At 45.8% G+C, this 144,179-nt stretch overlaps 6 protein-coding genes and 1 long non-coding RNA gene across 12 annotated transcripts in view; 4 read left to right on the plus strand and 3 right to left on the minus strand.

The window, feature by feature from the left end:
- Positions 1-5,705, minus strand: part of BUD31 (BUD31 spliceosome associated protein) — a 9,377-nt gene extending 3,672 nt beyond the window's left edge. The window contains exons 1-2 of the mRNA XM_085861103.1: positions 5,480-5,705; positions 122-244 (exon numbers count right to left, since the gene is read on the minus strand). Of these exons, the coding sequence (XP_085717229.1) occupies positions 122-244; positions 5,480-5,573 (217 nt within the window). The 5' untranslated portion in view covers positions 5,574-5,705. The remainder of the gene's footprint in view (positions 1-121; positions 245-5,479) is intronic.
- Positions 5,706-5,842: 137 nt separating this feature from the next.
- Positions 5,843-17,189, plus strand: PDAP1 (PDGFA associated protein 1). Its single transcript, XM_085861101.1, has 6 exons — positions 5,843-6,125; positions 9,702-9,790; positions 10,650-10,730; positions 11,187-11,308; positions 11,529-11,680; positions 16,240-17,189. Exons 1-6 carry the CDS (start codon positions 6,113-6,115, stop codon positions 16,269-16,271), a joined length of 489 nt encoding a protein of 162 aa, XP_085717227.1. The 5' UTR covers positions 5,843-6,112; the 3' UTR covers positions 16,272-17,189.
- A 7,792-nt stretch (positions 17,190-24,981) lies between these two features.
- METTL26 (methyltransferase like 26) lies at positions 24,982-45,169 on the plus strand. Of its 2 annotated transcripts, XM_085861099.1 has the most exons (7): positions 24,982-25,340; positions 27,024-27,189; positions 27,336-27,395; positions 28,006-28,073; positions 28,218-28,296; positions 28,438-28,532; positions 44,709-45,169. In XM_085861099.1, the coding sequence occupies exons 1-6, from the start codon at positions 25,060-25,062 to the stop codon at positions 28,483-28,485; spliced, it is 702 nt and encodes a 233-aa protein (XP_085717225.1). In that variant the 5' UTR covers positions 24,982-25,059; the 3' UTR covers positions 28,486-28,532; positions 44,709-45,169. The 2 variants fall into 2 exon arrangements, with proteins under 2 accessions (XP_085717225.1, XP_085717224.1); XM_085861098.1 differs by lacking the exon at positions 44,709-45,169 and having other exon boundaries at positions 24,983-25,340; positions 28,438-28,822.
- On the minus strand, positions 30,085-79,885 carry HGS (hepatocyte growth factor-regulated tyrosine kinase substrate). 4 transcript variants are annotated; one of them, XM_085861027.1, is made up of 21 exons: positions 63,799-64,065; positions 58,281-58,365; positions 55,603-55,678; positions 51,381-51,473; positions 50,925-51,045; positions 49,686-49,738; positions 49,390-49,458; positions 48,822-48,946; positions 48,567-48,669; positions 46,565-46,663; positions 46,058-46,144; positions 43,942-43,980; positions 42,270-42,407; positions 41,951-42,161; positions 41,597-41,769; positions 41,369-41,509; positions 40,755-41,004; positions 32,504-32,604; positions 32,305-32,403; positions 31,434-31,556; positions 30,085-31,022 (listed from the first exon to the last, which is right to left on the minus strand). In XM_085861027.1, exons 1-21 carry the CDS (start codon positions 63,833-63,835, stop codon positions 30,966-30,968), a joined length of 2,280 nt encoding a protein of 759 aa, XP_085717153.1. In that variant the 5' UTR covers positions 63,836-64,065; the 3' UTR covers positions 30,085-30,965. The 4 variants fall into 4 exon arrangements, with proteins under 4 accessions (XP_085717153.1, XP_085717151.1, XP_085717152.1 ...); XM_085861025.1 differs by lacking the exon at positions 63,799-64,065 and adding an exon at positions 79,837-79,885 and having other exon boundaries at positions 41,951-42,407; XM_085861026.1 differs by having other exon boundaries at positions 32,305-32,367; positions 41,951-42,407.
- On the plus strand, positions 73,546-76,492 carry LOC147009992 (neuropeptide B-like). Its single transcript, XM_085862966.1, has 2 exons — positions 73,546-73,961; positions 76,081-76,492. The coding sequence occupies exons 1-2, from the start codon at positions 73,686-73,688 to the stop codon at positions 76,210-76,212; spliced, it is 408 nt and encodes a 135-aa protein (XP_085719092.1). The 5' UTR covers positions 73,546-73,685; the 3' UTR covers positions 76,213-76,492.
- On the minus strand, positions 79,871-114,364 carry LOC147009993 (uncharacterized). Its single transcript, XR_015052682.1, has 4 exons — positions 113,730-114,364; positions 113,543-113,618; positions 103,186-103,258; positions 79,871-79,895 (listed from the first exon to the last, which is right to left on the minus strand). It is a non-coding gene; the product is annotated as an uncharacterized LOC147009993 (long non-coding RNA).
- A 10,882-nt stretch (positions 114,365-125,246) lies between these two features.
- Positions 125,247-144,179, plus strand: part of ZNF598 (zinc finger protein 598, E3 ubiquitin ligase) — a 23,520-nt gene continuing 4,587 nt past the window's right edge. Inside the window, exons 1-9 of one of the 2 annotated variants that reach the window (XM_085861008.1) lie at positions 125,247-125,790; positions 127,980-128,092; positions 129,017-129,146; positions 130,152-130,363; positions 130,611-130,828; positions 137,106-137,193; positions 137,393-137,526; positions 140,998-141,148; positions 141,630-142,906. In XM_085861008.1, the coding sequence (XP_085717134.1) occupies positions 125,476-125,790; positions 127,980-128,092; positions 129,017-129,146; positions 130,152-130,363; positions 130,611-130,828; positions 137,106-137,193; positions 137,393-137,526; positions 140,998-141,148; positions 141,630-142,906 (2,638 nt within the window). In that variant the 5' untranslated portion in view covers positions 125,247-125,475. The remainder of the gene's footprint in view (positions 125,791-127,979; positions 128,093-129,016; positions 129,147-130,151; positions 130,364-130,610; positions 130,829-137,105; positions 137,194-137,392; positions 137,527-140,997; positions 141,149-141,629; positions 142,907-144,179) is intronic. The other variant, XM_085861009.1, reaches the window with a different exon arrangement.

Here is a 144,179-nt window from a genome sequence, read left to right on the forward strand (position 1 = left end):
CCTTTCAAGCGTACATGGTGAATAAGGCTGTTTAACATAAATAAATAAATAAATAAATAAATAAATAAAATGGAGCCAATTATACCCGAAGGGAGAGTGTGAAAATCAACTCAGAAGTCACCTCGACTGATTGCATGTCGTTTGTAGAACAAGTCAAAGATGTAACGTGAACGTTGGTGGTGCAACCTGAAAATCGGCCACAGCGATTCCACCCGACGCTTCCCCTCATGCGGTTCGGCTTCAGCTACGAGAAAACACACACAGTTTGCGTATCCACTCGTACAAGTTACACCAAATTCACACCACCGGAAACTGGGACCCGCCGGGGTTGTGGCGAGTACGGGAGTACCCGTTTGCAGGAGGTAATCCGATGCAACATCACTGGCAACTGAAAGGAACATTTTGTTAGCTCCACCACCGAAGGTCGAAGGAGGTTACATTTTCACCCCTTTCTGTTTGTCTGTTTTTGTTTGTTACTTACAAAATCGATGATTTTTCAAGTATATTGGTCAGTCGATTTTGTTATTCTATCTGTCTGATTGTCTGTCTGTCGCCTACAGGTCACAATTCAAAACCGATTGTCATGAAACCACCAAGTTGTAGAGGTCGTCTCAAATGAGAAGCCTATTGATTGAGGTCAAAGGTCATCTTGAGGTCAAATTTTTTTCACTCGTCATTTTTCAACCGATTGACTTGAAATTTGAACAAGATTTGCATATTGTGTCACCGAATTGGGAAATCCAACTATTTTTGAGATCAAACGGTCAAAAGGTCAAACTTCTAAAATCGCCAAATTTCATCTGAAAAAAAAAAAAAAAATCATCAATTTTCATCCGATTGACCTCGGCTTTGATTAAGATTGCCAATTTTTATCTTAATGTAATGGACAATTTGATGTATCCATGGTAACCTTGTAATGTCCATCTTTTAACACCCCATGTTCCCCATCCCATCCCTCTCCCTTCCACAGATCTAATGTCTCTGTTCCCCACTGTTTTGTCCCTCCCACTCCTGCCCCTCTTGTTTCATGCCCCCCTTGCTGTGCGTTGTGGGTTAGCTCTCATATGAGCCTCGACAAGGTATACAAAAAATAACAAAAATTTTAAAAACCTTTGTAGAGGGGACGTGGATTTTGCAAATATTGTGCTCTACACAACATCTTTTTCTTGTTTGTTTGTCGGTTTGTGAGCAGGATATCTCAAAAAGTTGTGCATTGATTCGGATGAAATTTGGTGGGCAGGTTGTGTGTGTGTGTGTGTGTGTGTGTGTGTGTGTGTGTGTGTGTGTGTGTGTGTGTGTGTGTGTGTGTGTGTGTGTGTGTGTGTGTGTGTGTGTGTGTGTGTGTGTGTGACAAGGACAAACTGATTAGAGTTTAGTGAAGATCCAAATGAGGATCTGGATACGAGAATTATTTAATTTTTGAGTTGATTCTTCACCATTGAGAGATCGGGCCAAAAACGATATCTAGCATGATATCTCAAAAATGTATTGGGCCCGATATGTTCTCATGGATCAGGCGTTGCGTGGCGAAGGTGTGCGTTCTACCGAGTGCCCTTCGACTTTTATTCAACACTCTTTCCAAAAAAAAACACGCACGCACACACAGTTGCCCATTGCTGAGAGGCAAGCATGCAGGCCGCATTGTAGTATTGCATCCCGGGTTGTCCGGATGGGACTGTCGACCAAAAGTGCACAACATCCAGATCACTCTCAAGGTGATTAATGAGCCATCTGGGTTTTTAATCAGTGGAATTGCTCATTCAAAGACCTGGTCAACAACAACAACAACAACAACAACAACAACAAAAAAAAAAAAAAAAAAAAAAAACTTGGTTGCACCCCAGTTGACCTTAGCAGACAATGGGTTATCAATGTTCATAAGGTATCGAAAGAGTAAAGTCCCTACAATCATGGCAAAGACCCAGGGTCGTGTTTTCTTGGTCTCTCTCTCCTTCGAGAGAAGTGTAACCAGCTCCCAGACAGGAATTAACTTGGTGTTACACTTACCATATTTGGTGGCACACTATTACTAAAAACCCCTTAATGGCCCAAATCATTATTTTGGACACAGCCTGTGGCTGCTGGTTGCATCATCGCTGGGAGCGTGGCTGTGCCACTGATGCAGTGCCCCGTTTCCAGTAAGCTGGTACTCGTTTTGCAGACCTTGGAAGGATAACAGGTTCTGAAGTTTGTAACTCGAGTTTGGATGCAGCGCAAGCAGCAGAGATCTTCATAACCCTGCTTCTTCCACTTGGCGACGACGTTAGGATCCGACATCCACCTGGTGATATTTAAGAGTCAACCCACCTGGTGTTATTGAACGGCGAGACAGGGGCTCAAACTCAACACTCTAAGATATCAAGGCAGCGACCTTAACAATAAAGTAAACACCATGCCAAGCGGTCCAATTGTTCTCACTCTATTGTGGCGTTGGCCAAGAAAAGTTCTTGTTCCACAGCACAATATAACCACACTTGGTGACATAATGGTTGGAGTGTCTGCTCAGAGTCTGGGAGGTCGGCAGTTCAAACCCCGTCCGAGTCACACCGAAGACTCGAACAACGGTTTGTGCTGCTCACTTGCTTGATGTTCAACATTTTAAAAGGATAGAGCACGGACAAACGGCCATAGGTTGGCAATCATTGCACGGGCATAATAGGCCTAATGGCCTCTGGCTGCGTGAAAGTTCCTCGAAAAAGTCCTTCATGAGATAACTGGCCAGGCCTGACATTGAACTGGAGACAATTTGGGGAGGAATATGTCATTTGTTCAGGATGCCGACCGGTGATAACTCTCCTCCTCTTCGTGAAAGATGGCACGGGATCCTCATTCCCATTGAAGGACCACTGCTGAACGTCAAACCTTGAGGTGCGTCGCCCTGCCTGACAAACATCGACCCCACGGCTTTGTATTCGGGTTGGGAATCGAACCCAGACGAAACAGCTCAGAAGCATACGTACGACGCTGCCGCACCACCGTACCGCACCTCCGTACCGCTGGTACCTTGCTGGCAATGCAAGGAACCACTGGGGCATCTGCTGGACAATTCTTATTATTCCGTTGGATCGTTTGTGGAGATGGATCAGTAATCTCGTACGAGGACACGTCGAGATGTTTTCCCTTTTCATGAAGCATCACAAAAGAAACAATACATGGAATTTTTTTAAAAAACAACACTTCGATCTCAATGGCGTCAGGAAACTCTCCCAGGGCCAAGAAGAAAGAGTCCCACTGCCTGGAAACTACGATACGTCGGAAAGGACAATCCTTCATGGTGGCTCGTACGGGGTTGTGGGGGGGGTGGGTGGGGACACCACAAAATCCTTCGTATAAACAGCAATTTAAGGTAAATTTTCATGAAAATGTAAATTGACCACAGGTATCAAACTCCAGGTATGCAAAAGGCTGCTTTTGGAGTCACAAAAACAAGACTTCCTGCTACGTGGTTCTTGACATCATCAAATGAAATCGTGGATGGACAGTAAGCTTGCGTCACCGGAGGGTTTTAAAAATGGTTGAAGAGAGAGACTTGTGAACCAATCCTTGAAAAGTCCAACAAGTTCTTCGTGATGACATTAATCTCATTTTGGGCTGGCAAGATAGCGTACAGGTGTAGACGCTCACCTGTGAGCCGTTTAGTCTGGGTTTGGATCTCAATCCGGCTACAAACTGCAATCCCAGGGCTTCACAGGAAGGACGAGGCATCGGTGGGTGTCCAGTCTGCCAGCATTACCTGATGGACATTGGATCCCACGGTGTATTTCACAATGAGTTGGCGAGATATTACCGGCACTCTGAACAAATTCCAAATGGAGGGGTGGATGGGTGGAGGGGTGGATGGGTGGATGGGTGGATGGGTGGATGGGTGGATGGGTGGATGGGTGGATGGGTGGATGGGTGGAGGGATGGAAGAGTGGATGGGTGGAGGAGTGTATGGGTGAAAGGGTGGATGGGTGGAGGGTGGAGGGTGGAGGGGTGGAGGGGTGGAGGGGTGGAGGGGTGGAGGGGTGGAGGGGTGGATGGGTGGATGGGTGGATGGGTGGATGGGTGGATGGGTGGATGGGTGGATGGGTGGATGGGTGGATGGGTGGAGAGGTGGATGGGTGGAGAGGTGGATGGGTGGAGAGGTGGATGGGTGGAGAGGTGGATGGGTGGAGAGGTGGATGGGTGGAGAGGTGGATGGGTGGAGAGGTGGATGGGTGGAGAGGTGGATGGGTGGAGGGGTGGATGGGTGGATGGGTGGAGGGGTGGAGGGGTGGAGGGGTGGAGGGGTGGATCGGGGAGAGGTGGATGGGTGGAGAGGTGGATGGGTGGAGAGGTGGATGGGTGGAGAGGTGGATGGGTGGAGGGGTGGATGGGTGGAGGGGTGGATGGGTGGATGGGTGGAGGGGTGGATGGGTGGAGGGGTGGAGGGGTGGATGGGTGGAGGGGTGGATGGGTGGATGGGTGGATGGGTGGATGGGTGGATGGGTGGATGGGTGGAGAGGTGGATGGGTGGAGAGGTGGATGGGTGGAGAGGTGGATGGGTGGAGAGGTGGATGGGTGGAGAGGTGGATGGGTGGAGAGGTGGATGGGTGGAGAGGTGGATGGGTGGAGAGGTGGAGAGGTGGATGGGTGGAGAGGTGGATCGGTGGAGAGGTGGATGGGTGGAGGGGTGGATGGGTGGAGGGGTGGATGGGTGGAGGGGTGGATGGGTGGAGGGGTGGATGGGTGGAGGGGTGGATGGGTGGAGGGGTGGATGGGTGGAGGGGTGGATGGGTGGAGGGGTGGATGGGTGGAGGGGTGGATGGGTGGAGGGGTGGATGGGTGGAGGGGTGGATGGGTGGATGGGTGGAGGGGTGGATGGGTGGAGGGGTGGATGGGTGGAGGGGTGGATGGGTGGAGGGGTGGATGGGTGGAGGGGTGGAGGGGTGGAGGGGTGGATGGGTGGATGGGTGGATGGGTGGATGGGTGGAGGGGTGGAGGGGTGGATGGGTGGAGGGGTGGAGGGGTGGAGGGGTGGAGGGGTGGAGGGGTGGATGGGTGGAGGGGTGGAGGGGTGGAGGGGTGGAGGGGTGGATGGGTGGATGGGTGGAGAGGTGGAGAGGTGGAGAGGTGGATGGGTGGAGAGGTGGATGGGTGGAGAGGTGGATGGGTGGAGCTGAATGGATGGACAGGTGTCCCCCGTTTGCGTCACGTGTAGATAATTCCTAAATAATGGATACAAGACAATTTTATTACTTGTGGAGGAAAAACCGAGTCAGGAAATCTTTTTGTTTGTTTTTTTTAATTCATAAACGACAAATCTGTGACGAACAGAAGAACAAGACTTGGATTCCTCAACTAAATCCCAAACCGTGGAACACGACCTCCTCGCACGTAACAACGAGTATCAAATTGTAATTGTACCAGAACATGTGATCAAAATAGGTAATTAATTTAAATGTTTGTATAATTATCATTGTGAAACATTCACGATGAACGAGCCGAGCGGACTCACCCTCCCGCATTTTCTGTTCCAGTTCGTCCAATGTCGGCTCGATCAGCTCCCAACCATCGGGCGGAGGTCTCTTACTCCGTTTCACCTTTGGCATCGCAACAACGATCAATGACCACCACCACCACCACCACTACCACCACCACTACGGTACGTTGACTCGCGCACAATACACCTCCCGGTTACCACGGAGCGCTCGCTTCCCGTCGACCCTTCACCTCAGGCCCCTGACGCGTTTAAAATAAATAAATAAAACTTCCAGAAAACCCAACAACCAACGATATATTAATTGTTTCCCTGCGACAATTATCATAAATATAAATACAGTTTACGAGTTAATTAATTAGTTTTAAAAAACCGTTTATTTTTGTGGGAGCGCGCGCTGTGGTAAAACAACAACGTTCACTAGAAATACTCAACACTCTGAACTAACACTTCGAGTGGGGAACCTGATTAAATTTAATGTGCGGATTAGAATTATTATTATTATTATTATTATTTTTTTAATCCTTCATTCACCTCTTCCTCCTCGACCTCTGACCTGCCTTTCTCCGCTGCTGCGTCGTCAGCGTGGCCTGTGCCGAGTGGCGGAAATCGATCTCGTATTCGTTGAACAAGCCGCGTCCCTGCGGGAGGATGCCTCGTGGAAGTAGGTTTCCTTTCCCTGGTTTCACCGGGATTTGGTGGTTTGGTTAAAATGCTTTTCCTAATTAAGCTGTGAGACCGTCATGCGCTAGGCCGCGAGGCGAGGCTAAGCTAGGTTCGAATATGCTCAAGGCTCGGATGGGAACAAGGCTCGTGACGAGGAGAGTCTCGGGGCTAGGCCGGGCAGGAGACGAGACGAGACTAGTCTCGGGGCTAGGCCGGGCAGGAGACGTGACTAGTCTCGGGGCTAGGCCGGGCAGGAGACGTGACTAGTCTCGGGGCTAGGCCGGGCAGGAGACGAGACTAGTCTCGGGGCTAGGCCGGGCAGGAGACGTGACTAGTCTCGGGGCTAGGCCGGGCAGGAGACGTGACTAGTCTCGGGGCTGGCCCAGGCAGGAGACGTGACGAGACTAGTCTCGGGGCTAGGCCGGGCAGGAGACGTGACGAGGAGAGTCTCGGGGCTAGGCCGGGCAGGAGACGAGACTAGTCTCGGGGCTAGGCCGGGCAGGAGACGTGACTAGTCTCGGGGCTAGGCCAGGCAGGAGACGTGACGAGACTAGTCTCGGGGCTAGGCCGGGCAGGAGACGTGACGAGACTAGTCTCGGGGCTAGGCCGGGCAGGAGACGTGACTAGTCTCGGGGCTAGGCCGGGCAGGAGACGTGACTAGTCTCGGGGCTAGGCCGGGCAGGAGACGAGACTAGTCTCGGGGCTAGGCCGGGCAGGAGACGTGACTAGACGAGTCTCGGGGCTGGCCCAGGCAGGAGACGTGACGAGACGAGTCTCGGGGCTAGGCCGGGCAGGAGACGAGACTAGTCTCGGGGCTAGGCCGGGCAGGAGACGAGACTAGTCTCGGGGCTGGCCCGGGCAGGAGACGAGACGAGGCTTGGCTTTAGGCGAGGCTCGGGGCTAGGCCGGGGGCGAGCTCAGAACTAGGCCTGGCTCACGACCAGGGAGGAGGAGAGGCTAGTGTCTGGGCCAGGAGAGAGAGGAGAGGAGACGAGCCTAGTCGAGGCTCGGGCACAGGACAGAGAGTAGGCGAGGCTAGGTTTGGGGCAGGACAGAGGGGAGAGGAGACGAGCCTAGTCGAGGCTCAGGGTCAGGACAGAGAGGAGGCTCGGGGCCAGGATGGAGAGGAGGCTGGGCCAGGTTCGGTTCGATTGAGATATTGTGCGTCCCCATTACCCGCTGAGAGTTATTGTGCTGGGTGCATCATAAGTCTTGTGACCCCCGAGTGGTATTGGATGCATGTATTTTCCCTCCTTTGGAATAAACTCCCTCACTCGATTCAATCCCATTCTTCCCTCCAGGTCTTCAAAGCAGCTTTTTCACCACCACCTCTTATCATCCCCCATCCAAATCCTCGATCTTTTCTACCCCCGTTAATCCACCCAAGCCCACCTCCTTCAAATTCCCTGCATTCCCTCCTGAAAGTCCTTGTAATGTCCATCCTGTATTCCCCATGTTCCCCGTCCCATCCCTCTCCCTTCCACAGATCCCCTAATGTCTCTATTCCCCACTGTTTTGTCCTTCCCACTCCCGCCCCTCTTGTCTCACGCCCCCCTTGATGTGCGACGTGTGTTAACTCTCACACGAGCCTCGACAAGGTATACAAAAAAAATGTTTACTGCTTGTATGTATGGAATGTATGTGGACACCTATATCGCTGTATTTCGTGTCCATCACGTTTGTAAACACATCATGGTATTTTAAGTTTGTACACTCATTTTCACAGCAAAATTTAATACGTCTCCATGTTCTGTTTGATATTGAACGAAACATATTTTTTGTTTTGGGAGATGGTTGAAAACGCATTTCGTACACTCTGTTTCAGGTTCATGTGTTGTGTGATCGCTGGTCTGTGGGACGTTTACATACATAATACATGCAGCGAGTCATGTGACTTGTGACATTCCCTGTCCAGTTAGATTTGTTCATTAACCTTGGGATGATGGAAATATGATTCGATAGACTTTTTGTTGTCAATGGGGGGCATTTGTGACCCCATGTTATGAAGTACATGATTGATGTGTGTACGGAGTGTGATGCATGTTTCTCTCACCTGTACTCACAAATGTCGAGTGTTCAATCTTAGAAACTGCAACAATGGGGAGATGTATCAATTACATGATCAAATGTGAGAACAAGTGCAAGAAGAAATGGATGTTGAGGTGATTATGGACAAGGATCTTCAAACGAGGCCGACAGAACCTTGGGAATGATGAAACAAACTTTCAGCCACCTTGGTGTGGATACATTTCCCTGGTTATTCAAGTCATTCAAGTTATTCAAGAGACCTGTGCTTCAATATGGTTATCTGGCATGGGGTCCAAGCCTGGTGTTTGCTTAATATATTGGAGTCCTGAGTTCGAGTCCCTGCAATGCCGTTAACGCAACACACGAAGTAGGTTGACTCGGCCTGTCCTTCATCAGAGGTCCACAAAATGAGTACCATCTTCCGGGGAAGAATGATCCATCCGGATGTCCTGCATCGGAGTGCCGACCCGTCCGGGTTTGTGATCACCTTGCATCGGCAGCCCGAAGCGTCTGAAGAGTCAAAAGTTATACTTCTCCTCCTCCTTCATGGGGTCCTACTCTCCAACATGCCGTATCAATTTCGCAAAGAAGAGTAGACGACTTCATAACCACCAAAAAACACCCCCTGAGTAGCCTGTGAGGACATTTCCTGTTGCCATCGAGGTCGAGAAGTTTACTCGATCCCTGGGGCAGGGGCTGGGGGGCTAGGTTGGGTGAAAACTTGAATAGCAGAGTAGGTGAAGTATGGAAGCTTCCTCTGGTGAAGCCTCTTGGGATGTTTACATTATTTCTGAGCAAGGTGACAGAGCGTCCAAACTGACAGTGAGACAACACTGCTCTAAGCTAGGGAATGAATAAACAGGAAAACGGGAAGGATATGCAATGGGGTTGGGCTGGGTTGGGATTGGAAGGGTTAATGGGGGTAATAAAGATTGTGGGTGAGGATGGGAGATGACGTGAAATTGCGGCGAACCACCTGTTTGGATCCCCGGAGGGACGTGTTGGTCGACACAGCCTCTAGAAGCTGGTTCCATGTGTCAACCCAAATCGCTGCCCCACTGTCGTACAACCTGACTCGTACGGACGGGCCTTCAAGTATCACAGTGAGTGCGAGTCTTAGATGATGTAAGAAAGGGCAAGCAAGCAATCATTTGCTCAGAGCACGAAATAAAATAAATAAATTAAAAAAAAACATGGCTTGGGTTGTCACTTTATTATTATTTTTCACAACAACAACAACAAAAAGATTACTCGTTGAAGAGGAGGTGGTTGTTACACCGACAGTTATTACATGGGGTGAGTTTGGGATGGGGATGGGTGGAGGCTGGCTGGCTTTATTTGGTATTTCAGAATTGGTTCCCGTCTTTGTTTTAACAACACTGTTGCCTTTTGTCCGTTAGTTATTTCATTTTGATGGAGGAGAGTGTGGAAGCTATCAAGGTGTCCTTTTTTTGTTGTTTGGTTTTTTTTTTAATGTCGCTATGAATGTTACTATGAGAGAACTCGGTACTCAACGTGTGCGGTGTGTTTCTTGTTCATTTGCCAGCTGGCAAGAAGGGAAGTCACAAGGGTCGTGCGAAGCAGTTCACCGACCCAGAAGAACTGAAAGCACAGATGGCAGCAGATAAAGCCAAGGTGATCTGGTCTTCCTCCCTTAAAATTTTGTGGATGTTGTTGTTTTTTTGAAGTGCGTTTTGTTTTATTTTATTTTTTTCCTTCCCTACCCCTCCCCTCCCCCCACAATCCATATTCCCTGTGCTTTGGAAATCGAGGTCATCCATTTGTTGCTTTAAAATCGGTTGTATCTTTATCCATCACCGAAGTTTCGTTCGCCATTTACCCACATTTTAAAATTATTGGTGTAGGTGAGCGGGAGAGCCTTGTGGTAGACACACGCCTCTGAGTAGTCGAGCCTGGGTTCTCATCCCATCCCAGCGTTATAAACTGTCATCCTGGTGTTTCCCAGGCAGAGTGAGACATCAGTGTGTGCCGTCCGTACGTCGGATGGATGTTAAACCGGGTGTCCCGTCTGCTGGAATTATTTGGCGGACGTTGAAGATCCAACGGTGTTTTTCGCAAAGAGTAGACGAGCTACCGCTGGCACCCTCAAATTACAAATACCTACCCCGACTACCAGTGGAAAGGCTACGGCAAACCGACCAGAACCGTCCAGCGTGACCAAACCACCCAACATAAACAAACCACGCAACCTAACCCTCATCTGGGAACTGCTTCCGCAGCACCGACGCTCTTGTCGAGTATGGTACATTTGATTGAATGTACAAGTGGTGTACGCAACTTATCCATTTTCTGAAACATATGATGGAAGTTATTTTTCAGATGTTCTGTTTTTGTTTTTGTATTTTTTAAATCCTTTTTCATTAAAAAAAAATCTCATGATTTGGGGAGTGAACTTAAAGTAGTGCATTCAGATTTAGTCGTCGTATGTTAGAATTGCATGGCTGATTATCGCACTGGTGCGGCCGATTCGCAGAACTCGGATGAGGAAGCTGGCGGCGGTGCGAACCAGCAGGACTCCCACTCCGACTCGGAGGGAAGTGGCGATGAGGTCGAGGTAAGGCTGCTTGCACTCCTTTCTCGCTCGCCAAGAAAACTTCACAAATCCTCCCCTCGGTTTGTTTGGGCCACCCTCTACTCTTAAGGTTGCTCCTCTTGGAGACTCCATCATGGAGTCTAGCTATACACTGAGGGCAGGTGCTCCAGCTGTGTGCCTTTCTCTTTTGGACGCTATCGAACGCCAAGCTTGGATCGTCCTTGGAGCCTCTTGCAATGCCGGTCTCTTTGCCAATCCTCAATTCATTTCTAACATTCCAATGTTGTTCTGCCTGCACAATGACCTAACCTCTTCTTTAGCTTATGTCCTCCTGGACTTGGTCTCATTCCGTTGCATTTGATCATCGTCCAATTTCTCATCTGTTCCATTACCTTGTAAAGCTGCTTTGTTTGACATCTTTATTTGTTTTCTTTTTCTTGTTGCAGTTAAAGATGATACTTGTGTGTGTTCGTTTAGCCAAAGCATAAAGGCGTAGAGGGCCTGATAGACATCGAGAACCCAAACCGCCTCGGTCAGCGGAGCAAGAAGGTCACGGACCTAGACGTGGATCAGCCTCGGGAACTCTCTCGCAGGGAGAGGTGAGGCTGGCTGTCTGTATGTGTAATGTCTGTCGTGCAATGGGAATTGCAACCGAAATGTCTGCGCTTGACTGGTTGTTTATTCCAGATTTTGTTACCGCATTTGCCTCATTTTTATTTTGTGAAGTCAGACCAAATGTTGTGGCCTCGAAAGGTATCCCTGCCATGTTCTACTCTGCCTCGCTTACCCGTTCCTTTGATTTATTTTTCGTTCATGCAGGGAAGAGCTGGAAAAGCAACAAGCAAAAGAACGCTACAGAAAGCTACACATTGCGGGCAAGACGGAGCAGGCACGCGCAGACCTCGCCCGTCTCGCCATTATCCGCAAGCAGCGCGAGGAGGCCGCAAAGAAACGCGAGGATCAGCAGAAAGGCAAATTATTTTTGATCGTCTTTCTTCTTCGAGGATGTTTAACATTGTGGTCGTAACTTGACCCTTATTTTATATTTTTATTCCATCGGCCTATTTTATCACGGTCATTGATGTTGATGGTACAAAGGTGGTGTGCTTTCCTCCTAGCCTTCCCGACACAGCTATAGGTCATCTGATCGTAGTTGTGCAGGCAGGGCGTAGCATCATGGAGTGTGCCTTCCCTCGGGTGGAGGTTAAGCTGCATGTCTCAACTCGTAGCATTAGTTGGTGGATGTTAAACATCCCACAGTGTCTCACCAAGAGTAGGTGGGTTGTCACCGGCACCCTGAACAAATTCAAATTCCTGTCCGAACCGGCCGGGAAGGCTGTGTAAGGGCAAACCCCACCCAGTGTCGTTCTTGTATCGTCAGACGACTTTGGTATTACCGAACCTTCCCTCAAAGATATTATATGGAAGATGAAGGAATGACAAAATTAACATCCGGTATGTAATATGAACCTTTGTTTGCAGTTGTACAAGTCAATCGCTGCCCAGCATGGCCCCAATGTTGACGATGCCATAGTTGCCACCCTTCAGGAATAGGTTCAAATTGAGGTTTTTGAGATCTTTCTTAAAACAAGGACAAATGTGTCCAAGAGCAGCGTCCCAAAGGTTTTGTCGGCTAAAAAAAAACAAAAAACAACAACTTCCGATATTTCGTCACGTGCCTTGATTAAGCCAATCGCGAGACCTGTCATAATGGTATTTACGAAATAAATAATGTATTTACAAAATTACAATACGAGAAATGGAATAATCTTTAAATAGTAACGTGAACTTTTCTAAACTTTTAAGCAAATGTCCGAATATATTTAAAAGTTCATGATAGACGCTCTCAAAAGGCACCGTCAATGCGAGAATGTGTGCATGTGCTTAGTATTTAAGGAGATCCGGATTTTGCATATACAAGAGCCGAGTCCTAGAGGTTAAGGTTTTGTCTTCACAAGAAGAAGAAGGAGAACAAGAACAACGCCGAGCTCTCTGAGCAGCGTTCGCTACGTGAGACGCTGCTAAAAAATAAGGACAAATGTGTCCAAGAGCAGCGTCCTGAAGGTTTGTCGGCTAAAAAAATTAATTAATTAATTAAAAAAACAACAACTTACGATATTTCGTCACGTGCCTTGATTAAGCCAATAGCGAAACGCATCATAATGTCTTTACGTATTTACGATATATCGTGTATTTACAAAATTACAATACGATAAATGGAATAATCTTTAAATAGTAACGTAAACTTTTCAAAACTTTAAAGCAAATGTCGGAATATATTTAAAAGTTCATGATAGACGCTCTCAAAAGGCACCGTCAATGTGAGGATGTGTACATGTGCTCGGTATTTAAGGAGATCCGGATCTTGTATATACAAGAGCCGAGTTCTTGAGATTAAGGTTTTGTCTTCACAAGAAGAAGAACAACGCCGAGCTCTCTGAGCAGCGTTCGCAACGTGAGACGCTGCTAAAAAAAACAAGGACAAATGTGTCCAAGAGCAGCGTCCTTAAGGTTTTGTCGGCTAAAAAAAAAAAATAATAAATAAATAAATAAAACAACTTGCGATATTTCATCACGTGCCTTGATTAAGTCAATAGCGAGACCCGTCATAATGTATTTACGATATATCGTGTATTTACGAAATTACAATACGATAAATGGAAAAAATCTTTAAATAGTAACGTGAACTTTTCAAAACATTAAAGCAAATGTCCGAATATATTTAAAAGTTCATGATAGACTCTCTCAAAAGGCACCGTCAATGCGAGGATGTGTACATGAGCTTTGTATTTAAGGAGATCCAGATCTTGTATCCAAAAGAGCTGAGTCCGAGAGGTTAAGGTTTTGTCTTCACAACAAGAAGAAGAAAAACACCGAGCTCTCTATGAGCAGCGTTTGCTATGCGACACGCTGCTAAAAAATACAACTCGTCTGACTTTTTTTTTTCGTATGCAGCACAAGGCTGTGTGGTAGCATCATTATTTGAGGTGTCACCATGCCACTGATCCAGTGCCCTTTGGGTTAGAGCAGGAATTTGGAATTTGTTCAGGGTGCCGGCGATAGCTCACTTGCTGTCTGTGAAGGACACCATGAGGACCTTTTAACATCCACCAATGAATGCTAGCAGACAGGACACTCAGTTTAACGTCCATCCAAGGGAATGGCACACACCGATGACTCACCCTGTGTGTGAAACATCGGGCTGACAGTTTACAGCTGGGTCGGGATTGGAACTCAGGCTAGACAGCTTGGAGGCGAGTGTATACCTCTTGGATCTAGGCCATTCTGTCAGTCTGTAACCTGATGCTGTGGCTCCACAAGGGTTCCGTTTTTCACAGACTGAAACCGAGGAACATGATTGGCCATTTATTGTTAACTCCACTGAAAAAGGACAAATCTTGGTCTCATAGAATTAGTGCTTCAAAGTTTACACCCTCTTTCAAAATTTTCATCTTTTGTTGTCTTAAAGCCTGGAATTAAATTGCATTAAATCAGACTATTTCCACATATCGTAACCCACAACTTCCAAGTGAAAAACAAATTTTAGAAAATTTAATAAAAATCCAAAACGAGAATATCTTGGTTGGATAAGTGTCCACCCTCCTTATACTATCAATTGTAAATTAGCTTAGGTGTAACCAATCACCTTCAAAATCACAAACCAATTTAATTGGCCACCACCTGTGTTAAATTGTTGTGATTCTAATTATTTCAGAATAAAATCAGCTGTTCCTGTAAGTTTCCTCTGCTCGGTAGTGCATTTCACAGCAAAGACTCAACCATGAGAACCAAGGAGCTTTCAAAAGAACTCTAGGATAAAGTTATGGAAAGGCACAGATCAGGGAATGGGTATAAAAACATTTCAAAGGCCTTGAATATCCATTGGAGGACAGTCAAAGACACTTATTAAGAAGTATAAGACGTATGGTACCACCAAGATCCTGACGAGATCAGGCTGTGCTTCCAAACTGGATGACCAAGCAAGGAGGACACTGATCAGAGAGGCCACCAAGAGACCAATGGCAACTTTGAAAGAGCTACATGCCTTTATGGCAAAGACTAGTCACTGTGTGCATTTGACAACAATATCCCAAGTACTCCACAAGACTGGCCTGCACAGTAGGGTGGTAAGGTAGCCATTACTCAAAAAAGCACACCTTGAGCCATTTGAGTTATGGAAAAACTACTGAAATTCTGAAGTCATGTGGCAAAAAGTTTTGTGGTTTGACGAAACCAGATGTAACTTTTTTTGGCCAAAATGCAAAACGTTATGTTTAGTGCAAACCCAACACAGCACACCACCCAAAGAACACCATCCCCACTGTGAAACATGGTGGTGGCAGCATGATCATGTTATGGGGATGTTTCTCATCAGCAAGTACTGGGGCACTTGTCAGGATAGAAGTGAAAATGAATGGAGGAAAATCCTCGAGGAGAACCTGTTGCCCTCTGCAAGAAAGCTGAAATTGGGACAAAAGTTCACCTTTCAGCATGACAACAACCTGAAGCACACAGCCAAAGCTACACTGGAGTGGTTCAGGAACAAAAAGATAAATGTTCTTGAGTGGCCCATAGTGGGGCAACTTAGCATAACAATTGTGCATTTTGTGAGGAAAGCACCAAATTTGGCACACTAGTAGCCTATCATATTATGAACAGATTTGGATATTGGGCCATCTCAAATTCAGCCGCTGATGGCTGTGGCAGCCATTTTCCACTGCCATCAAAAATTTGAGATGGTCCAATATCCAAATCTGTTCATAATATGATAGGCTACAAGTGTGCCAAATTTGGTGCTTTCCTCACAAAATGCACAATTGTTGTGCTATATTTAGCTAAGTTGCCCCACTACCAATCAAAAAATCTGTGGCATGACTTGAAGATTGTTCTCCATCAATGCTCCCCACACAACTTTGAGCATGAGCAGTTTTGTACAGAATAATGGGCAAATATTGCCCAATCAAGGTGTGCAAAGTTTGTACACACCTATCCCAACAGACTAACAGCTCTGTAATTGCTGTCGAAGGTTCTTTCATCAAGTATTAATTCGGGGGGTGGACACTTATCCAAACAATATATTCCAGTTTTGTATTTTTAATGAATTTTCTGAAATTTGTTTTTCACTTGGAAGTTGTGGGTTTTAATGTGTAAATAAAGGTGGTTAGAGTATGATTTAATGAAATTTAATTCCAGGCTATGAGGCATCGAAAGGTGAACATTTTGAAAGAGAGTGTAAACTTTCTATATGCACTGTATCTAAATGGCTGAATAATAATTTCTCAGAAAACACTTGGAATACGTTTTAAACACAGAAGTACGTTCATCGTGTACTTTTCGTGATCATGGCTCTGGTATTTCAAATGTCATTTTAAATACACAATTTTGAAAAGCTAATGCCGTGAGTTTGTTTTAAACCTTGAATCGCCGTTCGTGTCTTGTTTTACTGACTGGTTAATGAACTCCTCGAATCACCCCACCCCCCCTCCCTATTTGTACATGCCCCCACCAAACCCTCCTTCCATGCTTACAGAAAAGGAAAGCATTAAAAACAAGCAGACCTAACGGTAGGACAAGGCAGCTCTCGGACGGCCTTGCACCCATTTGTTAGTGATGAAACCTCGGCCATGCTGCCGGCTGCAGAGGGTGCCTTCTCTTTACCGCGTCCACTTCCCAAGTGCTTCGCCGGTTCCCTTCCCGTGGCTGTAATTAAGCTTGTACCACCGCATGTCACTTTGGCCAAGCTGTCATGGGCCGCACTTGCGTGCTGTTAAATAAAGCTGTTTTGTAACCATTAAAGCTGAAGTTGTTACCCACAATGCATAGCGGATGTTATTGATGCAGGGATAGCCATACTATTTTACTTTATTTACCTCTGTCCAACCAACACTTCCTCTGAACGCCCTCACTTCCTGGCTATTCACTCCAGCTCGGTGTGACTGCGCTTGCATTTGTCATGAGGGCGAGGACTTGTCCGATTGTCATCCTTCAAACCTTTAAAGCAGCTTTTACAATTCAGATATTTCATGATGACCTGACCCTGTATCTCAACCAACGTGGTGGCCTGACCACTGTGCAGTGCGCTGTACAGTTTACGGCTCGAGCTCGGCATCGTCCGCTCATCATGTAAGAGTCGAGCGTGTCGACGATGGATGGCCGTACTTGAATCTTTTCATGCGACACATTTTCTGGGAGTTTTGGAATGGCTTTGGTGTTTAGTTGCAGGTTGGAAGAACAAAACTACTTTTGACCAATTACATTGGCATCTGCTTTCTTTGTGACGACTTTTTTTTTTCATTGTCCAGACCGTCCTGTTCCAGAACCGACTGGCCAGCCACCTCACTGTTCAACATCATGTTTTATTCAGTGGATGTGTTGCCTCGACACCTGTTGTTGGTTTGATTGGATAATGAAATGGTACACAACTGTGTGGTGGGTTTGGTGAAAGTAAATGGGTAATAAAAGTTACAAAAAGGGTGAAAAGCCTCTTTTTCATGGGGTGGCTATACATTTACAGCATACGTACATTATTCAGTCATCTTGTGAAGAGCTTTTCTGCATTTGCATTGGCCACATCCATGGGGAAGTTTAATGATCATACCATAATGGAGTGACGGTGTATGATGTATCTATTCATATGTCTATCTGAAACTTTCAGGGATTAATGACGACACTTTGACGTTGTGTATGTGAAAGTTTCATTCGATTTCCTCAGGTTTAAATTTTTTTTTATTTCTGCCGATCTTGGCATTTTCTTTCCTTTGTGGAAAAGGGGTGGTCAGGTTAGGTATGGGAGCATGCGCCAGAGCAGCGCGTCGCTGCGTCCACTTTCCGCCGGTACTCCAGGGGCGTCCGTCTGGCCATCCCCCAGGCAGATGCCTGCCAATCCCCATCTCTGAGATGCGGATCAACCTGCTGCAACCACGAGGCACGTGGTCGGCCCATTGGCCTCCTCCACTCAGGAAACTCCCTCGCTGAGAGAATCTGGTGAGCAGGATCAGCGTCAGGAAAACGAGCCACATGTCCATACAGCCGCAGCTGACGCTCACGGACTATGCAGGTAACAAATCCCATTTGAGTCTCTCAGCAACCGCTCGTTGGACACAAAGTCCGACCAGCGATAGCCAAGGATTCTCCGAAGAGACCTGGAACCAAAGGAATTAAGTCTCCGTCTCAGATCCTTGGTCAGAGTCCAAGTCTCGCATCCATAGAGCAAGACTGGAAGCACCAAGGACCTGAAGACTCAGACTTTCGTCCTCCCACACAAGTAACGGCAGCACCACACCCCATTATCCAGTGAATCCATGACTCCCCAGGCCCGACCCACATGTCTATTGACCTCTGACTCACAGCCAGCAGAGACATGAATATCACTGCCAAGGTAAGTAAATCTCTCCACGACCTCAACATGCTCACCACAAGCAAGCACAGACAGGACAGCAGCATCCAAGATGCCATTGAAAGCCTGAATCAATTTTGACCCAGGAAACCCGTAATCCCAGTGGCTCAGACTCCTCATTCAGCACCTCGAGCGCCCCCAAAAGGATATCTAAAGTCTCCGCAAAGATGACTGCATCATCTGCGAAATCAGCCCCTGCCGAAACTCTCGTCTGCGTTCGGTGAGGACCCGAAGAGTAAGGATACGGTCAATCGTTGACCTCTTTGGTGTAAAGCCTGACTGCTCTGGACGCTGGTGCTCAAGCAGATGGTGGCAAACCCTATCATTAATTATCCGCGCAAAGACCTTGCCCGGTACTGAGAGCAGCGTCACCCCTTGGTAGTTGTTGCAGTCTTGGCTATCAGCCTCCTTTTCCAGAGAGGGACAACAAGGCACCTCTTCCAGTCAGTTGAGATGATGCCTGTGTTCCAGGCAGAGCACAGAACTGCATGCAACATCATGAGTGCAGCATTTCCACCAGCCTTGAGAAGTTCAGCATGGATTCCACAGATCCCTGGAGCTTTATCCCATTTCAACCAGTTCACTGCAGCCTGTTTCCACAAGAGAAGTTGGACCACAGTTGATTGGAGGGCCAGTAACAGGGATTGTAGCATCCCTGACGTCAAACTCGACAGCTGGTGGATCAGCCTGGTACAACCGCTCAAAGTAACCGGCCCGGCGGGCCTTCACTTCGGACTGCTCTGTCAAGAGCCTACCACCCTCTGCTCTCGCTGCAGTACACCGAGGGATGGGCTTGGATGAACGCAATGCGTGAATTCCCCTGTACGCAGGACGAGAATCACTTGACCACAGGTGATGCTCTACCCCCTCACAGATTCCTCGCACATAGGCCTCCTTGTCCACCCTTAGCGCACGTACAGTTTTCTGCCTCAGCTCCCTGAACAGCTCAGCACTTCCATTCAGCCTAGCCCTGTGACTGGTCAATAGTATCCAGTGTCCCTTGAGAGACAAAATTCTTCTTCACCCTCCGGTGAGTTCCAACACATCTTCCGGCAACATCAAGGATGGTGGTCTTTAAGGCACTCCACAACTCTTCAGGATCTCCCAAAGCACCCAGACCCCCCAAATCTCCACTCAGCTTGTTCGCAAACTCCACAGCTACCCTCTCATCCTTGAGCTTGCCAACATCCAGCTTAGGTTGGGATGCTACCAGACTGACTGATATTAAAGATTGGTACCTTCCGGGTGATATAGAAAGCTGAAATATTACATGACGAAGGACATCGAAGCCGGTCCACCGGGAAAAAAAAAATTGTCGGAAAGCATCTGTCAATGAAAACATAATTAAATGAAAAAAATGCAGGTGAGCGACCCGAGATAATGGGGAAGCACGGTAATTTTGTGTGCCGACGGACATGGAAGTCGACACTCCAGGAGAAAATAAATAAATAAAAATAATTAAAACCGTCAGAAAGCATCCTATAAAAAAGGAATGAAAATAGAAATTATCAAATGTCGATGAGCAAACCCAAGAATGGAGAAGCACAGTTCATGTTTACACAATGTGTAAGTGTTGTGGGCCAGGGTTCGGTAACGATAAACGACCACGAGGTGGAGCAGTGGAGTCGTCTCCCACCAAACACCCGGAATTTAGGTCGTGACTCGGATAAGTCTGAGAGTTCACGGGTCCCTTAACAGACCGTGGTCGCCAATATTTCAACGGCGTGGGGTAGGGTTAATTGCCTAATTTCAATATAACTAAATACCCACGTCGTCCAACTACTGGGGAAACCACACCCTCGACGGACCTCGGGCGGAACGGACCGTTTACCGAGCCCGATCCGGGTGTAAACCGAGCGGGGATTACCAAGATCCGTCGGTCCAAATGACAATTTGGATCCGGATCCGGCCTTACTATTTCTCAATACACACCTTGCTAGGCCAATGAAAGAAAACACGAACAACGAACTGGAACATTTAACACGGGGTTTATTTATACCAATAATCAGGGAGGGGGGAGCACACAAAGAGTAGAGTTATCTGAATAAGAAAATGTAACTTACAAGGACAAGTCTGAAGACGACAATGGTTCACGAGCGGTATTTGACGATAGAGATTGTTTCAGAGGTAAGCCTGGTGTTGGCGCAGTGGTTTGGGCAGCGGCTTGGGATCCAAAAGGTCCTGAGTTCAAGCCCCGTTGGGCCACTGAATTAATACACCAGGAGGTTGACTCAGCCTGTCATCCTTCCGAGGACAGCGAAATGAGTACCAGTTTACTGGGCCGGTGTATACCCCGGTTAAAATAGGTGTACCATATCCCTGTGTCGTAAGAGGCGACCAGGGTTGCGTCAGGAAGGGCATCCGGTGTAAAACATGTGCCAAATCACGATGCGGATCATACGGATGATCCGCTGTGGCAACCCCTAACGGGAGCAGCCGAAAGAAGAAGAAGAAGAAGAGATTGTTTCAGAGGTCAAGGATGAGACAATGTGATTATTTTTGACCAAGTTATAAAAATGATCAACATGATGTGGTACGAGTGACAGGTTATTAGCTGCAAAATGTCGAAAACCCGGTTTCGTTCAACAACTTTAAAAATTTCACCTTTGCATAACATTTAAAGGTCCCAAAACAATGTTGTGGACATTAAAACAAGGAAACAGGATACGTACTATAGCTTATTGGAGTTAGTTCATTGAAGAAGGCCGAAAACCTGGTTCGATTCCCACAACTTTGAAAATTTGACCTTTGTGGCCTTTAAAGGTCAAGGATTATGACCTTGGGTGCAAAACTTCCTCTGGAACATTCCAGTAACAATATAACGTCATATAGGCTATATGGCATTTCACACTCCTAGGATTATCCATACTTTGATGAAATCAGCGTAAAAACAAACTTGAAGGGGGCGCCACGGGCAAGGTGTTCGAGATAGAGAAAAATGGTTTGAAGACTTTCGGTGGGGGATGACCTCAAGATTATGCATAAAAAAAATATTGTCATCCTAGCTCTCAAAGTTTGAGTGGTCGTATGATTTTTATGCCAAAATTCGCAATTTTCTAAGTTTTTCACCTTGTGTCCTTGACCTTGAGATGAAAATGAAAAATCGGACAACGACAAGTTTTAGATAATTCATTTTGCTATTCAAATACCGAAGAACCCATTCCATTCAGTCAATTCCCGAGGAGAAGATAGATTTTTAATCCGACTACCCCCTAAAAATGGCTATTTTTTGGGGGGTGGCTCCGCCCACAATGGGTACAGCATGCCCTCATCCAGGAAAACACAACTAGACATTGATATCGAACACATAACCAAGTTTCATCAAGATCGGATCAAAGTCCACGGAGTTATGTTCTGGACAGACAGACACACAGACAAGCCAGTAGGCGGACATGGGTAGTCGACTACCCAATAGAACCTGACGCGATGGGCCCGTTCGATGGGGAATGACCTGAGGATTAAGCACAAGAAAATTAATGATTCTAGCTTCAAGGGTTAATGCTGCAGATTGTTTTTTTGTTAAAATACCCCCACATTTAGAGGTTTATCGGCCGTTGCTAGGCAACGGAGGGGTCCATAGCAACGGTTCTTTCTCACACATAACTAGGACATGCCATGAACCTACCATACCAGTTTCATGTATATCTGACTCATAGTCTCTGAGATATAACGAACTTCGTTTTTTTATTGTTTTCGACCAGGGTTCATTCAAAGTCGATCTTCTCCGACAGTTTTCATAGGATCCGGCTGGAAATTTTGACAATATGGCTGAATGTACTGCCCACAGTCGCTCGTGGCCCGATTTTTGATTTTCCAAAAAATAATTTTTTTATGATTTTTCAAAAATTTCAAAGCCCCGTTGCTAGGCAATGGTGGTCTCCATAGCAACGGTTCTCATTTGCACACAACGAGGTCATGGTATGAACCTACCAACCAAGTTTCATCGAAATCGCCATTGTATTAACGGAGCACTGGACCGAACAGAGGGACAAACATATCGACGGAAAAACTGATAATAAGGGTAGAACAAATTTCAAAATTTTTTTTTCGACTAGATCGACAACCCAACAGACAAACATATCGACGGAAATACTGATAAGGGTAGATCAAAAAATTTTTTTTTTTTTTCCACTCGATCGACAACCCAATAAATACAAGATGAGAGTTTACAAGATGGTGGAGAAAGCATCTCGATCAACTGCCAAACAAATTCAAGTTGACCTTCAGACACAAGGTACGACAGTTTCAACTCACACCATCCACCGCCAACTCAATGAAAGGGGGTTCTCTGGTAGGAGACCCAGGAGGACCCCACTGCTGGGAGAGAGACATAAGAAAGCCCGACTGGAGTTTGGCAAAACACACCTGAATAAGACAAAATCCTTCTGGGAGAATGTCCTGTGGACAGATGAGACTAAATTAGAGCTTTTTGGTAAAGTACATCATCTCTATATTTACAGAAAACAAAATGAGGCCTTCAAAGAAATGAACACCTTCCCTACAGTCAAAGATGGAGGAGGTTCAGTGATATTTTGCGGTTGCTGTGTTGCCTCTGGCACTGGGTGCCTTGAATGTGTGCACGGCATCATGAAATCAGGGGATTACCAAGGAGGCATTTTGGAGCTCACTGTTCAACCCAGTGTCAGAAAGCTGGGTCTTTGTTGAAGGTCATGGGTCTTGCAGCAGGACAGTGGCCAGCAATGAGTCCAGATCTAAACCCCATTGAACACCTTTGGAGAGATCTGAAAACAGCAGTTGAGAGAAGGCACCCTTCAAATCTGGGAGAACTGGAGCAGTTTGCACAAGAAGAGTGGGCCAAACTACCTGTAGAGAGGAGTAGGAAGCTCATTCATGGCTACAGGAAGTGCTTGACTGCAGCTATTTTGTCCAAAGGCTGTGATACCAAATATTAAGTTTCAGGTGTCAATTTTTTCAATGCCATTTCTTTTTATTTTCTGATTTAAAAGGTTCTATTAAGTTCTGAATGAAAAACAAAGGTTCTGTAATCTGAACAGTGAAATAAAGAATTGTGGAGACAAAATACTTTTGTCAATTTCAACTTATTTTTGGAGAAAATTGTGAGTTATTTGAAAAAAAGTGCAAAAGGGTGCCAAATATTTTTGGCCACAACTATATATATATATATATACATACACACATGAGGCTCAGTCAACAAGTAACCTTTATATATTTTTCACAAATTGTTTTTTATTGCATGTTCGTGTGTAACAACTGTTATTTTTCAACATAATTTCCATCGAGGCCTGGATTCTTCGAGAAAACAAGGACAAATGTGTCCAAGAGCCGCGTCCGAAAGGTTTTGTCTTCTCAAGAAGAAGAAGAAGAAGAAGAAGAAGAACAACGCGGAGCTCTTTTGGAGCCAGCGTTCGCAATGCGACCCAGCTAAAATATATATATATATATATATATATATATATATATATATATATATATATATATATATATATATATATATATATATATATATATATATATATAAGCAGTGTGCATGTTTTTGCTTCAAGTATGTGACCCAGGGAATCTTTTTCGGAAGCCATCAAGGCAGTAGTCTGTTCCCTATACACCGCCCAAATAAAGAGACATGTCAGAAGAACGTGTTGTGTGTTTGGAACAATATTGCTCGGAGAGTGGGTTCTGGGACACGGAGAGAAGCAGGTTGGGGTGAAGTAATAAGGGAGTTTTCTTTCAGACATTTTAAAGTAATGTCTGAGCAATTTTGATTGGTCACATATATTTAATTAGGGAGGTTGGGAGCCATTATTCAAACAGGTAAAAGCAAACAGCCAAGCAAGTTCGAGCATGGTGACACAAACACATTGAGTCGAGAAAGAGAGAAGAAAGAAAGAAAGCAGGGGTGTGTTCAGTTACCAAGAAGATAGCTAGCACTTGCCAAGCGAGCTGTTCCTTATCAACGGTTTCGAATAAAGCGCTTGCTTGAGTGCTTAAGCCGCTTGGTGAGCGCTCCACAAGAAACGGAAACTGAACGCAACAATTGAACTGTATACAAGACTGGAAGGATTATGACGATTCACAATGAACGCCCAATTCGTATTGTGTCGTCATCGCACAGACACTTTTCTCCGCACAAGCCGCCATGTTGCTAAGCCCAGTGCACGACTCACCGCGTCCCGCGTTGTGTTACGTTTATATGGGAAAGTGTTCACATCGACTTCGACTTTCAACTCTAAATTAACATTCAATGTTTCAGATCTCCCGAGAATTCATCACGTGACTAGAAATATGTGTCACGAGTGGGCCGACCAAGATGGCGCTTGGTGACGTCACATTCGCACCACACATAATCTTACCAGTCTTGTAATCAGTTCAATGAACACTCCCCGACTGACTGCGTCTTGGGTGACGTTTCATCCATCACCCTCGGAAGTCATTATTAATCTTTTGCCACGGGAATCGTTACTTCTTATATTCTCATTGATACGTTGGAAAACTCTGCAAAAGAAAGAAAAACTTGGTTAATGTTTCCACTAATCGACGGTTAATGCAGTGATAATTTTTTTGTGGTTATGACGTTTGTGGGCGGAGTGAGCGGCTGAGAAAGAAGATTGTGGGCGGAGCGAGCGGCTGAGAAAGAAGGTTGTGGGCGGAGCGAGCGGCTGAGAAAGAAGATTGTGGGCGGAGCGAGGAAAGCTTGTGGGCGGAGCGAGGAAAGCTTGTGGGCGGAGCGAGGAAAGCTTGTGGGCGGAGCGAGCGGCTGAGAAAGAAGATTGTGGGCGGAGCGAGGAAAGCTTGTGGGCGGAGCGAGGAAAGCTTGTGGGCGGAGCGAGCGCCTGAGAAAGAAGATTGTGGGCGGAGCGAGGAAAGCTTGTGGGCGGAGCGAGCGGCTGAGAAAGAAGGTTGTGGGCGGAGCGAGTGCTCAGACCATTCACCGCGCGTGTGATAATTGGTCGTTGTGTGGAACGAAGGTGCCAATTGATGCCAATTCGTCCGACCAACCTGAAACGTCTGCTTGGTGATCTTTTCCCATCCGTAATACGTTTCAGTCGGACCCACCCTCTCGCAATGCTTGTTGCTCCGGCCGCGGAGAACAACAAACATTACATCTTGGAGGTGCTGCGGGCTCGCGGGTTCGGAGCGCGTCCTGGCTTCGCGCTCGAGCTCGCCTCGGGGAGCGGGCAGCACGTGACGCTCTTCGCCTCAGATTTGCCGCACGTGCTTTGGCAGCCGTCTGACATCGACTCCGCTTGTCTCGCGAGGTAGCTGTCTCTTCCTCTCCTCTCCATTTATACGCCCGATCCACAGAACCCGACACCGGACACGGAACACGTCCGTTCGTGCCTCGACAATGCACACACACGATTTCCTTTGGAGATACAGTACTTACTGTACAAGCTCTTGAAGTGTTAATGTTCGTCTGAACGGGAAGACGTCACTGTTTTTATTGTTTAAGTATAAACTGTTGCAATCGGAGTGAAAGGGCCAAGATCGATCCTTGATGGTAATTGTATATACGAGTGCGGGCCCGTAGGTGAGTGCCAGTATGTGCAGCCCTCTCTCGCCCCCCTCTCTCGTCCACCTCTCTCTCCCCCCCCTCTCCCCCCTAGGCTCGCCCCCCTCTCCCCCCTAGTCTCGCCCCCCTCTCCCCCCTAGTCTCGCCCTTCCTCTCTCCCCCTCCTCTCTCGCCCCCTCTCTCGTCCACCTCTCTCGCCCCCTCTCCCCCCTAGTCTCGCCCCCCTCTCCCCCCTAGTCTCGCCCCCCTCTCCCCCCTAGTCTCGCCCTTCCTCTCTCCCCCTCCTCTCTCGCCCCCACTCTCTCCCCCATAGTCTCACCCTTCCTCTCTCGCACCCCCAGTCTCATCCCCCCTCTCCCATCCCCCTCCCTCACAGATATTGGTCGACATTTAAATAGCCGAAACTTGGGAACTGCTCGTCCGATTAATATCAAACATCGAAAAGACACATCCACGGGGCCCCGGCAATATTCCTGGCAAGTTTCAATCAGATCGGACCGTCAATCATGCAAAAGTAAATAAATAAATAAATATATAAAAACAGTAATTGTGACGTCATAGCACCGTGTCTTGTCATTGGTTGACATATAAATGGACATAACTTGGGAACCGCTCGTCCGATTGACATCAAACCCCGAAAAGGCACATCGGCGGGGCCCCGGCAATATTCCTGGCAAGTTTCAATCAGATCGGACCTGTGGTCGTCGAGAAACGGCAGTCGCAGACAAACAGACAGACACACAGAGATTGCTGGAATTATAGATAGATATATATGTTAATTTACAGTGTCGTTATTTAATTATTTATCGATTACAAACGTGTGTTCTTCAAGGTGTGCCAACATCTAAAACACCGGCGCACGTTGTGTTGGACAATCCATGACGTCACGATTTGTGCTCATTGTCCTCATCTGGGGGGAAGCCCGTCGGTCCAATAAACTTGCGGTAACTGGAGTCGTCCGGACTTTACCTTCCCCAATGATTCCCATCTTTTTGTGAGGTCCGTGGTGGAATGCTCTGGCCAAAGTCGTTCAAGAGCCAGCCGGCCAGGCCTGCCGTTTGCAGGTACTTAGACAACTTGCCTGACTTCGTGAAGGACCCCGTGGGATCCTTGACGTCCATCCGATGGACGAAGCACTTTGCGATGCTTGACAGCCTTGTCGATGAGTTTAATAATCAGTCGGAGGGTTTAATAATCTGGTCGGGGATCAAAGTGATGAGAACGCTCGCAGGTGAACGAGCCTGTCGGAAGCATGGAGAAGTGAGGGGTGGTGGAGTAAAAGGGTGTGGATACCGTTTCCGACGTTGACACGACGAACATCAAGAGCGGAACGTCAAAAATCAAGGGCACCAGTTTCTAAAAGACAGGTTGACATGCCCTGCTATTCCATGCTGTCGAGAATCAACACTCGTACGACGTTCTCTTGCAGCATCTCCGCGTACGTAAAGAGTTCCGGCCTCCAGAACCTGCTGCCGCCGCTCCGCTTGGACGTCCTGCAGCCCCTGCAGGAATGGCCGGGTGGACCATGGCCCCAGTCATGTGACCTGGTGCTTTGCATAAACTTGATGCATATATCTCCCTTTACGTGCACACAGGTATGAAAAGGCAACAAATTACAGGAAAAAAACAAACTCCCGGCGTCAACGAACCCATTGTGGTTGTTCCTCTGAATTTGTTTAATAACTTTTAAAATCAAAACATGAATCTTATTGGGAATTGTATGGATGGTGTCTGGGTGCAGGGTCTGTTCAAGGCTGCACGAGATCTCCTCAAACCTTCTGCCTTGCTGGTGACCTATGGGGTAAGTTCGACCGGTCACCTCGAACAAATCACATGCCTCAAAAACCTCATCTATGTATACTCGAGTGCTGTTCGAATCTCAACCCGGAGATGAACGGCCGTCCTGGTGCTACGCACACGGGACAAGACAACGTGCGCACCGTCCATCGGACAGACGTTAAACTGGAGGACTCAGACACTTAGCATTAGCTGTTGGACGTAAAAGATTCTAGTGTCGTTTTTCAAGAATAGGCGAGCTATCGCCGGCACCACAAACAAATTCCAAATTCCAGCGTGCCTTACGGTCAGCAAGTGGTCTGGTCTTCATGGACACTCCTTGACTCCAGGTTGCACCGCTTGCTAGCTTCGTGTGGTCCTCTGGTCCAGCAGATCCCACAAACACCAGAAACAAATTCAGTGTCCCCCGTTGTTCGCACAGCATACGTGAGCAGAGTAGCCCTCTTTGGCAACAAAAGGGCAATCGTGCCACCTCCACCTGGTTTGAGGACTGTGATACTTTGGGAATGTCAATAAGCTCACCTCCACCCATTTCTAGAATTCCAGTGCTGTTTTGTATAAATATAATTATTTATTCAATGACGATGATACATTTTCATTGCTCTTTCCAACAGCCGTATGCAATCAATGGAACAATCACACCTCAAAGCAATGTGAACTTTGATGCCAGCTTGCGCCGCAGGTACGGATTTGTTTTGGGGGCACGTTTGAATTACTGTATGGCGTAAATGCCCCTCCCCTCAACCCCACCCCACCTTAATGTATTAGCTTGTCTATGCCCAATGATGAACACCCTTCAGAGACCCTGAAGTTGCTCCCTTTGTAGCAATCCAGATTGGGGGCTCAGAGATGTCGCCACCTTGAAGGAGTTAGCCAAGGAAAACCATCTCGAGTTTTTGGAAATGGTGAGTAGTGCACAATGACCCGTACACCTGTAAAATGACATCCCTTTGGGTGTTGAGATTTTGGTGAACGAACGGGGTTAAAAGGTCACAGGGACAGATGCATTTCGGGTTTTCTCAACGATCTCATCTATTCTTCCGCAGGTCCACATGCCCGCCAATAACAAGTGTCTGGTGTTCCGAATGCAGTAGATCGATCAGGTCGTGCGTGACGCTCGAAGTGCGTTCCAGGTGCTTACGTACGTTTGCGGAACGTGCATGGTTGCGGTTTGGATGAGAACTCTCACGTGTTTGTTTGCAGTACCGGAAATCCGTTCAAAGTGTACATTAATTATTAACTGGGGGGACACGATTTCAGATCAGATCTTTACTCCTGCAGTCGAGTGAAAGGTAAAATAGGCATCACGTGGTCATACGATCAAGCAGGTGTACTTAATTTCTTGTACAGCAAGGTGCGTGTTTAAATTACCGGAGGTATGTCCAATACTTTTTTTTTATTGATGGAAATAAAATTCTGTTTGATCGAGTATACCGATAAGTGGAGCAAATTGGTGTTGCTTGTGAAGGGCAGCAGCGGTTTGTGTCAGCGGACGGGTGGAACAATGGACAGACTCGACATGTCAATCGAGGTGTGATCACCAGTGTGCGAAGCAAGGAGAATCTGACCATCCCAGCAGAACCTCTTCATCGGAAATAAAGAACGTCGGCTTCTCCTCACTTCTCACAATCGCCATCCTCCTGCTGATGCCATCCAAAGAGCCTATCCATATGCCAGTGTTTCCGAGGATCTTCTCAAGCAAACAGTTTGGCCAGGGTTCCGGCGCACAATGACCGAATGCTTTTGAAATAGATGTTGATTTATAACCGACAGCATAAGTGTCGACGCGTGAGCTGCCTCGGTCCCCCTTTGAAGGATGTGATTCCTCTGTGAGCAGAGCACTCGGACAGCAGTTTTCCCCACTGTCCTGGAGAGAATGATCAAAAATGATGTGGCAGCGGCAGCGCATGTGATTTGTAAATCTATTCTCTCGTCCATTTACTTAAACTTCAATATTTTATCAAATTTTAGATCTACATTACTCTTATTTTCTTTTTTATCAGGAGTAAAGGTATCTATTTTTCTTAACCTCACTTGCACTCTCGAGGCAGACGTGGCAACGGGATCAGGTCGAAGATTCTGTACATCGATGTAATTGCAGACAAAGTTATACGGATGTTATGTTATGGTATGGTATGGTATATCCACGACAGCACCTCCCTCCCCTTCCCGAAGAGAATTTCAATATTCGGCTGAAATACGAGCCAATCAGATGCCCGTTTAGGAAATTGTGATGCACCGTTAACTTGGAGCAACAATTACACACACAATACGAATTGCAAGCGACTGGAGGTACCCAAAAAAACATCCGTGCGATGTGGAGTGGCAGGATCACCGACGGGTAACGTGCACTCACCTTTGAGCCATCTCGCCTGGGTTCAAATCTCGACCTGGCTCTAACCTGTTATCCTGGTGTTCCACAAGCAGGGATTCATCACTCGGATGAACGTTAAACTGGGCGTCCCATTTGCCCGCATCAGTCGATGGACGTTAAAGAGTGCACGGTGTCCTTCACTAAGGGTAGGAGAGCTATCGCCGGCACCCTAAACAAATTTCAAATTCCTGCCTGGACCGACAAGGGGCACTGATACAACCAGCAACCTTGTGCTGCATGCGAACATAAAGGGAAGGTATCTATCTCTTTCTACTACTAGACCGAATCCTAAATTCGGAACAGAATAAGAGACAGTGACTTCCAGGCATTGTTTATTTAATACTCAATGTGTAATAACAAACATTGCAGCTCGCACGACAAGGGAACCCCGAGCGTTCATCCGACACTTGATAACTACGAGTAAAGGCCTAAATGACAACATCCCCAAAACATTCTTTCTGCACCATCTTGGATTTCTTTATTTACATTACAAAATGTTAAAATACACTGGCTTTGGGGGTGAAACCTATTTTGATTATTACAACACTTTAACACTTCGCAGGAACAATCCCGTCACCCTGATTGTTTCTTTCCATGCAAGCAAGCTTCCCTTTTTGATCTTCTTAACACCCCCAGCATTCCCCTCCTGGTGGATCTTAACGAGTTGGGGCCTCAGGTCGAGCATTCGCGTCGGCCCTCCATTGGAGCAATAACCCCTTTTCGCTCCGAAGGGGTGTTGATGCTCAAAATGCAGTCTGCCCGTTTCCAGGCGGCGGTAAGCACGCTCGTCTACCTTTAGGGGGTTCAAATCCATGGTTTACCTCATTCACAGACCATTTGATAACCTTATCCTTCCCTCACCTCGTCTCCACCCACAAATGAAACCGTCGATATCCCCCTTGCTTTCAAGACAAATGGGGGTTGCCCAAGTCATGTTGCGAACATGTAGGTCTCAGACGACACAGATAACTTATCCATAGAGAAAGCAGACAAAAACAGCCTTTTTGTGCAAATTACTGGTTAAAGAGAGAGAGAAGAGGAAGATATACAATGGAGAAAGGAATGGCAGAGTTGGTAAAAGAAAGCAGTTGGAGCAAGGTACAAGGTCGGAACGGGGAATGGTTTTGAGGAAAGGAAAATCAAAATAAACTATTTGGATTGACGCAGGGACGTGAGAGTTAGAGGATTTGGAAGCAGAGGTCAGTCAAAGGAGATGAGTTCAGCTTCGGCGGATCCTGGCAGGGCTTGTGCAGGTGGCTGGGAGGCCACAAGAAACAAGGTCGGTTGGGGGGGACAAAGATGGGGAAGGGGACAGAAGGAGAGAAAGAAACAAAAGAGTTGGTGGTGCAAGAGTGCAGGTCGTGGTAAACGGACCATAGTAAGTGGGAGAATCCAGTCCAGCGATGTACACTTTTCAAAAAAGGATCATAAAACATATTTTTAACCAACCGCACAAACTAGTGGATGAAATCACGATCAACATCGCAAGTTCCACTAATTTACAATCGGTCAAATAAAGAAAAATCGGCAAAAACATGATCAAGAGGTCAAAAGTCTCTTATGCCCCCCCCTCCAATATTTGACTTCACCACATGAGAAAAAAAAATTATATAAATACAGCATATCAACAAAACCCGCTCAGGACAGAGGGTCCCGACGTAGCCATACCGGCTGGTATCCAGATTGTTGGTAACCTTGTTGGTTGGACGTAGCTACAGGAGCTCCACCTGCGAGGAATGTTGGCCCCGGTGTTGGTACCTGGTCCTGCACAGGCAGTGCTGCTGCCATAACCTGATGATGGAGGAAGAGAGAAATCAAAACACAACATCCCTGGGGTTTGAACAAAAGCACAATCGTAGTTTCTGCACGCCGTGGCACTGTGCCTACTTCTTGCGTATGGAAGCTTGGCTGCCGGGTAGTTATCATTTTGGTGGGGCACGACCATGCCGCCGATGCTGTTCCCCTATACCAGTACGCCGGTCCTCATTTCGCCAACCTCGGAAGGATGACGGGCTGAGTCAACCCCACCTGGTGTTAATTCAGCGGCCGATGGGGCTCAAACTCAGGACCGTAAGATCCCAAGCCAGCTACCCTAACCATGAAGCCAACACCAGGCTTACTCTGCCTACTAATGGCACAACAGTGGGCTGTCTACATATGCAAAAGTGGGCCTGTTTTTGTCAAGCTGTCTGTCCTTCCTCCCTTCTCAGTGTCCAAGCACGTGCATCCCACCTTCCCCTCTCCCATTCGCCCTTTTTATTTTTTCTCAATTTTATCTCTGCTCTCACGTACATACATCTGTAGGGCCCCTTTAAGACCGGAAGTGAGCAGTGCTGTGCCATTATGAACGCCGCTCAAGACGACGAGTGCGATACAAATTTGCAGCTTTTTGGCATTTTTTAAGGGAGGGATAAAATGGCAGTCCGCTGTGCGCTGCTCCTTTATGATGGGAAAAATAATACAAAGCATCCCATGAATAAAACAAAAGGAACGTTTCGGTTTTGCTTGGTGAATTTCAAATCCAGTGGAAATGACCAACCTGCATGCCGTAACGCTGGTAGCCCATGGAGACCGGTGGGTAAGTCACAGCACCGGGCACCTGCTGCTGGGGTGGAGGTTGAGTTTGGTTCACTGGCTCCTAGGGTTATACATGTACAAGGAGTGGAATGCAAATGGGGCAAAGGTTTTGGGAAAGGCATCGTGAAAGCCGGGGAAACTTGAAAAACGGCCATATGTACCTGGTACTGGTTGGCCTGGTAGGGATAGGCATGCGTTTGTACTGCTGGACCCACACCATGAACGACACCCTGGTAGGGATATTGGGCGGTAAAGCTGGGGTCTGCAGGAGGGCAAATGAGGCACAAGGACATCCGGTCAGCAAGTTGCTGGTACCGTGTGACAAAACAAATGAACAAGAAAAACGTCACGCAAAGCACGATACTCATAACTATTCCATTCACACCGTGAGGCACATCGGGCTGCCGTGGCAGTTTCATTTGGAGTCTTCTTCTTACGTAGTGCAGCTTGGCTGCTGGGTAGCTATGAGTTTGTTGGGGCACGACTATGCTGCTGATGCAGTGCCCCTATTACCAGAACACTAGTCCTCATTTCGCCGACCTCAGAAGGATGACAAGCTGAGTCAACCCTACCTGGTGTTAATTCAGCGGCTAACGGAACAGCGGCTAACCACCGAAGGTGAAGGAGGTTATGTTTTCACACCTTTCTGTCCGTTTGTCTGTGTGCAGAATATCTCAAAAAGTTGTGGACGGATTCGGACGAAACTTGGTGGACATGTTGAGTGTGTGACAAGGAAGAATCGATTCAATCTTGGTGAAGATCTGATTTCCGGATCTGGATACGAGAATTATTTAATTTTTGAAGCGATTCTTCACCATTGAGAGACGGTCAAAAACTATATAGCACGATATTTCAAAAATGTATTGGGCCCGACATGTTCTCGTGGATCAGGCATTACATGGCGGAGGTATGCGCTCTACCGAGTGTCCTTTTTTACAAATGTGTTCACATATTTCAAATTGCACTTCTGGACCTTTTGAACGACGTGTTGTCAAAACTTTATCAGTCGATTTATTTCTTACCCGACAGTCAGCAAAGCAATCGGCACACTTCACCGGCCAACTCTAAATGCCATGCTATTCATGCAAAAAGGGGCGTGTTTAGTTTGCAAGCGATTTGCTTTTGCTGCTATATTTCAAACAGGACGCCCCAAGGGCGTGTTCCTTTTCAATGAATACATTACCAGGCCACGTGGCCAACAGGAAGGAAATGTTTTTGGTTTTTTTTTAAACGCTTCTTTCTAGGAAGTTGGAATTACTCGGAATCGACATCCATTCCAGTTCACTATGCAATTCCTTTCGATTCCGTGGTTGGAATCAAGTACTTTGGAATAGATTCTGCCCAATGGTAAGCACTCAAGCAAGCACTCCAATTAAAACGGTTGATAAGGAATGGCTGGCTGAGTCGTACGAAACACCGTCCGGAGGCGACCGGAGAATCAAACAATGTGCGAATTAGACAGATGAACACTTTTGCAACAGTCGGAACTCCTGCTAAGTTCACTTCTGCAGTTTAAATTTGGAAATTTGGTTCAAGCTCACAGATTCTCGAGCTAATCGCATTTCAGCTGGAATGCTTACAAAAGGTCCAAAAGTTGTATTTGAGCATTATTTGACATCTGAACTATAATTCCATATCCGATTTCATTTTTTGTAGCGACTACAATGGTTTAACCCTCTGAACCCTGAGCTCCTTGGACTTTCGGCTCCCCCACCCGAGGCTCCCTGGAGAAAAATCCTGCCGCTCAGGTACAGGGAGGTTTGAATTTAGCGGTTTGATAAAACGGCCCCTGGGGTTCAAAGGGTTTTTTATTTATTAATTTTTTTTGTATACCAAGTCGGGGCTCGTGTAAGAGCTAATACACAAACCTATAACAAGGCAGGAGACAAGAGGCGTGGTTGAGGGAAGCACAAAATAGTGGGGAACAGAGACATTACGAGATCTGTGGAAGGAGATGGGGCACGGTACACGGGGTAAACAAAATGGTACTACAGGGAATTTGAAGGAGGTGGGTTTGGGGTGGATTAACAGGGGTAGTCAACATCAAGATTTTGGATGGGGGAAGATATGAGATTGTGGTGTACAGCTGTTTTGAAGACCTGGAGGGAAGAGTGGGATTGAAGAGTGCGGGAGTTTGTTCCAGAGGCGGGTGGGGGGGGGGGGGAGGAATGAAAGAATGAAGGCGAGTAGTGATTCTTGATTTTGGCAGTTTCACCAGAAGGGGGGTTTTGGTGGACCTTGAGAGCCCTGAGGAAATGTAGAGGAGACAGATCACAGAGCAGAGGGGTCAAGGCCGGAGAGGAGACGGTAGAAGACAGAATGACCACCGACCTGCCTCCGGTGAGAGAGTGAGAGAACCAGACTCAGCTTCATCATGGGAGATAGCAATGATCCTAAAAGCCTTGGTTTCCACAGCGTGAAGCCGAGCTAGATGTGAGGCAGGAGCACCAGCCCAGAGGGGGGAGCAGTACTCAATCAGACTGCGGATGAAAGCTTTGCAAGTGGTGAGAAGCTCAGGTATGCCAATGAAGGACTTTGCACACCAGAGGATGCTCAGTCAGCGACTGGCTTTGGAGGCCAGCTTGGAGATGTGGCTTTCCCAGGAAAGATCATGGCAGACAGTGAGACCCAGAAGCTTGAATGAAAGGATGTCTTCAAGGGGATTGTTGAGAAAGTAGATGGGGTGGGGGGGGGAGTTCCAGGTGGTCCTTTGGGAAAGACATGGTGATGGTGTGAGATTTGTCAGGATTGAAAGACATGTTCCAAGTGTTTGACCAGCTTGAGATCTTATCCCGGTCTGCAGAAAGTGCAAAGGCTGCTGCCTGACGATCAGAGGGATGAGAGATGGTACAGCAGAGGGTCATGTCATCAGCAAACAGATAAAGAGGATTTTCCAGGGAATCCGAGAGATCATTGATGAAAACCAGAAAAAGCAAAGGGCCAAGAACACTGCCTTGAGGAAGTCCAGCCTGGACAGGAAGAGGGGATGAAAGAACTCCATTAAGAGTCACACGTTGACTGCGACAGGAGAGGAAGTCCATGAGCCATGAGTGGAGATGGCCTTGAATACCATGGGAAGAGTTTGGTGAGCAGGGCAGGGTGCCAGACCGTGTCAAAAGCACACGATATGTCTAGGGATACGGCTCTGATTTCATGTCCGGCATCAAGGACCTCCATCCATTGTTGGGAAAGCAGAAGCAGCATATCCAGGGTAGAGTGACCTGGTCTGTAACCAAATTGATGATCGGAAATCAAGCCATTGGAGAAGAGGAAGGATTTAATGTCTGAAGCGATAATGGATTCCATAACCTTGCTGATGATTGGGAGAAGGCTGATTGGTCTGTAGTTGCAGGGATCTGTTTTTGCACCTTTTTTATGCAGAGCAGTAATGTGTGTTGATTTCCAAGCATATGGCAGATGACCTTGAGAAAATGAGGGTGAATTAAACAGAGAGAGGGTGAGCAAGAGCAGAGGAGCAGGTTTTTAGGATACAAGAGCTGATGCTGTCTGAATCGGTTGCAGAATCTGAGTCGAAGTTTGACAGCAAAATCAGGGAAGAATTGAGGGAAAAGGGTGAAGGGGGAGAAATGAGGTAGAAAGGTGTGGGGAGCTTTTGAGAAGGGTGAGGGGGGAGTAAGAGAGAGAAGTTTTCTTTGAAGAGAGAGAGGAGGTGGTTGAATTGAGAGGCAAGCTTTGACAGGGAGGGAGACGATGAGAGCAGGCACAGTCATGGAAGAGGAAGGAGTGAGGAGGAGGGAGGGTGGGGAGAGGGGGAGTATGAGACTGGGTAGTGGTATGGTAGAGGTGGGAGCGGGTGGGGGAGGAGCAAGATTTGAGGGGGTGGGAAGAGGGGGAGATGTGATGAAAGGAAAGAGAGAGCGTGGTGGAGATGTTGAGCAGTGTGCTGAATGAGAGTGTGAGACATTCGAAAAATCACACAGTTTGGGATATCAGAGGGGAAACTGTGAGTAAGTCAGAGGACAGTGGAAAGATGCTAAGAGAGGAGGTAGGATTGTGGGCAAGGTGGGAGGAGTAAGGAGAGGGTATAACAGGGAAGGAGTTTGGAGGAGGTCGAATGAAGGAGGTAGGGTGAATTTGCACTGAAGTTGGAATAAAAAAAGAACGATTAATAATTATAATTAATGGAAGATGATTAACAAGTATTGCAAAATGTGATTTTAAAAATTTATAGGTCAGAGATAAGTTTAAATACATCGGAAGATGGATGAAGTGCAGAAGAATTGACAGAGTGGAGAAAGGAAGCTTTGTAACAGATGGAATTTTAATTCACTGGATGAAAGAAAGGTCGAATTGAACACAAGATTTTAAAGAAGAAGCGGTCGAAGAGGGGAAGTTGAAGCACTGGAAGAAACCGTTTTTTTGTTTTTCTTTTTCTTTTGAAGATTAGGGAAGGGGGCGGGGAGAGAGTAAAGGAAATGTTTGAAGATAAGGTCGTGAAGGCGTGTGGTGAAAACCTTCACGATCGGTGGGATAGGCACGGAATAGGGAAGAGAAGGAAGTTGAAGAAGTCGGTGCAGGAAGTTACGTGGGGTATAATGTAAGGTAAAAGGGGTTTTAATGTATTTTTTTTATATTTTAAGACATGGATCAGAGGGTATAGTTGGGAGGGACAGGAGGGTGGAGGGAAAAGTGGTGAAAATAAAAACTGATGTTAATAAGGAGAAAATACAATAAACACGATTGTGCACGGAGACGGGAAGACGGGTCGGCCTCAAGGAAACCTGATACGACAAGACCGACGAAAACTCACCAAATAGCACAAGTTTTGAAACAAAACCGAAGTAGGAACACACAGTAAACGTGGAGGCAACAAAATAAACGGTCAAAACGTGACAAACGACGACCGGAAACTTATCTTTGAGAAAGTCGGCAGAGACCCCTGGAGAGAACCAACCGTCGCCTCAAAAACCGGAACCGGAGGAAGTCAAAGCGTGAGAGTTGAAGGTGAGGGTTTAAGACTCGGTTGCACAAAAAAACTGACGAATGTTGGCGTTTTCAAACAAAAATGCATTCTAATAGCTGTTCTGAATGTATCTGGTCGGACACAATGTGGGGAGTGGGGGGTGGGGGGGGGAAGGAGGGGTTAGTGATGGGGGAGAGGAAAGAGGGGAAGTAGAAGAGCCAAGGGTAGGATTTCCTGCTAGGGAATTGGTTATAATAGCTGTTTTGAATATATCTGTTCGGATGCAAGGTGGGGAAGGGGAACAAGGGGGGAGAGTGAGGGGGAAGAGGAGAGGAGATCGGGGTCGGATCGACCCGTTACGTAATTATATGTTTTTTCATGTTCCCAGGGTACATATAAAGAGTTTATTTAAAGCGAGTGATAACTCTTTTCCAACCATACAATCAAACGATACTTCGAAAAACTTTGTACGTAAAAAACTGAATATGTGGAACTGAAGATGGAATCCAACATTTATTAATAACGTTTGGTTTTAAGGAATTTTTAATTTGTGTGTTGAAGTGTATTCGATACTTTCAAGTTTAAAAATAAACGACGTTAAGTGAGTCACTCCACGCCCTCTCCCACCCTACCTCCCTCTTCTCCCCTGTGTGCGATCCTCCCTCCTCTCAAGTCAAGTCAATCAAGTGGGGGGGGGGGGGGGGTTGGGAGGAGGTGGAAGAGAGGTGCAGGGGGAAAGTACCTGAACTATATTCAGATATTATGTGAAGGAAGAAAATGGTGTAGATTTCTGGATCGGACGTCCTAATTAAATAGCCAGTACTCATTTTGTAAAACTTTACGTGCAGCATCTAACTCAAGATGTCCAAATGCCAAACAACATTATATATATATATATATATATTATAGCTATATATTAGGCTAATGATGTCCAGCTCTATCCCACCCTGAAAAGTTGCTTCAAATTAATCCAAACCTATGGGAAAATTATATATATTTTTAAATTGGATTTAAAAAAAAACAGAAAAAAACTTGAACCTGGGTGATGTATCAGCAATAGACCGCTGCAAGATCGCTCCCGAAAAAAAGCAAATTGCCGTTAGGAAATCTATAACTTCCTATTTTTGAGTTCTTTCAACCAGCGCAAGAAGACAAAGTTTCCCATTTTATATTGTGATATTTTTTACCATGGGCTTCTGCTAGTTTGATTATAATGGTTAAGTTGTTGCCATGGAAACTGTTGACATGTCAAAACAGATAAATCGATAATTATAAATAGAACAACAGCACAAGTGAGCACAATATACGCCCGGACAAGAAGGTATATACAGAATTGTGCTAGAACATGGAAAACAGCATCCTGGTTGCCATGGCAACCACTTTAGATGACGAACGTATGTCTCCACAGTCTGTACCTATGCACCAAATATGAAACGTGAAAGTTGAAAACTTTGCGAGTTAGAGTGCGGAACGGACGGACAGACGGACGGACAACCGGTATCACATAATACGCCCCGATATATATATACATATATATATATATATACATATATACATACATATATATATATACATATATACATATACATACATATATACATATATATATATATATACATATACATATATATATATATACATATACATACATATATACATATATATATATATATACATATACATATATATATATATACATATATATATATATATATATATATATATATATATATATATATATATACATATATATATATACATATACATATATATATACATATATACATATACATATATATATATATATATATATATATATATACATATACACATATACACATATACACATATACATATATATATATATATATATATATATATATATATATATATATATATATATATACACATATATATATATATATATATACACAGTCAAATCCCTGTGTCGTAAGAGGCGACGAGGGTTGCGTCAGGAAGGGCATCCGGCGTAAAACATGTGCCAAATCACTATGCGGATCATACGGATGATCCGCTGTGGCGACCCCTAACGGGAGCAGCTGAAAGAAGAAGAAGAGGATATATACACAGTCAACCCCCGCTTCATCGCGGTTCACCTATCGCACCCCCGGTTCATCGCGGGTTTTCCCTTGGAACATAACTAATTTTTTTCTGCGGATTCCCCCGGTACATCGCGCTAATAATATATAAAATATAAATTATTTAAGCAGTAAATTATAACGCGTGGTGCTCGACCAGTCACACAACGCACGAGACAAAGTTTCGCTTGTGAACTTCGAATATTTTCTACATTTTTTTCTCCAAGCCCCACGATGCCACCCAAACGCCCGGCACCTTCTAAGGCTTCTGGCAAGGAACCGAAGCGCCAGAGGAAGGTCCTGGGACGCTCCAGAAGGTTGAGGTAAAGGTGCTCGATATATGCTTCAGGAAGGAAAAAGGTTTGCCACCGTTGGACGAGCACTGCTCATACCCAGCACCTCAAAACCGACCAGACCAGACTAGTCGATCTCCGGCACCTCAAACCCAATCACTTCCAAACCGACCAGACCAGACCAGACTAGTCGATCTCAGGCACCTCAAACCCAATCACTCCCAAACCGACCAGACCAGACGAGTCGATTTTTTGGGGAGGCGTCCATTCATCGCGGATTTTCACTTAGCGCGGGGAGGTTTGGAACGTAACCCCCACGAGAAACGGGGGATTACTATATCTATATCTATATATATATATATATATATATATATATATATATACATATACACACATATACATATATATAAAAGGCGTATAAAAACTAACTCGGTGAATAAATATGCTAATTCTATTCAAATTTCAAGTCATTATGTGGAAATTGACGATTTTATATTGACCTTTGACCTCAACCAATAGGCTTCAGTGACCCATCATGCAAACCCTGTTGAAAATGGATGGTTTTATGTGACCTTGACCTTTGACCTAAAAATAAACCAATAGGCTTCTAGCTTTTGATTGATGAACAAATTCAGTGACCCATTATGCAAATTTTGTTCAAATTTAAAGTCAATCAGATAAAAATAAAAAAAATCGACTTTTGACATTGACCTTTTGACCTCATATAAGTTTCAGTGACAACATGCAAAATTGGTTCAAATTTCAAGTGAATCAGACGAAAACTGATGATTTTGTGACCTTGACCTTTGGACCTCAAAACAATGGGCTTCTAGGTTTTGGCCAGTTCTATCAGTTTAAGTTTTGTGAAGACCGGTCTATAATTGCGACCTGTAAGTGATTGCCAGACAAACATACTCAGGAAACCGATACATTTGCGACTCTTCGATTTTGCAATTAATTGTTAGTTCAAACAATCACGGGACCCAAGTTGTCACACCAAACAAACCAATCATGTTGCTGGGCAAAGGCATGCCCTGATCACCCACAAAATGCCTGACGTGTGCCAACACATCAAGACTTCGATTGCATTTCTTGCCTGTGCTCGGGGGCTGCCCGCCCACGTATTGCTGAGGACCGGCTTGTCCTGCAGTGGTAGCCGCTCCATACACAGGCTGTGCTTGTCCATAACCAGTAGTCGTGGCCTGTCCATAGCCAGTAGTGGTGGCCGGCCCATATGCTGTACCGTGCATCGGCGATCCATCAACCGAGGTTGGGGGACTGAAGGTCGAAGCAAGGTTTCCTTGTGCCGGGGTCCCATAGATGGCACCAGGGGGTGCAGGCACACCCTGAAAATATTACTGCAAGTTATCACTAACAATTATTAAAATAATATCATCTACCAACAATGGAAGAGGTCCTCAATGCCACACATGAGATCAGGGCCATCTCTCTCGACATATCTCGAATTTTTGATACAGTCTGGCATCCCACCTTACTCTCGAAACTCTGCCTGTGGCATCCAAGGCCAACTCCACACATGGTTTACTGACTTCCTCTACTCTCATGCTCAACACACCTGGTGTTATTCATCATAATACTATTCAATTCAATGATAAAGATTGTATATTTTAGTATTCCCATTCTTAAAATAGCTTTGAGACATAGGCCAATCTTGTAGAGACCGAACCCAGAACGGACAGCTCAACAGACCTGTCCATATGAAAGGCTGAGTGCCGGCATCTGTGCACGCATCTGGATGGTCTGCTTCTGTTGCTCGAGACGCATCTGCCGCTCATGTTCCTGATCCTGCAATCTCCGGAGAGCCAGCTGTCTTTGCATCTCCAAATATTCCTAGCACGCAACGAGAAATACCGTCTCGGTCATGGCAAACTACCAGCTCCAAACCTGGGCCTGAGCTCCACACATCACCCCACCAACCTGTTTCTTCTGCCGCATAACTTGCAGCTTGTGGGCCAACTGCAACTGCCGCTGGTGTTCTGCCTCTTGCGCCGCACGTTCCAGCTTCTCCCGGTGATCCTCGCGCAGGGCATTGAGCGCCGCACGAGCATCACGTATCTGCCCGAGCTTGTCTTGCAAACTCTCGAAGTACACTGCACGCAGGGACGTCGGCTACGCTTAACACCTACTGCAATCACAAACAATAACCTTGAAGGAAGTTCACAAAAATGAAAAGGAGAAAACATTTTATTATTAATCAATAAATGAGGTTGACAAAGGAGACCGCAGACTGTGATGAAAGCAGGAGTGTAATGTGAAGCACGCAGCACACACGTCTCTTCTCGTCAAGAGCATTGAGGAGTTGCAGCAGCTGTGGTTGCATGTTGCCAATGGTCTGGAAGAGGGACTGCACGGCTGTGTCATTGGTGATGCAGCGCCCACGAGCGTGGTCGCTGCGCATGCGGTTACTAAAGGTGGCCACCGCATTGCGCAGCGTTTGCAAGAATTGTTCATTGTTCTCTTCGGATTCTCCGTTCTGGTAGCACTGCATTGACAATGTGATTGAGTCCAAGGGATAAACAAAGTGATCAAATGAGTCAAAAATGGGATGAACTGCAAAAGAAACCGCTGACCCGAATAGTGCTTTTCTCACCTCTGCCACTTTGATGGCGGTAATTTGGCCGTCTGTGCCACTGTCTATAGCTGGAGCAGGGGCTGACGGCGTTGGGCTGGGCCTGGCTGCCTCCTCCTGTTTCTTCTCCCAGAAAGAGCGGTTCATGTAGATGGCCAGCTGGAAAACAAAAAGGGTCAAGAATTCCAGCAACCAAAGGCTCTAATTATTATTTATTAATCGTGTCCCAATGAAAGTGCATCGGTGCAGGGTTGGCAGGATAGCATCAACGTATGCACACTCGCCTCGGAGAGGTCGAGCCCTGTTCGAACGTCGACCCAGCTATAAAAACTATCATCCAGGTGTTGCACAGGCAGGGTAATTCATCAATGCGTGTGCCATCTGTCGGATGGACGTTAAACTGGGCATCCCATCTGCTGGCATTAGATGGTGGATGTTAAATTTCCTATGGTGTCTTTCGCAAAAACTATGCGAGTTATCGCAGGCGCCATTAACAAATTACAAATTCCGGCTCTAATCTACAGGGGGAACTGCACCAGTGGCACAGCTACGCTCCCAGCTCCCTACAACCAGGTGCTGCGGATAAAACAAGAGCAAGAATTGCTTTGCAATACATGTTCCCTCCCGATGTGATATTTTCCAAATACAAAAAGGACATAACTGAAAAATTGACGAAACGCCCTGAAACTCGTCCTTGTTCTATAACTCGTATAATAATAATGAAGCCGTGCACCAAGTTTCAGTTGAATATGTTGAAGGGTATGGGAAAAAAGAAGAAGTGTGAAAAACCACAGCTGGGATGGACGGACGGATGGCAAACCTATGCTCTCCTCCGGTCGGGGACTAATAAGAATACAGTGGTGCATCACCAAGTTGGGCGTTAATGAGCAGGAGGGAATGAGATCAGAAATGATGAGAAACAAACTGAAGAGTGTGATTGAATGGTGCCTTTCAGGCAGAGGATGGGAGAAGTAGCATCAGACACGATTAGCATCAAGAGAGGAAAGTGGAAGGAAAGGGAGGAAAGTAAAGGAGAAGGGAGCACAAAATAATAATAATAATAATAATAATAATAATTAAAACAAAAAACAACAACATTCTGCAAGGCCCTGAAGACAAAATATAATAAAATACGATGTGTGCACGGATGCCACACAAGATGGACACCAGGATTCAATGGCAAGTGATGTAGTTACACTGCAGTCCAGGTAGTGCTTGTGCTGCTCACATTTTATACCCAATACCCTCCCCAAGTGACTTTCCATCTTGGATCAAACTCTTCAATAACAGGAAGGAATTTGTATCATGACATTGGTGGAGACAGACAGACACGATCGAGACTGGTGTACAGACACTCTGTGGCTTGCCTATTCCACAGCAGTTTCCTAAAATGCACCATGAGGGATGAAGCAGCTTGGGTGACCTGGACAGATACAGTGGACGTGGCACTAACAATTTGGTTACTTATCGGAAACACATTACCCAAAGGCTTGACAGCCTTCCGCACCCTCAATCCGTCGGTGGTCAGAACTCAAAGCGGTGCGAGCATACTATATCACTACCGAGTGTTTGCAGGGCCTCTCGCGGCGCACTCTCGTAAGCACGCACACATTACGTGCAGCATGTGACCAAAATCATGTCCATGGCACCTTGTCAACGCATCACCCAAAAGGAGGTTCACCAACAATCTTACCTCTTTGTCATGCTCTTCAGCAGATGGAGCAGAAGATATCTGTGAAAAAAAACAAAAACAAATAAATAAAACAATTTGAAGCTTGTTTTATCGGAGTACATCATTGAACCACCACTTTAAATTTTTCATTTTACATCAACCAAGAGTAGTTGTGAAGTTCAAAAAGCAAGTAATAATAATAATAATAAAGCTTTCCCCTCAATAGTTCTTTCAAAATGGGCAGGATCCAAACTCATTCAACCAAGAGGAGGGAGAATATGGAGGAGGAGGAGAGGGAGATGAGAGACGTTCCAAATAGACCACATCACCAATCAAAACAAACTTTCTCAACTATAAACACTGGCGTTGGACCGGACAATTCAGACAGACAATTCTCACCTCTAGGCAGGTGAGGATTTCCGATTTTTATTATTTTTACAAGACACCTGAATGACTGTACCGGAGCGCCGCTCCGGCGCCACGGTTCATCCGACGTTGAGCTTAGCTCCGCAACAGTAAAGAAACAAGAAAATCAAATATCAATTTATTTACCCACTTCTTGGATGCCATCATGCATTTTTATCCATTTAGATTTTGAAATTCCCTCACAAATGCCGACATGTACAAGACACAATTCGCTCGTGGACGATTTACTTTTTCAACATTGAACATTCGCTCGTGCCGTGGATAGTTCGCATGTGAACGGTTTACGACTTCCCCAGTTACCATCTTTCATCACACCCTTATTCATTCCTCCTCATTCCCTTCCTCCCTTCCTCCCCTCCCAGGTGGTGGAAGCTGACAGCGCGCGAGCATGTCAAGGCACACACATTCAGTGAAGCGCATGCACCATCCTTCCTACTCTCTGTTTCCATTTTGTTTTCCGTGATCAGCGTGACCAGAAGTGTTACCAGATACGCAATCATCATACAACATATCTAATCAAGAAGTTGAGAATTTGTCGAGAGGTTTGGTAATTAAACTTCTTTTTTTAAATCATAGCCTATCTAAAAACAGGCATCATATTTGTGTTTTATTTTAGTGAACTCTACCAATCTGACCTCTCACATATGTGGGTAACCAGGGTTAGCCAGGGGGGAGGGTCTGAATGAAACCCTTTATTTCCATTTACATAATAGTTTGCTAATGCCAAATTCAATAGTGGAGGTTGTTTAATGCAGTCAGTAATTTGTGTGCCACTGCCATATTGGAGTATAGCACAAATGAATGAATAAAGAAAGAAAGACGATCGGCTGTTCACGATCGGTTGGGTCATTGTGCTTTGTGTGCTTTCATGGCCAAACAATTGGGGTCAAAGATTGTCCCCAACAGCTTGGGTATATCGATACGTTGGGCACTTTGTGGAGGGAGCGATTACATAACAACAGGTTCGAGGAAACACAGACCCGCATGAATTGCTTTATACAACAAGGTCCAGCAGCAAAACTAACTTTCCAAATATATATATATATATATATATATATATATATATATATATATATATATATATATATATATATATATATATATATATATATATATATATATATGGAAGAGTTTGGATGGCAATAAACAGTTCAAGTCTGGATGGATCAGTGATGTGGCTGTTTTTATGAAGAATGGCCGTCACGTTGTACAAGTAAAGGTAAGCCGATAATACATCAATGACACGGACTCGTGTTCGCAGAGCAGACAGGTATGGCATTACACATGTTAACATCATGCCAATCTGCTCTGCAATCTCCTTCGATACTCTCCGGTGTTTATCCGGCCCCAAAGCTTTATCGTTTTTCGTCAACTACGAGAGAGGCACCAACTAATGTGAAAGACCAAAGAAGAACTCGTGTGAGAAACAAGTGAAGAACAAATGCCGAGAGGCAGGATGATCAATTTGATGTCCATCCGAGGGACGGCACACACATCGATTACACACCCTGCCCGTGACACACTAGGATGACAGTTTATCGTTGGGTTGGAATTCAAACCCAGGCTAGACAGCCAAAAGGCAAGTGGGCATACCTCCAGGCCATCCCTTATCATATTGCACTAAATCATAATAAAATTAATAAATAATAAAAATGACTGCAGAGTAAGTGCACCTATCGGTGAGGGGCACGTGGGAACGGCTCCGACTTACGGCTGGTGTCGAGTACAGGCTGGATGCCGGAGGTGCAGAAGTGCTGACTGGTGAGCTTGAGCGGTTGTACGATGGAGTTTTGTGTTTCTGCAAATTGAAACGGAAACACAAGATGTAATCATAACTCCAAACTCGAGCGACGTCGACGGCACGCCATCGCAAGTCCCCACACGCTTCCCACTTAAAGCAAAGGTGAAAGATTACACAAAGTTCCACCAGGAATGACCCCAAAAAAAACCACCCCAAGAGGGCCAAAACTAACACTGTTCTTGCCATACTGTATGGTGATCATAACTACCAAGTATGGCGAATTTCTGCCCATCCATTTACATGGAGATAGCGTGACAGACAGACAGACAAACAGACAGACAGACAAATGTAGCAGATTATAACACCTGGATTGTTTTTTTTAAAAAACAGCGTGGGGATAACAACAAATGAACAAAACATTTGGAAACTTTCAGTATGTTACAGGATGCATCCCCTCGCTTTCCCCAGAGGACGCACCTTCCTCTCCTTTTCCTCGGCCTCTGATTGTGACAAAGCCAGTGCCAGCTGGAGCTCTTCCTCCTCCTGAATAGCAGTCTCATCCTTCTTCGGTGGAACCTACATTGGAGAAACTTGCTCAAGCTACAACCCAATGAAGATGGTGCATCAAACAACACTTCACATCTACCAATCCTCCCGCACGGATATGTACCAATGGGGATCAAAGGAGAGAAAAATAAGCGTGTGTCCAAATGAGCTGCTGCCAAACCCATGTCCACAACAGTTGTATTGGAGGCCATCACCGATGTTTGTTCAACGGCCAGGAGCCAAATAAACCTGTGTTTTGGATCATACTCCAAAACTTGAACAAAGATCAGGTCTTACTCGCCTGCGTTTGGCCCCGTGTTGTCGTACGTGCGATCTCTCGGGGTGGTGGCTCGCTCGCTGAAAATGTACAATTTGATTTTGACATTTCCCATTTTCGTACGATCTTCCTCCTTCAACTGTTCCGTTGGAGTGTTTGCTTGGAATCCTCCTCAAGCTTCAATCTCCACAAGCTTCCATGGCTACACTGCATCACGGTTCTCCATGGGGACATCTCCGGAGTTAGGAAGGCAAACTAAATTAGATTACAATGAGTAAAAAATGTTTTTAGTCGTTACCAATCAATGAATCGGCAAATCATGGCAGGATAGCCGAGAGGTACGCATTCTCACTCTGAGCTATTGGGCCTGGGTTTGAATCCCGACCAAACTATAAATTGTGATTCCGGTGTTTCATCAATGTGTGTGCCGGCTCTCAGATGGATGTTAAACTGGACGTCACATTTGCCGGAACCCCCCCACCTCCACACTCTCATCCTCCACCCCTACCTCTCTGTTAAGGGGACTGTTAAGGACTGACGGTTTAGTTTTGAATTTAAAACTGCTTCCCCAGAGTGTAGCATATACTAATCAGATTCAGAGTGAGTCGACCGGAGGGGTGTGATTATCTTCATCCTGATGAAGCAGCACTTGTATGGAAGGAAGGAGTGTAAAGGTCGCTGCATGTGTGAGCATGCATGAAGGCAGGCCTTTGCCAGGTAGATAGCATGGGTTTTAAATGCTCCCACCCAGTTTTATATAGAATCTGGCAGTTAAAAGAAAATGTTGCTGTTTGGGCAAGTTTTATCACCCTTCCCTTCCTCTCATGCTGCCTTCCCTTCCCCGCCCCTCATGCCGCCTTCCCTTCCCCGCCCCTCATTCCGCCTTCCCTTCCCCTCATGCTGCCTTCCATTCCCCCAAAGCCACCTTCCCTTCCCATTCCCTCACGCTTACCTCCTCCCAAACCCCCTCCCCTCTCCACCCCTCGTGGACATCTCCGGGTGGTTTCCGCATGCTGTGTTAATGTAGCCCATTTCATTCAATCCTGCACTACATCCCCCCTCCGCTTTCTCCACACGTCCCACTTCCAAATGCAAGTCCAGAAATCCCTTCCAAACCCACTTCCCCCTTTCCCCCCTTCTCCCCACTTCTCCTCCTCCTCCTCCTCCTCCTCCTCCTCCTCACTCCCACCCCTTTCCAGGAGTGTATAGCGATATTTGGTGAGGTGTCGCTCTTCCCACCCCACCTTCCTGGCTCCCCCTTTCCTCACTCCCACCCCTCCCCCATCTATTTTCTCTCTCTCTCTCCATTTTCTCTTTCTCATTCTCCCCTTCCTCCTCCTCCTCCTCTTTCTCCCCCACCCCCCTTAATTTCCCGTCAGCGAAGTGACTGTTTGTATTTGCTCGTAAATAAATGAATGAATGGATCAAATACAAATTTGATATCCTCGGATTTGCTCATGAAAAGATCCGCTCTGAAGCGCACGGGACATCTGCTGTGATTACAGACTAGGCAGGCTACTTGGGAGGCAAGGTAATAAATGGCAAGCTTAATCCATGCGAACAAGGATTGAAAATTTTACCGATTGCAACATTAAGGGGAAAATAAAAAGCTTGATGACCAAACTTGGCATTGCATTGCCATAGAAACCGACTCACCTGAGCCTGCTGGGCTAAAGAGCTCGAGATGTATTCTGGGGGTAATTCGCCCTCTGCTGCTGCTGCTGCTGCTGCTGCTGCTGCTGCTGCTTTCACGTCCTTCCTGCCAGCATAAACAAACAAAAAAAACTTAATATTTCAGGCTAAGTGAGCAAGCTAAGCATCCTCAATGAGCAAGCAGAAGGTCCTATTCCGACAAAGCCACAGTATCCCCATTTATAACATAACCTTTTGAACGACAGAAGCATGACTCACTTGTTCAGCTGCTCAAAACAAGGCTCACAGACGCGAACCTCACGCTCTATGCCAAACTTGGGGATACTGGAAGCCCGGGAGGAGCAACGGCTGCAGAATATTTGGCCACATGCCCGGCAGTGGTGCTTTGAGGGAGAGAGGAGAGGAGGGGAACAAGCAAGTGATATCCATCCATTGGGACCATACTCCATGCAGAGCGTTGGTGCTGCCCAAGCTGTCTCCTGGGCTATTGGACACGATCCTGGACGAGTCACCACTCTGACACAGGATACGAGCAAGCTGGCACTCATTTTGCTGACCTCAGAAGGATGACAGGCAGAATCAACCCCACCTGGTATTGATTCAACAGAGGAGGGGGATTTGAACTCAGGATCCTAGGATCCCAAGCCCACCACCCTATCCATTAAGCCAACACCAGGCATCAAGTGATATGGTAATGAACAATTATGAAATATTCTCGGAACATTTTTATTGTCAACATAATCCCAATTGTCCCTTGACCAGATTGACGATGTAAATTTAAAAAATCAATGACGTTTTGGTGGTAACAACAGACACGCTCAAGTACCTTGCGCGTAGTCATTGAAAACAGAACCCTGCAGCGATGGCAGGACTCGGCATCCACCCACTCTGGAGCCTGATCGGAAGAAATTGAAAATACAGTGAATAGAAATAACAGATGAGAGACAGACAGACAGAGATAGTTTCCGAAAGACAAATGTGGAGACAGAGAGCGATGCAAAGAGGTAGAGACAGAAATAAAGAGAGACAGATACAGAGAAAGACAAACACGGAGGTGCAGTTACTGTGAAAAAGGTGTCCAAGAGCGTTTCAAGATACCCAAAATGGTCCGACGATACAAACCTTATCAGCAGCGAACATCGCGTCGCTCTCTTTGAGTTCGGGAAATGTGAACCCTGAACAAATGAAAAGAAGACTCGAGTTATGACATCACTGGCTTGTCAGGACCTCACACACGAAAGTACTGCATTTTTGATTCAACACAAATGTGGAACGAGAAGGGCACTCGGTAGAGCGCATACCTCCGCCACAGCAACGCCTGATCCACGAGAACATATCGGGCCCAATACACGTTTGAAACATCATGCTACACAGGACTATATCGTTTTTGGTCCTTTCTCTCAATGGTGAAGAATCACTTTAAATATTAAATAATTCACGTATCCAGATCCAGATCTTCACCAAAATCGAATCAATTCTTCCATGTCACACACCCAACATGTCCCCCAAGTTTCATCGGAATTCGGTCACAACTTTTTGAGATATCCTGTACACAAACAGACAAACAGACAGACAAGCCGGTCGGCGACATGGGTGGTCGCTATATAATTGCATACTAGTCATACTGTTTTTGATGGATCGGGCTGAAATTTGACAAAGAGGTTGATTATAGTGCGCATAAAAGCGCGGAAGCAGATTTTTGATTTTCGAAAAAAATATATATATACAAATATTTTTCGGATTTTTTCAAAAATTTCAAAGTACCGTTGCTAAGCAACGGTGGCGTCCACAGCAACGGTACTCAAAAGCATACAACTAGATCCTGGTATGAACCTACCAGTCAAGTTTCATCAAAATCGGTTGACTCCTCTGGCCTCCAGAGCTGTCCATTACATACATACAGACAGAAGGAAAACCTGAGAATAACGGTAGTCTCGCGACCACCCAATAGTCTAGCGACCAACTAAAGGGGTGAAAACATCACCTCCTTCCCCTTCGGTGGCGGAGGTAATAATACAATCACGTGTACTTCTCAGTTTTTCTAAATAAGGCAAAATAATAGGTGTACAAAATTTAATGTCTTTTGTCGTGCATTGTCGATGAGCAGACCTGAGCCAGTTAGTTGGCCAAACCAATCAACACTTGCAGGTTGAATGGTACAACACCCAGGAAGAAGGTAATATACTTATGTGTCTAAATTGAGCTGCACAGTCGTGTTTTGGGGTTTAAACCCGCCGAAGAAAACCCAACAAATGAATGAATGAACTAAACCGTGACCAATGACTGAATGACTGTCGTGCAAATTCCTGTCCCTGTCAATCCCGCTACTCAACAGAGCCCGAGCCAGACTATCCCACGTACCCTCCATCTTCATTATCTGATAGGTGTCCTGCACCACTCGGTACCGCGGCTCGTTGCGGAAAGCATGCGACCAGGCCTGAATTAGGCCGAGGAGTTGGGACTTCACTGGATCTGACTGTTGCTGATTATGGTGAAAAGGGGACGGCAGGGGGAGAGGGCAGCAAATCAAAAGGCAAGTGATTAAGACAGCCTGAAGGTATTCCGCATAAATATCATAGTATCGACACAAAGGCAGTGATTTCCCAAACCTCTTAAGGACTGTGAGGTCACAGTTTCACTTTACATACACGTTGCTCAAGGCACGACCGGCAAGTCGACTCCCATAGCCGAACACCTTTGACCTCTTGGCAAAAACTAAGGAGTTGAGGAATAAATAATCCTGAACTCTTTTTTTTTTTTCTTTCTCTTTAACAGGCTGCACGACATCTTCGCCAAAATCTGACCGTGGGCTCTCACCTTGCACAGGTCTTTCAGCTCCTCCATGTTCTGCTTGGTGGCAATCTCATCATGCACAAGTTGTCCACAATTCTTAACAACAGATTCAAGCACCTGTACCCGCACAGCACAGCATGTACAAGGCCAAACAGCACGTGTTACCGAGGCAGTAAGTGGAACAAAACTTCCTCATTAGGGCCTGGCCATCGAAATCAAGACGCAGGTGACCGTGACCGTTGTTTTTTTTTAACCTGCGAATGACCCAGTGAAGATGTGATCCGAGCCACAGAACTTATTTATTTTTTAAAGGTGCGAGTGTGTGTGTGTGTGTGTGTGTGTGTGTGTGTGTGTGTGTGTGTGTGCGTGTGTCGCAAAGAAGCAGCAGCAGCAGCAGCACAACCTCACAGCAGGTTGGTCAAAGGCAGCAGGTCCTGCTGCTACAGCTTATTCTTCTTCACGAAGAACCAACAGCAGCATAGAATCATAGAAATAGTATCATTGGAAAGTGAATGATCCGTTTACTTGGAAAAAATAAATAAATAAATGAACAAAAGGTGTCCATTTAACCTAAATGGATGCCCATGTTAAAAGCCATCTTAAAAGAAGAAGTGGGAATGGGAGCTTAATGCAGTGGTTCAAACAAAAAAATTTTTATATATTCTACAGCACGAACCCTTTAGGACATGAGAGAACACAAAATTCGACGGTAATATTTTGTGAAGCAAGAGACAAAAGTGTGTAAAAGTATGTGGAAGGAACACACAAACGAGATGCTTTTTTCATGCTAAACTTCATTTTACATCCTCGTTGACACTCGGACATTCAAGATGTTTGTGAAGTACAATGTGTCGTCTCTTGATTGAACCCGTCAGCGAAGCGACGGTTCCGCACGACTCGCATAACTTAAACACGGCCAAGAAAGGAAGTCGATCATCAATTTTAATCAAAATCCCAGGATCAGTTGTTCTTTTTTGGACGTCACAAATGGAAGCAAAGAACACGAAAGAGCGATCAGAGATTGCAGACCCTCGCCAGGACATGTTTTACGTGGTGTGTTTGTGTCGTTTTGTGTGGTGTCTTACGTAATTAATAAAAGACATAATTAGAATTGCTGGCATTGATGACTGGTTCAGCCATTTTAGAGAACATTTTTGAAGGTTTTAAAAAAAAAACAACATAGCTGCCAAATCACGTGACTGGTAACATCATCAAAATCATTTTTATGGACCATTTTATCCCTACATGACCCTCAAAATATTTTCATACTGATCAGAGGTAGTGTTCTACAGATGCAATTATGATGTCATGACAAAGACACCTATGACATCATAAAAATAAAATTTTTTTAAATCGAACTCATTCCCCATGAGGAGTACTTGCCGTGTGCCAAGTTTCAATTTTTTTTTCCTTGGTGCAGTTTCAGAGATACAGAGGTCCAAAGTCTCTGTTTTTTCCAAGATGGCTGCCAGACCATGTGACCTATGACGTCATAATTAGCATTAAAACATTCGAAATGAGTAGTCGCACCAATGGTGAAAATTTTGTCTCAATCTGACAAGCGGTTACGGAGAAAAACACAAAAGTTCTGTGCGGACAAACAAACATGAAAAATCACTCAAAGAGTGACAACTTGGCGAAACGGAACGGCACTCGGTCAGCACGTACCTCCGCCAGGCCGAATAGTTTACATTTTGTGTCCCACCGATAGGCTAACGGCACTCGGTCAGCACGTACCTCCGCCAGGCCGAATAGTTTACATTTTGTGTCCCACCGATAGGCTAATGGCACTCGGTCAGCACGTACCTCTACCAGGCCGAATAGTTTACATTTTGTATCCCACCGAAAGGCTAACGGCACTCGGTCAGCACGTACCTCTGCCAGGCCGAATAGTTTACATTTTGTGTCACACCGACAGGCTAACGGCACTCGGTCAGCAGGTACTTCCGCCAGGCCGAATAGTTTACATTTTGTATCCCACCGATAAGCTTACGGCACTCGGTCAGCACGTACCTCCGCCAGGCCGAATAGTTTACATTTTGTATCCCACCGATAAGCTAACGGCACTCGGTCAGCACGTACCTCCGCCAGGCCGAATAGTTTACATTTTGTGTCCCACCGATAGGCTAATGGCACTCGGTCAGCACGTACCTCCGCCAGGCCGAATAGTTTACATTTTGTATCCCACCGATAAGCTAACGGCACTCGGTCAGCACGTACCTCCGCCAGGCCGAATAGTTTACATTTTGTATCCCACCGATAAGCTAACGGCACTCGGTCAGCACGTACCTCCGCCAGGCCGAATAGTTTACATTTTGTATCCCACCGATAAGCTAACGGCACTCGGTCAGCACGTACCTCCGCCAGGCCGAATAGTTTACATTTTGTGTCCCACCGATAGGCTAATGGCACTCGGTCAGCACGTACCTCTGCCAGGCCGAATAGTTTACATTTTGTGTCCCACCGATAGGCTAACGGCACTCGGTCAGCAGGTACCTCCGCCAGGCCGAATAGTTTACATTTTGTATCCCACCGATAGGCTAACGGCACTCGGTCAGCACTTACCTCCGCCAGGCCGAATAGTTTACATTTTGTATCCCACCGATAGGCTAACGGCACTCGGTCAGCACATACCTCCGCCAGGCCGAATAGTTTACATTTTGTATCCCACCGATAAGCTAACGGCACTCGGTCAGCACGTACCTCCGCCAGGCCGAATAGTTTACATTTTGTGTCCCACCGATAGGCTAATGGCACTCGGTCAGCACGTACCTCTGCCAGGCCGAATAGTTTACATTTTGTGTCCCACCGATAGGCTAACGGCACTCGGTCAGCAGGTACCTCCGCCAGGCCGAATAGTTTACATTTTGTATCCCACCGATAGGCTAACGGCACTCGGTCAGCACTTACCTCCGCCAGGCCGAATAGTTTACATTTTGTATCCCACCGATAGGCTAACGGCACTCGGTCAGCACATACCTCCGCCAGGCCGAATAGTTTACATTTTGTATCCCACCGATAAGCTAACGGCACTCGGTCAGCACGTACCTCCGCCAGGCCGAATACTTTACATTTTGTGTCCCACCGATAGGCTAATGGCACTCGGTCAGCACGTACCTCCGCCAGGCCGAATAGTTTACATTTTGTATCCCACGGATAAGTTAACGGCACTCGGTCAGCACGTACCTCCGCCAGGCCGAATAGTTTACATTTTGTATCCCACCGATAAGCTAACGGCACTCGGTCAGCACGTACCTCCGCCAGGCCGAATAGTTTACATTTTGTATCCCACCGATAAGCTAACGGCACTCGGTCAGCATGTACCTCCGCCAGGCCGAATAGTTTACATTTTGTATCCCACCGATAAGCTTACGGCACTCGGTCAGCACGTACCTCCACCAGGCCGAATAGTTTACATTTTGTATCCCACCGATAGGCTAACGGCACTCGATCAGCACGTACCTCCGCCAGGCCGAATAGTTTACATTTTGTGTCCCACCGATAGGCTAATGGCACTCGGTCAGCACGTACCTCCGCCAGGCCGAATAGTTTACATTTTGTATCCCACCGATAAGCTTACGGCACTCGGTCAGCACGTACCTCCGCCAGGCCGAATAGTTTACATTTTGTATCCCACCGATAGGCTGGATCGGAATCAAAATCGAATTGGCTTGTTATTGTTACCTAAGCAACTCATCCACATCCATCCACAATTTTTTGAGATATCGTGCAATTTCGTTTTTAGCCCCATATCTCAATGGTGAAGCATCAGTTAAAAATTAAATAATCCTCATATCCAGATCTGGATTCAGATCTTCACCAAAATTGAATCAATTTTTCCTCGTGGAACTCCCAACCTGTCCACCAAGTTCTGTGTGAATCCATCTATAACCTTTTGAGATATTGTGCTATATATCGTTTTCGGCCCCATCTCTCAATTGTGAAAAATCACTTTAGAAATACTCAGATCCGGATCTGGATTCGGATCTTCATCAAAATTAAGTGTTGCTGTCCTTGGCCGGTCACCGACACACACAAATAATTTCAGAACGATTGCTTGAAAACTGGCAAAAAAAAAATCATGTGACAAACAAACAGACAGACAAACGCTACAAACCAATATACTTGGCAAAAAAGAAACAGATCCAAATACAAACCCTCTCCTTCGGTGAGGGTAACAAGGACAAAAAGGAAAGTTTGTTAACAGAAAGGATTAAAAAAAATATTCACAGATCAACTGGCTGACCTGCAGAGAATACTTAGAAACATGTGGGTTCTTGTCCATCACCCGCTTCTTGATTGATGCAACGGCATTCTTGGGTCTGCAGACAAAGACAAAATCAACTGAAGAGCAACAATTACAAACGACAGCACAAGGACAAATGCAACAATTACAAGCATTAAAAAAAAATTTGTTTGTTTGTTTTTTTAACATAAAAAAGTATCAAGACTCACACAGAAGAGCAGGAAAAAAAAAACAAAAAAAACCAGAACAGAATCAACGAACAAAAAGGAAACATCTGAACAAGAACATGGGGACACCACAGAGAGGAGTTGCAAATGAAAGGGGTCGACAGGGTCTCGGACGATGTTATAAAGCTCAGAGGTAGAAATTGGATACACCACGAGGTGGCAGTGCACGACAAACAAAGTCCTGCAGAGAAGAGCACGGAACAGACTTGAGAGTGTGATGAAAGCGTGGAGATCATCATTAAGCTTCGACTTGGGGAGTGTAGCAAAGTGAGGTATGCGGTGGTGTGCAAGGGTGAGAGTGGAAAGACCATTAGCGAGATGGAAAAAGACTGCAAGACCACCAACCTTCATGCGTTGAGCAAAAAGCAGATCATGGTACTGAACCTCACGTGATGACATTGCACGGACAGTGGGGGCTGTCCACCCCACACCCTCGTAAAGCGCCACAATGGATGCCCAGCAGCAGTATCAGCCCATTGAAAGAAGCCACATTGTGTGAAACTTTGGATGAACACCTTGTACACCATCACAAGATGAGGACGGCGAAGAGAGGACTTAGCCCTGTAGATAATTCAGAGGTGGCGGCTGGTTTTAAAGGTGAACACAAACACGTATACCGGTGTCTATGCTCAACTACTCTTCGATATCATCGGAATCAGACATGACGATTACCTTTTTCTAACTTTGGAATTTAAAAATAGGCAATTTGGCAATTACAGTTTGTTTATTTTCACATTATATATTTTGAGACCTCAGATGTTGTGATGTCACGGAGCGAAATGATATCCTCCATGACTAGTTTTCACATTGCATAACATATCCGTCGGTAGTTAAACCCTCTTTTGCTCCAACAAAGCATTAACACCCAAAACGTCAGCATTTTGCGAGAGAGGGAGAGAGGGAGAGAGGGAGAGATTGAGACATTGGCGATCTCCTCTTTACCAGGCACGGTCAATGGACCAATGCAAACCCAGTCGCTAAGGAGGGGGAAGGAGGAAAACTCATGGTATCTATGGTTCATGGTCAGAAGGAGGTGCGGTGAGGGGCGTGGTGATTGGCAAGTGATGTGCAGAAAGATGCAGGAGATATGAATGAGTAGGCTGGGGCAATCATTGTTACTCTTTTAGTGCGTCCTCAGTGGACAAGAAGGAAACAAAGAAAGGAACGTGAAAGAAAATAGGCTTAACAACTCAACTTGACGTGTAACGGAGGTAAGCAAGTGGACTGTCTAAAACTACGCACAGTGGCGTCTGACTGTTCCACTTGGGTCATGGACTCCATTCTGCTTGCTCCGTTGTCCTCCAACCCATGACCACCAGAACAGCAAGAACCAGAACCGCCTGACTGCACACTGGACCGACTCACTTTGTGTGTGGAATCTGGAGTTTTATAATCCCATGGTGAGGAGGGGCCGAGAGAGCTTTGCAGCACCCTCATTGACGCGCGGACAATTACCACTGCGTTCACCCCACCCATGCGAGGGTTCGGCAATGGAAAATGGCCTCGGTTGTTCCGTGCTCTGCCACGTGATCCATTTCTGAGATGAACATGGTGGTGTGCATTCGGTTGCACACTTCGGCCATGAACGTGTGCCAAACACCCAATGGAGGCCACAACTGTGCAGAACACTGGGGCGACCCACACAACGTTAAACGGAGCCGAGCACACATTTGCGCCTCAAGTAAAATGCCAGAACATTTCGATCCAAATATCTACAATGGTGAGTCGGGCTCCCCCGTCTCCTGCTGGTCTCGAGGGCGGTGGTGAACGTTGATGGTGACGGTGGTTGAATAATGGCAGTGGTGGTGTTATGGAAGTGGTGGTGTAGCATAGCGGTTGTAGTGTGGCGATTGGTCATTTGTTGTAGTTGTTAATAGTGAAGGTAAGCGAGCTTTGGTTGTGGTCCGACGGTGTGGTGATTTTTATAAAAGCGTTGTGGTAGTGTATGAAATGCTGCAACGTTGGGGTTCGAGTCTGGTGAAGTCTGAGGTGTAACGTCGGTTGGATAATGGCACGCGATTTGATGGTGTTTTGGCATGCATTTGCGCTCGGTGGTTCCATTGGAGCTATCGTGGCAGACGGGCCTGCGATCCAGCTCGGAACGATAGGTCAGTCGGCCGTCGCGACCGCTTTGACGCGGTTCGTCGGGATTCGGACTGGGCAGCTGGCTGACCGGGCGGCTTGATCCTTTTCATAACGTCATCCTTTCAAATGGGAAATAAAATTACACCATCACAAGCACCCAGGAATTGGTTACTTAATTTCAATAAATAAGTAAATATTTCATTCGTACAATAAAATAAACAACCTCCTGGACAATAACATGATGCAATAATGCAACGAGCAATTTGTTCAAACCGGCACGACAGCACATGTTACTCATTAGTATCTCACAATGCATCCACTGTGCCAAATTCAAACATGATCACAAGTGTGGATAATGACACTCACAACATGTCGCCCTGGCGGATGGAATCGCAGATCTGCAAGATTGTGTCCCAGTCCGTGTCCAATAACAGCTGGCTCGTCGCTTTGTCTGGAAGGTTCACACAAGGCATAGGTTGGATTAAAGGCAAGCGAGTGGAACTCCATTTCATGCAGATTTCTCCTTCCGAAGTTCAAAGAGCACAACGCAAAGACTGGCTTGGCCAATCAGCTGTATTTAACAGGAATTGAAAAGAAAGTAAAAAAAAATCAACAAATAACAAGAAAAAGAGCAATCGGAGATTACAGACCCTCGCTAGGACTTGTTTTGTGTGGTGTATTTTATGTGATATGGAATGCACGAGACATCATTAGAACTGACACTTTATAACTGGTGGCAGTGATGACCGGGTACCAAGACATCCCGCTTCGATTGGACACCTGATCCTGACCCATGACATTTTCTAATTATATTATTATTCAGCAGAATTCAGGATGGGATTAAAACATATTCAATTCAAATCGAATGGAAGACCAAATCGGTACAATAGTCCAGGCATTATATGACAAATAAGGACTGAACCTCACACAAATTGCAACAGAAAACTGATAACTGTTCATTACTCATAAATGCATCCTCTATAACATATAAAAAGTCCTAATGAATCCAAGTGGTGGGAAATGTTTTTGTAAAAATAAATTAAAATTATTAAAATTATTTTTAAAATCTCTTAAATTTAATTTTATTTAATTTTTTCCAAAATGTTTCTGAACCCGACTCTGGTACCACTTTTTGCTACTTTATAATGGGATATTTAGCAGCGCTCTAACTATATATGTAATACTAAACACATATTTCCATAGGAAGATGGTCTGGTTTTAATATTGAGATGACCTGTGCCTTCAGATAAGACCGCTAAATGATTTAAATCCATTTATTATGGCCAGGCGAATATACTTTAATAGTGCAGGTACTGATGTTCAACACAACTAATAAGGTGTAACGATAAAAAGTCATGTGCTTCTGAAGACATTATTTTAAAGTAACAGCACTATTATACTATACAAGGCAACATAATATTTTAGGTTGTCTGGTTACTCAACCACTGGTTTCATCATCGTCATCGTCGTCATCATCGTCATCACATTCAGTCTGAAATGAATTTGCACACCCCGATCCTTTGCAGTTGCTACATGCAACAGAGCACTCAATGTCGTGCTTGTTGAATGTGCACCTCAGGCTGCTGCAATCTGTCTTGCAGCTGCATCTGATGACCTGCAGGAGTTCCTGGGGAGCTGGTGGTAAGTCAGTTTGAACAGAGATGAGCCCCCCCCCATCACTTTCTTTCCATCCCCAGTCTGGCGGCAGGAGTTCATCCAGGGTTCCCTTCCACTGCTGCACCTGGTAGTACACGCGCAGACTGTGGTACTTTGCTGCTGCAGAGGTAGGTGGTAGGCTCTGTGGCTGCACATAAGAAGTTCTAGTAGCCACCTTCTCACAAAAGTGCTTGTGTCATAGTGAGTTGAGTCCCTCCCCAAGCTTACCATTGTACAGGCAGACCAAAGCATTCTCTCCTGCTGCCATAACATCTGCTGTGGAAGCTGACGGTGTGTCAAACACTGTAGCTTGCTCACGGAAGTCATCACTGGTTGTAAATTTCTTGAGGGCGGCTCCTTTATCAATGCCATACAGGCGGGATGTAGTATCACACCCAAGGATCGTGTGGATGAAGAGAATGTGAGTGCACACACTGGGACCCAGTTGCTACTTGAGAGCCTTGATGTTCCAGACACGTGGGTTCTTTGTGCTCTTCTTTGGCTCAGGTTGGAAGAAGAGGTCATGTGACTCGAGCTTGGTATGGTAGATAAGGAGCATGAGCAGATCTGTATCATTACCGATGAGCACAGTGTTTGTTGTGGTTGAAGACTCCACCGCTTTCTGCACTACGAGATCAGCATCGCCTGAAGCATGATAGGTCTGACAGTTCTTCTTCTGCAGTTGGCCACTGAGCATGTTGATGAACTGTTGCTTGTTTGTGTTGTTTGCGAGGAACTCGTCTTTCTTCATTGTAACAGGCATGCCCTCATCAAAAGTCACAGTTGCTCCAGTCCTCCTACCTGCTCATCTCTGGCATGTCATGCATGTCCTTGGTGGATGTACCCTCATAACCATTGAAAACGACAATTTCCTCCCCATACTTTCTTGTGACATACTCGGTGTACAACCTGCAGATATTATTGTATATGGATCTACGTGTCCATGGGATGCGATGAACAAGTGCTCCACCATCCAGCACGTACTGATCCTGGCCTGTGATCACTGGAAGGTCAGGTGTGAGGAGGGCCCAGATGGCATCTGCTAGCACTGGCATTCGCAACTTCCAGAAAGGCATTAAATCTTTCTTCGTCTTGTGGCCGACCCAGTTTTGTTTTCTTTACCTCAGTTTCGCTGGTCTGATGAGCTGCTGGCATTTGCTTCTTGGTACAGAAATTTACGCTGCACACTTGGCGATACACTGCATCTGCAACATGCAGGTCATACACGTGCAACACACGAGCTTTCACTATGACTGCCCAGGCATCTCCTCTTTCATTGCAAGATTTCAAGAGCATATCCTTGAACTCAAAACTGTCCTCACTGGGAATACAGTCCAATCAGAACTCCTCCTCTTGGTCCCAACATGCACTGACCATCTCTGTCATAATGGAACTCCTCCTCATCAGCTGAGTGTAGTAGCACATGCCTGTCGACTTGCTCTTGTTCTTTCTCCTTTAGTGCTTTCACTATTTGTTGTTGGCTGGTATATTTCTTGCGGCAGACTTGATGAACCAGTTCCCCAGGTGATGTATGAATGTCGTCATTTCTGGATTTACTTGCTCGGTTGATGGCGTCACTCCCCTTTTCAGTAAGTGTGGATGGTGGCTGTCCGCCCCCCCCCCCCCACCCCACTCTGCAGGGTCCTTACAAATGGCACATCTTGGAGGGCCACTCATTGTTCAGGATGTGATGGGACTGCATTCATGTAAAAAAAAACATGAGTATTCATATTTAAAGTACAGTAACTGTGCCAAATAACCACACGTGAATTTCACCGATTGCACATTTTACAACTTTCAACTTGACCGTTTTAACAATGCAAATCTCTTCAATTTGTTGTGAATTTCCTTTTGAACATGCACTGTACTGCACCCAATATCATGTCTCATGTAAAACAAAGTTTCTGGTAGATTGTGGATAGTACTGAACCCTTTGTGTGGACATCAGACAAGCAGACGTGCAAAAATCCATTATTTTAACATGGGCGGCAATGGAGAAAAATGCCATCACCGATTTCAGTACTTTTCAATAGTTTCCACCACTTGGATTCCTTAGGACTTTTGATATGTTATACAGGACATATTTATGAGAATAAACCAGTTGAAAGAGTTTCTGTTGCAATTTGTGTGGTGTCATGTGATGTAATGCCTGTACTACAAGTCCTGCATTGATGTAATCAGAAGGAACCCGAACAAGCAAAAAAGCAAGGATGAAGTCGTCAGGAGGAACCTGGATAGGATTCACATTTCAGCAGCTACTCCTCCATCTTCAGACCCATCCAGGAACAGCCAAGTGAGCCTTATTAAAAAAATAATTAATAAATCAAGAAAATAAAAAAAACAGAGTTCAAAAAAATAAAATAATTCTGGCTGCCAGATCATGTGTCCGATGAAGTTGAAGTTTAAAACGTGTATTCTCCATCACTACGAGATCACAATTGTGAAGGTTCACGTCGGTTCATTTTGCAGTTCCAGAGAAAACATTTAATATTTTTCTTAAATCCAATTTGGCTGCCAAACCATGTGACCAATGCCGTCATATGTGTGAATCTTTTGTTCCTCGTGGATAGGCGGTCAAAAGTGTAAGGTTTCGCCTCGATCTGTTCAGCCATTTCGGAGATTTTTGAAGCTTCAACAAAAAACAATAATATGGCTGCCGAATCACATGACCGATGACGTCATCAAAAAATTTGTGCACCATTTTATCCTGAGATGACCCTCAAAATTTTTCATACTGATCGGACGTAGCGTTCTACATATGCAATTATGACGTCATATAAAAATCAGTTATTTCCCATGAGGAGTACTTGCCACGTACCAGATTTCAATGTTTTCCTTGGTGCAGTTTCAGAGATAGAGGGACCAAAGTTTTCCGTTATTCCAATATGGGTGCCACATCACGTGACCTATGACATCATAATTTTTTGGATTTTCTTAAAAATTCTACATGAGCGGTTGCACCAATGGTGAAAATTTCATCTCAATCTGACAAGCGGTTGCATTGAAAAACACAAAAGAACTGTGGAGACAGACAAACAGACAGACAAACAGACAGACCCAAATGCAACACCCTCTCCTTCGGCAAAGGTAATTTAAACACACAACTTCAAGTGAGTTCAATGGAGAAAACTTCAGGTGAGTTCAATTTCGAAGATTCCAGTACGTTTGTCATGAAAATGTGTTCTGCTGTAAAAACAAACAAAAACAAACCACGAACATGCACACACACGTACAAACACGCACGTACGTACACACACACACACACACACACACACACACACACACACACACACACACACACACACACACACACACGTACACACACGTACAGACACACACACGTACACGTACAAACACGCACGTACACACATACACACATACACACACACACACACACGGACAAACACACGCACGCACGCTCATGTACAGACACACACACACACACATACATACACACACGCTCATGTACAGACACACACACACACACATACATACACACACACACACACACACACACACGCTCATGTACAGACACACACACACACACACACATACATACACACACACATACATACACACACACACATACATACATACATACACACACACACACACACACATACATACATACACACACACACACACGCTCATGTTCAGACACACACACACGCTCATGTACAGACACATACACACAATAACACACACACGTACACACACTAACACACACACACATGTACACACATGCTCATGATCAGACACACACACACACGTACACACATACACAATAACACACACACATGTACACACACACGCACGTACATATACGCACACATGTACACACACGCACGTATACACACACACATACATACACACACACATACATACACACACACATACATACATACACACACACACACACGCTCATGTTCAGACACACACACACGCTCATGTACAGACACATACACACAATAACACACACACGTACACACACTAACACACACACACATGCTCATGATCAGACACACACACACACGTACACACATACACAATAACACACACACATGTACACACACACGCACGTACATATACGCACACATGTACACACACGCACGTATACACACACACTAACACATACATACACATACACACACACACACATATGTACACACACACACACACAAACAGGTGCCTAAACAATATTAAAGAGTTCCCCAGCCGTTCCGCTTACCCAGCAGCTTCTCAAACGAGACGTTTTGACGAAACATGATGTGTGGAGATGAGGAGGAGGAATGTTGAACGATGAGAAAACAGGAAGTTAGAGGAGTTGTGTGTGAGGTGGTGATTGGTGAACAAGTAAGAGGAAGGACTGTGAGGCCAAAACGAGGCCTCAAATTCCAGGCAAAATGGAGGAAACGACGGGAACCGTCATTACGTCAACACGTCGGCAACAATTCCGATTTAAAATCTTCCTACGTCAGCACGTCGGGCCCGTTGACGATAAAGAACATGTGATCAACAACCAATGAGGTTCGTTTTACCACTCAGATCACGGGACGATGACTGGAAACCTCTCCACGTATCAGCCAATCAGAATGTAAAAACATGTGTCACTGGCCAATCACACTTTTAATGAAAATTTAATAATCAACTGAAACAACGACGGTATTAACTGATCACAAGATAACTTTATTGACCCTGCAGGTCTTGCAGTGGACTTCAGACCACACCACATCCCACCACTGTGTCCTCACGATAATTCACGGACGGTGTTTGTGTGGGTTTTTGTTTGTCGAGCTACTTATACAGTTGTGACCCAATTACAACCACACTTGCTACATCGGATCAGCAAAACACCAATTAATGTATTGGGAGGTTTTTTTTATATATTTATCGAGGAGGGGGGAGGGGGTGTTGAGGTCGGGGACGCAAATTCTCTGTGTGAATGTGTATCGTGCAGCGCCTCCTCCTCTCGATGGGGGAGGGTATAACAAGTCCACACCTTTTCCAGTACAGGTTGGTGTTTTCAATATTAGAAACTGTTGGTATGTTTTTGCTTCATGCACAGAACTTCCTTCACGATTTTTTTTCTATTTTGAATTGCCAGTTGCTTATACACCGCCCAAATAAAGTTATGCGTCAGAAGCACGCGTTGTGTAATAAATTCGCCCGAAGGGTGGGTGGGGGTTCTGCTTGGACTGAATAAGGTGCGTGTGTGTGTCTATGTGTGTGTATACGTGTGTGTATACGTGTGTGTGTGTGTGTATACGTGTGTGTATACGTGTGTGTGTGTGTGTGTGTGTGTATACGTGTGTGTGTGTGTGTGTGTATACGTGTGTGTGTGTGTGTGTGTGTGTGTGTACATGAGTGTGTACGTGTGTGTGTGTGTGTGTGTGTGTGTGTGTGTGTGTGTGTGTGTGTGTGTGTATTGTTACGGCTGTGGAAATTTGCAATACACCAGAAAGGTCCTCAGGTTGGCTATATCGATAAGTTCATGTGTAGTTAGTCCACACCCGTTGTTTAGAGGTAATATGTGTGATTCATCCAGACTGCGACGCTTTGAGTAAGCCATTTTTCTTTCTCTATCATTATTTTGGACCAATAATCCCCCAACAACTCAAACACCGCCACCTTCGCCTCTTTACCTCCACAACTCCATCCCCCAAACATCGCTTCACCGCCATTCCCAAACGACGCCCGCCAACAATTCAAACACCGCCACCTTCGCCTCTTTACCTCCACAACTCCATCCCGCAAACATCGCTTCACCGCCATTCCCAAATGACGCCCGCCAACAACCAAACCACCACAGCAAACCCCCCACCACCTTCGCCTTTCTCCTTCCACAACCATCAACCACACCAACTGCCAACACCGAACGTCGTGCTTTCCAGGGCCCGTTCGGTGATTGTTGCCAAACGCGTCGAGCCGCGAGTACAAATGGATGCCTTTACGGGAAAGGAAATCGGATAAGGGGAGGTTCACGCCCCCTTTTCCTCCGTACAATGGGCGAGTGTCGGGCGGTGTGGCCCCACCCCCAAGCGCGATGCATATGGATTCCTTTTAGGAGGAAATTCGGATCAAGAAAGGCTCACGCCCCCTTTTTGCCCGACCAATGGCTGAACATCGGGTGGCGTGGCCCCGCCTCCAAGCGTGTTTTGATCCGCGAATTTACATACACGCTCCTCCCCCGGTCTATAAAGACACGAGCACAAGGTGACTCACGTGTGCTGTGCTGGCTGAGCTGGTCGAGTGAAGACGGAGGTCGTCGTTGAGGTTGTCGTTGCTTGGTCGAGGGACGAGTCACGGAGTGAAGCAGGGACGCGGAAGAGGGCTCAGGGGCGAGAGTTTGCCGGAGTCGGTGCGGTCCCAAGGCCCCGCTAGCAAGACGGAGCGTCCGCCATTCCCCTCTCTCCACCCCGAGCATCAACAATTCCCCCCATCCGCGCTGAGATAGCGCCGGTAACCCCGTCCGTTCCCCACCCCAACCGTGGTGTCGACTGACCAACACGTGCCTGCGCAACGCACACCTCAAGGAGCTCACCGACCACGCCAGGGGCACGGAGTCAGGCACGTTACGCTGACATTGCGGCTAGCCCGCCATCGCGCCACGAGGGCACGGGTAAGATTCCTTCGGTCTCGTGGACCTGGCCGCTCACCCAGGTCCCACGTACATTTGGTCCACGGACCTGTCTGCCCCCTTGCCTATGAGGGTGGCTTTTATTTGCTTTTTGTGTAAATGTGTGTGTGGCGCCAGTCTTTTAAGTAAACCTGAATAAGTGCTTGTACATTGCTTTATTCGGTGGTAACTCTTTTGCTTGCTTTCACTATATGGCTGTAAATACGTGCCTTGTCTGCGTGTGTAATAAACTACTTGCTTGTCGAACTGTTTCCCGTTTCGTTGCATCCTTTCCTTTGTTTGAAAGTTCCATCTTGCATCACGTAAGGGATTGGTAGTGGGTGTAGACACCCAATAAATAATCTGAACCGTCGAGGTCGGCGATAACTCCGCTCGGTTATCCCTGCAGCACGGAACGGGCCGCTTAAGCGGTTCGTGTCCGGAGTCGACCTGCGGCGTGGTACAACTCCTCGGTACGCTACCCGCGCGGGTACTTAGGTATATCGACATTCGGTGATTCACCCTATTTCGCGCGGGTAGAATGCGGACTGGGTTGTGGTGAGGTTAAACCCCCACCCGTGGCTAGCTCCTTGGCGGTAGTTCCAAGAGGGTCACGACTGAATTGTCCGTTCCGGTGGGCGACGCGTCACGATTTGAGTTAAGTGGCCGATCGCACGCCGGGCGGGCCAAAATTCGTAACAACATTGTTACGGTTCTAGGAACCGTATGCATACAAACATACAGTTGTCCCGAAGTTAGTTATGCCATGAGTATATGTGCAGATAGATCCCCTCCCTTGTGTGTAGTGGGAAAACAAAGGGATGCGTTGCAATGTTTTTTAGTTAGATTAATAAATCATTTTTTCCCATTTTATTTTCCCCTGTTGCTGGAGCCGCAGTACCTTCCTCTCGTTTGGGCTGGATAAGCGCTTCACCGCCGACTTGCCTCACCAGAGACTCGTTTTTGGAGGCAAAATCTTGTAGTTGTTCCTTCTTGGCGGGTCCAGACACGTGTGGAGTGGGCGGGCTTGCCGGCCTGGCCGAAAGCCCGCCCAGAAAGGGTGGACCCCATGAAGGCCCTGTCCAATCGGGACAGACAATAACGTCAGCTTCGCCAAGGCCCCTCCCCACCCAGGGGGATCTATAAAGTACGAAGCGATCCTCAGAGTAGGGTTGGGTGGTTGAGTTGGTGGAATGGTCTTCAGTAAGAAAGAAAGAAGGAAGGTCGTTGGTTCTTTGGTGGTTGGAGAGTTCGTCGGCATTGTTGTGAAGTGTCTACCCACGTCTTGCCTCGGCGGCCCGTGCTCTCCACTCAAGCTCCTTCACGGACACGAACTCCACATGTACGGTTGTGGCTGAACAACTCGATCTTTGTCAGGTGCCGCACCACGGAGCATCCCTTCCCCCGAAACACTCAGGTACCGAGAACTGCGACCTCAGCTCCCTCCCTTCCTGGCTGCAAAAGGTCCCCTTCTCTTTTAATTGGGTTTATTTTGTCTGAGTGTGTGTCTGAGTGTGTGGCACCTGTCTTATAAGTAAACTGTATGTTATTTGATTATTATTAGAATTCTTGCTTTTATTATTCTCGCGTTAGGTCTGCTCTGTGTCCGCTTTCGTAAGTTGCTGTAAAAATTGTTGCACTGCATCTCTCTCTTCTTTCCCCCTGCAAAACACACCAATAAACTTGTTCCTGTGCCACATGACTTTCCTCGCCTTAGTGTAAATGAATGATGGTAGAAATGTTCCCAGTTCATTTTTGTCTTTTCCTCCATTGGTCCAGCATGGTTTGGATCTAAGTTTAGCCGGGTCTTTATTCCCGATAATCTGTTCCTTTTCGCCGGTACGTCCTTGGCAATTCCGCTCGGCTGCATCTGATCCGGAAAGGTAGTTGGTAGAGTTGGTAGTTAGTACTCTACCGTAGTCGGTAGAGTGATCCGGTTCAGGCAAGGCATACCGAGGGCGTGGTTCCCCGGTAGTTGAAACCGCGTGGTTAATTAGGTAACTTGGTTCTCGACAGGAGGACCCTACGTCACGTGGTTGAGGTATTGGCGTCCACGGTCGGTTAAGCGACCCACCGCGTCACGGAATTATCCGTGAGCGACGGCCTACAATTCCGGGGAGTCCGGTGGGAGTCGACATAACTTCCCCCACCTCGTGGTCGTTCTCGCCACCAGACCCCGGCCCACAACAGTGTGTGTACGTGTGTGTGTGTACGTGTGTGTGTGTACGTGTGTGTGTACGTGTGTGTGTACATGAGTGTGTTTGTATGTATGTGTGTATGCATGTGTGTGTATACGTGAGTGTGTGTGTGTTTCCAGACGGTTCTTTCGGATAAAGATAGTGAGAGTGTGAGATTTGTCAGGATTGAAAGACATATTGCAAGTGTTTGATCATCTTGTGATGTTTTTTTTCAAGGTCTGAAGAGAGGGAAGAGGCTGCAACTTGTCCGTTTGAAGGATCAGGGATGTCATGTCCGAGAGAGGAGTCATCAGCAAATAGATAAATAAGTCAGGTCAGGTATGGGAGAATGCACCAGAGCAGCAGGTCACTGCGTCCACTTTCCGCCGGACGCAGAGGCCTCCGTCTGGCCATCCCCCAAAGTAGATGCCTGGCCCATCCCCATCTCCTTGAGATGCCGATCAACCATGAGGCACGTGGTTGGCCCATTGGCCTCCTCCACTCAGGAGATTCCCTCGCTGAGAGAATCTGGTGAGCAGGATCAGCGTCAGGAAAACGAGCCACATGTCCATACAGCCGCAGCTGACGCTCACGGACCATGCAGGTAACAAATCTCATTTGGGTCTCTCTCAGTAACCGCTCGTTGGACACAAAGTCCGAGCAGCGACAACCAAGGATTCTCCATTTTCCAAGAAATCAGAAAGACCATTTATGATGATAAGGGACAAGACTGAGATCGAGACACTGCCTTGGGACACTCCAGCCTCGACAGGGACAGGAGACAAGAGGATCCTGTTAAGAGCAACATCCTGAGTGTACGAGTAACCAGAAGGGATTGGGTGACGAGGTTGAAAATCAAATGACATTTGCCGTCGTATTAAATAAATGGCTTCCCATGCCCTGTGTACATCTCGCCCATAAAATATATGGCTTCCATCATATCTGTATGCGCCTCAAAATTGCTGAATAAATTCGTGTTTCAAAAAGTTGCGGACAAAACCAGGTGGGTGAGTTGGGTAGGTGAGAAGAACAAGGCGATTCGATTCTGGCTAGGGTCCGGATTCAGATCCCACCTGTCGGTGGGACACATACAAAAGGTAAACTGTTCAACCTGGTGGAGGTATGTTCTCTACCGAGTGCCGTTCCAGTTTCGTCAGTCTTTGATACCAACGCACGAAGTCTTCTATCTCATATATTGACATATACAGTATGATCTGATGCCGGAGCATGTTGATAACAGTAAACAGCATAGGTCATCAGTGAGACCAGGAAATCAATGTGTGTACCTGGTTGGTTTGGAAATGTCAGGGCACGACGCAAAGGATCACACATGGAGACAAGGTGACAGGGCTCGATGATGACGTTGAAGAGAGATAAAACACAGGTGGAAATGTCGAACGTTTTGTCGATATCCTGCGCGGCCACCATTCCTCGATGGACTTGACGTGTCGCTAACGTGTCATTCATCTCGCAGTGTAACTTCAAGGTGACGTTCATTTGGATACCTTCTTTACTTTACACCTCTTCATGCTTTGAATCGATACATAGGATACAGACGTGAATTGTTTGCCCTTTGGACATTATTTTGTTGCATTCGTCGTCATCGTCGTCGTCCTTCGCATGCATCACCTGGCTGCGGAATTTGTGATTAGTTTGGGGTTCCGGGGATAGGTCGCCTCCACTTCGCGAAGGACACCATGGCACCTGCAAACATACACCAACGAATGTTGGTGCACACGGGACACCCAGCTTAATGCCCACCTGAGGGACAATACACCTTGATGTACCAATGTACACTAACTGTTACTTTTCTATCTACAATAGCCTTGTACAATTATTTTAACCTTTTCACCAAACTATTACCCTTATTATAGATTGTCTATTCCTGTTCAGGTGTGTGTGTGTGTGTGTGTGTGTGTGTGTGTGTGTGTGTGTGTGTGTGTGTGTGTGTGTGTGTGTGTGTGTGTGTGTGTGTGTGTGTGTGTGTGTGTGTGTGTGTGTGTGTGTGTGTGTGTGTGTGTGTGTGTGTCACGGAGTTCAACACCGATGCAGACAAACGATACTCTGGAGGCATCTCTAATAAACAATTACAGTGGTGTCAAAATATAACATCGCAAGAAGTGAGGCTACCATAGTGGGACTTACAAACAGGAAGACAAAAAGACACGAAGCAGCAACACCTGGAGTGGCCAGTCACCTTGCTCACTTACCTGACCATCATCGTATGCCAAAAATTATTCTGCGTCGGTTGGTGACCTGAGCCCCATCTAAAAGGGCAGCTGAAATATGTGATTCACAAAAGATCCTCAGGAAATTAAAGTTCCAGAGGACAAGCAATACATCTGAAAACTAGAGGGGGAGCACTCAGGAGAGTGCAAAACCTCCGCCGCCAATTCTGCTGGGTCACTCAAGTGAACCTTATATCTTATTCATTAAATATGTCAACAGTGCTGACAGAGTTATAGTTCTTTTCTCCAACATTTTTTTTTTGGGGGGAGGGGGTTGGAAATCACTTAAAACATGTATAAATGCAAAAAAAAAAAAAAAAATCGAAATTTTGTTGAAAAAAAAGTTGCAAAAATTTTTTTTTCTCGAACAATTTTTTTTGGGGGGGGGTTGGAAATCACTTAAAACATGTAAAAATGCAAAAAAAAAAAAATTTTTCTCAAACATTTTTGGGGGGGGTTTGAAAATCACAAAATATGTAGAAATGCAAAAAAAAAAATTTTTTTCTCTAACAATTTTTTTGGGGGTTGGAAATCACTTAATACATGTAGAAATGCAAAAAAAATTTCTATTTTTTTAGGGGTGGGGGGTAACAATTTTTTTTGGGGGGTTGGAAATCACTTAAAACATGTAGAAATCCAAAAAAAATTCTTTTTTGGGGGGGGTAAAAAAAATTTGGGGGGGGAGGGGGTTGGAAATCACTTAAAACATGTAGAAATGCAAAAAAAAAAAAATATTTTTATCTAACAATTTTTTTTTTGGCGGGGGGGGGGAACAAGTCCAAAATTTAATGGCATGATCCTTGGACCATACCTAACCCCCCCCCCCCACCAAGTTTCGTCGAAATCCGTCGAGGAGTTTTTCCGTAATACTGTTCACAAACAAACAAACAAACAAAGGGGTGAAAACGGTAACCCATCCATCTTCGAAGATGGCGGAGGTTAACTAGAAGGGCGCTCGGTGGAGCGCATACCTCCACCACGTCATGCCTGATCCACGAGAACATATCGGTCCCAATACATTTTTGAAATATCATGCTATACAGTACTACGTCGTTTTTGGCCCCATCTCACAACGGTGAAGAATCACTTTAAAATTAAATTATTCTCGAATTCAGATTCAGATTCGGATTTTCAACAAAATCGAATCAATTCGTCCTTGGCACACCCAACAAAGTTTCCCCAAGTTTCAACTGAATCTGTCCACAACTTTTTGAGATATCGTGCCATCTATCATTTTCGCCCTCGCTCTCAATGGTGAAGAATCACTTTAAAAACGTCTCATATCCGGATTCGGATCTTCACCAAAATCGAATCAATTCTTCCTTGTCACACACCAAACATGTCCACCAAGTTTCTTTCCGATCCGTCCATAACTAAATGAGATATGCTATTCACAGACACCGACAGACGTATGAAAACATCACCTTTGTCCATATTCAGTGGTGGAGGAAACTAGGAGGAGTAATCAACGATCGCAGACCCTCGCCAGGACTTGTTTTATGTGATTGTATGGTATTTTATAGACATACACGCATTCTCGTTGTACCGTACATACTTTATAGACATACTCTGTTGTAACAAGATAACGTGTTCTACTGACTTTCACAAGGTGGCGTTTGTGGCCTACGTTCGCGGACAAACGGACCCAAATGCAACACCCTCTCCTCCGGCGAGGGAAACAAAACTAAAAATTTTAAGTTTGTATAAAAATTTTTGGGAAGTTTACCACAGTTGATGCAGTGTCTTAGACACCACCTTATCGAACACGTCACATTAGTTCTTCATGCTTGTTGTTTGTGTCCTTTATGACGTCATTAAAAAAAACTAAGTTTCCTGTTTGGAATGATTTTCAATTTTGCTTGACTGGCAGACTAGACAGACAGAGTACAAAAGTTTTTTTTTTTATCTCACTCCTCTATGCATGTGCGCAATCAGGAAAAAATTCGGAGATAAAGTTCTGCAAGACTGCAGGTTCGATTTCCGATTCGTTTTCAAAATATAACATTTAATTTCAATTAAGTTGTTCCTCCATCATAAACCAATGTTTGTAGACGGAGGGACGGACAGACAGACAGAAGTGAACCAATTGTTGACCCCCTCTTTTCGCTTCGCGTGCTCAGGGTAATTAATTATCAGGTAAAATGGTATTCTCCCCGACCACGACTCCTGACCTGAAATTAAGAGAATCCTTCAGAGAACACCAACCAAAAACAACTGAGCAACTGCCAAACCAGGTGTGATGCCAGCAGTGCACGAGAACATTTAGAAGGGAAAGTGACAAAAAGAGACATCAATGTATATTACTGAATGGAGGAAAACTGTTAGCGAGTATCATGGTGCTATGGACCGTTCAAACGTAACAGAAGGTTCCACCGTCGTGGAGGACTCTCTAAACCACTGTGACATGAACTTTGTCCCCCCATTTTTGGTGGTGGTTCACACGTAATATCAGCGAAAGGATGGGACAAGCCAGGAGAGTCAGGATTTTGAAGGGAAAGAAAAAGTGTAGAGAGAGAGGGGGGGCATCCAGGTAGGTACAAGGTGATTTCAGATACCTGGGTAGCGCCGTATCTCGGTACATGGTGATCATGTATCATGGAAGAAAATGTGCAAATACATGATTTTATGAAAGCTTACAATGAGCTAGAGATATAATAATCTGCAGTGTTTGTTATTTTGAATGGGGTAGGGGGTCGATTTTTTGATTCCCCCCCCCCTCCTCTCCCCTTCATCATTACCACCTCATCCCTTGAATCCACCTTCGTGATTAAGAAACATTAAGTGTCTACGAGTGGAGGGACTACAGGAGGAATGCTGAATATGAGGGAGGTGTGCTGGTTCGAAAAGGGTTATAAGGGGGGAGCATGGGGTGGGGTGAGAAGACAGGGAGCGTTGGATAGCTCAACCAATTAGATGGCAGTTGGTCTGAGTTTGGAGCACGGACGCACTGACACGTAACGGCGAGCTGGGGAGGGAGAGGGATAAAAGGGCTCGAAGGCGCCGAGCGATCGCTGGACACGGTCATTCAACCAGGGCCTTACAGACTACATTGGTGGCACAGCGCACACCCAGTACCGCAGACTCCCCGATCAACATGGTAACGAGCAAGTCCATCCCGATGCTCCTGTGCCTTCTCGCCATGTCCCTGTTGTCCGGCGGGGGGTCCGCGTGGTACAAGCCGCCGGCGGGTCCGAGTTACTACTCTGTGGGACGCGCCGCAGGACTTCTCTCCGGCATCCGGCGTGCTCAGTCTGTGCGGCGGCTCGAGGAGTCTCCCAATTTGGACGAAAGAGCAGAACTCACGAGGAGCTTGGACTTTGACTCACTTTCACCCTTCAAGCACACGACCCAGTACATCGGGAAGAGGATGGTATGTATGGCCAATGCTCTCAACAACAACAATAAATTATACTTACAGCCATCATTATATGTGATGGGTTGGAAACTCCTTGCGTCCCATAATCGGTGGTCTTGCCACAAGAGAAGCTTTCCTGCAGGTCTTTATTCACCGTTGTGGCCTCACGATGTTCCTCGAACAGGAGAGTGTTAAACCATGAGATAGCTATTATATGCAGCCTGTGGCTGCTTGTTGCATCATTGCCGGGAGCTCGGCTGTGCCACTGATGTGGTGCCCCCTGTTTCCGATAACCTGGTACTCATTTTGTCGACCTCTGAAGTTATTTAACGGAACGACAGGTGCTCAAACTCAAGACCCTGAGATCTTAAGCCAGCCACCTTAACCGTTAAGCCAACACCATGCTGAAGATGGGATTCTCCATATTATGATTCCTTCATACCTGGTGTTGGCTTAATGGTTAGGGTTGTGGGCTTAGGATCCAAGGATCCTGAGTTCATATCCCCCTTAGCTGTTGAATGAATACCAGGTAGGGTTGACTCAGCCTGTCATCCTTCTGATGTTGGCAAAATGAGTACCAGCTTGCTGGTCTCCTGCGTCGGAGTGGCGACCCGTCCAGGATTGTGCCCACAAGCCAAGGAGACTGCTTAGGCAGCACCAACGCTCAGCACAGAGTGTGTTCCCAATGGATGGTTGGATGGATTCCTTCACACATGCATCAAAAATAGAACTCCCTTAGATTGTAGGTTTTTTATTTGTTTTTTCCTGGCAAGTTTTTCTGAAAACTTTTTCTCAATCACATTGGATTGGTGGAAAGTTCCAGGTTCCAGGTTTAAAAAAATATATAAAAGGGATGAGGATCCTAAAATGCTGTGAAATACAATACGGGTCACTGCCACGGTTATAGATGTGGGGCGAGTCTGGGTGGTCTTCTTCTCTGCTGGTCAAGTCTACATAAACCCTAGTCAAGTTAAAACTTCCCAAAAAGAGAACTTGGGGCTTCGGTTGAACTCTCCCGAAAAGACACCATCTTCAACAACCCCTTCAAAATAGCGTACCCAATGATGCAGTGTCCCCCTCTTTGCAGTGATCGAAGGGGTTTGTCTCATGAAGGAGTTTGTATGTAAATCACTTGGACTAAGACATTAGTAAACATCAGTGACTGGCAGGATGGCTTAGGGGTAGCACACTCACCTCCAAGCTGCCTTAGTCTGGGATTGAATTGAGAAAAGGCTATAAACTGTCATCCTGGTGTTTCGCATGGAGGAGGGTGAGGTGCGCCACATCAATGTGTGCGCCGTCCCTCGTATGGACATCAAGCTGGAGTACCTGTCTGCCAGCGCTGGTTGGTGGTGGACATTAAAGATCCCACGGTGTTACCACCGGCACTCTTAAGAAATTACAAACACCTGCTCAAATTACCTTCGGTTGACCGTCAGGCCTGTCCGGTTGATTTGTGAAAGACCTGGGCAAAAATGTTCCCCAGCTGGCCGCACAAGTTGGGAATTGGGGCCCTTAAAGGTTATTTAATGACCGGCTAACTCTTTCGCACTAAATCATGATACATACGGTCCTGGCTTTTGCTTGTATAAAAGGCAGCAAAATTAGGAAACAATTAACCTCTACATTCCTACAAAGGTGCTTGAAGACCTGCGATCACTGACAATTGGTGTCAGGGGCACAGCTTGTCATGTGACCTGAATTAAGTTGCGTGTCTCTCTCTCTCTCTCTCTCTCTCTCTCTCTCTCTCTCTCTCTCTCTCTCTCTCTCTCTCTCTCTCTCTCTCTCTCTCTCTCTCTCTCTCTCTCTCTCTCTCTCTCTGTGTCTCTGTGTCTCTGTGTCTCTGTGTCTCTGTGTCTCTGTGTCTCTGTGTCTCTGTGTATCTGTGTCTCTGTGTCTCTGTGTCTCTGTGTCTCTGTGTCTCTGTGTCTCTGTGTCTCTGTGTCTCTGTGTCTCTGTGTCTCTCTGTCTCTGTGTCTCTGTGTCTCTCTGTCTCTGTGTCTCTGTGTCTCTCTGTCTCTGCTCTGTCTCTGCTCTGTCTCTGCTCTGTCTCTGCTCTGTCTCTGCTCTGTCTCTGCTCTGTCTCTGCTCTGTCTCTGCTCTGTCTCTGTCTCTCTCTCCTCTCTCGTTGCAGGCAGTCTGCGTTAAGGATCTGATTCCCAACCTGCAGAACTGTGAGCCACGGACGGAGCAGGGAGAAGGAGAGTTCCAGTGCAAGGCAGATGTGTTGATCTCCTTAGATGGGAAAGAGTGTCTCTTCTCATAAAAAGAAAATACAGCTCTTCATTATACATTGCTTGGCACATCGTATGATATCAATAAATCTATAATAAAAAATACATATTATATTTTACCTCCGGTATCAGTGCATCTCACCAGACATCGACCTCCGCCCGCCCGTTCCATGAGATGTGAATAAACGACGAGACCTCCCATCGTTGTGGACACTTATAAACCGGGATCATGCGTAAATGTTTGTATGCTGTGGAGTACATTTTGTTTGAAGTTGTCTGAAATCCGAATAAACTTTCCCCTTTGTTAACGCCCCTTGGAATCAAGTTGTTTTCTTTTCTGCCCTGGAACTGCACGAGTGGTCCACAAGATCGTACACAAATCATAAAATGCTGTACAATACAAAGCTGCGACTCGACAAATTTGAGAATATACAAATATAGGTAGCTCAAGCCCCTAGCTGCACATAGTAATACCACAGATTGAGACTCATCAGGGCAATAACCACACATTTGCCAACCACACAAATAAATCCCATTGTGCAGAACTAGAGCACAGCCAGAGAGCGACAATCTGTGGTTGGGAAATGACCTCCAAATACCCAACAATCTCGTTTATCATTTAATGTTCATCCCCGAGTGCTGATGATCCATAATGAAGGTGAAAAACTGCTCTCTCTGCAAATGAACCCCAGCTTTCTTGTTTTAAAAACACCGCAGGTGGCCTTCAGGAGTGTGGGTGGACCTGATTGTTTGTGGCGAAATTTACAGAAACGCTCCGGTTGGATCAATGACTTTTTGATCACAATATGATATTATATGAAAGCATTGAATGGCTGAACGATCCCGTAAGCTACTGCGAGCAGAGAGCACTTGCCAATCTTTCCTCGCTGTCATAATGAGACACCACATACATATACATATTGCGATGTGGAAGGAAGGGATCCATAGTTAGAATGTTATAAGATCATAGGCTGGCCCGTGTGTTTCGCATAGATTAGATTTACATTTGTAACAGGGGAATGTTACGCTAAATTGTATGCAATATGTGCACTGAGGTGGTGGAAGGGCAGTGAGTGTCGACTTTATGATAGACAGTGTAAGGTCGTACACATGAAACCTCTCCGTAAAGTGGACGGGGCCAGGACATGGACAAAACAAAACTCATTGGTTGTAAAAGTATTCAATCGCTGAGGTCAGTACGTGGTGGAAGCACCTTTTGCAGCAATGATTTCAATGAATCTTTTTGTGGAGGTCTCTACCAGCTTCGCACGGTGAGATGGTGAAATCTTTACCCATTCTTCACGTGAAAATTGCTCTATTTCTACCAAGTTTGATGCGGATCATCGATAGACTGTAATCTTCAAGTCTCACCATAAATGTTCAATTGGGTTCAAGTCAGGACTTTGACTGGACCACTCAAGAATATTGATTTTCTTCTTATTCAGCCACTCCAGTGTGGTTTTAGCTGTGTTTTGGATCATTGTCCTGCTGAAATATTAATCTCCTACCCAGTTTCAAATTAATTGCTGACCCAAGCAGGTTTTCATCAATAATTCTCCTGAACTTTACACCGTCCATTGTCCCTTCTATCCTGACAAGCTTGCCAGTCCCTGCTGATGATAATCAGCCCTGCAAGATGAAGCTGCCACCAGCATGCTCGACAGTAGGGATTGTGTTGATTGATGAACACTGACCCCTATCTCAGACATAAAGTCCTGCACATCTTTCAAAGTCATTGTGGGATTTACAGTGACATCCCGAACCAGTTTCCTGCTTACCTGGCTGCTGAGTTTGGATGGGTGACCTGACCTGGAGAGAGTCTGCGTGGTATGATATGTCTTCCACTTCTTAATGATGGATTTCACCATATTCAAGGGGATAATGAGTGAATTTGAAATCTTATTATAACCCTCTCCTAAATGCTGCTTCTCCACCACTTTATGTCTGACTTCTTTGAAAAGCTCCTTGGTCTTCATGTTTACCTTGTTGGTTGACAAAGTGAGTTTCACCTAAAATGTCCTTCGATAAATGTGGGAGCTTAATTTTTAAGTTAAACCACTGATTACATACAGGTGAAACCTATTGTACTTGTTTTTAAACCTTACAAACAAATTATTTGCTCCTGAAATGATTTCGAGTTAATTAGGGAAAGGGTTTGAATACTTATGAAACTTAGAGTCATCTGATTTTCTCTGTTAATCTAATTTATTCACATTTTATCTGCATTTTTTTTTTTTAGTTTTATTAATTTGAAATAGTTTGTGAAGATTCTATATATCATGTTTGATTTGAAAGCATCATGAAATAAGCTCAGGTGGAATCAAAGTGTGAAAACTTTGGAGGGGGAGTGAATACTTTTGCAAGCTAATGTCACATGATATCTCAAAAGGTTGTGGATGGATTATGACAAAACTTTGTGGATGAGTTGGGGAGGTGACAAAAACAAACCAATTAGATTTTGGTGTGTGACAAGGATGAATGATCTGGGTTTAGATTGTGAAAATAATAATATGGTTCATATGTCTGCATAGTTTAGATTACTCTTGTCACAGGGAACATGTCAAAGTACGTTCTATTGTAAAAAGTGCACTGAAGAGGCAGGGAGTGTTAATTGAAGAGCAGAATGAGTATGATTGTTGTGTAAAAGCTGTTTTTGAGCGAGGCCAGGTAAGGACTTGTGCACAAAGGCGTAACTGGATAACGGATTGCGCTCGAAGAGGAAACAGCTCAGACTGTTTGTCTCGCGCACTGTAAGCCATAGATGCGAGGTCAGCTGCAAAGCCTTGGAAAGGAGGCATAAGACTTTATTGGGGCACCTCAATGGGTTGTGGGGGGGGGCAGCCCAGAATATGGTATGTCCACAGCCATGGACAGGCAATGATAGGGACCCACCGTGCATGAAGGCAATCCCAAAACTTACGAGGGCTGTGACCATACTGAGCATGTGAGTTGGAGTTGGAGACCCAGTGTGGTAGTTTGAGTTGGAGTCAGACCTTTGTAGAGGCAGCACCCCTCTCCTCATTGCCATACACCTCCTCATCACCACCCACCAGCCTTTGGAGTTGCAGTTGAGTTGGAATCAGAATGTTGCAGAAGCAGCATTGCTTCCCTCATTGCCAAACCTCTCCTCATCGCCATCCACCAGCCCTGTGCCGCACCAGTCTGCACAGGGCCACACTGGACCCACAACCAGCTTGTGCCTTGTTTAAGCCCTTGCTCGTTCACCATTGTTGTGTGAGTCCCGCTTTTTATATTTGGCACGATAGTGGGTTATTTCTTTTCCATGTACATAAGTTTGTTTACCTCCACACTCTTTTGTCATTTGAGCACATGGTCTGTACCATTTTATTGATAGAGGCTTAACTGCCCTTGTCCCCATATTTCTTTTAATAAACACCATTTTAACTATGAGAGGTTTTCCACCATTTTCTTCCCACCCCTTGCACTGCCGAGTTAGGCCTCGGATTGGAGCACTCATTAACGTTTCGTTAACAGTAAAGAACGATTAATTGAACACAGTGTGGATTTAGTAACTTGGCGATCTTCAGGAGTAGCAAAATCTCCTGGCGCGATGGGTGATGCGAGTCAGACGCTGCGATAGTAGATATAAAATGAAATATATAAAGCTCATTCTAACTGATATTAAAGATCGGTACCTTCGAGGTGACGTAGAAAGTTGAAATTTTGCATGCCGATGCATATCGAAGCCGCTACACTGGGAAAAAAAATCACAGAACTGTCAGAAAACAGCCAAAAATGAAAATATAAATAAATTAAAAAATGAAAAATCAAATGCAGGTGAGAGACCCGAGAGGATGGGGAAGCACAGTGGTTCGTATGCTAACACAATGTGTAAGCATACCCCGCTAATATTACATATATATTGTTGCGGATTCGCGCCCGCCGGCGTGCTGACGGCCACGTAACTCGAATCGCGGCACGTCGCCCACCGGACGGACAATCCAGTCGTGACCCTCTCGGACTAACGCCGGGAACCAGTCACGGGTGGACCTTTCGGTCTCACCGCGATCGAGCCAATCAGCCCCCGCGTGGGATAGGGTTGCTCGCCAAATTCGACCTACCTAAGTACCCACGCGGAGGGTAGACCGGGCGATCGCACCTCGCCGCAGGTCGACTTCGGACACGGGCCACTTAAGCGACCCGTTCCGTACTATCAGAATAACCGAGCGGTGTTATCGTCGACCTCGACGGTTCGATTAATTATCGGGCGTATTCAGCCCACTACCAACCCTTTACGTGAAGCAAGATGAGGATTCAATGGAAAAATGACGAAGCGAAGCGGGAAACAGTTCAACACAAAGCACATTTATTCGCGGCACACGGGAAGCACACATATTCAATTCCACCAAAAGCACACAGAAAAGACACAATGCAATTTACACAAAAAGCAAATATAAAAGCGAAAACACAATGCAGAGCTAATACCGACTACCGAGCACACGGCAACACTTATACAATTCTACTTCACAGACGGCGCCGACAACACATACCCAAAACCAAGGAAAAGAAATACCCTCAAGGATGAGGCGGGCCTGAGGCCGAGACCGGGTCGCGCCTACCCGTCTGGTGATGAGACGCGGAGCGGCGATGGCGCCTCAACTCCGCGGGCCTCGCGGACAGTGTCTGGTAGGGGGTGGGAAAGGGGCCCCCTTGGTCGCGCTATCTCAGCGCGGGGGGAAACAGGAGGGGGTTGCTGATGCTCGGGGTATAGAGGATCTTTATTATCCCGCGACGAGCGTCTCCACCTCGGCCAGGTCGCGCTGTCGGCCTCCCTCGGGTGCAGCTCCCTGCACGATGCGAGCACCCCCTCGTCTGGTGTCGCCGCCTTTCCACAGCTCGTCCCCTCCGTTCCGACTCCAACGCACACGACGAGCAGCTCCACCGCCCGCGAAGTCTTGACTCTCTGTTTCCGACTCTCCTACTCTCCGCCTCTCCGCCTCTGGACTCTCCGACTCTCTTCTGACTGACGAACACGGTCCTTTTATCCCCCCGTAGCTTCGCCTTTGACCTTTCACCTCGCTCCCCATTGGCCCGAGAAAAAGTGGGCGTGAAGGCTTTTTGATCCATAAATTTGCATATATCGATCGTCCTGGAGGCGGGGCCAAATCGCCCCTCGCTCACCGATTGGACGGCAAAAAGTGGCCGTGTGTCGTTTTTGATCCGTTTTTGAAGCACAAAATCCGTGATTTTGTACACGCTGTTCGACGCGCGCCCTGCACGAGTCCAACACCGGTACCCACAGCGGGGCAAGAACGGTGGCGATGCTACGGTTGCGAGGTGTGACGTGAAGGTCGTGGCAGTTGTGGTGAAGCGGCGTTGTGGTTGGTGGTTGATGTTGTGATTGTGGTGGTAATCATGGCGGTTGGTCCAAATTAAAGATAGTAAAAGAAAAACGGCTATCCTGAAGAGTCACAGCACGCATAAATGACATGTATTCCCACTAGACAACGGGTTTGGGCCTAACTACACATATACTTGCCGAGATACCTCACCTAAGGGACCTGAATGGTGGTTTGCGAATTTGGTAACCACAACAATATGTATTATTACGGCCACGGGTACCGAGTGTATTATAAGGGGGTTAATCCCCATTCCTCCTCGGAAGAACCGGATCTGGGGCTACCGCTCACAATTAACTTCATAGTATGGTGGGTTGCTTTACAACCACGAACGCCAATCAGTTAACCACCAGTTCCAGTGTCCACCATCTAATTTGTCGTTTAACTAGAGGTCACGTGGCTTCCTGAATGGGGAGCGTGCCCTCGGCGATGTACCAATCTTATCTTGTTTAGATCTTAAGTAAGGTGGCCGAGCGTTTACCGCTGGTGCGTGCCAACTATGACAGGTTAATTTGTTTGGGAACGACCTCCCAGTCTATCTAGGTTCGGACAATGCTGGATCAATAGAAGGAAAGGACAAGCATGGACAGGTTGAAACGTCAACAAGGAATATATTAATAAGGGAAAAAGAAATAAATAAATTTTATTTATTTGTGGTGAAAATAGGTAAATTCAAATCAATCAAAATAATCTCAAAACAAAAAGAATTAAACAGGCATTGATAGAAAAAACAGATGCTTATCAAAGAGCAGATGCTTATCACTATGCCTTACTTAATGATTAAACACAAGGCAAGGGTACCCAGCAGATCATTTAGGGAGGAAAAGAAATCCGGTCTCGGCTTACCAAGGCAGAAGTCGTCATGCGTCCAATAAAATGTCCCAAAATGTGTGAGTGTGCCTTGGTTCACTGCCAGCACCCTTCCTCGCCGTGCACCCACCCGCAAACAGGCTCGAACACCAATCAACATCACGTTGTCACCGCCAGGAACCAGGTATGCCAAGAATCAGGTACGCCAAGAGCAGGTCCCGAGCAGAACCAGCAGGAATGGTCCAACTGTCACCCACCGTCAGGAGCAGCTCAGGAGCCATAACCAACGGACAACTGTAAGAAGCCATAAGGCTGTCACCAACTCACCAGCTCATTGTCACTAGCGGTCAGAGCTGTAAGGCTGTCACCAACTCACCAGCTCACCAATCAACTGTCTATTGCCAGCTCACCAACCAGCTGACAGAAAAGCAATCCTCCCGTCCTTTTGATAGGCGACCAGTGTGGGTGGAGTCTCAAGCAGACTTCAGCCAAATCCACCTTGCCTATTGACACATCGCTGCACGTCACTTCCAACCGTCAATCTCGCGATCATTCCTTCTTCGTTCAGCCTGACACGAACAAGAGCCAGCCAGCATCCAAAGAGCTGCCAAATGGGGTGTCGAACGTCGATGGAAAAAGGTGGATGTCAACGTCGGTGAAAGAGGTGGGTGTCGAAAGTCGATGAAAGATAGGTGGGTGAGGTAAATGATCCACAGCCGTATTTGACCGTCAGAATAACCATTCGGGAAAAGCCTGCGGTGTGCTTAATCAAATATCTTGTAAATCCAAGGTGTAAATAAATCGTCCACCTCCAAGCCAATGTGTCCCGATGGAAAGGGAGTAGAACGAGCCTCCGTTGGGTTAACGGCTATCTTGCGTGCATGAACGTGTCATAAAGAGAAAAAGGCCATGCCATAAGAAAGGGAATCTGTTCTATACCCTTCTCCAACGCATCAAAGTTAGAATCCCACCAGACAAGATGGGTCTATCCTGGACATGCATTTATGGAAATAACTGTCTGAGGACCTAAATGTTTGTGTGCATTTGTTGTAGCTGATTCTGAAATCCATAACAACATATATATATATATATATATATATATATATATATATATATATATATATATATATATATATATATATATATATGTTGTAACCGTCAATCACCCTTCAATTGAAGTATGAAGACATCGATATACTTGAGAGAAAGGCTGTTTAATTATTCATCAAGGTACGTGCGCACGGATTGCAGGCACCAAGAACATCAATAATCTTAAGGATGCTCCGAGGGCACCGTCACACACACTAGTTTGAGACAGCAATATCACCCCCTTATGTACTGGGTTTTATCTTTGGACAAATGTTTATCTCACAATTTGTCCTTTCAACCTCACCAGCTGCAAGCAGTTGGCTTATTTCATTACAAGGATGGTGAAACACAGTAGAGATAAGAGCATGTAACGGTTCACTCCCTCGTCCTGCTCTCACAATGCTTCTTTGAACCACTCAAGGTCAATCATAATCATATTTCCAGCATACACTGTTCTAATGTTCGTTTTCACAAGCAGCCAGCCAAGAGTATAGTTTGATTAATCACCAAGCCTGCAAAAACATATAATGACTTGGAAAAGCAAAGCTAATAGAAAAAGGTACGAATCCTGACATATATATATATATATATCTATATATATATATATATATATATATATATATATATATATATATATATATATATATATATATATATATATATATATATATATATATATATATATATATATACTAGTAAAGGTGCCCGTCTTCAACGGGCGTCACTGGCAACATATGGTAAAAGACAGATAGCATGAATGTATTTTAAACAATATATTATATCATTTTTATCCATTGATTATCATTCAGGTTTTCCCCTTCGACTATCCTGCAATAGCTCCACTTCGATGACATTACCATGTAGTTTAGTGACTACACAACGTGTACCATTCGTGAGTTCCGGAGGATCCATAGAGCGCATTAAAATTACAGGGCACCCTACTTTAAAATGATCCAAAAGGCCGGATCAGTTTCGTCTACAAATTCATAACTTGTAGATTTTAGCTGGCCGGATCAGTTTCGTCTCCATATTCATATGTTGTAGAATTTAGCTGATTCTGAAACTGTTAACAGCATGTCGATCGGATGGTTCTGTGATTTTCTACGGTAGTAAACAGAAGTACGACTTAAGCCTGTACGCCACTATGCGGAGACCCGAGGACCTAATATTTCACAACAAACTTAAAACTCACAAAATTTGAACATATTTTTAATAAACAGTTTATTATAATATCAATTAAATATCATTTTTATCCATCGATAATATGAATTGTTCTGTACAGCTATAGTTGTTCTCTTGGGATCTGCGCATCCATCCACAATCTATGTTCTAATGAAGTGCAGTAGGAATGATAAAAAGTCGGATGAACATGAACTGTTTAACTACCATAATCATCAAAACGAATTTTGAGGGGCCTCTTAAGGAAGACAATAATATCATTACTATATCTGTCAAAGCTTGTTTCATTTCATGCAGTAACAAAAATCTGATGGTGGAACAAAAAGAGGGGCATGCCAAAATATTAATATAGATATGAATATAGATAATCATCAAAACAAATTTTGAGGGGCCTCTTAAGGAAGACAATAATATCATTACTATATATGTCAAAGCTTGTTTCATTTCATGCAGTAACAAAAAAAAAGGGGTGTGCCAAAATATTAATATAGATAATCATCAAAACGAATTTTGAGGGGCATCTTAAGGAAGCCAATAATATCATTGCTATATATGTCAAAGCTTGTTTCATTTCATGCAGTAACAAAAATCTAATGGTGGAACAAAAAAAGGGGCGTGCCGAAATATTAATATAGATAATCATCAAAACGAATTTTGAGGGGCCTCTTAAGGAAGACAATAATATCATTACTATATATGTCAAACTTGTTTCATTTAATGCAGAAACAAAAATCTGATGGTGGAACAAAAAAAGGGGCGTGCCGAAATATTAATATAGATATATATTGTGACGTTCATGGGACTTGAACGGTCCCGCCAACGTAGAATGAGCCGAAACGATGGAGGCGGTTTATTTTTTATAACCCGAGGATGGCGGTCCTGATCGATCTCCAGCAAACGGGATGAGGAAGGTGGCACGAGTCGCTTTTCATTGAGTTAATAATGTTTATTTTTCTAACAAGAACGATAATAAGACTCGGCAAGAGGAGGGATCCGTGGGCGATTCGACGAAAGGTGGGGTGGATTCGGGCATGGGGGAAAACACAAACAATTCCAATGGATATACAAATCTCAAACCCTCTGAGGCGCCAGGTACACACACACACACACACACACACACACACACACACACACACACACACACACACACACACACACACACACACACAAAACGTAGCTAGTGGTCAGGCTTGCCCGTAGTGTCGACGCAAAAGTCACTGGATTGGTGCCGGACGAGCTGGCGTTGCGCCCGTCAGGGGCAGGAGACACGGTGGTGCAGCGGTTCCGTCAAACCTTCCGCGCAGAACCGCGGTTCCCAGCCTGTGAGCTCCAACCAGCCACCGCGGTGTTGTTCCTGGTGGTGTCGACCTCCTGGTGTAGGCCCAAGACTGCTCACAGCCACCAGGGAGCCAGTTCTAGCACCAAGATGCGAGCAGGAGAGGGAGGCAGGTCTGCCCACCGTTCGGTCCCGTACTCAGAGCCAGCAGAACTCGAGAGCCAACCAAGGTGAGGCACGAGGCACAGCAAGGCCACGAGACACGACAAAATCCAGGAACGAGCAAGCGCAGCCCGAGAGATCTCTGAGAGACCCGCCTCGACGAGAGCTTTTCTTTCCTACTCCTCCCCCTCCCCTTCCAACCAGATCGCTTTTATACTCCAGAGTCCTCGTCACTTCCAATGGAGCTCTTTTATTGGCCCTCTGCCTGTCGCCTACCACCAATCGTCATTCAGGGGGCGGTGCCATCATCAGCACCGTTCTGACACATCATGGCAAGCCTACAGGGAATACTAAAAGGGAATACGCATAAACACTTACCCTAACCCGTCTTCCTATCTAATTACTTGACAATTATCATTTCCCCCTTAAAGAAATGGACATTTACTAGACAATTTATCACCACTGAATTGCTACTTATTACATCGAGATCCTGGTACAACTCGAACAGCATGGCATACCTAATTAAACATCCTAATTACCTCTTGAATGCATACCCCCCCCCCTCAGATGTAACACTGCCCCCTCCTCTGGTACCGCAGCTCCTGCAAGGTATATCACAGGTGCTACCGTACCAGCCTTACCACTTACTGACTCACACCTATTTAACCTAACGAAATAAACTAGGAGGGGCAATGGGGAGCGAGCCGCAGCTAACTTACCTATCCTGCTTAACGTACTACCCCTTTATGGCCTTATCTTCGCCTAAACAATCATTCATCTTTTTATTTTTATTTTATTTAATCACATGAGAGCACTGAGCGAAGTTGCGCTCCATCCTCCGGATCATCGCTCCTGTCCAATACTCTTCTAGTGATCCGGGGAGCGGAAAAAAGGTTCCACAAAAACACAACACTTATACTTTACATTCCTACTCTAAGCCTTAACGACACTATTCACGGGATATTTACACGCGACCGCGTCCCCCAGTGGATGCTAATAGACCCAGCGTTACCTGGGGAGCCAATTTTCAAATTTGCTTCACCCCAAAATTATGCGGACATCATGCCCTTGCTGCACGTTCGAAGTTGTGCGAAATCGAGTGGGACTCACACATCTTCACAACACTCACACCATGGTCATCATTACATTTCTAGGTCATGGTCCCCATTTCAATGATTGCAGGCTAAATCCCGTCATGGCCGTGGGGTGGGTGACCACAAGATGATGGGGCATCTCAGGTGCAACCATGCCCACAGTTAAGCTTTAGTTAAACCTGGATGTTTCTCCGCCCCGCTCCCTTTGATTTCCACCCCCCTGGTGGCCATCAGCTCTAACCCCGTACAACACACTGGAAGGGGTCTCACTGGCTCCTCTGGCCTTCCTGGGTCGCCAAGGTCCTACTCGCCTTGGTCGCCCAACCAGACCCTCTCCCAGTTGCCTCCAGACACTGTCACCATCAGCCACCAGGGGTGAATCTCCTTGAAGGGGGTCGCAATTCCCGCTCACCATGAGCCTTAGCAATCCCTGTGGACAAGCACATCATCCCCACCCACAAAACCCACATGACTCCCCCCACCCCATCGGTCTTACATGTGACACCTGCATTTCTAACACTTCACCGACCATGACCTTCGAAGTTACCACACCATGTCCAATAAAAAATCAATGTGTGCACCATACAGTTCACTTCTTAACTTGAAGCAACTCACACAGCACTTCTCCTCACCCGATCCACGCACCAGCCATTGGACAGCCACTCGTGCCTGTTTTTTTTACCAATTACCCACTGTCCCTATTGTCACTCGAAAACCCAGCAGAACTTAAAAACCCATGCCAATTTTCCCACAATTCACTATTTTCACCAAAGGAGGGCACTTCACCACAATCTCACCAGCCGAGCATGGCCCTATTGCTCAGCCCGATCTAGTCTCCCCGACACCCGACAGTGATCTCCGGACTCAACCTTGGTAAGGGCACCTCGGATAGACCTGGCGGTTCAGCAGGAGGATTCATCCTCTCCAGGCTTGAAAGTCTATTGGAGGGTCTCTCCATCGCCGGGTACCGGCAATATCGTTGCATGTGTCCCCTTCGCCCGCACCGGAAACAACTCCCCATAAAAGCCCCCCGTGGGTATCGGTGTAATGTCTCTTCAGGTTCCGGACCCCCTTGGCCATAATCAAATTGCTCCATTGGCTGGGCTGGACCCCGCCGCTGTGGCACACCTACTGCCGAATTACCCCTTATCAAACTTGACAGTTTCTGGCAAATTTCCTGAAGCATTTGAGTAATGCCAATTTCTCCCAGCCCCTCTCCCTGATCCTGAATCTCCGCCTGTCGGACCGTCACCGATGGCCTCTCTGGCACCCGACCCGGCCACCCTTTTATTGGCCCTCTGCCTGTCGCCTTCCGCCAATCGTCATCCAGGGGGCGGAGCCATCATCAGCACCGTTCTGACATGTCATGGCAAGCCGACAGGGAATACGCATAAACACTTACCCTAACCCATCTTCCTATCTAATTACTTGACAATTATCATTTCCCCCTTAAAGAAATGAACATTTACGAGACAATTTATCACCACTAAATTGCTACTTATTACATCGAGATCCTGGTACAACTCGAACAGCATGGCATACCTAATTAAACATCCTAATTACCCTTTGAATGCATACCCCCCCCCCCACTCAGATGTAACTATATATATATATATATATATATATATATATATATATATATATATATATATATATATATATATATACATATATATATATATACATACATATATATATATATACATATATATACATACATATATATATACATACATATATATATATATATACATACATATATATATATATATATACATATATATACATACATATATATATACATACATATATATACATACATATATATATACATACATATATATATATATATTACATATATATATACATACATATATATATACATACACATATATATATATATATATATACGTACATACATACAGACATATATATACATATATATATATACAAACATATACATATATATATAGACATACATACATATATATACATATATATATATATATATATATATATACATACATATATATATATACATATATATATATATATATATATATATATATATATATATACATATATACATACATATATATACATATATATATATATATATACATATATATATATATATATATATATATATATATATATATATATATATATATATATATATATATATATATATATATATATACATACATATATATATATATATATATATATATATATACATACATATATATATATATATATATATATATATATATACATATACATACATATACATATATATATATATACATATATATACATATATATATATACATACATATATATTTATATACATACATATATATTGTTGCGGATTCGCGCCCGCCGGCGTGTGAGCGGCCACGCAACTCGAATCGCGGCACGTCGCCCACCGGACGGACAATCCCGTCATGACCCTCTCGGACTAACGCCGGGAACTAGTCACGGGTGGGCCTTTCGGCCTCACCATGATCGTGCCAATCGGCCCCCCGCGTGGGATAGGGTTGCTCGCCAAATTCGACCTACCCAACTACCCACACGGAGGGTAGACCGGGCGATCGCACCTCGCCGCAGGTCGACTTCAGACACGGGCCACTTTAAGCGACCCGTTCCGTAGTATCGGGATAACCGAGCGGTGTTATCGTCAACCTCGACGGTTCGATTAATTATTGGGCGTATTTAGCCCACGACCAACCCTTTACGTGAAGTAAGATGGAGATTCAATAAAGGAAAAGACGAAGCGAAACGGGAAAAACAGTTCAACATAAAGCACATTTATTCCGCGGCAAACGGAAAGCACACATATACAATTATACACCAAAAGCAAATGCAAAAAGTAGAAGAAGCACAACAATTCTGCACAAAAAGCAAATGTAAAAGAAGAAAAACACACTGCAGATCTACTACCGACTACCGAGCACACGGCAACACTTTTACAGTTTTACTTCACAGACGGCGCCGACAACACATAGACTCAAAGCAAAAGAAAAAGGGACCACCCTCAACGATGAGGGGGGCAGACGGGCCTGGGGCCGAGACCGCGTCGAGCCTACCCGTCTGGTGATGAGCCGCAAAATGGCGGTGGCGTCCCGACTCCGCGGGCCTCGCTGGCACTGCCTGGAATGGGGTGGGAACGGGGCCCCCTTCTCACACTATCTCAGCGCGGGGGGAAACAGGAGGGGGTTGTTGATGCTCGGGGGAATGAGGATATCTCGCTGGCTTGGGTCCCGCGACCAGCGTCTCCACCGCGACCTCGGTCGCGTTACCGGCCTCCCCTCTCCGCAGCTCCCCGACTGACACGAGCGCCCTCTCGACTGCCTTCGCCGCCGCCACAACTCTCCAACTCTCCCACTCTCCACTCTTCTCAACTCCGTCCAACTGCGATTCAGAAACTCTTTTTCTCTCCCGATTCAGAAACTCCCTCAACAACTGCTCTTTTCTTCTCAACTCCTTTCAACTGCTCAACTCCTTTCAACTGCTCAACTCCTTTCAACTGCTCAACTCCTTTCAACTGCTCAACTCCGTCCAACTGCTCACTCGATTCAGAAACTCAACTCTTAATTCGCCCCGCGCTCGGTGCTTTATAGTCCAACAGGAGAAATCATATGCAGATTTTTGGATCAGGAATCGCTCGGGGGTGGAGCCACGCTCCCCATTGGACAGAGGAAAAGTGGGCGTGAATCATTTTTGATCCGCGAATCTGCATATAGCGATTATACTCCGACGCACCTGGAGGTGGGGCCAAATCGCCCCACGCTCGCTGATAGGACGGAACAGAAGTGGGCGTGAATCGTTTTTGATCCGATTTCTCGGAAAGGCTGGTGTTTTTGCACCCGCTGCTCGGTGCGCGCCCTGTACGAGTCCAGGATCGGTGCCCACAAGCGGCGCAGGAATGGCGGTGATGCGATGGTTGCGAGAGCGAGATGTGACGGCAAGGGTCATGGCTGTTGTTGTGAAGCGGCGTTGCGGTTGGTGGTTGTTGTGTGATGGCTGTTGAGACCTGGTTGGTGGTGGTTGTAATGGCGGCTGGTCCAAAATAAAGATAGTAAAAGAAAAACGGCTATCTAAAAGGGTCGCAGCCCGAATGAATGACATTTATTCCCTCTAAACAACGGGTTTGGACTAACTACACATATACTTACAGAGATATCTCACCTAAGGGACCTGAATGGTGGTTTGCGAATTTCGTCAACCACAACACTACCCCCTCCCCTTTTTACAGACTCGTCCCGAGTCGTCAAATTTTCGTGAGCCATCATGTGTAGTTTTCCCCGAGTACATTTTACCTACGGATCCCTGAGTGCGACATTCATGGTATTAGTGTCCCCAAAATAAATAACCTGAGGGCTGAGTAACTACCTAAACAAACCCACTCACACGGACGACTTAAATAAAATTGCCGGCGCTAAGACAGACATGCCGGGGGCGCACTCATATTTACAGTACATCTTAACCTTAACTTACAAATTTTACACTAAACCATGGCCCAGGATCAATGGTCTCTGCAAAAAGAAAGCAGTCAGCAGGGAGCCAGGCTGCTCGCATGCAGTCTCTGACTCAAACAATGCAGGTGACAGGGAACGTGGCCGGCTGCTCACACGCAGTCCAAGGCCTTCCCTTTTGAACTGAACGCAGTGAACCACAACGGTGCATGGGCTGCACAAACGCAGTCTCCGTGCCAGCTCAAGTGGCACACGCAATGAACACAACGGATGGATGGATGGACGGATGGACGCAATCAAGGTGCACGGGCCGCCACTGCAGGCCCGTGTTGTAGCTGCCAACAGGGCAGTTCTCGCAGCTTGCAAACTGTTGCTTTCTGATCCTGGCGCACATGGCAATGAACAGGGGGGGGCAAAGCAAAAATTGAACGGGGCTGGTGAACAGGGGCAGTGGGCATGGCATGGCAAAGGTGATCAGGCAAACACAGCCTGCAGAAGAAGGCCGCTGCAGGCAAACACAGCCGGCAGACGAACTGGCCGGCACAGGCCTTGCAGAAAACAGCTGCAGACGATCCGGCTGGTACAGGCCTTGCAGCACAGCAGCTGCAGCCGATCCAGCCGGCACAGGCCTTGCAGCAAAACAACAGCTGCCGATGAAGCTGGCCAGCCTTCGCCGTTCAGTGGAGGTTGGTGGAGGGAGTGCGGTGGTGCTGGCCACTCGGAAGGCGGGCTCGGACCTACCCTACGGTCTCCCTCCCAACCTATGGCCTTTGCCTGTCACTGTCCATACCCACTCCCTTGGTTTGTCAAGCCAAATTTAGCCCCAACTTATTTTTTTGTTGTTGTTTTTATTTTTACTTCCCCACTATAAATCGTCCCGTAACCCCCTTTATCGTCCTTGTTCGGCTAACCTATCTCGTCACCTCGCCTACTCCCAACCCCTACGTTCCCTTCCCGGAGGGGAACAAGGGAGAGCTAGCGTCCTGTGTCGAGGCCCAATTCAAACCTCAGGATGGCCTCCCCAGACTTCAGCGATCTATAACACAAAGTGCGTCCAGCGGCCCACAACGAGAGCGAGGGGATGGATGGTGCGGAGGGGTACACTTCCTAATCTACCCTATCCATTTAACTGTTAAACTACCCCGGGGCTTTCAACAAGCGCCTCGCGCTTAAGCTATTGCTTCTATAAACCCAGATTCCCGTCGCCTGTGTTGGTGTCCTTACAATTTTGGGCCTCGCCCCCCAATTTTCTCTCCGTGCCCTCACACGGTCTCATGGCTGGGATGCGTGGCTCCCTTTGGCAGGCACGACCCTCTGCCGAATCTCCCGCTATGGCACCCCCGGGCACTCCACTGCCTCGGAGCCTACCAGCTCCCTAAACACCAGGGAGTGCCCCCCATGGCACCTCCCCTGAAATGCACACGTGGCAGGCTGGCTTCCCAGGCCCCTTTCCGAGGGTCACCCGTGCCCACAACACTGCCCACGCGGCTAATGGTGCCCCGGGCCCCCGCACCAAGCAGGTGCACCCGTGCCCACTACGCTATCCCGGCCCCCCATGGGCCCTTGGCCTACCACGGCCGACTAGCCTGGTGCCCAGGGTACCCACTCAGCGATACTCACCTTTCACAGCCACGCTCCCAGCCCGTCAACAGGGCTCCTGCACCCCTTCAAACGGGTTTCGAGCCTACACTCCCACCAACAACAAAACGACCTCCATTTTGTAAATTTGACTAACCTCCTAACTCACTTTATACTGACCCCGGGGTCCCTTGGGCGGGAGTCACTCCTCCCCCCAATCACTCATCGCACCATGCAGTCCCCATTCGCTCCACTCACACAGACCCGCTGGCCTCACTCACTCACCAAGCAGATGCTTCCACTTCACTCACCAACTCTTCAACACACACACCACTGAACTCTGCCATCCTTCTAACTACCTCCCCTAACTAACTCGTGCTCCCACGTCGTCCCTTAAACTATAGCACGTTCCATTTAACCTACGTAGCTAAGCTACGTCCCCACTACACATCCAAAGTCTGTCTCTGTCTCCAAAATAATCCCATACTCCATTTTCCCAACCTAAATCTGACTAACAATCCCTCTAACTAATCCATTCCACGGGCCCCATGAGGACTTACCCCTGCCCCATGGAGCCGGTCTAATTTAGCGAACCCTTACCCTTAACTAGTGTCATCCCGTGCCCAGGTAAGGGGGTCTTCCACCCCTTGCCCGGGAATCCTGTGCACCCGAAAGTGAGGCTTGCTTCTTTTTTTTTTTTCACTTGCGCAGCACCAGCGCGGCAACTCACAGCTCGCGCACTTTGCACCTGCCCGTGACGTCATGCAGCTGCACGTGTACCTCGTCCCTCCTTGGACGGTACCATCCGGCAGGGATACCCCTCCTGCCGGATTCCAACCCCACGTGCAGCCATGACGTCACCGTGCGCATTAAAAAAAACACAAGCCCCACGTCTCGAGGGATTCCCCACGCGAACACATGTGCTTTGCCCGTTGGAGCTTAACACACACGATCGCGTGGAGAACCCGTCCGGTCCAAATCCATAATCCTGCCTAAACTTTGTCCGTCCGCGGGATCGGCAAATCCACCGCGTGCGTTTCCGGACCGGGACTTCACTCTCGTAAGCGAGCACGTGGGGGCCTCGTGCGTTGCACAGCACGGACCTCGCGCTCGCTGCTGGGTGAACCCGGCACGGTCCCCGAAACAGCTACAGCCACTACCCGGCTTTCTTTCCTCTGTCGCAGTCTCCGTCGCCATTCGACCCACGCACACCTGCGTGTCACGACGCTCACACTCCACTCCATTACATTCGCCCCGGGAGACGCGGGTGCATGTTCACACATGCTCACCGACATCTCCCTCACACACAGCGACCTTGCACACGCTGTCTCTCTCACACTCGGCCGCTCACTCACGCATGCCATTACCCTTGCACACGTGGCTCCACTCACTCGTGGCCTTTCACTCACTCGTGCCATTTCCCTCACACAAACCATACTACTCACACACGCGGGGGCACTCATCCGCGGTGCCTCACTCATACACCGTGCCTCACTCACACACGCGGGGGCACTCAACCGCGGTGTTTAACTCACACACGGCGCGCTGGGAAGCACGCCCTTCTGCACACTTACCACCACACCACTCACACACGGGGTCACTTCCACACACGGGGTCTTTGTCACCCACCCAGTCGCTCTCACACACGCCCTTGCACCCGCGCTATGCGTGCGTTGCAGAACGCATTTCGCCACACTCGTGAACACACACCTCGACACCACACACACCGGGACAACCACACTGGGGATTCCTGTCCCCACAAGGGTCTCCGGGGCCTCTATACCCCCCAAGCTCGGCGTGCACCTGTCCACAGCACCCGTCCCCTCAACCTCGCAAAGCACAACCGAACCCACCTGGTCGTGACTCGCCTCAAGGGGGCATACTCGCTCCCCTCGTTCCTGGAGGAGGCCATCCAGCTGCTCGCACTGGGCCTCCACCCAGTCCGCCAGCTCCCCCTCATGGTCCTCCACTACCTCTGTGTGTGTGTGTGTGTGTGTGCGTCACTAACCTTGTCCAATTCACCCTCTATCTCCCGTGTCTCTATACATTTTATTCTTTCTGTCGTCTCCTCGTGTCTATTGGTCTCTGCTTCTTTCTGGCGTCTTTCCCTTATCTTTATGTAGGTCAACCTTGCTTTCTCCTTAAGTCGCTCCCGTCCTTCCCTGTTTTTCACTCCTTGCTCTTTCACGATCTCCGCGTACCTCATCCTTGCTTTCTGTCTTAATTGTTCTTTTCTCTCTCTCGCAATTCCTTTCACCTCGTCTCTCGTCTCCCGAATTATTTTCTCCTTACCCGCCTCCACCGCGGGCCTGACAGCCGTTGCACTCCCTCCCAGCTCGTTCGCTCCCACACGTGGCGTCGCCATTTTGAGCTCCACTGTCGTCGCCTTCATGCCCGCCTGCAGGCTTCGGCCTATTTTCTGCATCTCACCCCGCAGTTCTTTCATTTCTTCCTTCATTCCTTGCGCATTTGTTTCCATATTAGTTTTCATTCCGTTCATTTGCTTGTTCATGCCTTTTATTTCGTTTGTGTTTGTATCCATCTTTTCGTTCATGCCTTTTATTTCGTTTTTCATTTGTTGTGTATTCGCATCCATTTTCCTCATCAATGCCTCAAACATTTCCATCGTCCGATCCGTGGGCGAATTCGCACGTGGGGGCCGTTTGCCCGCCACCCCAGCCACTGCGCCCATTTCGAACTCTGGGTTCAGTTGGGGGAGTTCATGTTCCTGCACAACCGACATTTCCTGCACGGGGTTTTCATCCTGGACCATGGATCCTACATTACTACACATATACATTTCTAATACCCCCGGCTCCCGCTCGCCTTGAGACGCCATCTTATTTCTCGTAAAGGGTTAATTTAAATCGCTCGTAATTTGGAGCGAATCGGGGGTCGCTCCTCTCACCCCTGGACCGATTCCCGTGAATTTAGTTGGAGACAGGAGAGCCCGTTTTCCCGCTCTCCGATACCAGTGCCGCGAGGAGGGGGATGGGTTTGTGTCCCACTCCTGACAACAGTGTAGCGGATTCGCGCCCGCCGGCGTGCGAGCGGCCACGTAACTCGAATCGCGGCATGTCGCCCACCGGACGGACAATCCCGTCGTGACCTTCTCGGACTAACGCCGGGAACTAGTCACGGGTGGGCCTTTCGGCCTCACCACGATCGTGCCAATCGGCCCCCCACGTGGGATAGGGTTGCTCGCCAAATTTGACCTACCCAAGTACCCATACGGAGGGTAGACCGGGCGATCGCACCTCGCCGCAGGTCGACTTCGGACACGGGCCACTTTAAGCGACCCGTTCCGTAGTATCGGGATAACCGAGCGGTGTTATCGTCAACCTCGACGGCTCGATTAATTATTGGGCGTATTTAGCCCACGACCAACCCTTTACGTGAAGTAAGATGGAGATTCAATAAAGGAAAAGACGAAGCGAAACGGGAAAAACAGTTCAACATAAAGCACATTTATTCCGCGGCAAACGGAAAGCACACATATACAATTATACACCAAAAGCAAATGCAAAAAATAGAAGAAGCACAACAATTCTGCACAAAAAGCAAATGCAAAAGAAGAAAAACACACTGCAGATCTACTACCGACTACCGAGCACACGGCAACACTTATACAGTTTTACTTCACAGACGGCGCCGACAACACATATACTCAAAGCAAAAGAAAAAGGGACCACCCTCAACGATGAGGGGGGCAGACGGGCCTGGGGCCGAGACCACGTCGAGCCTACCCGTCTGGTGATGAGCCGCAAAATGGCGGTGGCGCCCCGACTCTGCGGGCCTCGCTGGCACTGCCTGGAATGGGGTGGGAACGGGGCCCCCTTCTCACACTATCTCAGCGCGGGGGGAAACAGGAGGGGGTTGTTGATGCTCGGGGGAATGAGGATATCTCGCTGGCTTGGGTCCCGCGACGAGCGTCTCCACCGCGACCTCGGTCGCGTTACCGGCCTCCCCTCTCCGCAGCTCCCCGACTCTGACACGAGCGCCCTCTCGACTGCCTTCGCCGCCGCCACAACTCTCCAACTCTCCCACTCTCCACTCTTCTCAACTCCGTCCAACTGCGATTCAGAAACTCTTTTTCTCTCCCGATTCAGAAACTCCCTCAACAACTGCTCTTTTCTTCTCAACTCCTTTCAACTTCTCAACTCCTTTCAACTGCTCAACTCCTTTCAACTGCTCACTCGATTCAGAAACTCAATTCTTAATTCGCCCCGCGCTCGGTGCTTTATAGTCCGACAGGAGAAATCATATGCAGATTTTTGGATCAGGAATCGCTTGGGGGCGGAGCCACGCTCCCCATTGGACAGAGGAAAAGTGGGCGTGAATCATTTTTGATCCGCGAATCTGCATATAGCGATTATACTCCGACGCACCTGGAGGCGGGGCCAAATCGCCCCATGCTCGCTGATAGGACGGAACAGAAGTGGGCGTGAATCGTTTTTGATCCGATTTCTCGGAAAGGCTGGTGTTTTTGCACCCGCTGCTCGGTGCGCGCCCTGTACGAGTCCAGGATCGGTGCCCACAAGCGGCGCGGGAATGGCGGTGATGCGATGGTTGCGAGAGCGAGATGTGACGGCAAGGGTCGTGACTGTTGTTGTGAAGCGGCGTTGCGGTTGGTGGTTGTTGTGTGATGACTGTTGAGACGTGGTTGGTGGTGGTTGTAATGGCGGCTGGTCCAAAATAAAGATAGTAAAAGAAAAACGGCTATCTAAAAGGGTCGCAGCCCGAATGAATGACATTTATTCCCTCTAAACAACGGGTTTGGACTAACTACACATATACTTACAGAGATATCTCACCTAAGGGACCTGAATGGTGGTTTGCGAATTTCGTCAACCACAACAATATATATATATATATATATATATATATATATATATATATATATATACATATATATATACATATATATATACATATACATATATATATACATATATATATACATATACATACATATATATATACATACATATATATATATATACATACATATATATATATACATATATATATATATATATACATATACATATATACATATACATATATATATATATAATCTCAGACTGCTTATATCATTGTGGTGCTTTTCAATAAAGACTTGTATTCTTAGATAAAGATGAAACTCCTCTTAGGGGTGAAATACAGGTGACTATTTAAGATCACAGACAGACAGAATCACTGCTCACCTTCACTCTTTCATTCCTCTTTTTCCTGCCTTTGGAACAAACTCCCACACTCTCTTCATTCCCACTCTTCCATCCAGGTCTTCAAAACAGCTGTTCACCTCCACCTCTTATCTTCCCCCATCTAAAACCACGCTCTTTTCAACCCTCATTAATTCACCGCAAACCCACCTCCTTCAAATTCCCTGCTTTCCTTCCTGAAAGTCCCTGTCGTGCAAGGACCTAAAAGTCCCTGATGTGTCCATCTTGTTTACCCTACCCCATCCCTCTCCCTTCCACAGATATCCTTATGTCTATGTTCCCCACTGTTTTGTCCTTCCCTCTCCCGCCCCTCTTGTCTCCTGCTCCCCTTGTTGCAACGTTCTCTGTGTTAGCTCTCATACGAGCCTCGACAGAGTATTAAAAAAAATAATTTAGAAAACCACTGTTGGTGCAATTTTCGCACGCATGGGTAGACAAGCATGTCGTGGCAGAGGCCAGAACAGGTGATGGTGTCTGCCGTGTACACACAAATAGTGTTCATTAACAGCATGAAAGGTCATGGAGCTCGCCTCAAATTAGGTGTGCCGTACGACACCCTGGTTCTGGTTAAAGGAGACAATATCTTGAGTTAGAAAAATATATATATATATATATATATATATATATATATATATATATATATATATATATATATATATATATATATATATATATATATATATATTTGGAAGAAAGAAGGCCACGAGTAATGAACAAATAATTTGTATTCCATGACGACCCAACAAATTGGAGGAACAACTTCATGACCTACCATCATCTACATCACATGGAATGCTATATATTGCCATCTTGTCATCCCATAAATATTTGTTGGTGGTCCAGTTGAGGTTGTGGCACGTTGAGCGAGTAGCCGATCTTGAGCTTGGTTACCTACCTACCTGTCAGTCTGCTTGGATCTGGTGTGGAAGACACCAGCTCGAGGGTTGTCGGACGTCACCTTTCGTTGGTTATTCAGATGAAGGTCGCGTCATACTTTTCAAGGTGGCACACCTACGCTTTCAAAGACGTCATCTCCATTTGAGTGATCAATGACGTGGACATTAATGGTTCATTCCTGGAGGTCTCTCTTTATAATTAGCAAAGCACCTTTCTCACCTCATAGGTATGCTGCAGGTCAATCTCCTCTGTCTTGATGAAATGTCTGATGACGTTTTTACATTTAATCGTTCTCTACTCTACCTGCCCAGTCTCCTGCAGTTGAGCTGCATCCTTTCGTGTCATATGATTAAAAAAGCTCCTCCATGCAAGTACGATGGAATTTATATAGTACTGTACATATGATACCACAAGATCTTTTAGGTCTGACAGGATCTTTGCTTGGAGCTGTGAAATCTGGGTTCGATTCCGGACCTGACTGTATCAACTGACAAATTGGTGTTCCATCCTTTAGATGGAAGTTAAACCTGGGTGTTCCGTCTGCTTGCATAATAGTTGGTGGACGATAAAAGATCCCCACGGTGCCTTTCGTCAGGAATAGACGGCGAGTTATCACCTGCATCCTGAACAAATTACAAAATTCCACCCAAATTGCATTCATGAAACTTCAATTTTTGTTCATTGAGGGCGTGGTCGAGTATATCAACTACAGAAAACGAGAGTTCATCGAACACCTTACCCCGTGTTGTGTTGAGAGAAAAAAAAGGACACGGGCGGGGTCTACGAGGTGCAAATTTGATTGGTCGAGAGGCTGTAAAATATTTTGCCAAGTACTGCGAAACGGAAGGGTTTTGATTGTGCCAACAAAGCAATTTGTGTTCCACAATGTTCAAGTATATGATTAAATTTTAATAAAATTAAGATTTTAACGGTTTTAGAAGAAAAAAAATTCCAGAAGTTTACCGCTGTTGATGCAGAGTCTTTCACACCGCCTTATTTAGTGAGTTACATTAGATATTCATCCCTGTTGTTTGTGTCTTTTATGACGTCCCTAAAAACAGTACGTTTCCCGTTTGGAACGATTTTCAATGTTGCTTGACTGCCAGACGGGCAGACAGAGTAAAAAAAAAAATCTCACTCCTCTTTGCGGATGTACGATCGGACAAATTCAGAGACAAAGTTCTGATAAACTACAAGTTCATTTTCCGATTTGTGTTCAAAATATAACAATCATTTGAAACTGATGTTGATAGACGGACAGACAGACAGAGAGAAGTGAACCAATTGCTCACCTCGCTTTTCGCTTCGTGTACGCGGTGTAGTTAGTTTGGAAATCACTTGGGATTACCCTCCTGACAGGGAGCTGTATATGAACTTATTCAGATGTATGAGGTCCATCTAAAAAGTAACAGGACTGAGCCTGCTGTGTGCTCCATTTACACAACTTGAATGAACGTCAGTCTTTCGCAACATTCCAGCAATATCTACGATTGGTGATGGTTGACTGTGCTCATTGTGTGATTTTTTTACAGGACGTGCTTTACACGTTGTCTAGTCTGAGTCGTCGCGCTATAAGTCGTGAACAGAGAGACAATCTGAAGTTTTGTGCCAAGTTTGGCAAAACACCTTGCGCATCCTTCACAATGCTGCAGCAAGTCTACGGGGAAGAAACGATGTCACGTACACGTGCATTTGAATGGCACCAGAGGTTCAAAGAGGGACGGGAGGAGGTTGAAGACAATCCATGGTCTGGAAGACCTTCAACTAGCAGAATGGCGGACAAGATCGAGCATGTGAAGCAGATGGTGCACATAGATCGTCGGTTCACGGTGCGGATGATTGCTGAGGAACTTTCCATCAACAAGGACACTGTCTGGAGCATCATCACTGAATATCTCGAAATGCAGAAGGTGTGCGCAAAGATGGACCCCAAGCTGTTGTCCGAGGACCAGAAACAGCAAAGAGTCACTGTCTGTCAAGACATTATCGAGCACCTCGTGGATGATTCAGATCTGCTCGGGAGAGTCATTACTGGCGATGAATCGTCGATATTCGAATACGATCCCGAGACCAAACGACAGAGTCGTCAGTGGAAAAGTCTGGCATCACCAAGACCAAAGAAAGCAAGGATGCCGAAGTCGAAGGTCAAGGTGATGCTCATCACGTTTTTTGACATCAAGGGCATCGTCCACTTCGAGTTTCTACCACAGGGTCAAACAGTGAATCAATACATGTACAAGGAGATCCTCCGGTGCCTCATGAGATCAGTCCAGGACAAGAGGAGGGATCTGTGGGAGAACAACGCCTGGGTGCTCCACCATGACAACGCCCCTGTTCACAGTGCCCTGAGCATATGACAGTTTCTGGCGGAGAGGAACATGCCAACTCTGGAGCAACCCCCATATTCGCCAGACTTGGCCCCTTGTGATTTCTTCCTTTTCCCCAAGCTCAAGGGGGTGATCAAGGGGACCCGATTTCCTGATGTGGAGGCCATCAAAAGGGCCGTGACAACGGAGCTCTGGAGGATTCCAGAAGAAACCTTCCGAGGGTGCATCGAGGCATGGAAGAAGAGGATGGACAAGTGTGTGAGACTGAAGGGAAACTATTTTGAAGGGGACAATTTGAATTTTTAGAATAAAATTTCTGTGAAGTCAGTCCCGTTACTTTTTAGACGGACTTTGTATGTATGTATGTATGTATGTATGTATGTATGTATGTATGTATGTATGTATGTATGTATGTAACCAGGACGGACAGGTTTCATTACATTCCTTCAAATGGAATCGTAAACCCGAAAGGCACCTTTTTTGACGTCATCCTTTGTTGCCGGGGCTCTGCTGTGCCATACAATCCCACACACACACACAACTCCAGGGCACGAAGTGAGAATTGATGGTTTCATTTCTGAAATGTACAACGATTTGGCCACAAGGCGTTTTAATTCAAAAACGGACGTATTGCCTTGAGTCGTGAATGTGTTTTGATTTAATTTTCCTTTTTGAATCATTTTGTATTTCACAGACGTTGGGCGAGGGGCGGGGGGGGTGGTGTTGTGGTTGGTCCACAGTTGGCTTTTTGACGGACAGGAGGAGGCAGTCAGCCTTGTGGATATACTGACGACGCCCAGCCAACGATGGACCGACGTTGCGATCAAATTGACCAAGACGCACTCCATAAGAATGGTGGACCAACAATTCGTGGTGAGCCGGGTCCATATTTAATATCCCCCTCTGCTGTGACATCTTCATTGATTGTCAAATCAATCAGAATACACAATGCACAAGGTGAAATTGAGATATGCATGTTGGTTTGCCCTTCTTACGAGAAGGCCATTCACAAGGAATAGGTGAACTGAACTACCTGTGCAGAAGATGCTGTCCAGCCAGCAACCACACTCTAAGATCAGAGGCAGCGTACCTTGATGTCAAGGAACCACCACAAAGACCAGATCAGTTGATACCCGCAATCCAGGAGGAATTCGTAGCTTGTTCAGAGAGCAGATTATAATCACCTCCACCATAAAGGACACCATGGGGTCTTTCACATCCACTGACTAACGCAAGTCACCCAACTTAACGGCCAACTCTTGGATGGCACACACATTGAAGTGGTCTCTGAAATGGGGGAATCTTGACAGCAACAATTGGGGGAATTTAGCCATGAATCACCCCAAATGAAGCCATCTCATCTATCAAGCCATGAATCTTGTTGACCTGGACCATCTAAACACTGAAGCAGAAAATAGGAGAGAGGTGGAAGGAAAAAAGAACAAAACCCTGCACTGTAGACCCTCACTGTGCCAAAATCTGCAACTCCAGGATTAGCAACTTCAGTCACCTCAAGACCCATGAACATACCTAAACACAGGTGGATGTCCTCCTCACATCGTGGAACCAGCAAAGAGGACGGTGCACACATCGATGCTTCTCCCTGAATGCGAAACACAATGAGGGTTTAAAGCAGGGTTGGGATTCAAACCCAGGCTACACTGTTCAGAGGAGACTTTGCTCATCTCTCAGGTCATACATTATAGGTATACTATATATATATATATATATATATATATATATATATATATATATATATATATATATATATATATATATATATATATATCATACACAGTGTAGAGGAGTAAAAGAATGAAGCTTTAGGATAACTATAGTTATTACCCTCGCTACTGAAGTTGGACGGAGGTTATGTTTTCACTGCTGTTTTTGAGAAGATCTCAAAAAGTTGTGGACGGATTTGGACGACATTTGGTGGACAGGTTGGGTATGTGACGAGGACGAATTGATTAGATTTTGTTGAAGATCTAGATCCGGCTACTATAATTTTTAAAGTGCTTCTTCACCACCATTGAGTGATAAGGCCAAACATGATATTTGAAAAAGTTCTGAACGAGTTATGACAGAAGTTTGTTGGATGAGTTGTTGAGGTGACGAGAACAAGCAGATTAGATTTCGGTTCAAGTCCGGATTCAGATCCGATACAAAACATCAACTGATTAGCCTGGCGGAGTGCCGTATGCGATGTACCGAGTGCCGTTCTCGTTCCACATGTAAGTCATTCAAACTACACAGCAATCATTGCAGATGCAGCCTGTGACTGCTGCTTGCATCATTGTCGGAAGCGCAGTTGTGCCGCTGATGCAATGCCCCGTTTCCAGTAAGCTGGTACTCATTTTGCCGACCTCAGAAAGATGACAGGCTTAGTCAACCCACCTGGTGTTATTTAACGGGAACTTCAGGGCCTCAAAACTCAAGACCCTATGGTGTTCGGCCAGCCACCTGGCAGTTGTTCAACAGTGATGTTCAACAATAATTGTTTACTCACACTTCTCACATCGTTTTCTTGTTACTCCTTGTATCACGGCCGTAGTAAAGCGACTGCACGACAGACATTCTATTTGACTCTCCTTGATGGATGAACAGGTGCTCAATGGGCCCTTTTCACATCCTCACGTGACAGAAACAGTGTTTGGGCTCCAGGAGACTGTGGGCCAAAATCCGAAACCCCCTTACTGTGGATTTTTGAGGTGATATGTTATTTTTTAATACCATGGTGTGTGTTCTTCCATAAACAGGGTGTGTGCCATCCGAGTTTTTCTGATTATAGCCCATAGGTCATCATGTGAAATAAATAATTAATTAAGATTATTTCATGACAAGTCGATATTTCCATCAATATTTGTCCAAAGATATCATGTAGTACATCAAACGACCAAATGTAGGGGTGTTTTTAAACCCAGGCAGTTAAACAAAGACCCCCTTGGTTATAAAGATTAGGACAGCCATTTATAAAACAGCGAAACTGAGCAAAAAACAAGTTTCATTTTAAATCAGATTTAATAAAAATTTCTTCATGAGAAGTTGAATTGTTTGCTAGAGCAACATAATTTGAGTTTGAGTGTATAGACTATGTAACTAAATCATTTAATTATTAAATTACTCGAGATTGTTATAACATTTACAAGTACAAATGCAATCAATTTGTGATAATACAGAAAATCGGATAATTACACCAATTTTACATTATTGACGAGTTTCATGCAGAGGGTGCACCAGGTCTACCAGTAACCCTGTTCTTGTTGAACTCCGAGAATCCAGGTTCACTCCTCACCTGCACTCATTTATTCCTCTTTTGGCTCACCTGTGGAACTAACTTCCCCACATTCCCATTCTTCACTTCAGGGCTTCAAGACACCTGTTCACTACTACCTCGGATCATCCCTTATCCATAATCATGATCTCTTCCACTCCAAATGACCCCATTCCCAACCCCACCGCTTTCCAAGTTTCCAGTCCCCCCCCCACCCCCCCCACTGAGAGGTTGCTTTTGTATCCATCTTGTCCACTCTGTGCGTCCTCCTCTACCCCTCATTTACTTATCCAAGTCTCCCTCTGTTTTGTCTTTCATCCCTCCTGTTGGTATGTACCCCCCCCTCCCCCACTCTCTTTCTACTTTTCCTTTTGTTATGTTGACAAGGAACGAACGACTTGGAGAAGAGCGCTGGGAGAGAGCGTTCAAGTTCGCGCTGCGCTGGTGTGGTGGAGTCGGGAAGAGAGCTTGGAGAGTTCGGAGGTTGGAATGCGGGCAGAGCCATCGAGGATCGCCCAGCGAGTCACCAAGAGGGTGGCAGGTAGCCTGCTCGGTCTCTCGGAGTCCCTTTGGTCATCCCGGCTCCGAGGAATTATAAAGGCTTACGAGCCCGGTTCTTGCTTTCTTTCTTGGGGTTTGCATGAAAGTCTGTGGCGCCTTGTCTACCAAGTAAAACTGATTAAGTGCATGTACATAATAAATAGACATCGGCTGTAGGTTTTTGCTCGTGTCTTTTTCCCCATTCCCCCCCTCATTCATTGCATTGCTTGCATGCCTGTGTGGAAATAAATGTCCCCATTTGTGAATGTCACCTGCTCGTTGCATCCCTTCTTTCATTGACTGCCATAATTGCATTCGGAATAATTAGCTGGCTGATTATAAGCCGATAAAACGTACATCTGGTCCGACGGGACTTGGCGATATAAAACCGCTCGGCAATCGCAAACGGAACGAGCTGCTTAAAGCGGCTCGTTTTCGTGCAGGCTCCGTTGAGGTATAAACTCCCGGCATTTCTGTCTGCGCGAATAATTAGGTACATCGACAATTCGGCGATCGACCCTGTAGCGCGTGGACAGAAGAGTTGGCTGGTTAATGGTGTGGTTAAAAACACCCGTAGCTGGGTTTCGGCGTTGATCCAAAAGCTGCGACTAGATTGCTCGTTCGGTGGACGCGCGCGGCCGCAATTGAGCTAAAGGCGGTCGTCCGCAAGCCGGACGGACGGAAATCTACAACAATATCATTCAAAGATTTTAAGCAAATCTATAAAACATCCATTTGTGATATATGCTGATTTTGAAAGTATCCTTGAAAAGATAGATACTGTTTCTCCAAATCCAAATAAATCATACACAAATAAATATCAAAAACATACTCCTTGTGGTTTCTGTTATTATATCAAATCATCTGTTGGTGATGAATACAACAAGTTAGAACTTTATAGAGGAGAAGATGCCTCAGAGGAGTTTGTAAGACGATTGGAAAAAGACTATCAGACTAAGAGAAATAATGGTTAAAACCTATAAACCAATGTCATTAACAAAGGGAGAGAAAAAGGAATTTAGAAAGAACAGTATCCGTCATATTTGTGAGGAGAAAATTGAGGGAGAGGTCAAAGTTAGGGATCATTGTCATCTTACTGGAAAATATAGAGGTCCAGCTCATTCCCGTTGTTATATTAATTACAAGCCCCCAAACTTTCTTCCTGTCTTTCTTCACAACAACGCTCACTATGACACACATCTATTTATAAATGAACTTTCAAAGACATCTGGAGATATTTCTGCCATTCCTAACAGAGATCAAAAATACATCTCGTTCACAAAAACAATTCATACATCCCCCATAACCCACATCAGATTTCTTGACACATACAAGTTTATGGCAATTCCATTATCTAACTTAGCATCAAATATTAAAAACTTACTGAATCTTAAATCGCATTTCTCAAATCAAGAAGAGATGGATCTGTTATCACAAAAGGGAATATATCCATATGACTACATGGATTCATTTGAAGTTTAAAGAAACACAACTTCCTTCAAGGGAAAGTTTCTATTGCAAGTTAAATAAAACTCATATTTCCGATAGAGATTAGACACAAGCTAAAAAGGTTTGGGAGAAGTTAAATGTAGAGAATCTTGGATAATATCATGATTTGTATCTTCAAACTGATGTATTGTTATTGGCTGATGTGTTTGAAACTTTTAGAACAGTGTCATAATAAAAATTCTTATGGATTAGACCCTGCTCACTATTACACAGCCCCGGGTTTGGCTTGGAGTGCTATGTTAAAAATGACAAAACATAATTTGGAATTAATCAGTGATATAGATATGCTTTTAATGATGGAGAAGGCTAAAAGAGGAGGAATATCTCAAGTATGTTCCAAGAGATATGCGAAAGCAAATAACAAATATCTTCCTGATTATAATAAGAATGAGGACAACTCTTACCTGATATATTATGATGCTAACAATTTGTATGGGTGGGCTATGTCTCAATCTTTACCTTATGGAAAACTTAAATGGGTTAAAGAAAAACATTATGAAAAAGTTTTACAAGACATTGTTGTCTCCTCTAAAAAATAATTGGATGAAGCTGAAGTTGGATATTATTTTGAGGTTGATTTAAAATATCCAGAAGAACTTCATCACAAACATAAAGACCTACCTTATGCCCCTGATAAAGAAAGTCCAAGAAAAGAATGGTTCAGTGATTACCAACAGTCATTTAATATAAAAGGTAAATCTCCAGAAAAACTACTTACTACATTAAATGATAAAGAAAGTTATGTTTTGCATCAAAGGAACTTGAGACAATATTTATCTGCTGGGTTGAGAGTGAGAAAAATTCATCGGATTTTGGAATTTAAAGTCATTGGTTAAAGAAGTATATTGATTTTAATACAAAAAGGAGAACAGAAGCAAAAACAGATTTTGAGAAGGACTTTTATGAATTAATGGATAATGCTGTATTTGGAAAGACGATGGAAAATGTTAGGAATCGACAAAACGTAAGACTTTCTACATCTTGAAAACAGGCTTCAAAGTTGATTAATAGACCAAGTTTTGAGCGAGCGGAAGTGTTTTCAAAGAACTTTTGTGCTATTCATTTGAAAAAAGAGAGTATTGAAATGTATAAACCTATTTATATAGGAACAACAATTCTTGACTTGTCAAAGTCGTTCATGTATGACTATTAATATAATAATTTAAAATCAAAGTAGTGCTCCCTCGCTATATCGCGGTTCACTTTTCGCGGCTTCACTACATCGCGGGTTTTCAAGTAGAAGTAGAAGAGTAGAAGTCGCCTCCAGTACAAGAGATTTAATGCTCTTCTTGGCTGTGCAGTACTACATTGATCTCATCATCGTCATCTTCATCGTCATCAGTACTGCACAGCTATCATCATCATAGTCATATCTTCATAGGTCAGTACCCATAATACGTTTTTTTATATTTTATAGTATTTTCAAAAATGATTTTTGGTCTTAGGCATTGCAGCCCCATGAAATCACATTTCCGATGAAAATTTTAGATTTTTTTTTTAAATAACTGATTAAATGTGTGTGTGGGGAAGGTTAATAAGAGTGTGTGGATGCTGTATAATGGTTTAAAATAATTTTAAAATGTGTTTAAATATATTTAAATTAATATGTGGTTTCGACTTCGCGGATTTTCACCTATCGCGGGTGGGTCTGGAACGCATTAACCGCGATAGGCGAGGGAGCACTGTATAAGGATAATGTGTCATTGCTATATATGGATACATATCGTTTTTTTATTAGAAATTAAGACAAGTGATGTATATGAGGATATGATTGATATTGATATCTATGATACAAGTCATTATAAATCAGGTGATGTGTTGTTTTCATCAAAGAATAAAAAGGTTATTGGTAAGTTTAAAGATGAATTGGGTGGGAAGGTAATGAGTGAATTTATAGGATTGAGATCAAAGTCTTATGCTTTCATGTATATTGATAATAATAACATTGAAAAGTGTGATAAGAAGCTAAAGGGAATAAAGAAAAATATAATCAAGGAAACAATAAACTTTAAACATTATTACAACTGTTTAACCTTAAAGAAGGAAGAGCACAGAAAAATGAATACAATAAGAAGTTATAAACATCAATTATATACAGAAGAGATAAATAAGAAAGCATTCAGAGCTTTTGATGATAAAAGATATATTTTAGAGAATGGAATCAATAGTCTCCCTTATGGTTATAAGTATAAGTGTTGAGATATTGGGTTGGGAATTTTAACAGGCTTCCGCCGTCTTTTTACTGATTTATAAATGATAGAACCAAGCAATAACCAAACCAAAGAGTGGAGATGTAATCAGCCTTGGTATTTAAATGTAAAACATATCGAATGTGAGAAATATCAAATAAGTCTCATTTAAGAAATAACCGGGGTAAAAGTCGATAAAACAAATAAGCGGATAAATTTAATTACAAGTAAGTTGGAGGATGTAAAGAAAAAAATAAATATCCTTGAATGGACTGAAAACTTTGATGGTTATCAATTGAACAATGGAAAAACAATTTACTACAATCTCAAAATAATATGTGGCTCAGGAGGTGGTCAAATAAGAGCATTAAGAGAAGTTTGTCATTTCATTTCTGCTCAACAAAGATTCTTAAACCAAGAACCAAGTTCCAAGTTATTCTTTGTGAATATACTCAATGGAAATGAATGTTATAAGAGAATTAAGTTATTCCCTAAAGTAGAACATGGACAAATATTCGTTGGTTACCTCTTTGAGTTGAATGAAAATATAAAAGGGAAGAAGTGCTTTAATCAGTGTCTCAATCTTTCAGTCTCAATTTTACATTTGCTTGTGTGGGAGGGAAGGGGATAGGTGGGGAGAAAATCAATCTCAATTTTACATTTGCTTGTATGGGAGGGAGAGAAAATCAGTGTCAATTTTATATTTGCTTGTATGGGAAGGAAGGGGATATGTGGGGAGAAAATCATTCTCAATTTTACATTTGCTTGTATGGGAGGGGGAGAAAATCAGTCTCAATTTTACATTTGCTTGTATGGGAAGGAAGGGGATAGGTGGGGAGAAAATCAGTCTCCTATTTTGGGCTTTTGGGGCTTGAGTCAGAAAGTTTTTCCCTTTTCCCCCATTTATTTGAATGGGAGTCCCAGAAACCCCATTTATCATCTACTCCTGTGTGTTTTCACCCCTGTTTGTCTATGAGCACGATATTTCAAAAAGTTTTGGATGGATGACGAAACTTGGTGGATGAGTTTAAGTATGCGGTCTACCGAGTGCCGTTCTGGTTTCTTACGTATCTGTTCACTTAAGAGTATGGCAATACATGTGGATAAGGTGATCCGATTGATCTAGTTAAGATCTTGCTCGGCCAATTAATAAGAGTTATCATGTGAGTGCTTCCCGGCATGATACTCACTCGTACCGGGAACTTCATCTTCACGGTACCATGACTCTGAACGTGGGATCCAGAAAGAAGTTCCAGGGACGACTGACTACCACGGCCACTTAGCAACTCGCCAAACCCATCTGCGTGTGTGTGCGTGTGCGTGTGCGTGTGCGTGTGCGTGTGCGTGTGCGTGTGCGTGTGCGTGTGCGTGTGTGTGTGTGTGTGTGTGTGTGTGTGTGTGTGTGTGTTCCTAATATGAAAAATCCCTCATCCAAAAGTCACTTTTCCAAGCATCAAATTGAGCATGCTTTTACAATTCCTGCTCACCGAGCTGTGCTGCGCTCTCTGAGCGAAGGACGGATCAGGGGTCGTGCCGTTTATTCTCTGCGGCTGTGATTGCTAATTGGATGGACTGTGCAGGGAAACTCATTACCTCATATTTATCATTCAAAATCACATTCGTTCTGCGGCCCTAGCCAAATCACACCATTCCATCATCGACAAACTTTGGCTCAAGGGCAGGCCATGAAATATAGAACCTTCAATTATTATTCAAAACGTGTGTGATATATATATATATATATATATATATATATATATATATATATATATATATATATATATATATATGTACACACACACACACACACACACACACACACACACACACACACACACACACACACACACACACACACACACACACACACACACACACACACACACACAGACACACACAGACACACACAGACACACATAGACACACACACACTCGTTCTTATACAATGAGATTATAAAGCGGAACAAGCATGAATGTGTATTTCATGAGTGTACAGTCATCATGACAGCAATTCCCCGACATGACGCTTCTAAAAGCGCCTTTTTGACGAATTTGTTTGCTGGAGTTCCAATATGTGGAAGCCGAACCCTTAATGATTGATGTTGACACGTTTATTGGTGATGTACATTATGACATCACAGCACACCTTTGTCACGGGACATGGATGATGGTGTATTCTACGACGGGGGAGGAAGGGGGTTGATGATTCTCGATGAGTAAGTCACTAACTGGAAATAATGGGTTTTTGGGGGTTTTTTTTAATGGAGGCCTCGAGATGTGTGCCAAGCAATGATAGGCATTTGCCCAATGTGGAGGATTGGGAAATGGGAAAATCAGAGGGGGCAAAAATCTCTTGCATACAATATATGTGGATGGAATATTGCGCTAAGTTGGGGTGATGGCTTCATATTTTGGGAGATGTGACGCGAGTCTTACAGCATGACGTCATGCACATTTTGCGCCCCACCTTGACCCGAATGCGATGTAGCCAAAGTGCTTCACGTTTGTGCGGTTGTATTCAGGGAAGGACTCAGCCAAAATATGTGTGAACGAGATGATGTACAAACCCTCTCCAATCTAAAGCTTCCAATATGCTAGGTCGGGAGGGAGGTAGTTCGGCCTCCAGTGGAATGAAATAGACCTGTCACCTGTTTAAGGATTTTAATTTAAATCAATTAAAAGTTATTGAGCTCTGTTAGTGCTTCTCCAAGCGAGATATTTTTCCTTCCCCTCTGGAGACCCCTATCTCATGGGTCAATGAGCTAAGTTCCTCCCAAACGCTGGAATATAGCCAGGGTTGTGCATAAAGCACTGGCCTGGGTAATGAGCATGAGAAGGTGGGGGGGGGGAGGACGATATGAGGGGGTGTACATTAAAACTATTCCTCATTTACATTCCACGATGGTGGTACAGGTCTCACAGCTGTTTGTTTTTACTTTACATGAAACACGGCCACGACCATGGAGAGATTTAAGGAATAGTCCCAAGTGGGACAGACGCTTTCTCCCGATGGAAGGCGGTCATAGTTGGGGTGCATTAGGTGAGAAAGTTGATTTTCGGTTTGATTCGATGGAAAATTAGGGGTCCGTGGGGGCTATAAGGTCTGATAACACGATAGTCCGCGCAGTGAAAACTATGTAGGATGAGCAGGTCCTGAATTGATGTAAAACGTTCCATTAGTTTTTGTCCAATGAAAGGACCTTAAACCCTTTTAGACCCTAAATGGGGTGCAGAAGGGTCAAAGTGTCTAAAGTGGTCTTAAGGGTCAAAGAGGTGTGAAGGGTCTAAAGAAGTCTAAAGTGTTGCAAAAGTCTTAAAAAGACTAAAAGGGTTTTGAAAGGGTCTACAGGTGTAAGGTGTCATAAGGGGTCTCAAGGTCTAAAGGGTCTATGGGATATAAGGGGTACATTCTAATAGTAGTTAGGGTCTAAAGGTTCAAAAGGGTGTCAGGATCTAAAGAGAACTAAAGTGTCAAAAGGGTCTTAAATAAGACTAAAGAGTCGAAATGTCAAAAGGGTCTTCAGGTGTAAGGGGTATATAGGGTCCGTAGGGGTTTAAAAGGTCTTAAGCGGTCTCAAGGATGCAAATGTCTAAAAGGTCTTAAAAGGTTTAATGTTTTAAAGGGTCGAAAGGGATCGAAAGGTGTATGGGGTCTAAAGCGTATGTTCAAATAGTAGTTGGGGTTTAAAGGGGTCTAAAGTGGTCTAAAGGTCAAAAGGGTCTTCAGGTTTAAGGGGTGTATTTGGTCAGAAGGGGCATAAAGGTCCATAGGAACTAAGGGATCGAAAGGTCTGAAGGGTATGTTCCAAAAGTAGCTTGGGTCTAACGGGTCTATATGGTCTCAAAGGGTATAAGGGGGTCTAAAGGGGTATAAAGGATGTAAATGTCGAAATGGTCTTACAAGGGGTATAAAAATGTCATAAAAGGTCTAAGCAGGGGTTTAAAGGGTCAAGGGTTTTCAGCAGTCTTAACGGGTCGAGAGGGTCTAAAGTGTTGAAGGGGTCTTAAAGGACTAAAAGGGAATAAAAAGGACTGAAACGACCGTCTCCTCTCTACCATCGCATCTCTCTGTCCTCCCCTCTGCCTTTCTTGCCAGTTCTTCAGAGATGTCCATTCATGAGACTGTTTGAACGTTTGTAAACCGCAGAGAGTGTGTTATGTAAAATAAAGATGGCATCCAAAGTTAGTAAAGAAATCACTGGAGTTATCATCACACGATTGCCATCGTTACGAGTGTTAAAGATGTGAGATTTCCTCAATTCCCCCCCGTTCTATGCGAGTAAACTGCGTAAACAAATTCCGTTCGTTTTACCGAAATATCACATCAACGATCGAACGGTCCTTTCAAACCCGGAATTCAAACACAAATCATTACCTTCGATGGACGGGCCTTCTTCAACTGAAGGGAGTCAGAGTCCTGTCGAAGCAAACCGGGATGGTGATCAATAACCCTGATCAAAGGACACACAACAAGAAAGAATCACTGGAGACCAAGAAGTGTTCAAAAGATCCCTGGGTTGGTCGGTTGGTGAGTGGCCTTTAAGTGTTGTTCGGGCAAAGACCTTGTTATCGCTATGGTGACATCAATAACTTTCTGGAAACCCTCCCCTCCCAGGGTGGCCTCGTTGCTCATGTCCGTCCACGGCCCCACACACCCATCCATCCATCCATCCGGATCATACTCTGTGCAGAGCGTTGGTGCTGCTTAAGCAGTCTCCTTGGCTATGGGACACAATCCTGGAGGGGTCGCCACTCCGACACAGGATACCAGCAATCAGACACTCATTTTGCCGACCTCAGAAAGATGACAGACAGAGTCAACCCCACCTGGTATTAATTCAACAGCTGAGTGGGATTTGAACTCAGGATCCTAGGACCCCAAGTCCACCACCCGAAACATTAAGCCAACACCAGGCACTCACCTCATACGTCACCAAAATCACTTGTTGTCACAGGGGTGCCCCTCCAATGACACAGGCCACTCACGGTTTACCTCACGGAGTAAATAAATAAAAGCAGATCTAATGACACAGGCCACTCACGGTTTACCTCATGGAGTAAATAAATAAAAGCAGATCTAATGACACAGGCCACTCACGGTTTACCTCATGGAGTAAATAAATAAAAGCCAATCTCATGACACAGGCCACTCACGTCGGTTGCCAAATGTCGTTTAGCGTAATTAATTTGCGCCTAATCGTCCGTTACCATCGCTCTCCTCGTCGCTCGCAATCATTGCGTTGAAACCTCGGAAATGCCAAATCGATAGAGGGCGAGCAAGTAACCGTGGGACGAGCGGGCAGATTCAATCACACGGGTGTGGGGATGTGGGGGGAATCCTCGGCACAGTTGCCGCCATGCAAGGATTATCTGTTTGAGCATGCTCGACGGGCAAACTATCAAGCCGGGGGAATGGCGATGCTCACTAGAATGTCAACCTGAAGTCCTCCCCCCCCCCCGCCCCTGGCCTACAGATTGCAGTTAGACGACAGGTGACGACGGGGGGTCTTGAGATTCTGTGGACGACTGGTCTTCCAGCACCATCAGCAGTCTTGGACTTTTGATGAGGACGAGGAAAGTGATGATGACTGGAGTGCGGAGCGGATACACTAGTTTCGTTCGGATCAAGCTGTGCAGGACAGACAATTTAATACCGGACATGTTTAAACAGACTGTGCGTTTAACGTGGCATCCTCATACAGGAACTACATTGCAAAAAGTACCTGTAGGTTCCAAATTTTCATTCAAATACACACCTGTTTGGGAGAATTTTTGAAATTGAATTTTTTTAAAACTCTAGTTTTACCTCAAATTGGACTCGTGCCTTGCAGAACTTGTTCCTAAACAATTGATATCTTTGGTTTTTTTTAACAAGCTCAAATAACCTAAGATCCTCATACTTTTAATGATTACGTCATAAAAATTGATATGACATCATAGTGATGTATCATATGTGCGGTAATTCATCTCTGCTAAAGCCCTGTTCGATTCCCGCAAACAGAATTCAAACGGCTTGCCTAGTTTCGGAGATAATGGTATCGGCGATTTCCATTAGCGGCGATATTATGACGTCAATTATTTTTTCTCGGTGGAATTTACAAAATCGGAGATGGTTACTGCCTGCGCGTGGGCTTTCTGCATATACATGGCAAGTTTCACGAAGATCCGATGAAAACTCTGGGTTGTGAAACAAAAAATGTCAAAAAATAGGAATGACGTCATAAAAATTGATATGACGTCATAGTGATGTATCATATGTGCGGTAATTCATCTCTGCTAATGCCCTGTTCGATTCCCGCAAACAAAATTCAAACGGCTTGCCGAGTTTCGGAGATAATGGTATCGGCGATTTCCATTAGCGGCGATATTATGACGTCAACTATTTTTTCTCGGAAGAATTTCCAAAATCGGAGATGGTTCCTGCCTGCACGTGGGCTTTCTGCATATACATGGCAAGTTTCACGAAGATCCGATGAAAACTCTGGGTTGTGAAACAAAAAATGTCAAAAAATAAGATTGACGTCATAAAAATTGATATGACGTCATAGTGATGTATCATATGTGCGGTAATTCATCTCTGATAATGCCCTGTTCGATTCCCGCAAACAGAATTCAAAAAGCTTGCCTACTTTCAGAGATAATTTTTTCAGCGATTTCCATTAGCGGAGATATTTTGACGTCATAACTTTTTTCTAGGAGGAATTTTCAAAATCGGAGATGGTTACTGTCTGCACAGGGTATTTTTACATATATATGCCAAGTTTCAGGAAGTTTCGATGAAAACTGTAGGCTGTGAAACAAAAAAGTCCACAAGAAGAAGATGAAGAACAACAATGTGAGGAAGACTTAGAGATCCTCCACAAGGATCTAAAAAAGTCCACAAGAAGAAGATGAAGAACAACAACGTGAGTAAGACTTAGAGATCCTCCACGAGGATCTAAAAAAACAAATTTTATTTTAATCCCAAAATGGACCTTTTGAGATCAGATCCAAGATGGCCGACGGGCGGCCATTTTGTTACTTAAACATGTCCCCAGCCATTTCTCAAACACGCATGGTCTGATTTTGTTCAAACTTGGCACAAGCGCAGTACATGATTGCATGCACATGCACCTCCCTTTAATTTGCGATCTGATCAAAGATGGCCGACTGGTCGACTGGCGGCCATTTTAGTTGTGAATAAATACGGGCGAACTTGACATCATCATTGGAAAAAAAAACAACAATGGTCTCTACGAAGATGTTCCTTAAGTTTGGGGAAGAGATGAAAATCTGGTGGGGCAAAGTCGGGGATGGTGATCCTTTGTCGCGGTACTCCATTGATCGTCTTACTCTCAGGATCGTAATGGTGCAACCGACTCTCATCTCCAATCCATTTCATCTCCATGATCTCATCTTCAGTCATCTCCATTCTCCAATCAGTCATCTTTAAACTCAAGTTATGTTGCTCTTGCCAAAAAGTCAACTTCTCATGAAGAAATTTTCATCAATCCTGATTTAAAATGAAACTTGATTTTTGCTCAATATAGCTGTTTTTTTAATGGCTATCCTAATCTTTATAACTAAGGGTGTCTTTCTTTAACTCCTTGGGTTAAAACACCTAGATTTGATCACTTCATGTACTGTCAGATCCCGTTATTCACTACTCGATGATCCCCACGTATTCGTGGTTGATAAAATGTGACCTGCTTCTACATTCATGGTCCTGTGATTCGCGTTTTCGCTGTTTTCCACGAACATATTCGTGTTTTTTGCGTTTTTTGTTTTTTTAATGGGCGTATTCGTGGTTTTTCAGGGGATGTTTTGATTTTCCCTTATGAATCACGAATTGCCGGAAACCTATCCCCCAGTTTCCCATTGTAACAATGCCCCGACATTTTCAGGAACAGATCCCCCGCGAATCGGGGGGTCCGACAGTACCGTGTGTGTTAAAAAAAAAAACAACCTCAGTAAGGTGAGAGTTGGGAATGTGATCATGGAGTTGGGAATGTGAACAAAAGTGAAGAAAGAGCTGTTGTCTTACTGTGCATCAAATGCACTTGCCATTAGGAACACCTGCTTTGAGAAGAACATCCATAGAGACGCATGGCAGCACGCAAGATATAAAATGTTGCACCGTATTGATACATGTGATAATGCGACAAGACGAGAGAAGATTGTACTGTGACGTTACATTCTGCAGGCAGCGGACTGCTGGACTGACCATAAGTTGCTGAGAGCACAATTGAGATTGCTGGTGCCAAGAAAGGTTGCAATAAGCAGTTGTTGGAATGCATGGAACAGGGACATCAAATAAATGGCAGATCATTAGAGAGCCTGATGACAAAGGGTAACTACAAAGGTATTGGGATGGGAGAAGAGGAAACAACCAGATTGGTTCCAAGAAAACATCACAGAATTGAAGCAGTTGATCAGCCAATGGAACATTTTGTTTGCTAGACGGTTAAAGACTCAACATCACAGTGACAGATGGAGGCATGCAATCCAGAGAAGGGTGGTGCCTAAATAAATGATAATAGCAAAAAAATAAGCGGTTTCAGAGGAAGGCAGGTGAGGTGGAGAGAGACGCGAAAAGACACATCGGGAAGAGTATGGAAAGGCTTGAGAGAGATTCAGCGAGGAAGAGTTTGTCATCAACCAATTAAACCACCAGCACTCAGGAAACAGGATGGCCAACTACGTATGGGCCCAAGTGAGTCACTTCAGCAATGGCACAACCACCTTAAAGCAGTGTTGAACATCAGGAGCACCTTTGATAAATGTGCTATTCAGTCTATTTGCCAGTACTTAGTGCGAGATGACATAATGAAACGGAAGACCAAGAAGGAACCCGAAGAAGTAAAGAGTAAAGACGGAGTCATCAGAAGGACCCTGCATGAGATTCGGGTTTCAGCCTCTACTCCACAACCCTCAAACCCATCCAGGCCCAGCCAAGTGAGCCTTGCAGAAAAATTTCTGCAAGAATTGACTTCTCCTTAGAGAGATAGATAATGAAAGAGAGGAATAGAGAGTAAAAGATGAAAACCAAGAAAAAGCAAGAATTAGAATGAATAAAGAGAATTGTGAAAAAAAAAATTTAGAAAGAAATGTGAAAGAACAAAGAACAAAGATGTTGGGAAGACCCCAAATAGATAGATTTCAGCAGTTACTCCCCAGGCTCAAACACAGCAACAGGTACAAGCTACCAGAGGTCCATCAGTGGGGAGGAACAGTCCACACAGTATCAGGATATGGTACAAACATCGTGAAACGGAAGACCAAGAAGGAACCCAAAAAGTAAAGAGCAAAGATTTAATCAGGAGGACCCTGGATAGAATTCGGGTTTCAGTCGCGACTCCACTCCACCACCCATGGAAGAGAAACTTTTAGAGGCAATGGAAACGCTGAGAGGACAGAGTTGGAGGTCAAAATGGCCGGTATTCTGCCTGACATAGTGACGTACTGTGCAAGCTGACGGATTACATCTTAGATTTGTTCAAGGAAGTATGGAATGATGAAAAAGTCCCAGAGGAGTGGAGAGATGCAGTGTTGACACCAATACCAAAGAAGGGAGATCTCACGCGATGTGATAGCCTGCGCGGAATCGCTTTGCCTGATGTATTTGAGAAGCTGTTTGCTAAGATAATCCAAAGAAGGTTACAAAAGGCAGATGAGGAAGTTCTTTAGGATTCCTCAGTGAATGAGTTTATGTGGATGTGATATTTTGTGTAAGACTGTTTGTGGAGAAGGCCAGAGAACATAATACTATGATCTACATGCTGTTTGTGAACCTAAGGAAAGCGTACGATTCAGTTCTTCGACAGGAGCTTTGACAGACATGACAAAAGTATGGCATTCCTCCAGTGATGGTGAAGCTCATACAACCTATGCATGATGGAATGAAAACAGAAGTTCATGTTGATGGGAATGTGACTTCAGAGATAGAAGTGCAAAATGGTCTGCAACAGGGGTGCACCATTGCCCGAACATTATTACATCCGCCACTGGAGGTGAACGTAGGTTATGTTTTCACCCCTGTTTGTCTATTTGTCTGTCTGTGAGAAGGATATTTCAAAAAGGTTGTGGACAGATTTGGACGAAACTTGGTGGACAGATTGGGTGTGTGACAAGGATGAAAATATTAGATTATGGTGACGATCCAAATCCAGATTCAATAATTACCTTGGCATTCTGCGAAAGGTTATGTTTTGGTCGCTGTGTATTTATATATTTGTGAATATGTGTGTTTGTTTGTTATTCGCATAACTCAGAAAGTATTAAACCGAATTGCATGAAATTTGGTGGGATGATTTGTGAGTATCCAAGGACGATTTGATTAGATTTTAGGAGCGATCGGGTCAAAGGTCAAGGTCATGAAAAGGTCAAAAACACTTTTGAGCATAACTTCCTTCATAATACAGCTATCGACATGCAACCACCGCCATATTGTTCCATGATGAGATACCTTTCGGATATGTAGTGTCGGATTTGACGTAACATCATCGGAAGTGCGTCTAAATGACGTCACAAGATGACGTAAATTTTTAATTTTCGATCTCATCAATTTTGATCATACCGTTTTGTAGGACTTACCTTAAGGACGTCACACACCAAATTTGACTTCGATCGGACTGACCGTTATGACGTCATTGACGTTTGAACATGACGTTTTTCAATTGTGGCTAAAATGTCCTGATATTTTACATTCAAATATCTATATAATTTATAAAGCAAAGTCTCCCAAATCCAGGCATTAGGATCAGTACCAAAATATCTGTTTATTGATGTACAGGTTTTGCCAATTAACTCTGTAGTCAAGGTCAAGGTCACACTCAAGGTCAAAATATACTTGTAGGCATAGCTTCAGATCTAATAGAGCTATTGACATGAAACCAACGTTAAAACGTTCAGTGAACTACGAGCTTTCAGAATGGTAGTCCCTGATTGGACGTGACGTCCCCGGAAGAGCATCAAAATGACGTCAAAAGATGACGTCATTTTTCAACTTTTTAATTTTTCAGTGTTTATCATTCCATTTTGTTGGACTGCCTTCAAGGAGGTTACACACCAAATTTGACATCAATCGGATTGACGGTTGTGACGTCATGGACGTTTTAAAATGACGTTTTTCAAATGTGCCCCGAAAAAAGTTGCGGCGGTGAAGGTATGCGCTCTACCGAGTGCCTGTTCTAGTTTTTTTAAGTGCTTCTCCCCATTTTTGGTCCCATTGAGGGATGGGACGAAAAACGATAAATGGTCTATCAAAAAGTCATGGACAAGTTGTGATAAAACTTGGTGGATGAGTTGGTTCGGTGACAAGAACAAGCTGATTAGATTTTGGCTCAGGTCCAGATCCAGATCCGACCTATCAGTGGGATCCAAAATGTAAATTGTTCAGCCGGGTGGAGGTATGCACTCTACTGAGTGCCGTTCTAGTTCAATCAGTACTTCAATCTGGTGACGGCGAAGTGGCGAGAACGTTGCCAACCTTTTGGAGTGGATGTGTTGTCCAAATGTGGTAGCAAACTAGTAGGGGAAAGGACCCAAAGACCATCTCTGATGATATTGACTGAACTAATGTTCACAGATAATGCAGTTGCAGTATGCACAATCAGAGAAGACATAGGATTGCTCATGCCTCGAGAGCCCTTGGAACACTGTGGAGACCCATTATTATGGACAGTGACCTTTCTTGCAAGACCAAGCGACTGCTCTACCGTGTGGTCATGCTTGGTATACTGCCGTACATAGCCGAGACATTTGCTTCAAACAGGAACTCTTCCAGGAAACTTCAAGCTTTCCATAATCAATGCCTCCGAAGCATTTTAAGAGTTACCAAATGATCAAGCAAAGTGCAGAGAGCTAAAATGTTTGGGATGGAGGAATCATTGGAAGATGCAGTTACAGCCAAGAGGCTCCGTTAGCAAGGCCACCTTGCCTGGATGGATGATGATCGCATCCCTAAGAAACTCCTATTTGTGTGGTTGCAAAAATGCCGCCCAGCACATCGAACAAAGCTCAGCTGGAGGGATAAAGTGAGAAAAGATCTGAAAAGTTTCAACTTCAAAGAGAGTGACTGGTTCCTGCCCAGGATAGAAATCTTTGAAGAAGGAAATGGAAGGAGAGATTAGATACCGATACAGAGAGAACAGTAGTGATGGATAGAATGAAGCATGCTACTGCCAGTCAAGAAGAGGAGGTTAACAGAGACACATATGTATGCGTCATCTACCAGAGATCCTTCAGAGGGCAGCAGGACATTGCCAGAAAAAACACTAGTGCCAGACAACTCGGAGTCCTGCTTGACCTAGAGTGAGACTGTAAAGCATACACCTTCTTCAAGGTTCAAGGTGTGTGTGCAGACCAACTTATTTATTTAATATAATTTAAGAGGAGGAGAGTAAGGACGATATTAAAGCAAGGGTCTTTAGATGGGTATAAATTCGAATGAGTTATATGGATACCACTGAATTAACACCAGGTAGGTTGACAGCCTGTCATCTTTCTGAGCTGTTAGTACGAGCTTACTGGTAACGGGCATCAGCATAATCAGCATCACAGCCGTGCTTCCAGTAAATGATGCACCCAAGCAGCGATTGGCTGCATATGAATAAATAAATAAACAATTAAGATATAGGTACCTGGAAACATGGGGGATTAGACAGGTACATGGACATTGACAAAAATGCGTTGGCATGATGGGCCGACAGAAAAACGAGTTATCGACTTCTACTCACTGCTAAAGGCCGATGACTTACTTCGTCCAGTCTGAGCGGTGTCCCATAAGCTGTGAAGCTTGAGTGTGAGTGAATACAGTCACAAGTTCAATAAGAAGCAAGAAATGGTGCATCACCATTTTACCAATTTTGTGTAATGTCCACAAAATAATGATCCGCTCGGTGACTCGGTGTTATAAATGTCTAGTGCCTGTGAGAATAAGCTGCTCACCAAAAGGGGATTGATGATAGTAGTCCCGTGGTTGAAAGGAGTGACAGCTTACTGAAGATAGCGAACCGTGATGCAGCATGTGGTACAAAGCTTTGGAAAACAAGAGAGGAACTGCGTCGCTGAATATATGGCTGTGAATGTGGTTTAACTCTATTGAACTTTTGTTTAACTCCAGTGAAACTCAAGTCCGTGAGTCATTTACACGATGGTGTAAATAACGAGCTGCTAGGCAGGAAAGCGGCGTAACACCTTGGTTCACACCTTCCTCAACACTGGTCCCCCAAGGGGGAGGTCCAAGAGGCTGATAGTAGTGTGGGATAAAATGATTGGTCAGAAACCAGATAAAAACCACGCCTCCACTACCTGCCATTGGTTGGACAAGTAAAAGAACAAAGTTCATCATGTAAAAGTACTAACAAGTTGACGCCGATGAAAAGTACACCACAGGCCTAATGACCTTCTCAGACTGCGTTAACCCTCCTTGTATCGTGTCCTTAGCGGACTTAAGTGCAGTTCAACAAGGTTGTCCAATAATCATCATCATTAATAATTTTACCTCAAATTTAACCCCAAGTTGATTTTTCTACCAAGAATGTAGCTTATGTCTAAGTTATAGATTATTAACTTGTTTGTTCTTTGGATTGTTTTTTTTTATCATAAAATTTGGTATTTTGATTGTTTTTCTTTATTTACCAGCAAATACAACACGTTGCTTCGCTGACGGGGGTATTATGGGAGGGAGGGGAGGGAGAGAGAGAGAGAGAGGTGTGGAGATAGAGAGGTAGAGAGGGAGAGAGAGAGAGAGAGAGAGTGAGAGTGAGAGAAGGAGAGAGGGGTGGAGAGAGCGAGAGCGAGAGCGAGAGAGAGAGCGAGAGCGAGAGAGAGAGCGAGAGCACGAGAGAGAGAGAGAGAGAGAGAGAGAGCGAGGGAGAGAGCGAGGGAGAGAGCGAGAGAGAGAGCGAGAGAGAGAGCGAGAGAGCGAGAGAGCGAGAGAGGGAGAGAGCGAGAGAGCGAGAGGGGGAGAGAGAGAGCGAGAGAGCGAGAGGGAGAGAGAGAGAGAGAGAGAGAGAGAGAGAGAGAGAGAGAGAGAGAGAGACTTTTATTACAAAAAAGTATAAAGGGTAAAAATTCAATACAACAAAGCAAAGAATTATATACAAGAGTGGAAAAAAGAAGAGAATAAACCAATTCAATTTTCAAGTAATCGATAAAGCATTGATAACAGTTTATACACTAGGAACACCCCCAAAAAATACATTAGAGAGAGGAGAAGATGATAAGAAGAGAGAAAGCAACACAGGCTCCACACGTACCGCCAGAGACTGAGCAACAGCCCCTTGCGTTTGCACGTGCGTGCCAAGCGAGAGAGAGAGAGAGAGAGAGAGAGAGAGAGAGAGAGAGAGAGAGAGAGAGAGAGAGAGAGAGGTGGAGGGGGAGAGAGAGGTGTGGAGATAGAGAGGGAGAGGGAGAGAGAGAGGTGTGGAGATAGAGAGGGAGAGAGGGAGAGAGGGAGAGAGGGAGAGAGGGAGAGAGGGAGAGAGGGAGAGAGGGGGGAGAGAGAGAGAGAGAGAGAGAGAGAGAGAGAGAGAGAGAGAGAGAGAGAGAGAGAGAGAGAGAGAGAGAGAGAGAGAGAGAGAGAGAGAGAGAGAGAGAGAGAGAGAGGGGTTGGGTTCGGAAAGAGGGATGGGGTGGGAAAGGGGTGAGGCGTGAGGGATTTCAACAGATGTGACGTCCAGTTTATCGTCCATCCAAGAGTCGACACAGTGACGAATCACTTGGCCTGTGAAACACCAGGAGGACAGTTTAGAGCTGGTTGGGATTCAAATCCAGGCAACACGGAGTGAGCATGTGTACCTCTCGGCTTTCCTACCGTGATGTGGCGATTCCTTACTTCAGAACTGAAAATTTTTTTTTTCTCATTGTGATCATATCATTTATTTTGCCTTCCCACCTCCAGTGCAAAAGCACGGTATCGCAATTGAATGTTGAAGAACCCACCAAGTGGCTTTACCACGCAATGCACGAAACGTTTGAGGAAACTTTTAAAAGTGAAACGTTTAATTTATATTCGTATTTATCTATGCCAAAATGATGGGTCGTATAACATCGTCAAAAACGGGAAACGTCGTGGAAAATAAAATTTCACATTTTCAGCGAGGAAGCCACCGCCTGTTCGACCGTAGAACAACGAGCGGCCAACGCAGGCGAGTGGCCCCGAAATGTATTCAAGTCGATCTATATGCCGTATTCAGTGACGGTGTGAATATTGTGGAGCGCTGGCTTAAGCACTCCAACAAAACGGTCAATAAGAAACGGTTCACTTGGCCTGCAATTGGCAATCATCGAACCGCCAGATTAAACAAACACATCCCGGAGACGCCAGGAATGTCAAATATATCCGAATTGGACAAATGAACACTTTTTTTTTTCTAGAGTCGAAACTGTTTGCAAGTCCGATTCTGGGGCTTAAATTTTGTAATTTCCCTTAACATTAGAAATACCTGTGGTGATCGTAATGTGAAGGAAAGAATTAAAGCAACGAACGTGCTGACGTGTCCGGGTGTTTATAAACATTGCAATGTTCGCAGCGATTCGAGGCGATGATGAACAGACGTTCGATTATAATATAAGTGAGAAAAGTGAAGAAAAAAAAACCTTTATCGTCAAGAAATCGTTGCGGCCTGTTACAAGTCAAGGCGAGGTTGAGCAGGCCAGAAAACATGGCGGCTTCAGACGCCGCGAGGTTACCAAGGAAACAAACGCTTTAAGGCCCCCAGAGAGTGAGGTGGCCAAGGATCTCCTGATGAAAGATATATAATTAAATAAGGCCGTTAATTGTCTTCAAAAGGGGAGTTTTAATTAACCCAAACATACCATTTTCATTCTTGCACTTCCTTCGGGTTTTCTTAGTATGTACGTAAAGTTTCCCGCTGCAATGTTTAATGGTTTTGGAGTTATGGAAAACACACACACACACACACACACACACACACACACACACACACACACACACACACACACACACACACACACACACACACACACACACACACACACACACACACACACACACACACACACACACACACACACACTGGAGGGTATTTGCAATGGCTTTCTCATCCACAATGTTGAACTTTGAGGCCACCGTGATACGTACTCATGACGTCACACGAGTGCCGGATGCGTGTCTGGCCTTCATTTCCCACCTTTGCCTCGATTCCACATCCCGTCTTCTTCTGTTTGATTGTCGAAGCTTTTATAACTTCACTTTATATTCCTTTTATCTTCTGCTCTTCCCCTCTGACTTCCTGTGTTTTCCCGCCACATTCGTCCGTCTGTTTTTGTTAATTTTTTGCTGTCATTCCCCGACTTTAACCAATGGCGAGTCAAAGCAAGATCCACGGTCCGACAAAAAGCCAGCTTCATGACAGATTCCAGGTTCGTGTCCAGCCTCAGCCCCGAGGGCGCGTCCAGGTTCACCCGGGTGTGGGGACCGTGGCGAGTGGTGGCAAGAAGGGAGAGGAGGTGAAGGGTGGTTCACCTGGAGAGGGGGTGTGTGTAGTGTGCTGTCAAGACATGAACGTCGTGGCGATGGGTTCGTGCGACCACCCCGTGTGCCTCGCCTGTTCCGTGAAGATGCGCGTCCTGTGTGGACAACCGTACTGTGCGGTGTGCCGCCTGCATCTCGACAAGGTGCGTCTCCACCCCCATTCGCCTCGATTCTTCCCACCCCCCCTCCCATCCACACTGTCTCCCCCAACCCCTCTCCCATCCACACTGTCTCCCCCAACCCCTCTCCCATCCACACTGTCTCCCCCAACCCCTCTTCCATCCACACTGTCTCCCCCAACCCCTCTCCCATCCACACTGTCTCCCCCAACCCCTCCCATCCACACTGTCTCCCCCAACCCCTCCCATCCACACTGTCTCCCCCAACCCCTCTCCCATCCACACTGTCTCCCCCAACCCCCTCCCATCCACACTGTCTCTCCCCACCCCCCTCCCATCCACACTGTCTCCCCTAACCCCCTCCCATCCACACTGTCTCCCCCAACCCCTCTCCCATCCACACTGTCTCCCCCAACCCCCTCCCATCCACACTGTCTCCCCCAACCCCCTCCCATCCACACTGTCTCCTCCAACCCCCTCCCATCCACACTGTCTCCCCCAACCCCCTCCCATCCACACTGTCTCTCTCCACCCCCTCCCATCCACAGTGTCTCCCCAACCCCCTCCCATCCACACTGCCTCCCCCTCCTCCCATCCACACTGTCTCCCCCACCCCCTCCCATCCACACTGTCTCCCCCACCCCACCTCCACACTGCCTCCCCCTCCTCCCATCCACACTGCCTCCCCCTCCTCCCATCCACACTGTCTCCCCCTCCTCCCATCCACACTGTCTCCCCCTCCTCCCATCCACACTGTCTCCCCCTCCTCCCATCCACACTGTCTCCCCCTCCTCCCATCCACACTGTCTCCCCTCCTCCCATCCACACTGTCTCCCCCTCCTCCCATCCACACTGTCTCCCCCTCCTCCCATCCACACTGTCTCCCCCTCCTCCCATCCACACTGTCTCCCCCTCCTCCCATCCACACTGTCTCCCCCCTCCTCCCATCCACACTGTCTCCCCCCCTCCTCCCATTCACACTGTCTCCCCCCTCCGCGCGCGCACACGCACACACACACGCACACACACGCACACACACGCACACACGCACGTTTGAAACTTCCCCTCCGAGTGTATAATTGTATTCCTCAAACCATCATGGTTATTATTTCCCTATTATCGTTTATATTATATCAGTGTGGTCTTGTTTTTCTCTAATCTTCATCTGCAGTGGAGGTTGGCGGAGCGGGGAGGGGGGTTGTGGAGGGAACTCGCCAACACATAATGGACCCCCATTTTGAAAATGCCTGCACTATCCCAGCACTATCCCAGCACTATCTCAGCACTATCTCAGCACTATCTCAGCACTATCTCAGCACTATCTCAGCACTATCTCAGCACTATCTCAGCACTATCCCAGCACTATCCCAGCACTATCCCAGCACTATCCCAGCACTATCTCAGCACTATCCCTGCACTATCCCTGCACTATCCCTGCACTATCCCTGCACTATCCCTGCACTATCCCTGCACTATCCCTGCACTATCCCTGCACTATCCCTGCACTATCCCTGCACTATCCCTGCACTATCCCTGCACTATCCCTGCACTATCCCAGCACTATCTCAGCACTATCTCAGCACTATCCCAGCACTATCCCAGCACTATCCCAGCACTATCCCAGCACTATCCCAGCACTATCCCAGCACTATCCCTGCACTATCCCTGCACTATCCCTGCACTATCCCTGCACTATCCCTGCACTATCCCTGCACTATCCCTGCACTATCCCAGCACTATCCCAGCACTATCCCAGCACTATCCCAGCACTATCCCAGCACTATCCCTGCACTATCCCTGCACTATCCCTGCACTATCCCTGCACTATCCCTGCACTATCCCTGCACTATCCCAGCACTATCCCAGCACTATCCCAGCACTATCCCAGCACTATCCCAGCACTATCCCTGCACTATCCCTGCACTATCCCTGCACTATCCCTGCACTATCCCTGCACTATCCCTGCACTATCCCTGCACTATCCCAGCACTATCCCTCCATTGGCGATGCCTCGTTAGTCTGACGTCTCTGTCCATGTTGTTATTGTTTGTATTTTAATTGTTTAAATCTTCCAATTTATTCACCCATGTTTGAACATTCACACCGTTTCAAGCTTCGTTGCACTGTCATGGTTCTTCTCCTTCGTTTTCCGTGTTTTCCATTTTTCTCAACTTGCCCCCACGTCTCTCCTTACCTATCGCTTGTGATTGCAGGTTTTCATCACCCGAACCCCCACGCCGTTCGTCTCACTGGACCCACGGACCGGCATCTCCGAGAACGAATACGGCTTCTCCTTCTGCGACGGAGACCTCTACGCAAAATTCAAGTGCGCAGCGTTTGTCTTCTGTCCTCATTAAGCTGGCTATCTCATCCGCTTCCGCTGCTTGTTATATTTTAGGACGTAGCCATTTTTGCTGACGATGAAGTTTAATTATATATCGGGGATTGTAACAGACGGATTTTGTGTGTCCGCGGATTTGTTCGTCGTTTGACCTCCGGTAGAATTGCTTTCCTCTGAAACTGTTATGGACAAGTGCCAGCATCGGATGCTGCATCGTGAAGCATGCCATCTTTTGGAGGAGTCTTGCATGATTAATTTTATTAAGCCGGCTGTCCATCTGCGACGTGAACATTTAACATCCCTTGACGTCGTTTGTGACGGTGCCCTGATCAAATTTGCGGGCTGGCCAGATGTCCGACACGACGTGTTCACCCTCATCTCTGAGCCGTTTACCCTGGCGTCCCGGTGGTTCGCAGGCAGGGTGAGGCATCATTGTGTATGCCGTGTCTCGGATGGACATCAAGCTGGGCATCCTGTCCGTTAGCACTCGTTTGTGGACGTTAAAGATCCCGTGCTGTCCTTTTCGTGAGGAGTAGTTGAGCTATCGCCGGCACCCTGAACAAATTACAAATTCCTGATGCAACCAGCTTCGTGAAACGTCAGGTCTGACCAGACGGTCACCGAAAGGCCTAAAAGTTCCCTGGCCGATCCCGAAGAAAGGGGAATAATTTGTGTCGTAGTAGTCGAAGACGTATTGGACGTAGACGACGACCCTGATAATACTTTATTGTGCGGTCATCTTTGGTATCTGAAACAATTTCCCAACTCATGTGACGCTTCTTACTTATTAGCGTATTTGGATTCATAAGTACATCAATATGTAGTCCACCTGTACAGTCAGTTCACCTGCTTGTCTCTCAAGTGCAGCGAGTTAATTGTACTTAAGAGGTGCCTGTTTGTGTTTTCTAGAGCATTGCTCAGCCACACCTGTCCTCTCTGCCCCAAGCTGCAGCCCTTTGGTACCCTGGGGCAGCTGCAGGCCCACATGCGCCGCGTACACGATCTCCACGCATGTGATCTATGTTTGAAACATCTCAAGGTAAATCCTTTTCCTCCATGTTTCCCCGGATCCCACCCTTTTGTCTCCTTTGCGCTTTCCATGTGAGGGCCTAAGCTCGTGGAGGAGCGAAACTTAGATGGGGGCACACGTGGGGTTAATGAGGGGATGAATAACGGAAAAAGTGAGCAGCAATGGACCGGAGAGAAACCAATTGGGAAACAATCGGCGTGTGTGGAAGAGATTGTGTATGTGCATGGGTGAGCGCACAAGTTTGTGATGGGCAGTGCGTTTCAAAGACCGAAGTGAGGAAGACGAGACTCGGGGACACAGGGAAGGAATTGCACAATCGGAAGAATAAGTGTAAGTGGGAAGCCAGGCTGGGCTTTGGGAGCACGAGCAGGCGAGGCTGTGTTGAGGAATGCGTGAGACCTGAAGTGGCTTGAGGAGCCTCGAAGAGGGCAGGCGGAGCAAACCAGATGAACACTTGTGTGAAATGGAGATCCCACCAACTTGCCGTTATTGGGAGAGTGACGGTCAGTGGGAATCTCCCTCCTACCTTGAGATTCCAATTCTGTTGAAGACCTTGTTTTAGACCGCCTCAAGATGAACAAGGTGGGAAGCTGGAGCACCAGCCCGTACTGGTGAGCCACAGTCCTGGAGCTCCTCCTGAAAGTGTTGCACACTGTGATGAACTCAGGGGTGCTTTAGCTTTAGGGAGAATACCGAAACGACGGCTAGCCTTCGCCAGTTGGAGATTTTATCCTCTGCAAAAGGTTAAATTTTACTTGAGGAGCAGGGGGAAGGGTGGAGAAGCGCAGAAAGAAGGTTGGGACAAGAGTGAGTGGATGTGGCATGTATGGAGGGGAATGGTGGCCAAAAATTGGCATTTGTGCGTACGTAATAAATAGATGGTCCCACACCTGAGTTGTCCTCCCCTTGCCGTGTTTGATGGGTAAAAGTCGTCGCAGCTTGGCAATAAAAAAACCTGGACAATATTGGAAGTACTGAGATGAAGTAGAACCCTTACTTTCACCATCGTTTTAGATCTTCACCCACGAGCGACGGTGGTACAGCCGGCAAGACCTTGCGCAACATCGCCGCTCGGGGGACACCCAAGACCGCTCACACCGCGGGCACCCCCTGTGTCAGTTTTGTAGCGTGCGTTTCCTCGACAACGACGAATTGCTTCGCCACCTCCGCCAGAACCACTATTACTGCCACTTCTGCGATGCCGATGGAAGTAATGAGTACTACAGGTACGTTCGGTGCACCCATGCAGCGATCTCGAGAGAGGCCATTGTAATTGTGTGGCCTGTGTGCATACACCTTTTTAAAGACCCACCGTCTTTCTCTCTTGTAGTTTACTCTTGTACGGGGCGGACCAAGACGTTACTGACTAACTGTTCGGCCCTCTGACGGCTCTGGAGATTTGTTTATATAATGTTATACAGCTCTTGATAAAATAAAAGCTGTTCCCTCATCTTCCTCATTTTTCCTTGGCAGTGACTATGAAAGCCTGAAGGACCACTTCCGACGGGCTCACTTCCTCTGCGAGGAGGGGGAGTGTGCTCACGAACAGTTCACGCATGCATTCCGCTCCGAGATCGACCTGCGTGCACACCGTGCCACCGTGCACAGTCGCAACCGTGCGGAAGCTCGACACACTCGCCAGCTCGAATTGGCATTCTCGTACCCGTCCCGCCACGTCCGCTGCCCAGATGGTACGTTACAAAAGTGGTTCTTCGGTTGATCTGTTCCTGTTGTTTGTTCCCCACTTTATGACCGAACTGTTATTACCTTCGCAAGAGAGCGTTACATTTGGGTCAGTTTTTTGTTTATTTGTTTGTTTGTCTGTCTGTCTGTCTGTCTGTCTGTTTGTCCACATAATATGCTCACATCGGCCACAAACGCCACCTGGTGGTAGCCAGTATTATGGACAACCGAGTGCCTCTGTGAAGTCTGTATCATTAGAATGTTACTGCATCTACAAAGTACATACTATTAAGAATGTGAGTCCTGTGGAACCCTGACATTCGTGGACCCCACATATTTGTGGTTTATAAAATGTGACCTGTTTCTACATTTGTGCTTCGCATATTCGCGTTTTGTTTTTATTTGTTTATATATATATATATATATATATATATATATATATATATATATATATATATATATATATATATAATATTGTTGTGGTTACCAGATTCGCAAACCACCATTCAGGTCCCTTAGGTGAGGTATCTCGGTAAGTACATGTGTAGTTAGGCCCAGACCCGTTGTCTAGTGGGAATACATGTCATTTATGCGAGCTGCGACTCTTCAGGATAGCCGTTTTTCTTTCACTATCTTTATTTTGGACCAACCGCCATGATCACAACCACAACATCAACCACCGACCACAACCACCGCTTCACCACAACCGCCACGACCTTCACGTCACACCTCGCAACCGTAGCATCGCCACCGTTCTTGCCCCGCTGTGGGTACCGGTGTTGGACTCATGCAGAACGCGCGTCGAACAGCGTGTACAAAATCACGGATTTTGTGCTTCAAAAACGGATCAAAAACGACACACGCCCACTTTTTGCCGTCCAATCGGTGAGCGAGGGGCGATTTGGCCCCGCCTCCAGAACGATCGATATATGCAAATTTGTGGATCAAAAAGCCTTCACGCCCACTTTTTCTCGGGCCAATGGGGAGCGAGGTGAAAGGTCAAAGGGAGGGGGTCAAAGGCGAAGTTACGGGGGGATAAAAGGACGGTGTTCGTCAGTCAGGAAAAGGAGAACGAGAACGAGAAGGAGAACGAGAACGAGAAGGAGTCGGAACGGAGGGGACGAGTGTGGAAGTCTGGAGCCCGAAGCCTGCAGTGGCTGGAGAAGCTGAAGAGAGTCGGACGAGGGAGGGGGTGCTTGCGTCGGTGCCAGGAGCTGCACGCCCGAGGGAGGCCGGCAGCGCGACCTGGCCGAGGTGGAGACGCACACCAGGGATAATAAAGATCCTCTATACCCCGAGCATCAGCAACCCCCTCCTGTTTCCCCCCGCGCTGAGATAGTGCGACCAAGGGGGCCCCGTTCCCACCCCCTGCCAGGCACTGTCCACGAGGCCCGCGGGTTGCGGGGCCATCGCCGCTCCGCGTCTCATCACCAGACGGGTAGGCCCGACCCGGTCTCGGCCTCAGGCCTGCCTCATTCTTGAGGGTATTTCTTTTCCTTGGTTTTGGGTATGTGTTGTCGGCGCCGTCTGTGAAGTAGAATTGTATAAGTGTTGCCGTGTGCTCGGTAGTCGGTATTAGCTCTGCACTGTGTTTTCACTTTTATGTTTGCTTTTTGTGTAAATGGAATTGTGTTTTCTTTTTTTGTGTGCATTTGGTGGAATTGTATTTGTGTGCTTCCCGTGTGCCGCGAATAAATGTGCTTTATTGTTGAACTGTTCTCCCGCTTCGCTTCGTCTTTTCCTCCATTGAATCCCCATCTTGCTTCACGTAAAGGGTTGGTAGTGGGCTGAATACGCCCGATAATTAATCGAACCGTCGAGGTCGACGATAACACCGCTCGGTTATTCTGATAGTACGGAACGGGTCGCTTAAGTGGCCCGTGTCCGAAGTCGACCTGCGGCGAGGTGCGATCGCCCGGTCTACCCTCCGCGTGGGTACTTAGGTAGTTCGAATTTGGCGAGCAACCCTATCCCACGCGGGGGCTGATTGGCTCGATCGCGGTGAGACCGAAAGGTCCACCCGTGACTGGTTCCCGGCGTTAGTCCGAGAGGGTCACGACTGGATTGTCCGTCCGGTGGGCGACGTGCCGCGATTCGAGTTACGTGGCCGTTCGCACGCCGGCGGGCGCGAAGACCGCAACAATATATATATATATATATATATATATATATATATATATATATATATATATATATATATATATATATATATATATATATATATATATATATATATATGGGGCGAGGTCCATCAGTGTCATCACCCCCTTGCCCCTATATATATATATATATATATATATATATATATATATATATATATATATATATATATATATACACTGCCCTAACCACTGCGCCAACACCAGGACAGGTTGACGGACGAGATCAGACTGGAGTCCCCATGGACTATGATGTTCGCGGATGACATCATGATCTGTAGGGAGAGTAGGGAGCAGGCTGAGGCGAGCCTCGAGAGGTGGAGGTACGCACTGGAGAGAAGGGGAATGATAGTCAGTCGGAGTAAGACGGAGTACATGTGCGTAAATGAGAGGGAGGGTGGTGGTATGGTGCGGTTGCAAGGAGTTGAGGTGGGGAAGGTGGATTGGTTTAAATACTTGGGATCAACTGTCCAAAGTAACGGAGAGTGTGGGAGAGAAGTGAAAAAGAGAGTGCAGGCAGGATGGAGTGGGTGGAGAAGAGTTGCAGGAGTGATTTGTGACAGAAGGGTAGCTGCAAGAGTGAAGGGGAAAGTATATACGACGGTAGTGAGACCAGCTATGTTGTATGGTTTGGAGGCGGTGGCGCTAACAAAAAGACAGGAAGCGGAGCTGGAGGTGGCAGAGTTAAAGATGCTGTGATTCTCGTTGGGAGTGACGAGGATGGACAGGATAAGGAATGAGTGTATTAGAGGGACAGCGCAGGTAGTACGGTTTGGAGACAAAGTGAGAGAGGTGAGATTGAGATGGTTTGTACATGTGCACAGGAGGGAAGCGGAGTATATCGGGAGAAGGATGTTGAAGATGGAGCAGCCAGGCAGGAGGAGAAGAGGAAGGCCAAAGAAGAGGTTCATGGATACGGTGAGGGTGGACATGCGGGTGGTTGGAGTGTCAATGGAAGATGTGGAGGATAGAGCGAAATGGAGACGGTTGGTCCGCTGTGGCGACCCTGAACGGGAGCAGCTGAAAGAAGAAGATGAAGATATATATATATATATATATATATATATATATATATATATATATATATATATATATATATATATATATATATATATATATATATATATATATACACACACACACACACACTTCAGGACTGGTCTCCTATATCCACTGCCGTTGTTATCAATTCAGCTTGGGAATTCTTCCACAGAAACCTGCTCTCTCTCTTATGCACATATTTATCCCACCTCTTCTTCAACTATCTTACCCATCCTCCCGCTCTCGGTACTCTGAATCCTGTGGCGAGGTAGTTGCTTTCGAAGAACTTGCATTTACCTCCTGGAAGGCAAATCCGACCGAAGGCAACCTCAGATCATTCCACAAAGCCCACAACAAGTATGTGTACCACTCTCAGGAGAGTCAGAAAACAACATCTGTCCAACCTCAAGAATGAACTTTCAAACTTATCTCCCTCCTCTAAAACCTGGTGGTGCCTTATCAAGTCCAGCACAGATGTAGGCTCCCTTCCATCCCTTCCCGCACTTCAAATGGCACCACAGCCGACTCCGCTCGTGAGAAGGCCGAATGCCTCATTTCTGTGTTTGCTTCAATATCTTGTCTCCCTCACCCCCCCCCCCTTCCCTCTCCGTAACCCATCCCTCTCCAGTTGTACCCAACTGCTCCTGATTTCTGTATTTTGCACATGAAAAGATGGGAAAGTTTCTGGCAACCCCCAACTGACTGCAACTGGCCAAACGATGGTGGAGGCCCTCAATATCAGACCTGAGACATATCTTCAGCTTTTGATACAGTCTGCAAACTCTTTGCCTATGGAATCCAAGGCCAACTCCACTATTGGATTACTGACTTACTGCACACTCATAAACAACGTGTGGTTCTCAACAGAACCCTTTCATCTCCTCTCACTGTGAAGGCTGGAAAGGGTGGAGAGAGATCATGGCCCCATATTATTCCGGAAAGGCAGTGTTCTCGGCCCCATATTATTCCTAATTTTCATCTATTCTTTTTAATCCTTCGAGGGAAGCACGAAATGCAGAAGATACTGCTTTAACTAATATATATATAGAAGCCTGGTGTTAGCGCAGTGGTTAGGGCAGCGGCTTGGGATCCAAGAGGTCCTGAGTTCAAGCCCCGTTGGGCCACTGAATTAATACACCAGGGGGTTGACTCAGCCTGTCATCCTTCCGAGGTCTGCGAAATGAGTACCAGTGTACTGGGCCGGTGTATACCCCGGTTAAAATAGGTGTACCATATCCCTGTGTCATAAGAGGCGACCAGGGTTGCATCAGGAAGGGCATCCAGTGTAAAACATGTGCCAAATCACTATGCGGATCATACGGATGATCCGCTGTGGCGACCCCTAACGGGAGCAGCCGGAAGAAGAAGAAGATATATATATATATATTGTTACGGATCTGGAAACCAAATGCATTCAAACATACAGATGTCCCAAGAGTCAGTTATGCCGTTAAATACATGTGTAGACAGATTCCCTCCTCGTGTTTAGTGGAAAATTGAAGGGGTGCATTGCGATGTTTTTTTTAGTTAGGGTAATAAATCTTTATATCCCATCCCCCATCACGATCCACTGTCCACCTGCTGTATCCGAAGGCCCGTTGGCCGGGGCAAAATCTTTGTGCAGTGGTTTCTTCTTTGCAGATCCAGACACGCCTGAAGGGGGTGGGGTTTTCCCGGTCTGGCTGAGATCCCGCCCAGAGAGGGGCGGATCTGTGGAGGCCCTGTCCAATCGGGGCGGACGGTGATGCCTGTTTCACCGAGCCCCCGCCCCGTTCGGGGAGGTCCATAAAAATACGACAGATCCTCAGAGTGTAAGTTTTTTTGGAGGAGTTGAGTTGGTTGGGGTGCGTCGTGCGGTTTGAGCTGGAGTCTGGGGCGTTCGAGTGGAGTTCTGCAGTTGGCTGAGGTTTGTTGGAGTTTTTCTGGGTCCCGTCCGCGACCTTGAGCTCCGCCCTGGGACTCCAACCGCTCTGCTCAGGTTCCTCCACGGGCACGAGCCCCACGCGTGTGACTGTAGGCCGAGCCGCACGACCATTAGCAGGTGCCGCACCGCGGAGCAGCCCCTCCCTTCAACGTGCAGGTACCCAAGCGAACTGCGAGCCCCAGCTCGTCTCTCCCTCTCTGGCTGCGGGGGTCTTTTAATAAATCATCTGAGTGTGTGGGCCCGTCTTGTAAGTAGAAACTGTATATGTGTTTTTGAACATTGTAAATTCTTGCTTATATATTCCGCGATAAGTCTTGCTCTGTGTCTTCTTTATTGTAAATAAATTACTGTAGAAATGTTCCCAGTTCGTTTCCGTTGGTCCAGCATGGTTCGGATCTGAGTTTTAGCCAGGTTTTTATACCCGATAATCAGTTCATTCTAGCTGGTACGACCTTGGCAGATCCGCTCGCTGCATCCGAACCGGAAAGGTAGTTGGCAGTTGGTAGTCGGTAGAGGGGTCCGGTTCGGGCAAGGCGTACTGAGGGTGTGGTTCCCCGGTAGACGACACTCCGTAGTTAATTAGGTAAATTGGTTCTAGACAAAAAAGACCCGACGCTACGCGGTGGAGGTATTGGCATCCACGGTCAGTAAAGCAACCCGCCGCCTCACGGAATTATCCGAGAGGGACGGCCTACAATTCCGGAGAGTCTGGTAGGGGACGACGTAACCTTCCCCACCTAGTTGACGTTCTCGCCACCCTGGCCTGGCCAGCAACAATGTATATATATATATATATATATATATATATATATATATATATATATATATATATATATATTTATATATTTATATATTTATATATTTATATATATTTATATATTTATATATTTATATATATATATATATATATATATATTGTTTCAGCCCATGAAGGTGAACATGTGCGTTCATTCTCCCTCCTCGCAAAAAGCTCACTATTTATCATGATGTAAAGATTAATTATCGGCTGGTTGGTTTATCCTCATGCCACATTTGGGTTCTGTCTCAGCAGACATGAATGTGTATGTATGTTTGCAGCATGTAAAGCCCCCACTCCCTTCCTCTTCCCTTCCCCTCGTTGCTCTGTGGTTCCTGTAAACAAAATACAAATGTCCTTTGCAGGTGTGGTGATTGGTGCGGATTACCAAGAGGTCACCGGTAATGACCGAATTCGTGGGACAAATCGTTTCAGCCGTGGACGAGAACAGCGGTACACTTGCAGGAATTTATCTCATTGCCCCTCCCCACCCCGAACCCCCTCCTCATTCGAAGCGTGGTCTTTTTTTTATCACCAGTATTTTCAACCAGTAAATTTAATAACTCGACCATGAAAAAAAATTAAAAAGCCCCGTGTGCCATTGCTTCTCGTACTCGATTGATCTGTCGATGCCCTGCCATCATGCACGCAGGACAAATCTCGACGAGGCGCAAGAATTGCAGTTAGCGTTGCACATATCCGAGGATTGTGGAGAGGAATCGGGTCAGCATGGGGAAAATGGCTGTGTGGATGTGAACATCGAAGGGAAGAAGAGAGAGGCTGCAGGTGAGAAATCGTGTACAGGGTGTGTGTGGGGGGGGGGGGTGGGGGGTGTTTTTAGAGGACTGAGTGAAATTGTGAATTGTCTTCCAAAAAGGAAGTTCCCAAGTGTATTGGTTCACAAAAAAATATTTTCACGAAAAAAATAAGTGACCACCATATTCGTTATTGTTGTGTGTCTGTCTGTCTGGTGGGTTGTCGATCTTGTCGAGAAAAAGAATTTTTTTCAAAAAAAATTTCTTTTGAAATTTGTTCTACCCTTATTATCACTTTTTCCGTCGATATGTTTGTCTCTCTGTTTGGTCCAGTGCTCCGTTAATACAATGGAGATTTCGATGAAACTTGGTTGGTAGGTTCATACCATGACCGAGTTGTGTGCAAATGAGAACTGTTGCTATGGGCACCACCGTTGCCTAGCAACGGGACTTTGAAATTTTTTGAAATATCATAAAAAATTTATTTTTTCGAAAATCCAAAATCGGGCCACGAGCAACTGTGGGCAGTACATTCAGCCATATTGTCAAAAATTTCCAGCCGGATCCTATGAAAACTGTCGGAGAAGATAGACTTTGAATGAACCCTGGTCGAAAGCAATAAAAAAAACGAAGTTCGTTATATCTCAGAGACTATGAGTCAGATATACATGAAACTGGTATGGAAGGTTCATGGTATGTCCTAGTTATGTGTGAGAAAGAACCGTTGCTATGGACCCCTCCGTTGCCGAGCAATGGCCGAAAAACCTCTAAATGTGGGGGTATTTCAACGAAAAAACAATCTGCAGCATTAACCCTTGAAGCTAGAATCATGAATTTTCTTGTGCTTAATCCTCAGGTCATTCCCCCATCGAACGGTCCCATCGCGTCAGGTTCTATTGGGTAGGCGACTACCCATGTCCGCCTACCGGCTTGTCTGTCTGTCTGTCTGTCTGTCTGTCCCGAGCATAGCTCCGTGGGTTTTGATCCGATCCTGATAAAATTTTGGTGGGAGGTTTATATCATGATCTAGTTGTGTTTTCCTGAGAATGGTCATGGGGCACCCATTATGGGCGGAGCCACACCCAAAAAACGTGTTTTTAGGGGGTAGCCGATTTTAATTTGCATCTTCTCCTCGGGGTTTTGTCAAATCTGACAGGGGATTCGGTATTTGGTTAGCCCATTGGCACCTGCATAGCCCCACGGAGCTCGATTTTTCATTTTCGTCACAAGGTCACGAACTTAGAAAATTGCAAATTTTGACATAAAAATCATATGACCACTCAAACTTTGAGAGCTAGGATGACAATATTGTTTATCCATAATCTTGAGGTCATTCCCCACCTAAAGTCTTGAAACCATTTTTCTCTATCTCGAACACCTTGCCCGTGGCGCCCCCTTCAAGTTTGTTTTTACGCTGATTTCATCAAAGTATGGATAATCCGAGGAGTGCGAAATGCCATATCGCCTATATGATGTTGTATTGTTCCAGAGGAAGTTTTGCACAAACGGTCATAATCCTTGACCTTTGACCTTTAAAGTTCACAAAGGTCAAATTTTCAAAGTTGTGGGAATCGAACCGGGTTTTCGACCTTTGACGAACTAACTCCAATAAGCTATAGCACGTATCCTGTTTCCTTATTTTAATGTCCACAACATTGTTTTGTGACCTTTAAAGGTTATGCAAAGGTAAAAATTTGAAAGTTGTTGAACGAAACCGGGTGTTCGACATTTTACAGCTAATAACCCGTCACTCGTACCACATCATGTTGATCATTTTTATAACTTGGTCAAACATTATCACATTGTCTCATCCTTGACTTCTGAAACGATCTACATCGTCAAATACCGCTCGTGAACCATCGTCGTCTTCAGACTTGTTTATGTCTTAAAATCCATATTACCTCCACCATCGAAGGTGAAGGACGTTATGTTTACACCACTCTTTTGTCTGTTTGTTACTTGCAAAATTGAAGATTTTTTTCAAGGATATTGGTTTGTGAATTTTGTTATTCAGTCTGTCAATCGCCGACAGGTCACAATTCGAAACTGATCATCGCAAAACCTCACCAAGTTATAGAGGTAGTCTCAAGTGAGAAGCCAATTGATTTTGAGGTCAAAGGTCATCTTGAGGTCAAATTTCTAAAGTCGTCATTTTTTTCATCCGATTGACTTGAAATTTGAACGAGATCTGCACATTGCGTCACTGGGGAAACCAACTATTTTTGAGGACAAAAGGTCAAAGGTCAACTTGAGGTCAAACTTCTAAAATCATCAATTTTCAACTGAAAAATCGTCAATTTACATCCTATTAACTTGAAAGCTGAACAGGATTTGCATAGTCCATCACTGAATTGGGAAAGCGACGATCTTTGAGGTCAAATGGTCAAAGGTCAAGTGAAGATCAAACTTCTAAAATCATAAAATTTCATCTGAAAAAATAATCAATTTTCATCCGATTGACCTCAGCTTTGATTAAGATTGTCAATTTTAATCTTGATGAAATGGACAATTTGATGTATCCATGGCAACCTTTGGAGAGGGGGGGGTGGATTTTGCAAGTATCGTGCTTTGCACTACGTCTTCTTGTTTGTCTGTCTTTGTCTGAGTGCAGGATATCTCAAAAAGTTGTGGACGGATCCGGATAAAATTTTGTGGACAGGTTGGGTGTGTAGCAAGAACGAACTGATTAGATTTTGGTGAAGATCCCAATCCGGATCCGACGACTGGAATTTTTAAAGTGATTCTTCACCATTGAGAGATGGGGCCAAAGATGATATATGGCATGTTATTTCAAAAATGTATTGTGTCCGACATGTTCTTGTGAATCGGGCATTGCGTGGCGGCGATATGCGCTCTACCGAGTGCCCTTTTAGTTAACCTCCGCCATCTTCGAAGATGGATGGAGGTTACTGTTTTCACCCCTTTCTGTTTGTTTGTTTGTTTGTTTGTGAACAGTATTACGGAAAAACTCCTCGACGGATTTCGATGAAACTTGGTGGGGGGTGGTTAGGTATGGTCCAAGGATCATGCCATTAAATTTTGGACTTGATCTCCCCCCCCCCCCAAAAAAAAAATTGTTAGAGAAAAAAAAAAATTTTTTTTGCATTTCTACATGTTTTAAGTGATTTCCAACCCCCCCCCCCAATAAAAAAAGATAAACACTTTTTTGTATTTCTACATGTTTTAAGTGATTTCCAACCCCCCCAAAAAAAATTGTTGGAGAAAAAAAAAATTTTGCAACTTTTTTTCCAACAAAATTTCGATTTTTATTTTTTTTATTTTTTTTGCATTTTTACATGTTTTAAGTGATTTCCAACCCCCCTCCCCCCCCCCAAAAAAAAATGTTGGAGAAAAGAACTATAACTGTCAGCACTGTTGACATCATATTTAATGAATAAGATATAAGGTTCACTTGAGTGATTTAGCAGTGTTGGCGGCGGAGGTTTTGCACTCTCCCGAGTGCTCCCCCTCTAGTTGTACATGTGATGCCACACTTACGCAGGAGAAAAGGGAACGTCCTCGGGAGAGACTGTTGCTAAGAAGGCAGCTCTAGGAACCGATTCTGGGACAACAAACCAACCAGCTCATCTTGAGGACAAGGACTTCCCCACACTGAGGGAAACATTAGGAAGACCTGAAGTGGTTTCAGGAAGGTGAGGCCAGGAAACTTGCAAACACTTGTCTGTAAGTGGTGAAAATGTCATAAACGTCACGTTTCACGGACACGTACATCATCCTCCTCCCCCACCTCTCCTGCCCCCCAATCACCACTTCCTTTCCCTTCTCCTCCAAACACGCCCCTTCCCTATTATCTCCTCAGTTGTCTCTCTCTTCCCTTCCCACACTCGCCTACTCTTTCTCTCCAATCATTCTTCTCGATTACCCCCTCGCCCCCATATATAAGTTATAAACATGTGCCTTTGTATGTCGTGCAACAAATTTCGACAGAACATCCGCAACAACCATTTCCATGTTCACCACCCCTCTCTTCTGCATCACAGGTTGGATAAATAATGAATTATAAATTTTGAACAAATTCCTGTGAAATTGCATTCTCTTTTCAGTATGGCGTCTGAAACGGAACTGCTTGTGAGAGATTGGTTCTTACCAGAATTGTCACGTTTATATACCCAGCAGCTCAACTTCCACGAAGAAGGTGACTTCTGGAGCAGACGGGCATTTTCCAAAAGCTCGTTCCTTCGAAGAGGATTTCCCGAGCCTTCAAGCAAATTCCAATGTCACTTTCCACACCAGAACATGTTCTTGGAAGCCCTCCAATGTTCCACGAACACAGGGAGCAACTCAGTCGGCCGTGCAGCCAAAGGATTGCCTCACACTCACCACCATCTTGCAGCCTAAGGCACCTACGCCGGCCGTCGCTCGCCCGGGCCTGACCAATTCTAAAACGGCACCCGCAGCAAGCAAGACCGCACAGCCTTCGTTTGCAGCTGAGGATTTTCCTGCCCTTTCAAGGAGCTCATGCCACGGGGCAGCCACACCGACTACATCTGCATGGTGTGGAGGTGCAGCGGTCAAGTTATCTAGTGCTGCGACCATCTCCAAAGCAAGTGCCAAATTTTCTGCCGCGAAGGTTCCAATCCAACCCTCTTTGGCCATCAGACCTGATGGAATCGCCAAAAATGATGCAGGTCTGAAAGCATCTGCACTGGGGAAGGAGTTGGTGGAGAAAGAGCGACTCAGAATTCCAAAGAATCAGGGTACCATGGATCCTATGGAGAGCTCCTCTTCATGCTCTACCAAAAATGATGCATCATCAAATGCTGCACAGGAAATGTGGAGCAGAAAGCCAGGGAAGAAGAAGAAGAAGAAGGGAGCAGGGTTAGCAGAAGTTGGCAATGGCTTGGCGAAAGTTGACGCACCGAGCAAGGAATCCGAGATTGTGAGCGTGACAGAAGTGAAGCTGAAGGAGGACAAAACGAGGGACACGAAGATCACAAAGGATGAGAAGAAAACTAAGAGAGAACAAATTCATGTTGAAAATGAGGACAAGAAGGGGCAAAAGCACAAGAACAGTGAAAACGGTGATGACGCACCTTTGGAGGAAGAGCCGTCGAAGTGGACGGAAACAAAAGGGAAGAAGGGAAAGGGAAAGAACAAGGTGAAAGGTGTTGCTCGAGGAGAATCCGAGTCTGCGACTTCTGCTGATGGCAAGGTGGACGGAGAGGAAAATCTCGAATCCAAGACCGAGAAGCGTGGTCTGACTGCTCCGGTGTTGGCAAATGGACACGTGGACGGATTGGCCAATGGTCTGACAGCATTGCAGTTGAAGCGATCGTCGACGTGCCCACCACCGCCACCGCCTGGCCTTCGGAAGCCTGACGTGCCGGGAATTTCCTTGGAAGACTTTCCTGTGCTCAGGAATCCTCGTGCCTTAGCGAAACCCCCACCTGGTGAGATACCGTGATATTGAAAGATTGCTCAAATCCAACTTCGAAATGTTTCTTGAAATTGTAACATAAGATGATTTTTGCTCCTGTTGTTGAGGTTTCTGAAGAGCTAAAGTGGTGTAGGTTGGAATATTTTCATTGTGACACTGGGGGAAGGGGGTCACATGGAAACCCGGGACAAACAGGATGATGATCAATGGCATGAATGGCGTTCGATTTGAGATGAGATGTTGTTGCCGTTTCAAACGACGGGAGGTTACTTATCAACGTTTTGCATTCCGTTGAAGATCCGGTTTTGTGGGTTTGTCCTCGCGACTGGAGAGGCGACTTGTTTTCCTTCGGCCCTTCTGCATATCATTACTGACACCAAAATTGCTTGCTTCCTCATTTATTTAATATCCTTGCTTATTTGTTGTCTTTCTTTCCCTTACTCTGACTTGCCACCTGTTTCAACCTCCTTTCTCTTTTCTTCGTCGTACAACTTTGAGTCACTTGTTTTTTCTTCATTGTTGCTTTCTGGTATTTCCCCTTTTTTTCATTTACTACCACATCTCCCCCCCCCCCGCCCCCTCACCCTGCAGAGTTCCACTTTTGGACACAAATGTTTTTCTTTGTCTGCGTCTTTCTCTTCTTCTTCATGCACCTTATTTAATTAATACAATGGTCAAAATCCATTGCTATCAGTGAGACAAGAGAAGTGTTCAACAAGCTTTATGTAAATCCGCAAATTGTTTGTGAGTATGATTTGGAAATGGTTCAACTTAAAAAAAAAAAAACATATTGACGTGAGGTTGCCCTTCCATAAACAGCAGGGTTGAGGGGCAAAATAGAGGGGGACTTAGGCAAATAAGAGACGTGGGGTCAGGGAAGACGTACGGACTGGACAAGATGGATGCAGCCATAAGCTCTCAGGAGGGAAAAAGTGGAAAGTTTTGGAGAGGGTTAATGAGGGTAGAAAAGATCATGGATTTGGATAGGGGATGCTATGAAATGGTGGCGATCACAGAGAGACCTGGGACGAACAAGATGATGATCAATAGCACGAATGACCCATTTGAGGGGTTGTGCCGTGTCATTTTCGAGCTGGTTTAAAGACCTGAAGGGAAGAATAAGGTTGAAGAGGTGGTGGAAGTTGGTTCCATAAGTGGGGGAGAAAGCTGTGAATGATGAACGCCTTGTCGGTGGATAGGAGTTTAGGTGTGCCAAGGAAGGACTTTGTACAACGAAGGATGCCCAATCGGAGATTTTCTTTGGAGGTCAACTTTGAAATGTGGTT

This window comes from Eptatretus burgeri, chromosome 17, assembly GCF_056783735.1.
Source record: "Eptatretus burgeri isolate ZD-2024b chromosome 17, Ebu_testis_v1, whole genome shotgun sequence".
Classification (NCBI taxonomy): domain Eukaryota; kingdom Metazoa; phylum Chordata; class Myxini; order Myxiniformes; family Myxinidae; genus Eptatretus; species Eptatretus burgeri.

Bases quoted from the DNA above. Each gene is read 5' to 3' on its own strand.
- PDAP1 (XM_085861101.1), top strand. The intron at 9,791-10,649 runs GTGATCTGGTCT...GCCGATTCGCAG, and splicing joins TGGCAGCAGATAAAGCCAAG to AACTCGGATGAGGAAGCTGG. The intron at 11,681-16,239 runs GCAAATTATTTT...CCATGCTTACAG, and splicing joins ACGCGAGGATCAGCAGAAAG to AAAAGGAAAGCATTAAAAAC.
- METTL26 (XM_085861099.1), top strand. From the start codon at position 25,060: ATGCCAATTCGTCCGACCAACCTGAAACGTCTGCTTGGTGATCTTTTC. The intron at 27,190-27,335 runs GTATGAAAAGGC...GTCTGGGTGCAG, and splicing joins CTCCCTTTACGTGCACACAG to GGTCTGTTCAAGGCTGCACG. The intron at 27,396-28,005 runs GTAAGTTCGACC...TCTTTCCAACAG, and splicing joins CCTTGCTGGTGACCTATGGG to CCGTATGCAATCAATGGAAC.
- HGS (XM_085861024.1), bottom strand. From the start codon at position 63,835: ATGTTTCGTCAAAACGTCTCGTTTGAGAAGCTGCTGG. The intron at 58,366-63,798 runs GTAAGCGGAACG...TGAACCTTCCAG, and splicing joins CTCGTTTGAGAAGCTGCTGG to ACAAAGCGACGAGCCAGCTG. The intron at 41,510-41,596 runs GTTGGTGGGGTG...GTTGCGTGCTAG, and splicing joins TTATGCGGCAGAAGAAACAG to GAATATTTGGAGATGCAAAG.
- LOC147009992 (XM_085862966.1), top strand. From the start codon at position 73,686: ATGGTAACGAGCAAGTCCATCCCGATGCTCCTGTGCCTTCTCGCCATG. The intron at 73,962-76,080 runs GTATGTATGGCC...CTCTCGTTGCAG, and splicing joins AGTACATCGGGAAGAGGATG to GCAGTCTGCGTTAAGGATCT.